General features: G+C 33.6%; 10 protein-coding genes, 3 long non-coding RNA genes and 3 pseudogenes across 16 annotated transcripts; 9 read left to right on the top strand and 7 right to left on the bottom strand.

Annotated features, from left to right (window-relative positions):
* Positions 1-28,253: 28,253 nt before the first annotated feature.
* LOC123467546 lies at positions 28,254-29,377 on the bottom strand. Its single transcript, XR_006641782.1, has 5 exons — positions 29,130-29,377; positions 28,735-29,058; positions 28,530-28,657; positions 28,381-28,467; positions 28,254-28,323 (listed from the first exon to the last, which is right to left on the bottom strand). It is a non-coding gene; the product is annotated as an uncharacterized LOC123467546 (long non-coding RNA).
* Positions 29,378-29,663: 286 nt separating this feature from the next.
* LOC123467545 lies at positions 29,664-31,410 on the top strand. The gene is made up of 5 exons (XM_045167410.1): positions 29,664-29,813; positions 29,874-30,344; positions 30,414-30,518; positions 30,588-30,803; positions 31,151-31,410. The coding sequence occupies exons 1-5, from the start codon at positions 29,807-29,809 to the stop codon at positions 31,408-31,410; spliced, it is 1,059 nt and encodes a 352-aa protein (XP_045023345.1). The 5' UTR covers positions 29,664-29,806.
* Positions 31,411-33,816: 2,406 nt separating this feature from the next.
* On the bottom strand, positions 33,817-34,994 carry LOC123467544 (annotated as a pseudogene).
* Positions 34,961-38,384, top strand: LOC116933943. The gene is made up of 12 exons (XM_045167405.1): positions 34,961-35,261; positions 35,328-35,681; positions 35,745-35,855; positions 35,923-36,161; positions 36,232-36,440; positions 36,501-36,597; positions 36,660-37,010; positions 37,070-37,187; positions 37,248-37,339; positions 37,394-37,622; positions 37,696-37,878; positions 37,941-38,384. Exons 1-12 carry the CDS (start codon positions 35,099-35,101, stop codon positions 38,357-38,359), a joined length of 2,565 nt encoding a protein of 854 aa, XP_045023340.1. The 5' UTR covers positions 34,961-35,098; the 3' UTR covers positions 38,360-38,384.
* A 9,350-nt stretch (positions 38,385-47,734) lies between these two features.
* LOC123467536 lies at positions 47,735-49,373 on the top strand (annotated as a pseudogene).
* Positions 49,374-50,780: 1,407 nt separating this feature from the next.
* Positions 50,781-51,763, bottom strand: LOC123467537. 2 transcript variants are annotated; one of them, XM_045167403.1, is made up of 4 exons: positions 51,600-51,763; positions 51,435-51,523; positions 51,231-51,377; positions 50,781-51,176 (listed from the first exon to the last, which is right to left on the bottom strand). In XM_045167403.1, the coding sequence occupies exons 1-4, from the start codon at positions 51,691-51,693 to the stop codon at positions 51,156-51,158; spliced, it is 351 nt and encodes a 116-aa protein (XP_045023338.1). In that variant the 5' UTR covers positions 51,694-51,763; the 3' UTR covers positions 50,781-51,155. The 2 variants fall into 2 exon arrangements, with proteins under 2 accessions (XP_045023338.1, XP_045023337.1); XM_045167402.1 differs by having other exon boundaries at positions 50,781-51,155.
* A 335-nt stretch (positions 51,764-52,098) lies between these two features.
* LOC123466440 (cysteine proteinase 7-like) lies at positions 52,099-53,016 on the top strand. The gene is made up of 4 exons (XM_045167409.1): positions 52,099-52,258; positions 52,315-52,401; positions 52,459-52,615; positions 52,673-53,016. The coding sequence occupies exons 1-4, from the start codon at positions 52,247-52,249 to the stop codon at positions 53,014-53,016; spliced, it is 600 nt and encodes a 199-aa protein (XP_045023344.1). The 5' UTR covers positions 52,099-52,246.
* Positions 53,017-59,183: 6,167 nt separating this feature from the next.
* LOC123467538 lies at positions 59,184-59,697 on the bottom strand. The gene is made up of 3 exons (XR_006641779.1): positions 59,500-59,697; positions 59,334-59,441; positions 59,184-59,266 (listed from the first exon to the last, which is right to left on the bottom strand). It is a non-coding gene; the product is annotated as an uncharacterized LOC123467538 (long non-coding RNA).
* Positions 59,698-61,231: 1,534 nt separating this feature from the next.
* On the bottom strand, positions 61,232-61,916 carry LOC123467539. 2 transcript variants are annotated; one of them, XR_006641781.1, is made up of 2 exons: positions 61,772-61,916; positions 61,232-61,714 (listed from the first exon to the last, which is right to left on the bottom strand). It is a non-coding gene; the product is annotated as an uncharacterized LOC123467539 (long non-coding RNA). The 2 variants fall into 2 exon arrangements; XR_006641780.1 differs by having other exon boundaries at positions 61,232-61,690.
* A 1,809-nt stretch (positions 61,917-63,725) lies between these two features.
* On the top strand, positions 63,726-65,740 carry LOC116928408. 2 transcript variants are annotated; one of them, XM_045167401.1, is made up of 6 exons: positions 63,726-64,045; positions 64,106-64,576; positions 64,646-64,750; positions 64,820-65,055; positions 65,125-65,314; positions 65,387-65,740. In XM_045167401.1, exons 2-6 carry the CDS (start codon positions 64,348-64,350, stop codon positions 65,461-65,463), a joined length of 837 nt encoding a protein of 278 aa, XP_045023336.1. In that variant the 5' UTR covers positions 63,726-64,045; positions 64,106-64,347; the 3' UTR covers positions 65,464-65,740. The 2 variants fall into 2 exon arrangements, with proteins under 2 accessions (XP_045023336.1, XP_045023335.1); XM_045167400.1 differs by having other exon boundaries at positions 63,727-64,045; positions 65,125-65,324; positions 65,387-65,737.
* Positions 65,741-66,814: 1,074 nt separating this feature from the next.
* Positions 66,815-67,710, bottom strand: LOC123466371. Its single transcript, XM_045167404.1, has 3 exons — positions 67,522-67,710; positions 67,253-67,452; positions 66,815-67,193 (listed from the first exon to the last, which is right to left on the bottom strand). The coding sequence occupies exons 1-3, from the start codon at positions 67,540-67,542 to the stop codon at positions 66,935-66,937; spliced, it is 480 nt and encodes a 159-aa protein (XP_045023339.1). The 5' UTR covers positions 67,543-67,710; the 3' UTR covers positions 66,815-66,934.
* Positions 67,711-68,102: 392 nt separating this feature from the next.
* LOC123467543 lies at positions 68,103-69,240 on the bottom strand (annotated as a pseudogene).
* LOC116936194 lies at positions 69,090-72,631 on the top strand. The gene is made up of 12 exons (XM_045167398.1): positions 69,090-69,508; positions 69,575-69,928; positions 69,992-70,102; positions 70,170-70,408; positions 70,479-70,687; positions 70,748-70,844; positions 70,907-71,257; positions 71,317-71,434; positions 71,495-71,586; positions 71,641-71,869; positions 71,943-72,125; positions 72,188-72,631. Exons 2-12 carry the CDS (start codon positions 69,613-69,615, stop codon positions 72,604-72,606), a joined length of 2,364 nt encoding a protein of 787 aa, XP_045023333.1. The 5' UTR covers positions 69,090-69,508; positions 69,575-69,612; the 3' UTR covers positions 72,607-72,631.
* Positions 72,632-82,452: 9,821 nt separating this feature from the next.
* Positions 82,453-83,809, top strand: LOC123467542. The gene is made up of 2 exons (XM_045167408.1): positions 82,453-83,005; positions 83,067-83,809. Exons 1-2 carry the CDS (start codon positions 82,453-82,455, stop codon positions 83,807-83,809), a joined length of 1,296 nt encoding a protein of 431 aa, XP_045023343.1.
* Positions 83,810-84,274: 465 nt separating this feature from the next.
* Positions 84,275-85,810, top strand: LOC123467541. The gene has a single exon (XM_045167407.1). The coding sequence runs from the start codon at positions 84,275-84,277 to the stop codon at positions 85,808-85,810; it is 1,536 nt and encodes a 511-aa protein (XP_045023342.1).
* Positions 85,811-90,383: 4,573 nt separating this feature from the next.
* LOC123467540 lies at positions 90,384-93,081 on the top strand. The gene is given in 5 exon segments (XM_045167406.1): positions 90,384-90,636; positions 90,639-91,469; positions 91,681-91,749; positions 91,782-91,994; positions 92,486-93,081. Coding segments are annotated over 5 exon segments (1,962 nt in total).
* The last annotated feature ends 45,362 nt before the right edge of the window (positions 93,082-138,443 follow it).

The raw sequence follows: 138,443 nt of genomic DNA, 5'->3' as shown, positions 1-138,443 counted from the left end.
CTTATATGTAAACAGCATCAAATATACTTGTATTCAATGTGAATACACTGTTATACCATGAGTTTTTATTTCTTTAGGTAAATAGCATCGAATTATACTTGTATTCAATGTGAATACACTGTTATACCATGAGTTTTTACTTCTATATGTAAACAGCATCAAATATACTTGTATTCAATGTGAATACATTGTTATACCATGAGTTTTTATTTCTATATGTAAACTGCATGGAATATACTTGTATTCAATGTGAATACACTGTTATACCATGAGTTTTTACTTCTATCTGTAAACAGCATCAAATATACTTGTATTCAATGTGAATACACTGTTATACCATGAGTTTTACTTCTATATGTAAACAGCATCAAATATACTTGTATTCAATGTGAATACACTGTTATACCATGAGTTTTTACTTCTATATGTAAACAAGCATCAAATATACTTGTATTCAATGTGAATACACTGTTATACCATGAGGTTTTACTTCTTTAGGTAAATAGCATCAAATATACTTGTATTCAATGTGAATACACTGTTATACCATGAGTTTTTACTTCTATATGTAAACAGCATCAAATATACTTGTATTCAATGTGAATACATTGTTATACCATGAGTTTTTATTTCTATATAAACTGCATGGAATATACTTGTATTCAATGTGAATACACTGTTATACCATGAGTTTTTACTTCTATATGTAAACAGCATCAAATATACTTGTATTCAATGTGAATACACTGTTATACCATGAGTTTTTACTTCTTTATGTAAACAGCATCAAATATACTTGTATTCAATGTGAATACACTGTTATACCATGAGTTTTTACTTCTATATGTAAACTGCATGGAATATACTTGTATTCAATGTGAATACACTGTTATACCATGAGTTTTTACTTCTATATGTAAACAGCATGGAATATACTTGTATTCAATTTGAATACACTGTTATACCGTGAGTTTTTACTTGTTTATGTAAACTTGAGCAAATATACTTGTATTCAATGTGAATACTCTGTTATACCATGAGTTTTTACTTCTATATGTAAACAGCATCAAATATACTTGTATTCAATGTGAATACATTGTTATACCATGAGTTTTTATTTCTATATGTAAACTGCATGGAATATACTTGTATCCAATGTGAATACACTGTTATACCATGAGTTTTTACTTATATATGTAAACCGCATGGAATATACTTTTATTCAATGTGAATACACTGTTATACCATGAGTTTTTACTTCTATATGTAAACAGCATCAAATATACTTGTATTCAATGTGAATACACTATTATACCATGAGTTTTTACTTCTATATGTAAACAGCATCAAATATACTTGTATTCAATGTGAATACACTGTTATACCATGAGTTTTTATTTCTTTAGGTAAATAGCATCAAATATACTTGTATTCAATGTGAATACACTGTTATACCATGAGTTTTTACTTTTATATGTAAACAGCATGAAATATACTTGTATTCAATGTGAATACATTGTTATACCATGAGTTTTTATTCTCTATATGTAAACTGCATGGAATATACTTGTATTCAATGTGAATACACTGTTATACCATGAGTTTTTACTTCTATCTGTAAACAGCATCAAATATACTTGTATTCAATGTGAATACACTGTTATACCATGAGTTTTTACTTCTATATGTAAACAGCATCAAATATACTTGTATTCAATGTGAATACACTGTTATACCATGAGTTTTTACTTCTATATGTAAACAGCATCAAATATACTTGTATTCAATGTGAATACACTGTTATACCATGAGGTTTTACTTCTATAGGTAAATAGCATCAAATATACTTGTATTCAATGTGAATACACTGTTATACCATGAGTTTTTACTTCTATATGTAAACAGCATCAAATATACTTGTATTCAATGTGAATACATTGTTATACCATGAGTTTTTATTTCTATATGTAAACTGCATGGAATATACTTGTATTCAATGTGAATACACTGTTATACCATGAGTTTTTACTTCTATATGTAAACAGCATCAAATATACTTGTATTCAATGTGAATACACTGTTATACCATGAGTTTTTACTTCTATATGTAAAGAGCATCAAATATACTTGTATTCAATGTGAATACACTGTTATACCATGAGTTTTTACTTCTATATAGTAAACTGCATGGAAAATATACTTGTAGTATTCAATGTGAATACACTGTTATACCATGAGTTTTTACTTCTATATGTAAACAGCATGGAATATACTTGTATTCAATGTGAATACACTGTTATACCGTGAGTTTTTACTTGTTTATGTAAACTTGAGCAAATATACTTGTATTCAATGTGAATACTCTGTTATACCATGAGTTTTTACTTCTATATGTAAACAGCATCAAATATACTTGTATTCAATGTGAATACATTGTTATACCATGAGTTTTTATTTCTATATGTAAACTGCATGGAATATACTTGTATTCAATGTGAATACACTGTTATACCATGAGTTTTTACTTCTATATGTAAACTGCATGGAATAATACTTGTATTCAATGTGAATACACTGTTATACCATGAGTTTTTACTTCTATATGTAAACAGCATGGAATATACTTGTATTCAATTTGAATACACTGTTATACCAGTGAGTATTTACTTCATTATGTAAACTGGATCAAATATACTTGTATTCAATGTGAATACACTGTTATACCATGAGTTTTTACTTCTATATGTAAACAGCATCAAATATACTTGTATTCAATGTGAATACACTGTTATACCATGAGTTTTTACTTATATATGTAAACCGCATGGAATATACTTTTATTCAATGTGAATACACTGTTATACCATGAGTTTTTACTTCTATATGTAAACAGCATCAAATATACTTGTATTCAATGTGAATACACTATTATACCATGAGTTTTTACTTCTATATGTAAACAGCATCAAATATACTTGTATTCAATGTGAATACACTGTTATACCATGAGTTTTTATTTCTTTAGGTAAATAGCATCAAATATACTTGTATTCAATGTGAATACACTGTTATACCATGAGTTTTTACTTCTATATGTAAACAGCATCAAATATACTTGTATTCAATGTGAATACATTGTTATACCATGAGTTTTTATTTCTATATGTAAACTGCATGGAATATACTTGTATTCAATGTGAATACACTGTTATACCATGAGTTTTTACTTCTATCTGTAAACAGCATCAAATATACTTGTATTCAATGTGAATACACTGTTATACCATGAGTTTTTACTTCTATATGTAAACAGCATCAAATATACTTGTATTCAATGTGAATACACTGTTCTACCATGAGTTTTTACTTCTATATGTAAAAAGAATCAAATATACTTGTATTCAATGTGAATACACTGTTATACCATGAGTTTTTACTTCTTTAGGTAAATAGCATCAAATATACTTGTATTCAATGTGAATACACTGTTATACCATGAGTTTTTACTTCTATATGTAAACAGCATCAAATATACTTGTATTCAATGTGAATACATTGTTATACCATGAGTTTTTATTTCTATATGTAAACTGCATGGAATATACTTGTATTCAATGTGAATACACTGTTATACCATGAGTTTTTACTTCTATCTGTAAACAGCATCAAATATACTTGTATTCAATTTGAATACACTGTTATACCATGAGTTTTTACTTCTATATGTAAAGAGCATCAAATATACTTGTATTCAATGTGAATACACTATTATACCATGAGTTTTTACTTCTATATGTAAACTGCATGGAATATACTTGTATTCAATGTGAATACACTGTTATACCATGAGTTTTTACTTCTATATGTAAACAGCATGGAATATACTTGTATTCAATTTGAATACACTGTTATACCGTGAGTTTTTACTTGTTAATGTAAACTTGAGCAAATATACTTGTATTCAATGTGAATACACTGTTATACCATGAGTTTTTACTTCTATATGTAAACAGCATCAAATATACTTGTATTCAATGTGAATACATTGTTATACCATGAGTTTTTATTTCTATATGTAAACTGCATGGAATATACTTGTATTCAATGTGAATACACTGTTATACCATGAGTTTTTACTTCTATCTGTAAACAGCATCAAATATACTTGTATTCAATGTGAATACACTGTTATACCATGAGTTTTTACTTCTATATGTAAACAGCATCAAATATACTTGTATTCAATGTGAATACACTGCTATACCATGAGTTTTTACTTCTATATGTAAACTGCATGGAATATACTTGTATTCAATGTGAATACACTGTTATACCATGAGTTTTTACTTCTATATGTAAACAGCATGGAATATACTTGTATTCAATGTGAATACACTGTTATACCATGAGTTTTTACTTGTGTATGTAAACTTGATCAAATATACTTGTATTCAATGTGAATACACTGTTATACCATGAGTTTTTACTTCTATATGTAAACAGCATCAAATATACTTGTATTCAATGTGAATACACTGTTATACCATGAGTTTTTACTTATATATGTAAACTGCATTGAATATACTTTTATTCAATGTGAATACACTGTTATACCATGAGTTTTTACTTCTATATGTAAACAGCATCAAATATACTTGTATTCAATGTGGATACACTGTTATACCATGAGTTTTTACTTATATATGTAAACTGCATGGAATATACTTTTATTCAATGTGAATACACTGTTATATGATGAGTTTTTACTTCTATATGTAAACAGCATCAAATATACTTGTATTTAATGTGAATACACTGTTATACCATGAGTTTTTACTTCTATATGTAAACAGCATCAAATATACTTGTATTCAATGTGAATACATTGTTATACGATGAGTTTTTACTTCTATATGTAAACTGCATGGAATATACTTGTATTCAATGTGAATACACTGTTATACCATGAGTTTTTACTTCTATATGTAAACAGCATCAAATATACTTGTATTTAATGTGAATACACTGTTATACCAGGAGTTTTTACTTCTATATGTAAACTGCATGGAATATACTTGTGTTCAATGTGAATACACTGTTATACCATGAGTTTTTACTTCTATATGTAAACAGCATCAAATATACTTGTATTCAATGTGAATACACTGTTATACCATGAGTTTTTACTTCTATATGTAAACAGCATCAAATATACTTGTATTCAATGTGAATACACTGTTATACCACGAGTTTTTACTTCTATATGTAAACAGCATCAAATATACTTGTATTCAATGTGAATACACTGTTATACCATGAGTTTTTACTTCTATATGGTAAACTGCATGGAATATACTTGTATTCAATGTGAATACACTGTTATACCATGAGTTTTTACTTCTATATGTAAACTGCATGGAATATACTTGTATTCAATGTGAATACACTGTTAAACCATGAGTTTTTACTTCTATATGTAAACAGCATGAAATATACTTGTATTCAATTTGAATACACTGTAATACCGTGAGTTTTTACTTGTGTATGTAAACTTGATCAAATATACTTGTATTCAATGTGAATACACTGTTATACCATGAGTTTTTACTTCTATATGTAAACAGCATCAAATATACTTGTATTCAATGTGAATACACTGTTATACCATGAGTTTTTACTTATATATGTAAACCGCATGGAATATACTTTTATTCAATGTGAATACACTGTTATACCATGAGTTTTTACTTCTATATGTAAACAGCATCAAATATACTTGTATTCAATGTGAATACACTATTATACCATGAGTTTTTACTTCTATATGTAAACAGCATCAAATATACTTGTATTCAATGTGAATACACTGTTATACCATGAGTTTTTACTTCTTTAGGTAAATAGCATCAAATATACTTGTATTCAATGTGAATACACTGTTATACCATGAGTTTTTATTTCTATATGTAAACTGCATGGAATATACTTGTATTCAATGTGAATACATTGTTATACCATGAGTTTTTATTTCTATATGTAAACTGCATGGAATATACTTGTATTCAATGTGAATACACTGTTATACCATGAGTTTTTACTTCTATCTGTAAACAGCATCAAATAAACTTGTATTCAATGTGAATACACTGTTATACCATGAGTTTTTACTTCTATATGTAAACAGCATCAAATATACTTGTATTCAATGTGAATACACTGTTATACCATGAGTTTTTACTTCCATATGTAAACTGCATTGAATATACTTGTATTCAATGTGAATACACTGTTATACCATGAGTTTTTACTTCTATATGTAAACTGCATGAAATATACTTGTATTCAATGTGAATACACTGTTATACCATGAGTTTTTACTTCTATATGTAAACAGCATGGAATATACTTGTATTCAATTTGAATACACTGTTATACCGTGAGTTTTTACTTGTGTATGTAAACTTGATCAAATATACTTGTATTCAATGTGAATACACTGTTATACCATGAGTTTTTACTTCTATATGTAAACAGCATCAAATATTCTTGTATTCAATGTGAATACACTGTTATACCATGAGTTTTTACTTATATATGTAAACTGCATGGAATATACTTGTATTCAATGTGAATACACTGTTATACCATGAGTTTTTACTTCTATACGTAAACAGCATCAAATATACTTGTATTCAATGTGAATAAACTGTTATACCATGAGTTTTTACTTCTTTAGGTAAATAGCATCAAATATACTTGTATTCAATGTGAATACACTGTAATACCATGAGTTTTTACTTCTATATGTAAAGAGCATCAAATATACTTGTATTCAATGTGAATACACTGTTATACCATGAGTTTTTATTTCTATATGTAAACTGCATGGAATATACTTGTATTCAATGTGAATACACTGTTATACCATGAGTTTTTACTTCTATCTGTAAACAGCATCAAATATACTTGTATTCAATGTGAATACACTGTTATACCATGAGTTTTTACTTATATATGTAAACTGCATAGAATATACTTTTATTCAATGTGGATACACTGTTATACCATGAGTTTTTACTTCTTTAAGTAAATAGCATCAAATATACTTGTATTCAATGTGAATTCACTGTTATACCATGAGTTTTTACTTCTTTAAGTAAATAGCATCAAATATACTTGTATTCAATGTGAATACACTGTAATACCATGAGTTTTTACTTCTATATGTAAACAGCATCAAATATACTTGTATTCAATGTGAATACACTGTTATACCATGAGTTTTTACTTCTATATGTAAACTGCATGGAATATACTTGTATTCAATGTGAATACACTGTTATACCATGAGTTTTTACTTCTATATGTAAACAGCATGGAATATACTTGTATTCAATTTGAATACACTGTTATACCGTGAGTTTTTACTTGTGTATGTAAACTTGATCAAATATACTTGTATTCAATGTGAATACACTGTTATACCATGAGTTTTTACTTCTATATGTAAACAGCATCAAATATACTTGTATTCAATGTGAATACACTGTTATACCATGAGTTTTTACTTATATATGTAAACTGCATGGAATATACTTTTATTCAATGTGAATACACTGTTATACCATGAGTTTTTACTTCTATATGTAAACAGCATCAAATATACTTGTATTCAATGTGAATACACTGTTATACCATGAGTTTTTACTTCTATATGTAAACAGCATCAAATATACTTGTATTCAATGTGAATACACTGTTATACCATGAGTTTTTACTTCTTTAGGTAAAGAGCATCAAATATACTTGTATTCAATGTGAATACACTGTTATACCATGAGTTTTTATTTCTATATGTAAACTGCATGGAATATACTTGTATTCAATGTGAATACACTGTTATACCATGAGTTTTTACTTCTATCTGTAAACAGCATCAAATATACTTGTATTCAATGTGAATACACTGTTATACCATGAGTTTTTACTTCTATATGTAAACAGCATCAAATATACTTGTATTCAATGTGAATACACTGTTATACCATGAGTATTTACTTCTTTAAGTAAATAGCATCAAATATACTTGTATTCAATGTGAATACACTGTTATACCATGAGTTTTTACTTCTATATGTAAACAGCATCAAATATACTTGTATTCAATGTGAATTCACTGTTACACCATTAGTTTTTATTTCTATATGTAAACTGCATGGAATATACTTGTATTCAATGTGAATACACTGTTATACCATGAGTTTTTACTTCCATATGTAAACAGCATCAAATATACTTGTATTCAATGTGAATACACTGTTATACCATGAGTTTTTACTTCTTTAAGTAAATAGCATCAAATATACTTGTATTCAATGTGAATACTGTTATACCATGAGTTTTTACTTCTTTAAGTAAATAGCATCAAATATACTTGTATTCAATGTGAATACACTGTTATACCATGAGTTTTTTCTTCTATATGTAAACAGCATCAAATATACTTGTATTCAATGTGAATACACTGTTATACCATGAGTTTTTACTTCTTTAGGTAAATAGCATCAAATATACTTGTATTCAATGTGAATACACTGTTATACCATGAGTGTTTACTTCTATATGTAAACAGCATCAAATATACTTGTATTCAATGTGAATACACTGTTATACCATGAGTTTTTATTTCTATATGTAAACTGCATGGAATATACTTGTATTCAATGTGAATACACTGTTATGCCATGAGTTTTTACTTCTATCTGTAAACAGCATCAAATATACTTGTATTCAATGTGAATACACTGTTATACCATGAGTTTTTACTTATATATGTAAACTGCATAGAATATACTTTTATTCAATGTGGATACACTGTTATACCATGAGTTTTTACTTCTTTAAGTAAATAGCATCAAATATACTTGTATTCAATGTGAATTCACTGTTATACCATGAGTTTTTACTTCTTTAAGTAAATAGCATCAAATATACTTGTATTCAATGTGAATACACTGTAATACCATGAGTTTTTACTTCTATATGTAAACAGCATCAAATATACTTGTATTCAATGTGAATACACTGTTATACCATGAGTTTTTACTTCTATATGTAAACTGCATGGAATATACTTGTATTCAATGTGAATACACTGTTATACCATGAGTTTTTACTTCTATATGTAAACAGCATGGAATATACTTGTATTCAATTTGAATACACTGTTATACCGTGAGTTTTTACTTGTGTATGTAAACTTGATCAAATATACTTGTATTCAATGTGAATACACTGTTATACCATGAGTTTTTACTTCTATATGTAAACAGCATCAAATATACTTGTATTCAATGTGAATACACTGTTATACCATGAGTTTTTACTTATATATGTAAACTGCATGGAATATACTTTTATTCAATGTGAATACACTGTTATACCATGAGTTTTTACTTCTATATGTAAACAGCATCAAATATACTTGTATTCAATGTGAATACACTGTTATACCATGAGTTTTTACTTCTATATGTAAACAGCATCAAATATACTTGTATTCAATGTGAATACACTGTTATACCATGAGTTTTTACTTCTTTAGGTAAAGAGCATCAAATATACTTGTATTCAATGTGAATACACTGTTATACCATGAGTTTTTATTTCTATATGTAAACTGCATGGAATATACTTGTATTCAATGTGAATACACTGTTATGCCATGAGTTTTTACTTCTATCTGTAAACAGCATCAAATATACTTGTATTCAATGTGAATACACTGTTATACCATGAGTTTTTACTTCTATATGTAAACAGCATCAAATATACTTGTATTCAATGTGAATACACTGTTATACCATGAGTATTTACTTCTTTAAGTAAATAGCATCAAATATACTTGTATTCAATGTGAATACACTGTTATACCATGAGTTTTTACTTCTATATGTAAACAGCATCAAATATACTTGTATTCAATGTGAATTCACTGTTACACCATTAGTTTTTATTTCTATATGTAAACTGCATGGAATATACTTGTATTCAATGTGAATACACTGTTATACCATGAGTTTTTACTTCCATATGTAAACAGCATCAAATATACTTGTATTCAATGTGAATACACTGTTATACCATGAGTTTTTACTTCTTTAAGTAAATAGCATCAAATATACTTGTATTCAATGTGAATACACTGTTATACCATGAGTTTTTACTTCTATAAGTAAACAGCATCAAATATACTTGTATTCAATGTGAATACACTGTTATACCATGAGTTTTTTCTTCTATATGTAAACAGCATCAAATATACTTGTATTCAATGTGAATACACTGTTATACCATGAGTTTTTACTTCTATAGGTAAACAGCATCAAATATACTTGTATTCAATGTGAATACACTGTTATACCATGAGTGTTTACTTCTATATGTAAACAGCATCAAATATACTTGTATTCAATGTGAATACACTGTTATACCATGAGTATTTATTTCTATATGTAAACTGCATGGAATATACTTGTATTCAATGTGAATACACTGTTATGCCATGAGTTTTTACTTCTATCTGTAAACAGCATCAAATATACTTGTATTCAATGTGAATACACTGTTATACCATGAGTTTTTACTTATATATGTAAACTGCATGGAATTTACTTTTATTCAATGTGAATACACTGTTATACCATGAGTTTTTACTTCTTTAAGTAAATAGCATCAAATATACTTGTATTCAATGTGAATACACTGTTATACCATGAGTTTGTACTTCTTTAAGTAAATAGCATCAAATATACTTGTATTCAATGTGAATACACTGTTATACCATGAGTTTTTACTTCTATATGTAAACAGCATCAAATATACTTGTATTCAATGTGAATTCACTGTTACACCATGAGTTTTTATTTCTATATGTAAACTGCATGGAATATACTTGTATTCAATGTGAATACACTGTTATACTATGAGTTTTTACTTCTATATGTAAACAGCATGGAATATACTTGTATTCAATTTGAATACACTGTTATACCGTGAGTTTTTACTTGTATATGTAAACTTGATCAAATATACTTGTATTCAATGTGAATACACTGTTATACCATGAGTTTTTACTTCTATATGTAAACAGCATCAAATATACTTGTATTCAATGTGAATACACTGTTATACCATGAGTTTTTACTTCTATATGTAAACTGCATTGAATATACTTGTATTCAATGTGAATACACTGTTATACCATGAGTTTTTACTTCTATATGTAAACTGCATGGAATATACTTGTATTCAATGTGAATACACTGTTATACCATGAGTTTTTACTTCTATATGTAAACAGCATGGAATATACTTGTATTCAATGTGAATACACTGTTATACCATGAGTTTTTACTTGTGTATGTAAACTTGATCAAATATACTTGTATTCAATGTGAATACACTGTTATACCATGAGTTTTTACTTCTATATGTAAACAGCATCAAATATACTTGTATTCAATGTGAATACACTGTTATACCATGAGTTTTTACTTATATATGTAAACTGCATGGAATATACTTGTATTCAATGTGAATACACTGTTATACCATGAGTTTTTACTTCTATATGTAAACAGCATCAAATATACTTGTATTCAATGTGAATAAACTGTTATACCATGAGTTTTTACTTCTATAGGTAAATAGCATCAAATATACTTGTATTCAATGTGAATACACTGTAATACCATGAGTTTTTACTTCTATATGTAAAGAGCATCAAATATACTTGTATTCAATGTGAATACACTGTTATACCATGAGTTTTTATTTCTATATGTAAACTGCATGGAATATACTTGTATTCAATGTGAATACACTGTTATACCATGAGTTTTTACTTCTATCTGTAAACAGCATCAAATATACTTGTATTCAATGTGAATACACTGTTATACCATGAGTTTTTACTTATATATGTAAACTGCATAGAATATACTTGTATTCAATGTGGATACACTGTTATACCATGAGTTTTTACTTCTTTAAGTAAACTGCATGAAATATACTTGTATTCAATGTGAATACACTGTTATACCATGAGTTTTTACTTCTATATGTAAACAGCATCAAATATACTTGTATTCAATGTGAATACACTGTAATACCATGAGTTTTTACTTCTATATGTAAACAGCATCAAATATACTTGTATTCAATGTGAATACACTGTTATACCATGAGTTTTTACTTCTATATGTAAACTGCATGGAATATACTTGTATTCAATGTGAATACACTGTTATACCATGAGTTTTTACTTCTATATGTAAACAGCATGGAGTATACTTGTATTCAATGTGAATACACTGTTATACCATGAGTTTTTACTTGTATATGTAAACTGGATCAAATATACTTGTATTCAATGTGAATACACTGTTATACCATGAGTTTTTACTTCTATATGTAAACAGCATCAAATATACTTGTATTCAATGTGAATACACTGTTATACCATGAGTTTTTACTTATATATGTAAACTGCATGGAATATACTTTTATTCAATGTGAATACACTGTTATACCATGAGTTTTTACTTCTATATGTAAACAGCATCAAATATACTTGTATTCAATGTGAATACACTGTTATACCATGAGTTTTTACTTCTATATGTAAACAGCATCAAATATACTTGTATTCAATGTGAATACACTGTTATACCATGAGTTTTTACTTCTATAGGTAAAGAGCATCAAATATACTTGTATTCAATGTGAATACACTGTTATACCATGAGTTTTTATTTCTATATGTAAACTGCATGGAATATACTTGTATTCAATGTGAATACACTGTTATACCATGAGTTTTTACTTCTATCTGTAAACAGCATCAAATATACTTGTATTCAATGTGAATACACTGTTATACCATGAGTTTTTACTTCTATATGTAAACAGCATCAAATATACTTGTATTCAATGTGAATACACTGTTATACCATGAGTATTTACTTCTATAAGTAAATAGCATCAAATATACTTGTATTCAATGTGAATACACTGTTATACCATGAGTTTTTACTTCTATATGTAAACAGCATCAAATATACTTGTATTCAATGTGAATACACTGTTATACCATGAGTTTTTATTTCTATATGTAAACTGCATGGAATATACTTGTATTCAATGTGAATACACTGTTATACCATGAGTTTTTACTTCTATATGTAAACAGCATCAAATATACTTGTATTCAATGTGAATACACTGTTATACCATGAGTTTTTACTTCTATATGTAAACAGCATCAAATATACTTGTATTCAATGTGAATACACTGTTATACCATGAGTTTTTACTTCTATAAGTAAACAGCATCAAATATACTTGTATTCAATGTGAATACACTGTTATACCATGAGTTTTTACTTCTATATGTAAACAGCATCAAATATACTTGTATTCAATGTGAATACACTGTTATACCATGAGTTTTTACTTCTATAGGTAAACAGCATCAAATATACTTGTATTCAATGTGAATACACTGTTATACCATGAGTGTTTACTTCTATATGTAAACAGCATCAAATATACTTGTATTCAATGTGAATACACTGTTATACCATGAGTTTTTATTTCTATATGTAAACTGCATGGAATATACTTGTATTCAATGTGAATACACTGTTATACCATGAGTTTTTACTTCTATCTGTAAACAGCATCAAATATACTTGTATTCAATGTGAATACACTGTTATACCATGAGTTTTTACTTATATATGTAAACTGCATGGAATATACTTGTATTCAATGTGAATACACTGTTATACCATGAGTTTTTACTTCTTTATGTAAACAGCATCAAATATACTTGTATTCAATGTGAATACACTGTTATACCATGAGTTTTTACTTCTATATGTAAACAGCATCAAATATACTTGTATTCAATGTGAATACACTGTTATACCATGAGTTTTTACTTCTATATGTAAACAGCATCAAATATACTTGTATTCAATGTGAATACACTGTTATACCATGAGTTTTTACTTCTATATGTAAACTGCATGGAATATACTTGTATTCAATGTGAATACACTGTTATACCATGAGTTTTTACTTCTATATGTAAACAGCATGGAATATACTTGTATTCAATGTGAATACACTGTTATACCATGAGTTTTTACTTCTATATGTAAACTGGATCAAATATACTTGTATTCAATGTGAATACACTGTTATACCATGAGTTTTTACTTCTATATGTAAACAGCATCAAATATACTTGTATTCAATGTGAATACACTGTTATACCATGAGTTTTTACTTCTATATGTAAACTGCATGGAATATACTTGTATTCAATGTGAATACACTGTTATACCATGAGTTTTTACTTCTATATGTAAACAGCATCAAATATACTTGTATTCAATGTGAATACACTGTTATACCATGAGTTTTTACTTCTATATGTAAACAGCATCAAATATACTTGTATTCAATGTGAATACACTGTTATACCATGAGTTTTTACTTCTATATGTAAACAGCATGGAATATACTTGTAATTCAATGTGAATACACTGTTATACCATGAGTTTTTACTTCTATATGTAAACAGCATCAAATATACTTGTATTCAATGTGAATACACTGTTATACCATGAGTTTTTACTTCTATATGTAAACTGCATCAAATATACTTGTATTCAATGTGAATACACTGTTATACCATGAGTTTTTACTTCTATATGTAAACAGCATCAAATATAGGGGAGACCGGGGCGAAATGGAACAGGGGGTTAAGTTGAACAGTAGGCTTTTATAATGAAAAACTTGTTAAAAAAATAAAAATTCTTTAGGGTATATGAGAAATGGTATTTTTTATCCTGGGGGTAAATTTAATTGGAGTAGTTGAAATAATTCTCTAGTTATTATCGAAAAAGTAAAATCACTGGTGTGGATGATAAGGAATACTGTTTTATTTTTTTGTTTTTAAGCAGGGTTATCAAATTAAAATTAAAGTAAGATAGCCATTTTAAAGATTTTTCTTTTTTCTATTTAATGGCGTTTTAAAAAAAAATTGCTCACTTGTACACCGAGAAAATGTTACTTTTTATGTGACAACTTTTACGGGGTTAAAGTGAACACATTTTTCGGGGTTAAATGGAACGCTTTGTAGCGTCAGTAGGAGGAGCTTAAGGAGGGCTTTGTGATGGGGATAGGAGGATAGGTGCAGGGTTTTGTAAGGAAAGCCAGAATACAGTAAAAATACATGAAGAAAAAATAGTCCCACTTTCAAACAATAATTACTCAAGAATAATCTACTTGTTTCTCGCAAACATTGTAATATTCTTGAAGAGAAATGAATTACCTATTTTCCTATAGTTTTTTCAACAGATGTTATTCATCCGTTGCTGAGAAAAATGGCGTTCCATTTTACCCCGGGGTCTGTTCCATTTAACCCCGTCTTTTTTCGGTCGAGTGCAGGTCGAGTGAAAAAAAGCTGAGTTATATTTTCTTTCATATCTCGTTTATTTTTCAATATAAACATAACAAAAAAAATCAGTGGGTAGCCAAGATGTATCTAAACAATACAGAACAAACAAAAATACTAAAATCTATCTATTTTATCAGATATCATAAGAAATACGGCAGACATAAAAAAATGTTCCATTTCGCCCCGGTCTCCCCTACTTGTATTCAATGTGAATACACTGTTATACCATGAGTTTTTACTTCTATATGTAAACTGCATGGAATATACTTGTATTCAATGTGAATACACTGTTATACCATGAGTTTTTACTTCTATATGTAAACTGCATGAAATATACTTGTATTCAATGTGAATTACACTGTTATACCATGAGTTTTTACTTCTATATGTAAACTGCATGGAATATACTTGTATTCAATGTGAATACACTGTTATACCATGAGTTTTTACTTCTATATGTAAACTGCATGGAATATACTTGTATTCAATGTGAATACACTGTTATACCATGAGTTTTTACTTCTATATGTAAACTGCATGGAATATACTTGTATTCAATGTGAATACACTGTTATACCATGAGTTTTTACTTCTATATGTAAACAGCATCAAATATACTTGTATTCAATGTGAATACACTGTTATACCATGAGTTTTTACTTCTATATGTAAACAGCATCAAATATACTTGTATTCAATGTGAATACACTGTTATACCATGATTTTTTTCTTCTATATGTAAACTGCATCAGAATATACTTGTATTCAATGTGAATACACTGTTATACCATGAGTTTTTACTTCTATATGTAAACAGCATGGAATATACTTGTATTCAATGTGAATACACTGTTATACCATGAGTTTTTACTTCTATATGTAAACTGCATGGAATATACTTGTATTCAATGTGAATACACTGTTATACCATGAGTTTTTATTTCTATATGTAAACAGCATCAAATATACTTGTATTCAATGTGAATACACTGTTATACCATGAGTTTTTACTTCTATATGTAAACAGCATCAAATATACTTGTATTCAATGTGAATACACTGTTATACCATGAGTTTTTACTTCTATATGTAAACTGCATGGAATATACTTGTATTCAATGTGAATACACTGTTATACCATGAGTTTTTACTTCTATATGTAAACTGCATGGAATATACTTGTATTCAATGTGAATACACTGTTATACCATGAGTTTTTACTCCTATATGTAAACTGCATGGAATATACTTGTATTCAATGTGAATACACTGTTATACCATGAGTTTTTACTTCTATATGTAAACTGCATGGAATATACTTGTATTCAATGTGAATACACTGTTATACCATGAGTTTTTACTTCTATATGTAAACAGCATCAAATATACTTGTATTCAATGTGAATACACTGTTATACCATGAGTTTTTACTTCTATATGTAAACAGCATGAAATATACTTGTATTCAATGTGAATACACTGCATTAATTTATACCATGAGTTTTTACTTCTATATGTAAACTGCATGGAATATACTTGTATTCAATGTGAATACACTGTTATACCATGAGTTTTTACTTCTATATGTAAACTGCATGAAATATACTTGTATTCAATGTGAATACACTGTTATACCATGAGTTTTTACTTCTATATGTAAACAGCATCAAATATACTTGTATTCAATGTGAATACACTGTTATACCATGGGTTTTTACTTCTATATGTAAACAGCATCAAATATACTTGTATTCAATGTGAATACACTGCAAATTATACCATGAGTTTTTACTTCTATATGTAAACTGCATGGAATATACTTGTATTCAATGTGAATACACTGTTATACCATGAGTTTTTACTTCTATATGTAAACTGCATGGAATATACTTGTATTCAATGTGAATACACTGTTATACCATGAGTTTTTACTTCTATATGTAAACTGCATGGAATATACTTGTATTCAATGTGAATACACTGTTATACCATGAGTTTTTACTTCTATATGTAAACAGCATCAAATATACTTGTATTCAATGTGAATACACTGTTATACCATGAGTTTTAACTTCTATATGTAAACAGCATCAAATATACTTGTATTCAATGTGAATACACTGTTATACCATGAGGTTTTACTTCTATATGTAAACTGCATGGAATATACTTGTATTCAATGTGAATACACTGTTATACCATGAGTCTTTAAGTAAAAAGCATCAAATATACTTGTTTTCAATGTGAATACACTGTTATACCATGAGTTTTTACTTCTATATGTAAACAGCATGGAATATACTTGTAGGGGAGATCGGGGTCAACTTGGACACGGTTCATATTGGACAAAGACCCTAAGTGCTACATGTTATAGAAAAAAAAATTTTTTTTTTAAATTTTTGTATAGACTGCAATGTTTAACGTTCTAGAAAAAATATTGATTAAAATCGAATCATTATTGTTCTTGTTATCGCAGAATTAAAAAAATGGCCCTGTTTGATGTAATATTCTTCCCTATTACTGTAAGCATTTTTAAAGTGAAAAACACTACAAATGAATAAAATAATGACATGTGAAATAGCCGATTCATTTCTTTAATGATTGATAAAAAACTTAAATTTTAATGCCTTTCCAGTGTTAAGTTATTAACGAAATACTAAATAGCACCGGGTTGGGTCATTTTGGACACACAGTTTTTGGGGTCATACCGGACAACTTCGATATTGGAGTGGGAGGTGCTTTTGGAGAAGCCATATACGCCCGTTTGAAAAATCGATACTCGATACTCTGTTAAGCCCTCCCATTTTACTCTACCCGCCTACAAATTGTCCATTTCAGGCCCCTATTTCGTAAAAATGACATAACTCTCTATTTTTCATTTCTATTGCAAATATTTCAATATGAATGAATAAAATATTGAATAAGGTGTCTACCCATATTTTTTTTTAATTTATTTTATGTCTCCTTATGAGGAAAACTGGCAGTGTCCAATCTCACACCGTCCCTGTCCAGTTTCGCCCCGCCGTTTAAATAAAAACTTTAAAAAACCGACTTCATTAAAATCCTTATAACTCGTTTATTTTAAGACTTAAAAATTACAAAAAAATTGTGGAGTTACCCAAGAAGGTGCTACACCATTAACTAAAAATAAATATTAGAAAAAGAACATAGAAATCTAAATAAAGAGAAAAGAAATTTTTTGTCCAGTTTGACCCCGTTCTCCCCTATTCAATGTGAATACACTGTTATACCATGAGTTTTTACTTCTATATGTAAACAGCATCAAATATACTTGTATTCAATGTAAATACACTGTTATACCATGAGTTTTTACTTCTATATGTAAACAGCATCAAATATACTTGTATTCAATGTGAATACACTGTTATACCATGAGTTTTTACTTCTATATGTAAACTGCATGGAATATAGGGTAAAAACGCAAATTCGGACACGGAGCAGTTTCATTCTGATTCCGGACAAAAAAATGAGACTTTTTTTTTATTAATATCCGTCTAATTGGGTGTTTATTGGGACATCTAATAGAAAAAATTCATAGTAAATGGGGGGATGCGTTATTCGGCCAAAGGGCATTTTATGAAACGCAACAATAAACGGAAAAACGCTAATTAAAATCCGTGCGTTTTGCTTGCGGCCAAAGAAACCAAACAGTGCACTTTCTGCTAGCTGATACCTAGACGGCTAAACAAATATTTAAGGTAAGATTGAACAAATTCTGTTACTAATTACACCTAAATGTAGACCAGGAAAAGCTCTATAAATTATATGTAAGTCTGTCCAGTTTAGTGGTCATTTAGTCGGAATGTGAGCAATATAAACAAACACCCAACTTTGCTAATTTCGGACAGCCGATGCTAATGTCGGACAGTGATTTTTGTCAAAAAAAATTAAAAAATTTATTGTTTATGTTTTTACATCAATCGACGCAGAATTTTAAAAGCAGTCGATTTATGTATGATGTTTTCGTGTTATTTTTCACCATTTTGACGGAATTCATGAAAAATGCATTAGGGACTTAGAATCTAGTCCGGCTTCATCCAAAACAGTTTTTTTTTGCATTTTTTTTTTTAAATTAGCATTGAAGTTCAACGCCAATACGGTTTATTTAATTTTAAAGACATTGAAAAAAATTTACTTTGCCTCATTATTCTTAAAACGAAAAATATTTCGGGAAACATTGCCCCTTATTCGGACACACCTTTTTAAAATTAGATTTTACAAAAACGCAAGAAATTTTTCCACTTTTTTCAGTCCTTAATTCCAGCGTGATACGCATTTAATTTTAAATTGTCCAATTTTTGTAAAAATGTAAAAAGTGTTTTTAAATTGCTCTTGTTGTATCCCTATCTCATTGCGTGTAAAACGGTGTTGCTAATTCCGGACACTTTTTTTTTAACCACTACATAGCTGGAAATTTTATAAATCGTTACTAGAATTAGCTCTGTGGGTGAATTCTTGGCTGGTAATCCGAAGTTGCATGGTTCAAGTCTCAGAAGCGACAAGTTCATTACATGCGTTGAAAATATATTCTTTTCAATATTGTGCTGTTTAGCTAGACATGTATACATCTCTAAAACTTTCAGGGAAAAAATTTGTTTTCTAAATTCATTTTGCTGTCTTATTCAAAAATCGGTTGTAAAATATTTGCGCCGCATCACACTGTATCATAACGGAAAGAATATTAATAGTAGTAAAGTAGCTGTGAGGTAAAGCACTTGCTTCATGATCCGCTGACCTGTGGTTCGATTCTAAGAAGCGATAAGAAATGTTTATTGGATCTAGTGATTGATAGAGGGTGTTAGAATATTCCTGAAAATTTTTTGACAAAATTGTCCTACAATATAACGGTTTTCATATTTATTTTTCAAAGATGGCTTACACTACTGAGGATCTGGAAAATGCGGTTGCCACTTACATTACCGGTAGTGGCTCTTATAGAAGCATCACCAGCATGTTTGGCATTCCAAAATCTACCCTCAGGGAAAAAGTATTTGTAATTTAGCTTTTCAACAGTTATTAAGAGAGCCACTCATTTAGCGGCTTTCGCTTTTCTATTTTAGACTTTTTTCCCCATGTGTAAAAAATTGAATTTTCAATTTGGAAAAACCACAATTGCCATTTTAATTCCTTGCTTTTCTTTCCTCACATAATTTTTTGTTTAAATTCAGGATGTTTTTAGTTTTATTTAATAAACTTTGATCAGTTGTTTTGATTTTAGTGAGAAGAAAGGAAACCATTCCTTGATTGTAGGGCTCGGCCCTGATGTCCCGAGAGCCAGCTTACTACCGGAACATACTGGCGCTAAGCAAAAAAAAAAAACTTAAAAAAGGAAATGTAATGTGTGTCGCGCCAGTTCGTTCCGGTAGTAAGCTGGCTCTCGGCTCTCAAACAAAAAATTATGCGGGGAAAGAAAAGCAAGGAATTAAAATGGCAATTGTGGCTTTTCCGAATTGAAAATTCAAGTTTTCGCCCATTTTGAAAACCTGTCATTGATTCTTTAGATCTAAACTATTAGCAGCAAGTGGTTTATTAGAAATAACCCAAATTCATTAATTTAAATTTTTATTTTGCTTTCCTTGCGTCATAAGATCTTAAAGTATGCGCAAGGTTGCAATTATGAACGCCCCATCAAAAACAAAAGAGGAAGGCCAACTCTTTTGTTGGAAGAAGATGAACTTCTTATTGCTAATTGGGTCCGGAATATGGCCAAAGCTGGATTTCCAGTGACTAACAAGGAATTGCTAGATTCCGTTCAGCACACCTTAAACAAAGCGAAGAGGGTTACCTTATTCGCCAATAATCGACCGGCAGAAACATGAATACCAAAATTTAGGCAACGGCGCAACCTGTCCCTAAGAACTGCGGAGATTTTGGATCCCGGGAAGAGCCAAATCGCTCCTCATGACCTTCGACAATGGGCTAAGCATGTGGAGGAATATTTCAAGTTGGTCATAGTTCCCTTTTTGCCGTAGCCGCTTCCGTTTGCACCCTCACTAGCTTAAACTGCACCACCTTATATCCGTAGTGTGTTTTTCATTAGAACTTCCAAAGATTTTTTCATTAATTAAAGGACATTTGGTTTCATAGTGATAAAGGTTTGGAAGGCCTACTTACTGACCCAGCGAGGTCGTTCAACTGCGACGAAAGTTTTTTTTTGGTTTCGCCTGGAAAAGGGAAAGTCTTAGCAGAACTTGGAAGTTAAGATGTGTCTCTTTCACTAAAAAGTTCTGCTAAGACCGATGTTTCCATTTTGGCCACCATTTTAGCTTCTGGTTGGATCCTTCCCCCTTTCGTAATCTTTCCGTACGAACGGTCGCAGCCTTGGATGGCCAAGGAGAAGATGCCACCTGGCATTGAAGTTTTTTGCACCAAAAAAGGGTGGATGACAGCTGATGCATTCTGCCATTGGCTTGTGCATCAATTTGTTCCACAACTGAAGGGCAAGAATGTTTTATTTCCGGTAGTGCTGTACCTGGATGGCCACCGCAGCCATATCAACATCCGATTTTCCGATATCTGAGTGGAAAACAACATTGTTTTGATTTGTTTCCCTCCAAACACTACTCACATATTGAAACCGTGTGACGTGGCTCTCTTTAAACCCTTAAAGAGCTTGTGGAAAGCCAAAGTTCACGAGTGGTCGGGAAAAAATCAAAACAGCAGGGTCACCGTTAGGAACATGATTCCTTTACTTAACGAAATTTGGGCAGATCTGTCGCCTAAATATGGCCAAAACGGATTTCGAGTTTGTGGTTTATATCCCTGGAATCCCGATGCAGTGAAGTAAGTTTTTAAGTACAAGAATATTCTATAAACTTTTGAACTACAACCAGCCGCTTTTGCCTTTAGCTTTTCCAAATGTCTGTCTAAGGATGATGGAAGTCAAGAACCACTACTGGAAAATCATGGAGACCTTGAGACCCATGATGTCGACAAGCCCTCTTCATCGTTGGACTCCCTGGAAGATTTTGCAGCCCAAGAACGTTCTTCTTCGTTACTGGAAAATTTTCCTTTGGATTTCGTGATTATGTAAGTACAGTAATTTTTACACTACATTTGGATTTCTTGGCAGCTTTTCTAATTGAATACATTCAGTCCCAATCTAGATACACACCCATTCGCGAAAAAGAGGCCCTTGATGACGATTGCCGTGATCTACGACTGAACCCATCATACGTAAGCCCATTTTTATTTGCAGTTAAACAAACATGTCTTTAACTCTTGTTCCAATTTTAGAGTGGACACGTAATCCTGGCCGAATTTGAAAAGATGATTTCGCCAGTTATCATTGACAGTTTTATCAAAATTCTGAAAAATGAAGAACTAGGCGAAGTCTCCGAAGAAAGTGACATGGATAGGGTGAAGTTCACTTTGTGGAAAGACCTTATTCAGAGATATTTTGGAAACATTAGAGGTAAGTTAAATAGCAAGAATTCCAACCACTTTTTGCGACTAATATTTGTTTTAAGAAATCCCACCAGTTGCCAGGTATACGCCTGCTTCAAAGCTAGACTTTAGCCCCATTCCGACGATTCCAAAGTCTTCAAGAAAGCGAGATCCACCCTCTCCCATTCTCACTGGAGAAAAAGCTAGGAAGCAGCTGTCAGGCATAGAGCAGCGGAAGAGGCAGCAGGGTGAAACCAGGACACAAAAGGGGAAAGCTATTCTGAAAAAGAATGAACCGCAGCGGAACGAGGATTTTGATGAGGACATTGATGAAGGATATCTTCAATATATGGAAATGTAAGTGCTCATTTTCAAATTTGTAAGCATTCAGTTAAGACAAAATTTAATAGGAACGGACATTTTCTGCACGAGTCCTTGCCAAAACCGGGGCCATCTGGGGCCAATACGGCTACAGACAGTAGTCTGACAAAGGAGGCTCTGCCAACAGGGTTTGAAATTTTAGCTCTTGTTCAGTTTAATGGTTGTTTGACGTTATTGTTTAATACTTTATCGGAATTGCAGACCAAAAGGGAAAGAAACAAAAGCTAGAAGGAGAAACGACAAATTCATTGTAGAAGGTTCACGACGATCATCAAGGCTTCAAGCAAGATTGAAAGTCGTGGATTGTTCTGAATCAGAGGTACCCTCAGCCATTGTTGAAAACAAAATCCAACGAGAGCTACCAATCGTTCTGTGTACACTGTGTAAAAGCACAGGTACCGAAGACGATTGCAACCAATGCAGGATTTGTGATTGCTGGGTCCATAATTCATGTTTTCATAGGGACATCCCCCAAAAACATGACATACCCAGCTTTTGCTGTCCCAGCTGCATCGACACTTTTGTAAAGTATGTTTTAACTTTTTAATCTTTTGTCTTTTTCATAAACTTTTAATACAATCTGTTTTCTTTTAAGGAATAGGAACATGGGAAATTAATTGGCCAGAAAATGGGTTGTTATGCTCTGCTGCCTGTCTCGCTTGTTTATTTTTTTAAATAGAAGTTGTAAATTTCAATTTTCAAAATACATTTGAGTTTTTTATTTTCAAAATTCTTCAAAATTTTATTCAAAAGTAAGAATGCAGTAACAAACTCGATGAATATTTTTCATCACTCATAATAACACATCCAATAGTGTTGTAAAGGACATTCTAGAGAATCTAATGATATGAATATTAAGTCGATAATATAAGTTTAAGACATATGAAGCGACTTAATAATTTTTCCATAAATACCCACAAATTCCAGAAATTAAAAATAACAGAATTTAATGACCCCATAAAGTATTGAAACATCGACGTTTTGGTTGGCAGTTCAACTCCTTACCGCTAGCCAATTAAACTTTTTTTTATTTTTTTTTAATGGAATAGATACTATTTTGTGTCTTTTGCAGAAATCTGCTCTCCGGAATTAGCAACATGGGAGCTAATGTAAAAACACGGGAGAATGCAATCACGAATAAGATGAATATTTTTCGTCAAACATGGTAAACAAACTCAAATATCTTGTAAAGGGTTTTTCAATGAATATAACTATTTTATATTATTTCGGATAATGTAAGTTTAAAACATATTAAGCGACTAAGATATTTTACCAAAAAAACCTGAAAAAATTAAAAATTTGAAAATGATTTCCTACTGTCCACTTCGAGATTAGAACCATCAAAGTTATAGATGGTAGCGCAACACCTAACCGCTAAGGCATTAATTATCTGTTTTAATTAACAATAACAGCAAGTCATTTTGTGTCGTCTGCTGCAGTTTGCTGTCTGGAATTAGAAACACAGGAGCTTAAGTAAAAAAGATGAGAATGCAATAGCGAATTACACGAATGTGGTCAACCAAATAGGGTAACGAATTCAATAGTCATAAAAAAAACATTTCAGGCCATCTAACCGTATAAATATTGGCAATGATACTGTAAGTTAAAGACATATTAAACGACAAAAAAATTTTTCCAAAAATTAACAAAAAAAAATAAATTTTGAAATATGCTTTCCATTAGAATTGAACCATTGAACTCATTGCTGCAAGCCCAACACCTTCCCACTACGCTTGCACACATATATTAGAACCCAAATGAAAAGCTTGTCGTTTTGAGCCTTCTGCTGCAGTGTACTGTCCGGAATTAGCAACACGGGAGCTTATGTAAAAAAAGTTAGAATGCAATCGTGAATTGGATGAACATTTTCCATTCAAAATGGAATAAAAATTTAGCTGTCTTGTAAAGGAAACTTCAGGGAATCTAACCATACAAATATGAGTGAGGTTAATGTAAGTTTAGGAAATATTAAGCGATTTAAAAAATGTTCCAATAATACGCAAAAAACGAAAATTTAAGATAAAATAATTTTTGTAATAGACTACACAAATATTGAAACTAAGCCCATTCTGTTCACAGCCCAACACCTTACCACTAAGCTATCACGGTTATATCTAAATTTAAATAAAAAGGATGCCATTTTGTGCCTTCTGCTGCAGTGTAGTGTCCGGAATTAGCAACACAGGAGCTTATGTAAAAAAATTAAAATTGCAATCGCGAATTGGAAGAACATTTTCCATCGAAAATGAAATAAAAATTGAGGTGTTTTGTAAAGGACACTTTAGGGAATCTAACCATACAAAAATTAGTAAGCTTAATGTAAGCTTAAGAGATATTAAGTGATTAAAAAAATATTCGAATAACACACCAAAAACGAAAATTTGAAAAAAAATTTCAATGTTCTCCACAAATATTAAACCACAGATATTTCAGTTTGCAGCCCATCACCTTACCACAAACCTATCACAGTTGTTTTAATGCAGAAATAAAAAGCTTGTGACTTTGTGCCTTCTGCTGCAATGTACTGTCCGGAATTAGCAACACGGGAGCTTATGTAAAAAAAATGAGAATGCAATCGCGAATTGGATGATCATTTTCCATTCAAAATGGAATAAAAATTGAGCTGTCTTGTAAAGGAAACTTCAGGGAATCTAACCCAACACATGCTCACAAAGTTAAGACACAGGTTTGTCTTGGTTTTTCTCAAAGTAACAGAAGAAGGGTTGTCTTAAGAAAACATTATTTTATTTTCTAAATAATTATAGACCTTAAACGGTTGCTTTATTGAACAGGAGATTTCATCACACTTACCATAATTTTAAATTTTAACTGTAAATAATTTTATCGATTTACGCCCTGAGCGAGGCTTTCATAGGCCATATATTTTCTTAAGACATAGCTGTTTCTTATGTTTCAAAATTGTTGATTTCATTAATAATCGTTCAAGTAAAGTTAATTTTTTAAAAACTGGTTCCATTTTACTTTATATTTGGGTGGGTTTTGATAAGGGCATTCGGGGCGTGTTGAGGATCAAGTTTTGGGCAACCCGATCCGACCCGGGTCTCCCTGTATTTTATTAAAATTTTAACCAGATGAAAAAATTGTGCGGGAAATTTAATTAGCCAATTAAATTCATTCATACCTGCGAATGGTCGATTTTACATCATATATATTTTCTTTAACAAAATATTCTCTACCAATTCGTCATCTAGCGGTTGAATATGAACTATTTACAAACGAATTGAAATTAAAATGTTCCAGTATTAATGACCTTGAAGGACTTACTAACTCATGCTGACAATGATGTGAAATTTGTGGTTCGTAGAATGTAAAAAAAATTTTACAAATACATTTTCTTTCAAAGATGAACCAACCTTTTTAAAAAATGACGTGCAACTAACTTAAGACAAAGCTATCTCTTAAGAATAAATATATTTGTCGATAAGTCCGGAATTATAAATAATTCGTCCGTCGGTAAGCCCAGATTACTGCCGAAAAAGACGTATTTTATTTTTTAATCAAAATTTTAAAAAATCTTCTGCTTCTGAATTCGTTGTATTCCTCTTGCCTGACCGGATTAATATCAAAATAAGGACTAGGTTACTGCCAGTTATTTTTAAACATACACAAAAAGTACGCACAATGTTAATTTTACTGCTTCAACAAACGTTTTTCTTCTTTTCATGGTCTTCCTACTCGTCTTGTTCCCGTTTCTGTTTCTGTTCCTGTTCCTGTTCCTCTTCCTTTTCCTGTTCCTGTTCCTGTTCCTGTTCCTGTTCCTCTCCCTCTCCCTCTCCCTCTTCCTCTTCCTGTACATGTTCCTGTTCCTAAACCTGTTCCTGAACCTGATACTGATCCTCTTCCTGATCCTCTTCCTGTTCCTCTTCCTGCTCCTCTTCCTTCTCTTCTTCCTGTTTCTGTTCTTTTTTCCTGGTGAGCAATAGATGACGGCAGACGGTTTATTTTTACATGAGGCAATTGTGCCAATTTAGGATCTACAAAAATTGTTTATCGTTTGTCTATTATAAAAAAGAATGTTTCAAACTAGTATGTTTATTCTGGTATATATTTGTTACCCGTTTTTTTATTTCTTTGTCCCATCCTTCCTCGTCTTCTTCTTCGTTTTGTACTATTTCATTATCTGATTCCCTTCCTTCTTTTTTCTGTTGTAAATAACAATGTTTATAACTTGTATGTTTATTTTGTATATATTTGTTACCTGTTTTCCCATGCCTTTGCTCCTTCCTTCCTCGTCTTCTTCTTCGTTTTCTAAAGTGTCATTGTCTGTTTGCTTTGTACCCTTGTTATGTTGTAACAAACAATCTTTGAAATTTGAATTCTATTTTGTATATATTTGTTACCTGTTCCCCCATTTCCCCCCCCCATATTTCAAAGTTTTCTTCTTCGCTTCGTACGCTCTCGTTATTTGATTGTCTTATTTTCTGTTTTATTGCAAATAAAATTTTTTAAAACTTGTTTGTATATTTTGTCTATATTTTTTTACCTGGCTCCCTATTCCTTTGTCCCATCTTCCGTCGTATTCTTCTTCGCTTTCTACATTACCTGTTTCTCCTATTTTCTTTTTGTAAAGAGAAATTTTTTTAAACTTGTTTTTTTGTTTTGCATATAAATCTTATTATGATTCCATATACCCCTGTCCAAACTTACATCGTTTTCTTCATCGCTCTCTACTCTCTCATTATTCCCATTGTCGCCTGTTGTCTTTTTTGTTAAAAAAATCTTTTAAAACTTGTTTTTCTTTAGTTTGTATATACTTCCTACCTGATTCCATATTCCCCTGTCTAATCTTTCATCATTTTCTTCATCGCTCTCTACGCTCTCATTACGTGTTTGTCCTATTGTCTTTTTAGTTAAAAAAATCTTTTTAAACTTGTTTTTTTGTTTTTATATATCTTCCTACCTGATTCCATATCCCCCCTTTCCAATCTTTCGTCGTTATCTTCTTCGCTTTCTACTGTCTCGTTGTGTGATTTTCCTATTTTCTATTGTAAATTTAAATTATATTAAACTTATGTGTATATATTGTATCTATTTATTACCTGATTCTCTATTCCGCTGTCCAATCTTTCATTGTATTCTTCTTCACTCTCTACGCTCTCATTATCAAATTGTCTTTCTCTCTTCCTCTAATGTAAACAACATAAAAATCTTTAAATATTTGTGTGTATATTTTGAAGATATTTGTTACCTGTTTCCTGTTTCCTGATTGCATACTTTTCTCTTTCTCTGTCCTTTCCACTGTTCTCTCTTTTCTTTTTCTTTTACTGGCTCTCTCAAGCCACAGGCCATTCTCCTCACATAACTGTTGTCGTTTATCTGAAAAACATAATTTAAAATTGTAAATAATAGATATCTTTAATACTAACTGCTAAATTATATAACTAACTACTAACTTTTTTTTTTGTTCCAATATCTATGCCAGAGTTGTTCAGTTAGAACACCGTCTCTTGATTTGGAATATTTAATTCCACCTCCGCTTACTAACACATACTTGGTGTGTTGAGTTCCATTGGGGTAACGGATTAAGCAAATTACTGAGGCATTGTAATCTGCAGCCATCTCATTAATCTTCGAACCAATACTTAAATGGCAGTGAGACTTCTTGCGATCTAGATTGTCCTGTTGTCTTTGGTCAAGGGAATTCCAATGGTTTTGCCACTCAAGAACCGACCATGGCTTGTTTCTTTGAGGTACCACTTTTTCCCTTTGTAAGACTCCTATACGACGTATAAATATAGTTCATTAGTATACAAATAAGAAAAATGTATTAAAACACTCGAAAACCTACCTTGAACGCAGTAAGTCTCTGTTGTTTATCCGTATCTCGCCGTTTTATTGTTCTTCCTTTAATGTTCCTTAAATTCTGGAACTGTTTTTTCTTCTGTATCAAAGCTTCATCCAGCCTCCTCCTTGCTACGTCTTGTCCTTCCTCACAACTGTTGTCACCCTCCGATTCTGAAATCATTTTCTTATGGTGATAATGTAAATAAACAGTTTTTGATTTCGATCGATAATCGTCTATTCTTATACATGGAACGCGGAACTTGGAACGGTACTGCGCGGAAGTCAACGTGGAAATGGGAGGGGTCAGAAGTGTTGGAATTTGACAACCCATGTCTGACTGCACAAATGCGATATATCGCACAAGTCGCACGCCACTTTCCCTCTCGCAGTTCTCCTATACCGCTAGTGTTGTCTGGTGGGGAACGGCGACAACTCTCTTAGATTCCGTCGTCTTTCTAGTAGGCAAAATGTCAGGGAAACCAATCGTTAAAAGAAAAAACTTTCAATAGAAGAAAAAACAGCCATTTCGCTGGAAAAAAACTTGCTCGTGATAAAAGAAAAGCAGATGCCAGATGGTTAAAGCGAAATCCATTAAACCTTCCGTTTGTTTCCAGGTATGGGGATTTCAAAGAAGAAAATAATGAAATACTTGCCAGAAAAGCTGTTAATAAAGTTTCTAAAATGAAAGGTAATAATATTTTGAGACCAAAGTTAACCCAAAGACATTATTTACTCTTTTTCAATATAGGATTGGTAAATAGAAACCCTGTTGAGGAAAGTGAAACAGACCTTCTGCCACACAATGGAAATGAACTCGAACAACATTCTTCTACATCTGCATATGATACGAGGTCTACAGCTGACAGCTGTGCCAGCACAGTATTGTTGTCATGTTTACTAAAAAAAAAGGATGAAGCAGCAGAAGGAGAGAAGGCTGAAAATTTGTGGAAAGAAAAACAAGAGGATGTCTACAAGGCTTTCGTAACATCACATGCCTCATCTGCTCATGGGAGGTTGTGTTCTTCAGATGGATGTCTTAATTCTTTTTTTGACCATGATATTCGCTGTGATGATTGTAAACGTCACTTCTGCCATAGCTGCGATAAATCAATTCATTTTCGGTTACCGTTCTATAAACGAATATGGCTTAATACGGAAAGCTCTAAGGTATTGGACCACACACAATTTATTAAGGAAAACGGATCAGTTTCCAAGCAAGGTATTGTCATTTTTACATGTATGCGTTTTTTAACTTATGGTTATCAAAGAACTTTTTTTTATCGTTTAGAGGTTCCAGTACCAGTATTTATTCCTTCAGCTTTCCAAAAGTATCAATCGTCTTCTCTTTCAATTGCTGCTGGAAACGACTTTTGTATCGTCATTACTGCGAATGGTAAACAAAATACTAATTAAATAATAAAACAATTTCTTTTAGCTGAATAATTTAATTCCGAATTCACAGGAAGGTTTGATCTAAGTACAGCTTTGTTTTGCTGCAATTCATGCGAATGTACTTTCGATTTCACACTTGATGATTGCATTCTATCCGGTTTTTGGCCATCCGTGCCTGACAAGTTCACTTTTCTATGTTGCAGTCAGCTGCTAACTCTGTGGCATCATCTAAAATTGCTTACCCCAGGAACTTCTGAACAAAGTTCTTGGAAACGATTTCAGCTATGTTAGTAGAGGGATCGAGGTGAGTATTAAAAAGTTAACCCTTTAAAGTAATTCAGTCGTCATGTTCACATTTTTCAATTACTTTTAGTGTCCCTCAATTAAAACTTCTATGTTTGCAAGAGCTAGCCAGGCTCATGAGTTTACCCGATCCTTGACTGATTCACGAATAAAGCAGATGGATACGCTTTCATGTCGTGCCTGTATTGATGAAAGAACGGGGAATCCTTTCCTCCTCTCCGGCCATCCTGATGCAAATCATAAACTAACAAGGACTGATCGTAAAAATGAGTAAAATTTATATATTTAGTGATCTTTCGTCATCTGATTTTTTTTCAAACTTCAAAATAGACGCCCTAGCTAGGTCTTGGTATGGTAGTGAGGTTATTGCTGGGAAGGAACTTAATATTTCGAAATCCGGAAGACTAATATTCTTAAAAGTTAACATGTTATCGGAAGAAATCTTGAGATTAAAAGCTGTTTATGACGAAGCATGGTCATACCTCCGATACTTCTGCGAAACCCCCATTTTCTCTGAATCTTTGCTTGATGTTGATGAAAGTGATGACTACGATTCCGACACTGATAGTGAAAACGACGAGGTTGTGTAGGATGTTGTGTGATTTATTATTAAGCAGCTTGCGCCTTGTCTAAATTACATAATCTGACTGTAAAACTTGGAATATATCATACGGTACCTGCATACAACTGTATCATCAATTATGAATAGTACACCGTGGACCGTGTTGATAAAGTAAATGTGGTTTTTTATTATTTGTTTATATCAAGAATCAGTTCTATAGTAAACGAAGTCATGAAACATATATAAACACTTCCATGAAACATAAAATTCGAATCGCCGCGAGAAAATGGCCCCCGGTTGTGATTGGTTGTTGCGTTTTTTGGACATATATTATACAATACGGCAAAGTTTTGCTATTTTGTACACACCAAAACATTCCTTGTCTTACGAGGAATCTAATTATTGGTTTTAAAACACGAAACGAGCAAAAACAATGCCCGAACGGAGTGCCCAAAGTTTGCCACTTTCTGTGGTTTTCCCCTCCCCCATGAAATCGTCAAAAATTAAAAAGTGAAATATTGGACAAACTAATAATCCAAAATGAATTATTTAACTTGAAATGAATAGCAGTTGGTAAAGGCTATCGATTCCTGTAAAATTTATAGCAAGTTTTCCATAAGCAAAAATTTTAGGAACGAATAATTTTTTTTCGTTTTCTCGCCGAAGTCCAGTATTTCTCTGAAACGCAAAAATTGTAAACAACATTTATTTTTAAAATTTTTTGTTTATGAAAATCTTGCTTTAAATTTTACAGGAATCGATAGCTCTTACCTACCTCTATTCATTTCAAGTTAGATAATTCATTTTGGATTATTAGTTTGTCCGATAATTCACTTTTTTAATTTTTGACGATTTCATGGGGGAGGGGAAAACCACAGAAAGTGGCAAACTTTGGGCACTCCGTTCGGGCATTGTTTTTCTCGTTACGTGTTTTAAAACCAATAATTAGATTCCTCGTAAGACAAGGAATGTTTTGGTGTGTACAAAATGGCAAAATTTTGCTGTCTTGTATAATATATGTCCAAAAAACGCAACAACCAATCACAACCAGCCATATTTTCGCGGCGATTCGAATTTTATATTTCATGGAAGTGTTTATATATGTTTCATGACTTCGTTTACTATAGAACTGATTCTTGATATAAACAAATAATAAAAAACCACATTTACTTTATCAACACGACCCACGGTATATTATTCATAATTGATGATACAGTTGTATGCAGGAACCGTATGATATATTCCAAGTTGTACAGTCAGATTATGCAATTTAGACAAGGCACAAGCTGCTTAATAATAAATCACACAACATCCTACACAACATCGTCGTTTTCACTATCAGTGTCGGAGTCGTAGTCATCACTTTCATCAACATCAAGCAAAGATTCAGAGAAAATGGGGGTTTCGCAGCAGTATCGGAGGTATGACCATGCTTCGTCATAAACAGCTTTTAATCTCAACATTTCCTCCGATAAAATGTTAACTTCCAAGAATATTAGTCTTCCGGATTTCGAAATATTAAGTTCCTTCACAGCAATAACCTCACTACCATACCAAGACCTAGCTGGGCGTCTATTTTAAAGTTTGAAAAAAATCAGATGACGAAAGATCACTAAATATATAAATTTTACTCATTTTACGATCAGTCCTTGTTAGTTTATGATTTGCATCAGGATGGCCAAAGAGGAGGGAAGGATTCCCGGTTTTTTCATCAATACAGGCACGACATGAAAGCGTATCCACCTGCTTTATTCGTGAATCAGTTAAGTGTCGGGTAAACTCATGAGCCTGGCCTCTCTTGCAAACATAGGAGTTTTAATTGAGGGACACTAAAAGTAATTGAAAAATGTGAACATGACGACTGAATTACTTTAAAGGGTTAACTTTTTAATACTCACTCTCGATACCTCTACTAACATAGCTGAAATCGTTTCCAAGAACTTTTGTTCAGAAGTTCCTGGGGTAAGCAATTTTAGATGATGCCACAGAGTTAGCAGTTGACTGCAACATAGAAAAGTGAACTTGTTAGGCACGGGTGGTCAAAAACCGGATAGAAAGCAATCATCAAGTGTGGCATCGAAAGTACATTCGCATGAATTGCAGCGAAACAAAGCTGTACTTAGATCAAACCTTCCTGTGAATTCGGAATTAAATTATTCAGCTAAAAAAAATTTTTTAATTATTTAATTGGTATTTTGTTTACCATTCGCAGTAATGACGATACAAAAGTCGTTTCCAGCAGCAATTGAAAGAGAAGACGATTGATACTTTTGGAAAGCTGAAGGAACAAATACTGGTACTGGAACCTCTAAACGATAAAAAAAAGTTCTTTGATAACCATAAGTTAAAAAACGCATACATGTAAAAATGACAATACCTTTGGAAACTGATCCGTTTTCCTTAATAAATTGTGTGTGGTCCAAAACCTTAGAGCTTTCCGTATTAAGCCATATTCGTTTATGGAACGGTAACCGAAAATGAATGGATTTATCGCAGCTATGGCAGAGGTGACGTTAACAATCATCACAGCGAATATGATGGTCAAAAAGGGAATTAAGACATCCATCTGAAGAACACATCCTCCCATGAGCAGATGAGGCATGTTATGTTACGAAAGCCTTGTAGACATCCTCTTGTTTTTCTTTCCACAAATTTTCAGCCTTCTCTCCTTCTGCTGCTTCATCCTTTTTTTTTGAAGATGGCTGCTGTTCGGTGACTCTTTCTCCTTGTAGAGCCGCAATGTGAATACTAGCAGCCATTTCCATCTGTTCCAAACAGGAACTTAATAGAGTGTTGGTACAGCTGTTCTGATAGTACATGGTTTAATTGAAAGAGGTGGAAAGATGATGATCAAGTTCACTTTGAGGCTCAAGCTCTGGTTGGCTTGCCAAACAGGACAACAATACTATGCTGGCACAGCTGTCAGCTGTAGACATCGTATCATATGCAGATGTAGAAGAATGTTGTTCGAGTTCATTTCCATTGTGAGGCAGAAGGTCTGTTTCACTTTCCTCAACAGGGTTTTTATTTACCAATCCTATATTGAAAAAGAGTAAATAATGTCTTTGGGTTAACTTTGGTCTCAAAATATGATTACCTTTCATTTTACAAACTTTATTAACAGCTTTTCTGGCAAGTTTTTCATTCTTTTCTTCTTTGAAATCCCCATACCTGGAAACAAATGGGAGGTTTAATGGATTTCCCTTTAACCGTCTAGTATCTGCTTTTCTTTTATCACGAGCAAGTTTTTTTCCAGCGAAATGGCTGTTTTTCTTCTATTGAAAGTTTTTTTCTTTTTAACGATTGGTTTCCCTGACACTTTGCCTACTAGAAAGACGTCGAAATCTAAGAGAGTTGTCGCCGTTCCCCACCAGACGACACTAGCGGTATAGCAGACGAATTCACATTTTCATTTCTTGGCCCGTAAATACGTTTGTCAAATAGTTTCCGTTCTATAACAAACATATTTACAATGGAAAGAGCAAGTTCATCATCAAGAGATTCAGAAAATTCATCATCAAGTGATTTTGAAAGTTCATCATCAAATGATGCAGAAAACTCATCAGACAGTGATTCGGAAACCTCGTCAACAGAACAGAAAGGCAAGTGCATTGATTCCAAGAGAAAGAGGGGTTTTTCATCTTTTTCTAAGTCTAAGGCAAATAAAAAGAAACCGAAAACCGTACAAAAACCTACTGCCGGAAAGTGCTTTACTTATGTGGGAAAAACTCGACAAAAAAAAAGATCCTAGTTTTGGTGATGCCCTTCCACATTGTTCATCATCCCTCAAACAGCCACCATTTGTTTCACCGTCTAACAGTGCAGCACATGATTCACTGTTTGATGATGTGCCATCAGTCATCAGCCCAGAAGCTCTTGGTTAGTATGAAAAATTTAATAGAATGTTATTTTGGTTATTAATAATCTAAAATTGTGTATTTATAGACGACCTTAGGAGACAGGTTCAAAATGACTTAGATAGCATGCAGATTAGACGACATCAAACATGGCAAGAACGGCAAGCAATAGCTGCATGGGGACGGCATGATAGAAGAAGAATTTTCACAGAATATGTTTCAAGACAGCCACTGTATCATTCAAAATGTGACCAGTGTCACGAGGACCTCGACCATTGCTCTGTAAGATGTATGACCTGCAAGAAACATCTTTGTTATCAATGTGATACAAACACTCACTCTGGTATGCCATTTCATCGACGGCTATTCTGTTCTTGCGACCGCTTGGAAATATTACAACCAGATCATTTTATCGATGCAGAGGGAAACATTATAACAAAAGGTAAGGAATAAGAAGGTAAATCACCACACATAGCTAACTTTTAACTTTCTTGTTATTTTACAGATGTCTGCGTCCCATGCTTCGTACCTCATAAATGCTGCGATATAAGCTGCCATGGATCGATGTCACTTATTCCCAATATTACAGAATCAATCGTGGTTGTCACTGAGCAAGGTAAGAATTACGCTGAATATAAACTATATTAGAAATATTTTCTAATATTCGCAAACCTTTTCAACAGGTCGATTTGTTTTAAAGGGGGCAACTTTCGTTTGCGATACTTGTAATTCTCTAATGAAAGCAACAATCGATGATTATGTATTTTCTGGGTTTTTCCCGGCAAGTTTATCGGAAATGGTCACATACCTGTTTTCAGAAGAGGCACTTCTTCTATGCCACCACATTTCCCACAAATGTCCAGGTTCTTCCAAGAACATGTACGCTCACACTCTTGAAGAAGTATCTAAGGAATATGGACGGGTACGTAACATAACACACTAAAATTAAATAAAGACCATGATACGACATTAAAATGATTCGGCTTTTTCAGACTGGACCAATCAATATACCATTGTTCACTACTGCGGAAAGAGAGTGGGAAACATGTCGCCACTACATTGACCAGGAAGTATTTAAAAGGAACAAAATTGATTGCCCCAGTTGCGGAACAAAACCTTTAGTGAGATCATCTGATGCTATCATTAAGCTGAGGCGTTTGGCCTCTGCCGGAAAAGCGAGGAAACCAGAAAATGAAAGAGTGTAAGCATTATTTATAAGTTAAGATAATTGTTGGTATTCAGTTTTTAAATTTTTCCATAGAATGGACGATGTAGAATCCAGGTTCGAGAATTTAGTAATCAAGTCGGATGTTGAAGTTGAAAGTTTTCGTCAAAGGATTTACAACAAAGTTCAAACAGTAAGCAATATTCTATTAATTTAACATTATTGTAGTGCAATTTGTTTCTTTGCTTTTTTCAGTCGAAAAAGAAAAACATGTGTGGGGGATCGGCTTTTAAAGCTGCAAGAGAAGATTCCAATGAAAATAAAAAATATGACGAGACTGGGCTCGTCGTTAGCTCTTGCAAGCACTGTATAGTGCCGTATGCCATCAATATGTTTAAAGGTGAATCGTGGACACATACGGCATTTATGCATTACGAAGCTTGGAAGAGTCAGGCTACATTCTTTTGCTACGATGTTGTGTGTCAATATTGGAAATGGATGCATCAAAAAGTTGGTCCGGAATTTCCAGAATATATGATGCTAACAAAAGAAATGACAGGAATTTTGCCGATAATGCATCAAATGGCACATCAATTACCTTGCCAGGTACCATTTGAATTTTTATGTAAGAGAAATATTTTTCTGAAGTCCAACATTCATAACAGGTGCTTTGGAATCCCCGATGGACAAAAGGACTTGGATTAACCGGAGGAGAGGAGCACGAGCAAGTATTCTCAAAACTGTATCTTTATGCTTATGTTCTCAAGCATATGTCAAAAATTAGTAAGACATCTTAAACTGTTATCCTTTAACAATATTAAACTTAAATAATGCAATCTGAAGACAGAGCGGATTTTCTAACATTAGCCATCCTCTATTGGAACTGGAATAAAATTCAGAACATGCCATTCCTCTTACGCAACAAATTACAGAGAGTGAGTAACTTTTACAATGCAAGCAAGTATTTACAGCACCACCTTGATTTGTAGGCTAGGAAGGAAATCAGAAAAGGCGTAACAAAAGTTGAAGAATTGTTACAGTCATACAACCTTGAAAATGGTGATCTCCCATTGATTCACAAGGAACTGGAAAGAAAAGCTATAGAAATCATTGACCAACGAAGAACAAAGACTACTCCGGTTGATAAATTAAGAAGAATGCTGGAAGGATTTTATGTTCAGCTGAAAACGGTTCGCATAAAAATCTCTAAAGAAGCAGGTTATTTTATATTAATAATTTTTCAAGTAAACTGGAATGTTTTATCTTCAGAAAAAAACTTTTAACCTTACAGAAAATTCGAAGGCTCGGACAAAGTTTAGGCGAATTTTAATTGAAACTAAGAAAAAAGTTTTACAGACAATTGACCTTTTAAAATCAAAGGATAAAGACCTACCAATCTCTTACGAGGATTTCAATCAAGGTATTTTTCCTTGGGAAGCAGTCATAAATGAAAACGACACTAACTTTCCAACACGTAAACGAAAAATTAGCATAATCTACCACTTATACAAATTATTAAATCCATATTTTCGACAGTTTCGTATGCCGATAAATATCATGTTGTTGATTGTTGGATGCTTTTGCAAAGAGCAAAGGAGGAAGTTGAACTAACTAAGATTGAAATGATAAACTACATTCGATTCTTGACTGACAAGCGATCATCGTTAAAACAATTAACACATTCTGAGGAAGCGGACGAAACATTTTGTAAAGGAAAAGCAGTCATGGCCCATTCCGAAATTGAGCGTCTGAATTTACAAATTCAACTTTCTCTAAAAATATTTAATTTGAATTGTAACAACGATTTTTCGAATTTCGTACGTGAAACTAATTCAAATTCTGGAACAGAATTTGAATTTGAAACATGTGATGAGGAAACTGACAATTCTTACACAAAATTTGAATTTTCTGATGAGGAGACTGAAACACATTCTAGTGACTCTGATGATTATTAAATAAACGTAAAAAATACAAACTTAATTATAAATCTATGAAAATAAAATTAATAAAAAAAATTTATATTTTAAATTAACTTAACTTGAAAAAAAAAATTAGTTAATCAACTTAAATTTTTCAATAAACATAAGACAAAGCTAAGTCTTAAGAAAATGGAGCTTCAATAGCCTCGCTTCGCTCTTTTTCGCAAACTAAGTTACAAAAAATGAATTTAAATCGATAAAAATGAAACAAAGTAATAAAATCAACAATTTATAATTACTTTTCCTTGAATAAAAAGAAAAATAAATGAAATTACTAAGTTTTTAACATAAGACAAAGCTTTGTTTTAAGATATAGGATTTATGATATATATATTATACTGTCCTGCAACTGAAAACACCTCGAATTAAGCGTGATAAAATCAATTGTTCAATGCAACAACCATATCAGTTCTAAAATCATAAAAAAATTAAAAACATTTGTTTTCTTAAGACAACCCTTCTTCTGTTACTTTCGGAAAAATCCAGACAAACCTGTGTCTTAAGTTTGTGAGCATACGTTGATCTAACCATACAAATATGAGTGAGCTTAATGTAAGTTTAGGAAATATTAAGCGATTTAAAAAATGTTCCAATAATACACAACAAACCAAAATTTGAGAAAAAATTTCGTTTTAATGTACTACACGAGTATTGAACCAGAGACCTTTTAGCTCACAGCCAAACACCTTACCACTAAGCTATCAGTGATATGATAATTATCAAATAAAAAGCATGTCATTTTGTGCTTTCTGCTGCAGTGTAGTGTCCGGAATTAGCAACACAGGAGCTTATGTAAAAAAATTAAAATTGCAATCGCGAATTGGATGAACATTTTCCATCGAAAATGAAATAAAAATTGAGGTGTTTTGTAAAGGACACTTTAGGGAATCTAACCATACAAAAATTAGTAAGGTTAATGTAAGGTTAAGAGATATTAAGTGATTTAAAAAATGTTCGAATAACACACCAATAACGAAAATTTGAAAAAAAACATGTCAATGTTCTCCACGAGTATTGAACCACAGATATTTCAGTTTGCAGCCCATCACCTTACCACTAACCTATCACAACTTTTTCGATTTAGAAATAAAAAGCTTGTGATTTTGTGCCTTCTGCTGCAATGTACTGTCCGGAATTAGCAACACGGGAGCTTATGTAAAAAAATTAAAATTGTAATCGCGAATTGGATGAACATTTTCCATCCAAAATGAAATAAAAATTGAGGTGTTTTGTAAAGGAAACTTCAGGGAATCTAACCATACAAATATTAGTGAGGTTAATGTAAGTTTAAGAAATATTAAGCGATTTAAAAAAAGTTCCAATAATACGCAAAAAACGAAAATTTGAGAATAAATATCTTTATAATGTACTACACGAGTATTGAACCAAAGACCTTTCATTTCACAGCCCAACACCTTACCACTAAGCTATCGAGGTTGTTTTGATTAACAAATAAAAAGGATGTCATTTTGTGCCTTCGGCTGCAGCGTAGTGTCCGGAATTAGCAACACAGGAGCTTATGTAAAAAAATTAAAATTGTAATCGCGAATTGGATGAACATTTTCCATCCAAAATGAAATAAAAATTGAGCTGTTTTGTAAAGGACACTTTAGGAAAGCTAACCATACAAAAATTAGTAAGGTTAATGTAAGTTTCAGAGATATTAAGTGATTTTAAAAATGTTCCAATAATACGGAAAAAAACGAAAATTTGAAAAAAGAAATTTCAATGTTCTCCACGAGTATTGAACCAACGATCTTTCAGTTTGCAGCCCAACACCTTACCACTAACGTAACATAGTTGTTATGATGCTCAAATAAAAAGCACGTCATTTTCTGCCTTCTGCTGCAATGTACTGTCCGGAATTAGCAACACGGGAGCTTATGTAAAAAAAGTTAGAATGCAATCGTGAATTGGATGAACATTTTCCATTCAAAATGGAATAAAACTTGAGCTGTCTTGCAAAGGACACTTCAGGGAATCTAACCATACAAATATTAGTGAGGTTAATGTAAGTTTAGGAAATATTAAGCGATTTAAAAAATGTTCCAATAATACGCAAAAAACGAAAATTTGACAATAAATAAATTTTATGATAGACTATACGAGTATTGAACCAAAGCCCTTTCAATTCACAGCGCAACACCTTACCACTAAGCTATCACTGTTGTATATATAGTTAAATAAAAAGGATGTCATTTTGTGCCTTTTGCTGCAGTGTAGTGTCCGGAATTAGCAACACAGGAAATTATGCAAAAAAATTAAAATTGCAATCGCGAATCGGATAAACATTTTCCATCCAAAATGAAATAAAAATTGAGGTGTTTTGCAAAAGACACTTTAGGGAATCTAACCATTCAAAAATTAGCAAGGTTAATGTAAGTTTAAGAGATATTAAGTGATTTAAAAAATGTTCCAATAATAGGCAAAAAAGAAAATTTGAAAAAAATATTTATAAGGTACTACACAAGTATTGTACCAAAGACCTTTCAGATTGCAGCCCAACACCTTGCCACTAAGCTATCACGTTTGTTTTCGTAGTCAAATAAAAACCATGTCATTTTGTGCCTTCTGCTGCAGTGTACTGTCCGGAATTAGCAACACGGGAGCTTATGTAAAAAAATGAGAATGCAATCGCGAATTGGATGAACATTTTTCATCAAACATGGACAACAAATTGAACTTCTTTGTAAAGGCACTTTCAGGGTATCTAACCATATGAATATTAATAAGGTTAACGTAAGTTAAAGACATATTAAGTGATTCAAAGTTTTCCCTAAGTACACAAAATATAAGGAAATAAAAAAATTGTTTATCCACCATGAATGTTGAACCAACGAACCCATTGTTGACAGCAATGTACTCTACCGCTGAGCTATTATAGTATTAATTCTTTGAAATAAATAGCATGTCATTTTGTGTCGTCTGCTGTAGTCTGCTGTCCGGAATTAGCAACACGGTGGCTTAGGTGAAAAAGGAGAAACGCAATCACTCATTTTATAAATATACCAAGACTTTAAACATTACGATTTCCACAGTTCAACAGAGGCCATCCTAACGAATGTAGTGATATCAATAATGGTCGATGAAATGTCAATTTAGGAGGCATTTTTATGATTTGTAATATCGGACATTAAGCCAAACTTGCCGTAATTTCAACGCAATTTTCTTGAAATTTTCACCACTTAAAAATTTTGAAATTTATATCTATTAATTTTTAAACTATTGGCTACTTATTGAGATAAATTAATAGGTGTATTAATTAAATGGAATTCTATGTTTTGGAAGAGTGGCGATCTAGTGTAATTTGGATTTGGGCAGACGACATTTCATTTTGACAGATCATTGTTATGATTACTTTAATCATTAATATCTCGTTTTTTTCTCCTTGCATCCCCTTTAATGTCTTAAGCAATTCGATTAAGAATAAAAAATTTGAATCGAATGAATCAATTAGTTTTTAAAAATATTACTGTCCAAAATTAGCAAAAATGTCCGGTGAATTAGAAAATTTGTCCGAAATTAGCAGATCGGCCATACACACATTTCCCATAAGGAAGCCTCTTAGCCAAAACGGTGTCCGAATTCGCGTTTTTACCCTACTTGTATTCAATGTGAATACACTGTTATACCATGAGTCTTTAAGTAAATAGAATCAAATATACTTGTATTCAATGTGAATACACTGTTATACCATGAGTTTTTACTTCTATATGTGAACAGCATCAAATAAACTTGTATTCCATGTGAATACACTGTTATACCATGAGTTTTTACTTCTATATGTAAACTGCATGGAATATACTTGTATTCAATGTGAATACACTGTTATACCATGAGTTTTTACTAAACAGCATCAAATATACTTGTATTCAATGTGAATACACTGTTATACCATGAGTTTTTACTTCTATATGTAAACAGCATCAAATATACTTGTATTCAATGTGAATACACTGTTATACCATGAGTTTTTACTTCTATATGTAAACTGCATGGAATATACTTGTATTCAATGTGAATACACTGTTATACCATGAGTCTTGAAGTAAATAGCATCAAATATACTTGTATTCAATGTGAATACACTGTTATACCATGAGTTTTTACTTCTATATGTAAACAGCATGGAATATACTTGTATTCAATGTGAATACACTGTTATACCATGAGTTTTTACTTCTATATGTAAACAGCATCAAATATACTTGTATTCAATGTGAATACACTGTTATACCATGAGTTTTTACTTCTATATGTAAACAGCATCAAATATACTTGTATTCAATGTGAATACACTGTTATACCATGAGTTTTTACTTCTATTTGTAAACAGCATCAAATATACTTGTATTCAATGTGAATACACTGTTATACCATGAGTTTTTACTTCTATATGTAAACTGCATGGAATATACTTGTATTCAATGTGAATACACTGTTATACCATGAGTTTTTACTTCTATATGTAAACTGCATGAAATATACTTGTATTCAATGTGAATACACTGTTATACCATGAATTTTTACTTCTATATGTAAACAGCATGGAATATACTTGTATTCAATGTGAATACACTGTTATACCATGAGTTTTTACTTCTATATGTAAACAGCATCAAATATACTTGTATTCAATGTGAATACACTGTTATACCATGAGTTTTTACTTCTATTTGTAAACAGCATCAAATATACTTGTATTCAATGTGAATACACTGTTATACCATGAGTTTTTACTTCTATATGTAAACAGCAAGGAATATACTTGTATTCAATGTGAATACACTGTTATACCATGAGTTTTTACTTCTATATGTAAACTGCATCAAATATACTTGTATTCAATGTGAATACACTGTTATACCATGAGTTTTTACTTCTATTTGTAAACAGCATCAAATATACTTGTATTCAATGTGAATACACTGTTATACCATGAGTTTTTACTTCTATATGTAAACTGCATGGAATATACTTGTATTCAATGTGAATACACTGTTATACCATGAGTTTTTACTTCTATATGTAAACTGCATGGAAATATACTTGTATTCAATGTGAATACACTGTTATACCATGAGTTTTTACTTCTATATGTAAACAGCATGGAATATACTTGTATTCAATGTGAATACACTGTTATACCATGAGTTTTTACTTTCTATATGTAAACAGCATCAAATATACTTGTATTCAATGTGAATACACTGTTATACCATGAGTTTTTACTTCTATATGTAAACAGCATGGAATATACTTGTATTCAATGTGAATACACTGTTATACCATGAGTTTTTAGTTCTATATGTAAACAGCATCAAATATACTTGTATTCAATGTGAATACACTGTTATACCATGAGTTTTTACTTCTATATGTAAACAGCATCAAATATACTTGTATTCAATGTGAATACACTGTTATACCATGAGTTTTTAGTTCTATATGTAAACAGCATCAAATATACTTGTATTCAATGTGAATACACTGTTATACCATGAGTTTTTACTTCTATATGTAAACTGCATGGAATATACTTGTATTCAATGTGAATACACTGTTATACCATGAGTTTTTAGTTCTATATGTAAACTGCATCAAATATACTTGTATTCAATGTGAATACACTGTTATACCATGAGTTTTTACTTCTATATGTAAACAGCATGGAATATACTTGTATTCAATGTGAATACACTGTTATACCATGAGTTTTTACTTCTATATGTAAACAGCATCAAATATACTTGTATTCAATGTGAATACACTGTTATACCATGAGTTTTATACTTCTATATGTAAACAGCATCAAATATACTTGTATTCAATGTGAATACACTGTTATACCATGAGTTTTTACTTCTATATGTAAACAGCATGAAATATACTTGTATTCAATGTGAATACACTGTTATACCATGAGTTTTTACTTCTATATGTAAACTGCATCAAATATACTTGTATTCAATGTGAATACACTGTTATACCATGAGTTTTTAGTTCTATATGTAAACAGCATCAAATATACTTGTATTCAATGTGAATACACTGTTATACCATGAGTTTTTAGTTCTATATGTAAAAATATACTTTATTCAATGTGAATACACTGTTATACCATGAGGTTTTAGTTCTATATGTAAACAGCATCAAATATACTTGTATTCAATGTGAATACACTGTTATACCATGAGTTTTTACTTCTATATGTAAACAGCATCAAATATACTTGTATTCAATGTGAATACACTGTTATACCATGAATTTAGTATTCTATACTGTTTATTCTAAAAACAGCATCAAATATACTTGTATTCAATGTGAATACACTGTTATACCATGAGTTTTTACTTCTATATGTAAACAGCATGGAATATACTTGTATTCAATGTGAATACACTGTTATACCATGAGTTTTTACTTCTATATGTAAACTGCATGGAATATACTTGTATTCAATGTGAATACACTGTTATACCATGAGTTTTTACTTCTATATGTAAACAGCATCAAATATACTTGTATTCAATGTGAATACACTGTTATACCATGAGTTTTTACTTCTATATGTAAACAGCATCAAATATACTTGTATTCAATGTGAATACACTGTTTTACCATGAGTTTTTACTTCTATATGTAAACTGCATGGAATATACTTGTATTCAATGTGAATACACTGTTATACCATGAGTTTTTAGTTCTATATGTAAACAGCATCAAATATACTTGTATTCAATGTGAATACACTGTTATACCATGAGTTTTTACTTCTATATATAAACTGCATGGAATATACATGTATTCAATGTGAATACACTGTTATACCATGAGTTTTTAGTTCTATATGTAAACAGCATCAAATATACTTGTATTCAATGTGAATACACTGTTATACCATGAGTTTTTACTTCTATATGTAAACAGCATCAAATATACTTGTATTCAATGTGAATACACTGTTATACCATGAGTTTTTACTTCTATACTGTAAACTGCATGGAATATACCTGTATTCAATTGAATACACTGTTATACCATGAGTGTTTAGTTCTATATGTAAACAGCATCAAATATACTTGTATTCAATGTGAATACACTGTTATACCATGAGTTTTTACTTCTATATGTAAACTGCATGGAATATACTTGTATTCAATGTGAATACACTGTTATACCATGAGTTTTTACTTCTATATGTAAACTGCATGGAATATACTTGTATTCAATGTGAATACACTGTTATACCATGAGTTTTTAGTTCTATATGTAAACAGCATCAAATATACTTGTATTCAATGTGAATACACTGTTATACCATGAGTTTTTACTTCTATATGTAAACAGCATCAAATATACTAGTATTCAATGTGAATACACTGTTATACCATGAGTTTTTAGTTCTATATGTAAACAGCATCAAATATACTTTTATTCAATGTGAATACACTGTTATACCATGAGTTTTTACTTCTATATGTAAACTGCATGGAATATACTTGTATTCAATGTGAATACACTGTTATACCATGAGTTTTTACTTCTATATGTAAACTGCATGGAATATACATGTATTCAATGTGAATACACTGTTATACCATGAGTTTTTACTTCTATATGTAAACAGCATCAAATATACTTGTATTCAATGTGAATACACTGTTATACCATGAGTTTTTACTTCTATACGTAAACTGCATGGAATATACATGTATTCAATGTGAATACACTGTTATACCATGAGTGTTTAGTTCTATATGTAAACAGCATCAAATATACTTGTATTCAATGTGAATACACTGTTATACCATGAGTTTTTACTTCTATATGTAAACTGCATGGAATATACTTGTATTCAATGTGAATACACTGTTATACCATGAGTTTTTACTTCTATATGTAAACTGCATGGAATATACTTGTATTCAATGTGAATACACTGTTATACCATGAGTTTTTAGTTCTATATGTAAACAGCATCAAATATACTTTTATTCAATGTGAATACACTGTTATACCATGAGTTTTTACTTCTATATGTAAACTGCATGGAATATACATGTATTCAATGTGAATACACTGTTATAGCATGAGTTTTTAGTTCTATATGTAAACAGCATCAAATATACTTGTATTCAATGTGAATACACTGTTATACCATGAGTTTATACTTCTATATGTAAACTGCATGGAATATACATGTATTCAATGTGAATACACTGTTATACCATGAGTTTTTAGTTCTATATGTAAACAGCATCAAATATACTTGTATTCAATGTGAATACACTGTTATACCATGAGTTTTTAGTTCTATATGTAAACAGCATCAAATATACTTGTATTCAATGTGAATACACTGTTATACCATGAGTTTTTACTTCTATATGTAAACTGCATGGAATATACTTGTATTCAATGTGAATACACTGTTATACCATGAGTTTTTACTTCTATATGTAAACTGCATGGAATATAGTTGTATTCAATGTGAATACACTGTTATACCATGAGTTTTTAGTTCTATATGTAAACAGCATCAAATATACTTGTATTCAATGTGAATACACTGTTATACCCAACGTATGCTCACAAACTTAAGACACAGGTTTGTCTGGATTTTTCCGAAAGTAACAGAAGAAGGGTTGTCTTAAGAAAACAAATGTTTTTAATTTTTTTATGATTTTAGAACTGATATGGTTGTTGCATTGAGCAATTGATTTTATCACGCTTAATTCGAGGTGTTTTCAGTTGCAGGACAGTATCATATATATATCATAAATGCTATATCTTAAAACAAAGCTTTGTCTTATGTTAAAAACTTAGTAATTTCATTGATTTTTCTTTTTATTCAAGGAAAAGTAATTATAAATTGTTGGTTTTATTACTTTGTTTCATTTTTATCGATTTAAATTCATTTTTTGTAACTTAGTTTGCGAAAAAGAGCGAAGCGAGGCTATTGAAGCTACATTTTCTTAAGACTTAGCTTTGTCTTATGTTTATTGAAAAATTTAAGTTGATTAACTAATTTTTTTTCAAGTTAAGTTAATTTAAAATATAAATTTTTTTATTAATTTTATTTTCATAGATTTATAATTAAGTTTGTATTTTTTACGTTTATTTAATAATCATCAGAGTCACTAGAATGTGTTTCAGTCTCCTCATCAGAAAATTCAAATTTTGTGTAAGAATTGTCAGTTTCCTCATCAGATGTTTCAAATTCAAATTCTGTTCCAGAAATTGTAAAGCACTTTCCGGCAGTAGGTTTTTGTACGGTTTTGGTTTCTTTTTATTTGCCTTAGACTTAGAAAAAGAAGAAAAACCCCTCTTTCTCTTGGAATCAATGCACTTGCCTTTCTGTTCTGTTGACGAGGTTTCCGAATCACTGTCTGATGAGTTTTCTGCATCATTTGATGATGAACTTTCTAAATCACTTGATGATGAATTTTCTGAATCTCTTGATGATGAACTTGCTCTTTCCATTGTAAATATGTTTGTTATTGAACGGAAACTATTTGACAAACGTATTTACGGGCCAAGAAATGAAAATGTGAATTCGTCTGCTATACCGCTAGTGTCGTCTGGTGGGGAACGGCGACAACTCTCTTAGATTTCGTCGTCTTTCTCAACCAACATGGTCTCCACGTACGTACGGGCATGTCCGTACCAAAAAACGTCGCATTTCTAGCCTTCTCATTGGCTCACAGGCTTCAGAGGGACGGGCAATTTATTTTTTGTTTTGTTTTTCTTTCTCGGTTTTTAATGGCCGCCTGCTTTCATTAAAAATGGATGGAAACGTCATTTTTAAAAAGGTGCCTACTGCTCGCGAGTTAAGAAGAAATGCACGCAGAAGAGAAACAACTAAAAAAGAAAGGAAGCCGTGAAAGCCGAGGGTGAACCCTCGTCAAGACCTCGTTGTTTGGGTGCTTTGCGTTCACCAGAAAATAGTGAATCTACAAAAAGGAAGAAAACAGCTAAATCATTAGCTACAAAGAAACCTCGCATGGATAATCCTGATAATAGTGTTAGTTCTCCTTCTGCAAATGTGTTTTCAACTGCATTGGAAAGTGATATTACTCAACTTGATGATAGGTTTGATGTTTCCCGTCAAGAAAAGCTTGCACAAAGTCAGTTTTAAGTGATCTTATTTATTATCCCTCGTATTCTTTTTAAATTTGTTTTTATTCTTGTGCACAGGTGGTGAACAATTGTTGAAAATGATTGTTGATGTAACAACTATTTTTAATGATATTCCTTCAAGCTGCTACCCAGAAAATGAAAACGCAAAGGGTGCTTCTTGGGCAGAAAGAATGGAAAACATGGATTCTTTGTGGGAGGGAGTCAGAGAATCTGTTTACGACAATTTCCTTTCAAAGCAGGCTTATCCATTGGTAATTCAGTGTGATAACTGCTCGCAGTCACTTTCTGGAGGGAGAGCTATCAGGTGTTTGACATGCAAAAAACATTATTGTGGGGACTGTGATTTTTCCTTTCATGCCCAGCAACCATTTCATAATCGATGGTTAGTTTCCAGCGATAGTTGGTACTCCTTGAAAACTATGGAATTTGTGGATTCCACTGGGAAACTCGTAGAGAAAGGTACAACAGTATTTTCTCATCTTATTGCTTTTAAATTATTATTTATTATTTTGTTTCAGATGTTCCAGTCCCCTGTTTTAAACCCCATCAATGTACTTTGTGTGGTTCACCTGCTGTACACATTGAATCAGGATCTCGTGTAGTAATCGTCGTCACTTCAGAAGGGCGTTTTGAATGCAAGTCATCTATATTCTCATGCCTGGAATGTCACGCCAAAGTTGATGCAACTATTCACGAATATGTCCAATCCAATTTCATGCCAGGGAATCCAAAGGCTCTCAACTTTTTATATTCCGTTGAGGTTTTGAGACTGTGGTATCTTATTAAGCATAATTTACCTAGCAGTTCAGAAAAAAATTTTTGGAGTGCCTAGAAGGATTATCAGAAGACACTCGCCGAGTAAGGTGTTTTTATCATGTTTTTCCAGTACTAAATTTAAAGTGTTCTTGTTTTAATTTTCAGCGTGGTTCAATCAACAGAAGTCAGTTCAGTCGGGCATCTAAAGAATGTATGTTGTCATTGTAAACCCAATAAATTACTTGAAGAGTCATTTTTTTGTTATTTCTATATATTTGAATAATTTGTAAAATACAAATATTCTTGAAGTGCACAATACACTAAATATCAACCAATTGCTGATGATTATTCACTGCGAAGTTTAATGACTTCGGTTTATAATAATTTAAATTCTCGCGCTGGTGAAGGTGTTGGTATGTAAGGAGACAAGACTTATCCGGGCGAATGGATGGAAAATTCATTTTCGCATAAGGTACCTATAGTCGTAAGCGATATAGACTAGTTGTCAGCCGAAAGAGATGTGTTTTGTTTTATGACAGTAATTTACTCCCTTGTACGGAACTGTCTATTTTTGTAAATGATTTATTTGAAGCTATAATACATCTAAAAATGCGTAAAACATCACGAAATTTGATAGTTCTTAAGGAGATCTATCTAAATATATAATATTTATTATAAAAATGTAAAAAGTAAAAGTTTCTCATACAAAAGTTCTTCCGTTTTGTCTACAGAGTCGCCTACAGAACTGGGTCGCTATAAAAGTATGAGTAAAAAAATCCGTTTTCAGGGGATTTCGATATTATTGACATTTTTAAATAAATTTTATATGAAAAGATAGATCTCATCAAGAGCTATCGAATTATGTAAAGTTTTAGGCTTTTTGAGATATATTTAAGCTGTAAATAAATTTTTGAAAAACATAGACAGTTCCGTACTAGTGAGTAATTTACTACCATAACTTAAAATTTTAATTTACAAGTTATGAAATTGAATTACCCATTATATATTCACAGAAAAATACGTATCCGATTAAGAGCTTTCATAGGATATAAATTTCAATTGAATCGAAGCTGTTTAAAATTTTAATTCATTTTTTTAGATCTCTTTCTTCCGCCTTCGCTAAAATCGCTTTGACCAAGAGTGGCAACATTGCTTTCAAAAATGACATGCTAGCAATCTGGTTGTCTGCTTTACAAGTTGCTCAAAATTAAGTCATGCCGGTCATGACACATTATATCTTTTCAATTTTTGTTCGTTTTTTGTTATATTTTACTCAATAATTGTTTTAATTGTCCCATAATTGTTCAAATTGTTTTTGCAAGATTGCAAGAAAAATGCAGAACTGTTTTTAAACTTATGCAAAAAAGCTATAATTTGTTTAAGTAAAAAAAAGTTTAAGTTTTTGTTGTGAAGCAATCCTAATTTGTTTCAATTGTCCCATAAATGTTTTTTTGTGATATTTTGGTATTCTATAACATATTTTGAATAAAAGTTTGAATTGTTTTAAAATTTGAAATGTATTTGCATCATGACATTCCAATAATCAATACTTTTAAAAACAGTCTACACGTTTGATTGCTGCAGGAGTGCAGGTTGCTTGACAATTGTAGCTCTCTGGGCCTCAACTTTGTTCTAAAAAAGAAGATATTACAGTAAATGTTGGAAGACCTGGCTTGACCGTCTGATTTGGATGGGTAGACATTTTTTTCTTTTTCTTTGTTTTCGGCACTCCCCCAGATAACGAATGACTTCCTAAAAAGGTTTTGGAGTAGACAGCTTCTAAAAGCCGATTGACAGTAGCATTTAAATTTTCACGTGAAGCTTTGGCAACAACCAACACTTCGTCCAGCTCCGATTTCTCGATTTCCACAGTCTATGCGTGTAGTAAAGGAACCTTGAAATTTACATGAATGAAAATAGGAAAATAAATGTTTGACAACTATCTTACCAATAAATGACTTGTTCTTGGTCTCTTAACATTCACTTTATTGTGTTCTGCAATCTTCTTTTCCTTCTTTTCCATATCGTCAATTTTTCTATAAAGGGACCTGTTTTCAATCTCCAACACTTGAATTCTTCTTCGAAGAAATGCAACCTGAAAAATCAAACACACATATAGAATCAAATCATGTCACTGTTTGTAATAGGTTACTTCATTGTCTTCGATATCTTCACTTGTCTGATTTGAAGAACATGAGTTGGCAGAACCATCGGCCAATGATGATTCTTCTTGATCCGAGTCTTTATATCAAGAGGGAGAGGGTAGATTATTAATCACTATTAAAAAACATAACACGCGGACATAACAATCAATTACCTGTTGCATTAAAAATATCAGGGGACATTGGGAAATACTCTTTGCATAATTTCAGACGGGATGTTGAAGCACTTTGTTGTGGAGTAAATTCCATGAGAGGAGATTAAATTTGAGGTGAGAATTGCAATTTGAGAATTGTAATGTGAGAATTGTAATTTGAGAATTGAAATTTGAGAATTTGAATTTGAATTGTAATTATTATAAATTGCTAGTATTTTGACACCTGACAGTTGCACTTGAATAAACAGGAATGATACTAAAAAGCAACTGTATGTGCCAGAGCGAAGCGGCCATTAAAAACCGAGAAAGAAAAACAAAATAAAAAATAAATTGCCCGTCCCTCTGAAGCCTGTGAGCCAATGAGAAGGCTAGAAATGCGACGTTTTTTGGTACGGACATGCCCGTACGTACGGGGAGACCATGTTTGCCATGTTGTGTCAAATTCCAACACTTCTGACCCCTCCCATTTCCACGTTGACTTCCGCGCAGTACCGTTCCAAGCTCCGTGGGGGAACAGGTAACAAATATATACAAAATAGAATTCAAATTTCAAAGATTGTTTGTTACAACATAACAAGGGTACAAAGCAAACAGACAATGACACTTTAGAAAACGAAGAAGAAGACGAGGAAGGAAGGAGCAAAGGCATGGGAAAACAGGTAACAAATATATACAAAATAAACATACAAGTTGTAAACATTGTTATTTACAACAGAAAAAAGAAGGAAGGGAATCAGATAATGAAATAGTACAAAACGAAGAAAAAGACGAGGAAGGATGGGAAAAAGAAATGAAAAAACGGGTAACAAATATATACCAGAATAAACATACTAGTTTGAAACATTCTTTTTTATAATAGAAAGAGGAAAGAAGGCATCCGTCGACTGACGCTTCCGAGGCCAGCGAGACGGCTGCTGCTGAGGCTGAATCGTATGAAATCACGGTCAAAGCGAATCGATCATTCGCGGACAGAATCGGGGCGGTTACGCGTTCAAAATTGGCAATTGAAAATAGAGGTACTATTATTCACATAAACTACACAGAATGGAAATAAAGATAAACAATTTTTGTAGATCCTAAATTGGCACAATTGCCTCATGTAAAAATAAGCCGTCTGCTGTCATCTATTGCTCACCAGGAAAAAAGAACAGAAACAGGAAGAGGAGAAGGAAAAGGAGCAGGAAGAGGAACAGGAAGAGGATCAGGAAGAGGATCAGTATCAGGTTCAGGAACAGGTTTAGGAACAGGAACATGTACAGGAAGAGGGAGAGGGAGAGGGAGAGGGAGAGGGAGAGGAACAGGAACAGGAACAAGAACAGGAAAAGGAAGAGGAATAAGAACAGGAACAGAAACAGAAACGGGAACAAGACGAGTAGGAAGACCACGAAAAGAAGAAAAACGTTTGTTGAAGCAGTAAAATTAACATTGTGCGTACTTTTTGTGTATGTTTAAAAAAATAACTGGCAGTAACCTAGTCCTTATTTTGATATTAATCCGGTCAGGCAAGAGGAATACAACGAATTCAGAAGCAGAAGATTTTTTAACATTTTGATTAAAAAAATAAATAAAACGTCTTCTTCGGCAGTAATCTGGGCTTACCGACGGACGAATTATTTATAATTCCGGACTTATCGACAAATATATTTATTCTTAAGAGATAGCTTTGTCTTAAGTTAGTTGCACGTCATTTTTTAAAAAGAATGGTTCATCTTTGAAAGAAAATGTATTTGTAAAATTTTTTTACATTCTACGAACCACAAATTTCACATCATTGTCAGCATGAGTTAGTAAGTCCTTCAAGGTCATTAATACTGGAACATTTTAATTTAAATTCGTTTGTAAATAGTTCATATTCAACCGCTAGATGACGAATTGGTAGAGAATATTTTGTTAAAGAAAATATATATGATGTAAAATCGACCATTCGCAGGTATGAATGAATTTAATTGGCTAATTAAATTTCCCGCACAATTTTTTCATCTGGTTAAAATTTTAATAAAATTCAGGGAGACCCGGGTCGGATCGGGTTGCCCAAAACTTGATCCTCAACACGCCCCGAATGCCCTTATCAAAACCCACCCAAATATAAAGTAAAATGGAACCAGTTTTTACAAAATTAACTTTACTTGAACGATTATTAATGAAATCAACAATTTTGAAACATAAGAAAGAGCTATGTCTTAAGAAAATATATGGCCTATGAAAGCCTCGCTTAGGGCGTAAATCGATAAAATTATTTACAGTTAAAATTTAAAATTATGGTAAGTGTGATGAAATCTCCTGTTCAATAAAGCAACCGTTTAAGGTCTATAATTATTTAGAAAATAAAATAATGTTTTCTTAAGACAACCCTTCTTCTGTTACTTTGAGAAAAACCAAGACAAACCTGTGTCTTAACTTTGTGAGCATGTGTTGGTTATACCATGAGTTTTTACTTCTATATGTAAACTGCATGGAATATACTTGTATTCAATGTGAATACACTGTTAAACCATGAGTTTTTAGTTCTATATGTAAACAGCATCAAATATACTTCTATTCAATGTGAATACACTGTTATACCATGAGTTTTTAGTTCTATATGTAAACAGCATCAAATATACTTGTATTCAATGTGAATACACTGTTATACCATGAGTTTTTAGTTCTATATGTAAACAGCATCAAATATACTTGTATTCAATGTGAATACACTGTTATACCATGAGTTTTTACTTCTATATGTAAACTGCATGGAATATACATGTATTCAATGTGAATACACTGTTATACCATGAGTTTTTAGTTCTATATGTAAACAGCATCAAATATACTTGTATTCAATGTGAATACACTGTTATACCATGAGTTTTTACTTCTATATGTAAACAGCATCAAATATACTTGTATTCAATGTGAATACACTGTTATACCATGAGTTTTTACTTCTATATGTAAACAGCATCAAATATACTTGTATTCAATGTGAATACACTGTTATACCATGAGTTTTTACTTCTATATGTAAACAGCATCAAATATACTTGTATTCAATGTGAATACACTGTTATACCATGAGTTTTTAGTTCTATATGTAAACAGCATCAAATATACTTTTATTCAATGTGAATACACTGTTATACCATGAGTTTTTACTTCTATATGTAAACTGCATGGAATATACTTGTATTCAATGTGAATACACTGTTATACCATGAGTTTTTACTTCTATATGTAAACTGCATGGAATATACATGTATTCAATGTGAATACACTGTTATACCATGAGTTTTTACTTCTATATGTAAACAGCATCAAATATACTTGTATTCAATGTGAATACACTGTTATACCATGAGTTTTTACTTCTATACGTAAACTGCATGGAATATACATGTATTCAATGTGAATACACTGTTATACCATGAGTGTTTAGTTCTATATGTAAACAGCATCAAATATACGTGTATTCAATGTGAATACACTGTTATACCATGAGTTTTTAGTTCTATATGTAAACAGCATCAAATATACTTGTATTCAATGTGAATACACTGTTATACCATGAGTTTTTACTTCTATATGTAAACAGCATCAAATATACTTGTATTCAATGTGAATACACTGTTATACCATGAGTTTTTAGTTCTATATGTAAACAGCATCAAATATACTTGTATTCAATGTGAATACACTGTTATACCATGAGTTTTTACTTCTATATGTAAACTGCATGGAATATACTTGTATTCAATGTGAATACACTGTTATACCATGAGTTTTTACTTCTATATAGTAAACTGCATGGAATATACATTGTATTCAATGTGAATACACTGTTATACCATGAGTTTTTACTTCTATATGTAAACAGCATCAAATATACTTGTATTCAATGTGAATACACTGTTATACCAATGAGTTTTTACTTCTATATAAACTGCATGTAAACTACATGTATTCAATGTGAATACACTGTTATACCATGAGTTTTTAGTTCTTATATGTAAACAGCATCAAATATACTTGTATTCAATGTGAATACACTGTTATACCATGAGTTTTTACTTCTATATGTAAACAGCATCAAATATACTTGTATTCAATGTGAATACACTGTTATACCATGAGGTTTTTTACTTCTATATGTAAACAGCATCGAATATACTTGTATTCAATGTGAATACACTCCCAGGTAAAAAAGTACTATATTGCACTACAATAAAATTATAATGTAGCCACAATAAACTATCATTTTACTATAGTGAACGCTGTAAAATAAAAGTAACCCTCAGGGACTAGTCTACCATTGACTAAAACGGAGAAATAGAAAAGTCTTCGGTTGGGATTGAACACGGAACTGGACATCACTAACTATCGTAACAGAGCGCCTTAACCACTCAGCTATTTTTATATAATATTAATTCTACATTTTCCTGACTATATTGAGGATTCAGTTAAGAACTTAGAAAAAATTCTGACTGAAAACTAAAGTATGTTTACATTTAAGACATTTGAGTATGTGTTAATAATTAAATCATACTTTTAATAATTATATATTAATTTTAAACTATAATTTATATCTTTTTCATTTTTTTATCGCTAATTTAACCCAAATATTTCAAAATAACAAAGTAAATGTTTATGTTCAATAACAAATTAAAAAAGCCAAAGTGGAAATAGTTGTATAAAAGCAAATAAAATATGACAAATTCAAATGGGGAAGTAAAATTTACCTTTAAGTTTAAGTTAAAGTTAAAGTAAAAAGGTAGAAACCAAAAATTGAGAGTGAAGCATATCACGTAAAATACATGCATAAAAATATATAAAGTAGAAGTACACTGGCAATCAGTAAAAACAATGTGAGCCTAAGTAAGAATATAGTGGCATTAATGCCCAATGTAGTGAAACAGCAATTACTATAGTAAAACAGCAGTTTGTGTCAGTAAATATACAGTGAACACTACTGAAAACAAAGTGTGTCCAAGTAAACTTGTAGTGGTCACTAGTGAAACAGTAGTGTGTGTATAATCACCGCCAATTCTTGATTCCAATGCTGTGACGAGAGGAGAACGATCAGTACCGATTAATATGTCCACTTTACCACCTGTCATCGTCACTGGTAGATCAGCTAGATGGCTCCAACGTTTCTTTAGAACTGGCCAATCGGTTACAGGTGTATCACTGGCAACGGTTGGTAACGTTGAGCAGGTAATGGTGACGATAGATCCATCTGAGTCTCTAATGCCGAAACTGATTCGCTGGGAGGGGTAATGGTTGATGACGTTCCCGGCTCCGACGACGGTAAGGATGTGATGAGCGCCACGAAGCTTCAGGAGTTTGGCGAATCCTTGCCGCATCAAGGTGGAGTCGCTTCCTTCATCCACGAAAACATTCGCTGTTATCCAGTGGCCGTCTGCATCTTGTATCTTGAGTCGCATCATTCCCATCGCCACTCTTCGATTGCTTCCGATGTCGCTGCGTAGACTAGCTGGGCGCGCAGTGATGGAAGTATCCGGATTAGCTCGATTGACGTCGTGTAGTAGCGCGTGATGAAACAAGGTGCAGCCGGATTGACTACAGGGCTTCCGTTGAGGACAGAAACGGATCGAATGTCTTGGTTTCAGACAACCAAAACACAGTCGATGCTTTGCACAGAAGCCGACACGATCCCCTACAGAAGATGATTTAAAGGCGCCGCAAATCTCGAGTTTATGATCACCTTCACACTTGAAACAAAACGAGCGTGAAGCGGATTTCGATGAGGTTTGTGGCATGGATGATTGTTTGGAAGAAACTGGGTTAGCACGGGCAGCAAAGCGTACGTTGGGTTTCTGAGCCGCTGTCGTCTGTTCAGCCGCTATACTGTAAGCGTTTTGATAGGCAGCAGCTCTCTCACAAAGCCAAACTCCAAACGTATTTAAGCTTCTTGTCTCCAAACCTCCTTTTCGGCCATCGTTCCATGCTAGACGGTCGTGTAGCTGAAGCCTCAAGCAAATCTTCTCAATCAATCCCGCAGAAGACGTCTCCCCGATACGAGAGAGGTCAAACAGATGAGTCCGTACCTTTTCAGCGTACCTTTTAAAGATGGCGGGATCGTTTTTGAGTTCGAGGCCTTCTATGGCTTGTATATGAGCGGCCCGCATCACATCGCGCCGACCACATGACTCCTTGAGGCGTATCAGAGCCTCAATATAAGCTCCTTCTCCTCCTCCTAGGCCATGGATCACGTCGAGACAATCTCCTCTCACGTAACGATGAAGCAGCGCCAACTTTTCCCCTGGTGATTTTGCTGTGTCGTGAACTAAAGCGCGGAAAAGGTCGATCCACGCGAACCAGTCCAGGGATCTTCCGGAAAAGGGCTCTAGGTCTGCTTTCACTGACGATCGGGATCCAGCTGTGTAGATAGGTTTCAATGTTCCGTTGGCATAACCGTCAATCCAATCGTCGGGAGCGGTATTCTGCTGAGCTTGTTTTCGTTTCCAATCTGCTGCCAATTTCGTAAATGATCCGCCCCTATTGCTTACGGAAGAGAAGTTGTCGGGGTTGGCATCGTCTTGCTGTAGATCTTGGAGAGCCTCCTCTGCTTGTTGTTGTTGAATCTGAAGTTCCTCCGCTCGCTTTCGAGCCTGCTCTGCTAGTGTACGGGTCTGCTCGATCAGTTGCTTTGCTGCGCGAATCTCCTCTTCTGTCACTCTCTTAGCGCGTCCGCCGTTCACTACCGAAGGGGCTTCGTCAGCTCTTGACTTCAGGTGTTCATCAGCTTCGGCGATCGCGTCCCCTATCTGTTGAACATACATCAAATGTTTGTCCTCTTGCCTTTCGGTCTCACTTGCATCTTCGACTATTAGCAAGTCAGTGTGCAAGAGTGTAGCTGTTGTTGCTAAGCTCTGGAGGTGTTTGACGAGGCCACCTATACTTCCACGCGATCCACACTGATCGATACTGGCACGAATCTGTCGAATCGTCGAGGTGATCTGACGGCGGACGGTGGTTCTCCTCTTCTTTGTGAGCTCGACATCTCCAACAGGTGGGCTCACCTTTCGACCTTCTTCTTCTTCTTGGCTGGATCCGAAACCAGGATTCGGCATGGCTGAATTGGCTTGAGCGGATTGGGCATGAGCTGCCTGGGCTTCGGTTGATCTAGTTGGATGAATCATATAAGGCATATGGGTGGAGTAAATACACAGCTCACGTTGACGGGAAGCGTTGGTTGACGCAAGCTGACCACGAAGGCCTGGACAGTAGAAGGATGAAGAACCAATGACGAATGTGGGAAGCAGCTGACCATGAAGAACTGGGCAGCAGTGATATGACTGGCCAACGTTGTAAATGCTGGCTGTAGTAGGCTGGCTACAGGACTCGTGTAGCAGGATGATGGCTGGCCAACAATAGATGTTGGCTGTGTAGAATGGCTGCACACGATGGACTTGAACAGCAGGATGATGACAGGCCAACGTTGTAAATGCTGGCAGTAGTGGTCTGGCTACAGGACTCGTGTAGCAGAATGATGTTGGCTGAAGAATAAGCTGGCCACCACCTTCACTGACTAAAGCTCCGGTTCGAAGGACCAAATGTTCAAGAGCTAAATTAGAGCATAGGCCGGTAGTGGTTTTCTCTTCAATGTATTGTGAGTAAAGATTTGTCTGCCAGAATGGCAGTATGACTGTAAGAGTTAACGATGGTGCCTGAAAGAGGCAAAGATAGAATAAGAACATGTAACATAATATATAATAAGACTAGCACTAATTATACCTGCGAAGCAAGGACAAAACATAAGTTGCTTGCAAGCTTTGTAGACCATAGAACGAATCACACAGTGGAATAAACTGACAGAATGCAGAATATCTCAAGACAGTTGAGCTGCAGATATAGATAATTAGTACAAGACATATGGAAACACATATGGGACATTTCTCACCTCTGTTAGACAGAAAAATGGAACAAAATCACAGAAAGAAACGTAAATGCCGGTGATTTAGAAGAACTCAAACTCTGACAACCTGACATAGAAACGAGAGGCAGACGAATGTTAGGGCGTATTTCTGACAGCGGGAAAGAAATGGAAAAGAGTGTTGCCAGATTGCGATAAATCGACACAAACATAATTTCGCCGGAACAGTATATATACTGAAGGACTATAAAAATTTTAGGGTGTGGGGTATAGGGGGTAGGGTAATAGTAGTAGATCTCAGAAGGTTTAATGTCCATTATGTATTTCCATATACGTTTCTTCCCTGAATGACCAATCGTCCTCAAATTTTGTACAAAATTCTGTCAAAATTTGATACGTGGTATAGTGGTTTTTTCATTTGATTCTATTACAGTATAAAAAAATTAATTTGCGTAATTGTTACCTAGCTGGTTGCCGAATCCTAGGCAGTGAATTCGCTTTTGTTTGCGTAACCTTACAACTGTCAATGCATTGCAGTCAGTGCAGAAGGCTGTATAACAGTCCCTAAACAGTAAGTTTTTTCTTTAACAAAATGTTTTAAACAGTAGATTTTTATATATTTTTTTATATTGAAAATTTAAATATATTTAGAAAATATTTATTTATTGATTATATTAAAAATATTTAAATATAAAAATATGTAAATTAGTTTTTTATAGTTGAATGCCAATTACTCTCTAATTCAAAACTAGTTTATTGGTCCAATTATTTACGCCAATAATTGACGCTTCTGCGAAAAAGCCTAAGTTGAAAGACTTTGGCTTGTTATTACCGATTATTTTGATAACGGTGACGTCATGACTCGTAAGTGTGAAAGAATCAACACATGCTCACAAAGTTAAGACACAGGTTTGTCTTGGTTTTTCTCAAAGTAACAGAAGAAGGGTTGTCTTAAGAAAACATTATTTTATTTTCTAAATAATTATAGACCTTAAACGGTTGCTTTATTGAACAGGAGATTTCATCACACTTACCATAATTTTAAATTTTAACTGTAAATAATTTTATCGATTTACGCCCTGAGCGAGGCTTTCATAGGCCATATATTTTCTTAAGACATAGCTGTTTCTTATGTTTCAAAATTGTTGATTTCATTAATAATCGTTCAAGTAAAGTTAATTTTTTAAAAACTGGTTCCATTTTACTTTATATTTGGGTGGGTTTTGATAAGGGCATTCGGGGCGTGTTGAGGATCAAGTTTTGGGCAACCCGATCCGACCCGGGTCTCCCTGTATTTTATTAAAATTTTAACCAGATGAAAAAATTGTGCGGGAAATTTAATTAGCCAATTAAATTCATTCATACCTGCGAATGGTCGATTTTACATCATATATATTTTCTTTAACAAAATATTCTCTACCAATTCGTCATCTAGCGGTTGAATATGAACTATTTACAAACGAATTGAAATTAAAATGTTCCAGTATTAATGACCTTGAAGGACTTACTAACTCATGCTGACAATGATGTGAAATTTGTGGTTCGTAGAATGTAAAAAAATTTTACAAATACATTTTCTTTCAAAGATGAACCAACCTTTTTAAAAAATGACGTGCAACTAACTTAAGACAAAGCTATCTCTTAAGAATAAATATATTTGTCGATAAGTCCGGAATTATAAATAATTCGTCCGTCGGTAAGCCCAGATTACTGCCGAAGAAGACGTATTTTTTATTTTTAATCAAAATTTTAAAAAATCTTCTGCTTCTGAATTCGTTGTATTCCTCTTGCCTGACCGGATTAATATCAAAATAAGGACTAGGTTACTGCCAGTTATTTTTAAACATACACAAAAAGTACGCACAATGTTAATTTTACTGCTTCAACAAACGTTTTTCTTCTTTTCATGGTCTTCCTACTCGTCTTGTTCCCGTTTCTGTTTCTGTTCCTGTTCCTGTTCCTCTTCCTTTTCCTGTTCCTGTTCCTGTTCCTGTTCCTGTTCCTCTCCCTCTCCCTCTCCCTCTTCCTCTTCCTGTACATGTTCCTGTTCCTAAACCTGTTCCTGAACCTGATACTGATCCTCTTCCTGATCCTCTTCCTGTTCCTCTTCCTGCTCCTCTTCCTTCTCTTCTTCCTGTTTCTGTTCTTTTTTCCTGGTGAGCAATAGATGACGGCAGACGGTTTATTTTTACATGAGGCAATTGTGCCAATTTAGGATCTACAAAAATTGTTTATCGTTTGTCTATTATAAAAAAGAATGTTTCAAACTAGTATGTTTATTCTGGTATATATTTGTTACCCGTTTTTTTATTTCTTTGTCCCATCCTTCCTCGTCTTCTTCTTCGTTTTCTAAAGTGTCATTGTCTGTTTGCTTTGTACCCTTGTTATGTTGTAACAAACAATCTTTGAAATTTGAATTCTATTTTGTATATATTTGTTACCTGTTCCCCATTTCCCCCATATTTCAAAGTTTTCTTCTTCGCTTCGTACGCTCTCGTTATTTGATTGTCTTATTTTCTGTTTTATTGCAAATAAAATTTTTAAAACTTGTTTGTATATTTTGTCTATATTTTTTTACCTGGCTCCCTATTCCTTTGTCCCATCTTCCGTCGTATTCTTCTTCGCTTTCTACATTACCTGTTTCTCCTATTTTCTTTTTTGTAAAGAGAAATTTTTTTAAACTTGTTTTTTTGTTTTGCATATAAATCTTATTATGATTCCATATACCCCTGTCCAAACTTACATCGTTTTCTTCATCGCTCTCTACTCTCTCATTATTCCCATTGTCGCCTGTTGTCTTTTTTGTTAAAAAAATCTTTTAAAACTTGTTTTTCTTTAGTTTGTATATACTTCCTACCTGATTCCATATTCCCCTGTCTAATCTTTCATCATTTTCTTCATCGCTCTCTACGCTCTCATTACGTGTTTGTCCTATTGTCTTTTTAGTTAAAAAAATCTTTTTAAACTTGTTTTTTTTTAGTTTTTATATACTTCCTACCTGATTCCATATCCCCCTTTCCAATCTTTCGTCGTTATCTTCTTCGCTTTCTACTGTCTCGTTGTGTGATTTTCCTATTTTCTATTGTAAATTTAAATTATATTAAACTTATGTGTATATATTGTATCTATTTATTACCTGATTCTCTATTCCGCTGTCCAATCTTTCATTGTATTCTTCTTCACTCTCTACGCTCTCATTATCAAATTGTCTTTCTCTCTTCCTCTAATGTAAACAACATAAAAATCTTTAAATATTTGTGTGTATATTTTGAAGATATTTGTTACCTGTTTCCTGTTTCCTGATTGCATACTTTTCTCTTTCTCTGTCCTTTCCACTGTTCTCTCTTTTCTTTTTCTTTTACTGGCTCTCTCAAGCCACAGGCCATTCTCCTCACATAACTGTTGTCGTTTATCTGAAAAACATAATTTAAAATTGTAAATAATAGATATCTTTAATACTAACTGCTAAATTATATAACTAACTACTAACTTTTTTTTTTTGTTCCAATATCTATGCCAGAGTTGTTCAGTTAGAACACCGTCTCTTGATTTGGAATATTTAATTCCACCTCCGCTTACTAACACATACTTGGTGTGTTGAGTTCCATTGGGGTAACGGATTAAGCAAATTACTGAGGCATTGTAATCTGCAGCCATCTCATTAATCTTCGAACCAATACTTAAATGGCAGTGAGACTTCTTGCGATCTAGATTGTCCTGTTGTCTTTGGTCAAGGGAATTCCAATGGTTTTGCCACTCAAGAACCGACCATGGCTTGTTTCTTTGAGGTACCACTTTTTTCCCTTTGTAAGACTCCTATACGACGTATAAATATAGTTCATTAGTATACAAATAAGAAAAATGTATTAAAACACTCGAAAACCTACCTTGAACGCAGTAAGTCTCTGTTGTTTATCCGTATCTCGCCGTTTTATTGTTCTTCCTTTAATGTTCCTTAAATTCTGGAACTGTTTTTTCTTCTGTATCAAAGCTTCATCCAGCCTCCTCCTTGCTACGTCTTGTCCTTCCTCACAACTGTTGTCACCCTCCGATTCTGAAATCATTTTCTTATGGTGATAATGTAAATAAACAGTTTTTGATTTCGATCGATAATCGTCTATTCTTATACATGGAACGCGGAACTTGGAACGGTACTGCGCGGAAGTCAACGTGGAAATGGGAGGGGTCAGAAGTGTTGGAATTTGACAACCCATGTCTGACTGCACAAATGCGATATATCGCACAAGTCGCACGCCACTTTCCCTCTCGCAGTTCTCCTATACCGCTAGTGTTGTCTGGTGGGGAACGGCGACAACTCTCTTAGATTCCGTCGTCTTTCTAGTAGGCAAAATGTCAGGGAAACCAATCGTTAAAAAGAAAAAACTTTCAATAGAAGAAAAAACAGCCATTTCGCTGGAAAAAAAACTTGCTCGTGATAAAAGAAAAGCAGATGCCAGATGGTTAAAGCGAAATCCATTAAACCTTCCGTTTGTTTCCAGGTATGGGGATTTCAAAGAAGAAAATAATGAAATACTTGCCAGAAAAGCTGTTAATAAAGTTTCTAAAATGAAAGGTAATAATATTTTGAGACCAAAGTTAACCCAAAGACATTATTTACTCTTTTTCAATATAGGATTGGTAAATAGAAACCCTGTTGAGGAAAGTGAAACAGACCTTCTGCCACACAATGGAAATGAACTCGAACAACATTCTTCTACATCTGCATATGATACGAGGTCTACAGCTGACAGCTGTGCCAGCACAGTATTGTTGTCATGTTTACTAAAAAAAAGGATGAAGCAGCAGAAGGAGAGAAGGCTGAAAATTTGTGGAAAGAAAAACAAGAGGATGTCTACAAGGCTTTCGTAACATCACATGCCTCATCTGCTCATGGAGAGGTTGTGTTCTTCAGATGGATGTCTTAATTCTTTTTTTGACCATGATATTCGCTGTGATGATTGTAAACGTCACTTCTGCCATAGCTGCGATAAATCCATTCATTTTCGGTTACCGTTCTATAAACGAATATGGCTTAATACGGAAAGCTCTAAGGTATTGGACCACACACAATTTATTAAGGAAAACGGATCAGTTTCCAAGCAAGGTATTGTCATTTTTACATGTATGCGTTTTTTAACTTATGGTTATCAAAGAACTTTTTTTTATCGTTTAGAGGTTCCAGTACCAGTATTTATTCCTTCAGCTTTCCAAAAGTATCAATCGTCTTCTCTTTCAATTGCTGCTGGAAACGACTTTTGTATCGTCATTACTGCGAATGGTAAACAAAATACTAATTAAATAATAAAACAATTTCTTTTAGCTGAATAATTTAATTCCGAATTCACAGGAAGGTTTGATCTAAGTACAGCTTTGTTTTGCTGCAATTCATGCGAATGTACTTTCGATTTCACACTTGATGATTGCATTCTATCCGGTTTTTGGCCACCCGTGCCTGACAAGTTCACTTTTCTATGTTGCAGTCAGCTGCTAACTCTGTGGCATCATCTAAAATTGCTTACCCCAGGAACTTCTGAACAAAAGTTCTTGGAAACGATTTCAGCTATGTTAGTAGAGGGATCGAGAGTGAGTATTAAAAAGTTAACCCTTTAAAGTAATTCAGTCGTCATGTTCACATTTTTCAATTACTTTTAGTGTCCCTCAATTAAAACTTCTATGTTTGCAAGAGCTAGCCAGGCTCATGAGTTTACCCGATCCTTGACTGATTCACGAATAAAGCAGATGGATACGCTTTCATGTCGTGCCTGTATTGATGAAAGAACGGGGAATCCTTTCCTCCTCTCCGGCCATCCTGATGCAAATCATAAACTAACAAGGACTGATCGTAAAAATGAGTAAAATTTATATATTTAGTGATCTTTCGTCATCTGATTTTTTTTTTCAAACTTCAAAATAGACGCCCAGCTAGGTCTTGGTATGGTAGTGAGGTTATTGCTGGGAAGGAACTTAATATTTCGAAATCCGGAAGACTAATATTCTTAAAAGTTAACATGTTATCGGAAGAAATCTTGAGATTAAAAGCTGTTTATGACGAAGCATGGTCATACCTCCGATACTTCTGCGAAACCCCCATTTTCTCTGAATCTTTGCTTGATGTTGATGAAAGTGATGACTACGATTCCGACACTGATAGTGAAAACGACGAGGTTGTGTAGGATGTTGTGTGATTTATTATTAAGCAGCTTGCGCCTTGTCTAAATTACATAATCTGACTGTAAAACTTGGAATATATCATACGGTACCTGCATACAACTGTATCATCAATTATGAATAGTACACCGTGGACCGTGTTGATAAAGTAAATGTGGTTTTTTATTATTTGTTTATATCAAGAATCAGTTCTATAGTAAACGAAGTCATGAAACATATATAAACACTTCCATGAAACATAAAATTCGAATCGCCGCGAGAAAATGGCCCCGGTTGTGATTGGTTGTTGCGTTTTTTTGGACATATATTATACAATACGGCAAAGTTTTGCTATTTTGTACACACCAAAACATTCCTTGTCTTACGAGGAATCTAATTATTGGTTTTAAAACACGAAACGAGCAAAAACAATGCCCGAACGGAGTGCCCAAAGTTTGCCACTTTCTGTGGTTTTCCCCTCCCCCCATGAAATCGTCAAAAATTAAAAAGTGAAATATTGGACAAACTAATAATCCAAAATGAATTATTTAACTTGAAATGAATAGCAGTTGGTAAAGGCTATCGATTCCTGTAAAATTTATAGCAAGTTTTCCATAAGCAAAAATTTTAGGAACGAATAATTTTTTTTCGTTTTCTCGCCGAAGTCCAGTATTTCTCTGAAACGCAAAAATTGTAAACAACATTTATTTTTAAAATTTTTTGTTTATGAAAATCTTGCTTTAAATTTTACAGGAATCGATAGCTCTTACCTACCTCTATTCATTTCAAGTTAGATAATTCATTTTGGATTATTAGTTTGTCCGATAATTCACTTTTTAATTTTTGACGATTTCATGGGGGAGGGGAAAACCACAGAAAGTGGCAAACTTTGGGCACTCCGTTCGGGCATTGTTTTTTCTCGTTACGTGTTTTAAAACCAATAATTAGATTCCTCGTAAGACAAGGAATGTTTTGGTGTGTACAAAATGGCAAAATTTTGCTGTCTTGTATAATATATGTCCAAAAAACGCAACAACCAATCAGAACCAGGGGCCATATTTTCGCGGCGATTCGAATTTTATATTTCATGGAAGTGTTTATATATGTTTCATGACTTCGTTTACTATAGAACTGATTCTTGATATAAACAAATAATAAAAAACCACATTTACTTTATCAACACGACCCACGGTATATTATTCATAATTGATGATACAGTTGTATGCAGGAACCGTATGATATATTCCAAGTTGTACAGTCAGATTATGCAATTTAGACAAGGCACAAGCTGCTTAATAATAAATCACACAACATCCTACACAACATCGTCGTTTTCACTATCAGTGTCGGAGTCGTAGTCATCACTTTCATCAACATCAAGCAAAGATTCAGAGAAAATGGGGGTTTCGCAGCAGTATCGGAGGTATGACCATGCTTCGTCATAAACAGCTTTTAATCTCAACATTTCCTCCGATAAAATGTTAACTTCCAAGAATATTAGTCTTCCGGATTTCGAAATATTAAGTTCCTTCACAGCAATAACCTCACTACCATACCAAGACCTAGCTGGGCGTCTATTTTAAAGTTTGAAAAAAATCAGATGACGAAAGATCACTAAATATATAAATTTTACTCATTTTTACGATCAGTCCTTGTTAGTTTATGATTTGCATCAGGATGGCCAAAGAGGAGGGAAGGATTCCCGGTTTTTTCATCAATACAGGCACGACATGAAAGCGTATCCACCTGCTTTATTCGTGAATCAGTTAAGTGTCGGGTAAACTCATGAGCCTGGCCAGCTCTTGCAAACATAGGAGTTTTAATTGAGGGACACTAAAAGTAATTGAAAAATGTGAACATGACGACTGAATTACTTTAAAGGGTTAACTTTTTAATACTCACTCTCGATACCTCTACTAACATAGCTGAAATCGTTTCCAAGAACTTTTGTTCAGAAGTTCCTGGGGTAAGCAATTTTAGATGATGCCACAGAGTTAGCAGTTGACTGCAACATAGAAAAGTGAACTTGTTAGGCACGGGTGGTCAAAAACCGGATAGAAAGCAATCATCAAGGTTGGCATCGAAAGTACATTCGCATGAATTGCAGCGAAACAAAGCTGTACTTAGATCAAACCTTCCTGTGAATTCGGAATTAAATTATTCAGCTAAAAAAAATTTTTTAATTATTTAATTGGTATTTTGTTTACCATTCGCAGTAATGACGATACAAAAGTCGTTTCCAGCAGCAATTGAAAGAGAAGACGATTGATACTTTTGGAAAGCTGAAGGAACAAATACTGGTACTGGAACCTCTAAACGATAAAAAAAAGTTCTTTGATAACCATAAGTTAAAAAACGCATACATGTAAAAATGACAATACCTTGCTTGGAAACTGATCCGTTTTCCTTAATAAATTGTGTGTGGTCCAATACCTTAGAGCTTTCCGTATTAAGCAATATTCGTTTATGGAACGGTAACCGAAAATGAATGGATTTATCGCAGCTATGGCAGAGGTGACGTTAACAATCATCACAGCGAATATGATGGTCAAAAAGGGAATTAAGACATCCATCTGAAGAACACATCCTCCCATGAGCAGATGAGGCATGTTATGTTACGAAAGCCTTGTAGACATCCTCTTGTTTTTCTTTCCACAAATTTTCAGCCTTCTCTCCTTCTGCTGCTTCATCCTTTTTTTTTTGAAGATGGCTGCTGTTCGGTGACTCTTTCTCCTTGTAGAGCCGCAATGTGAATACTAGCAGCCATTTCCATCTGTTCCAAACAGGAACTTAATAGAGTGTTGGTACAGCTGTTCTGATAGTACATGGTTTAATTGAAAGAGGTGGAAAGATGATGATCAAGTTCACTTTGAGGCTCAAGCTCTGGTTGGCTTGCCAAACAGGACAACAATACTATGCTGGCACAGCTGTCAGCTGTAGACATCGTATCATATGCAGATGTAGAAGAATGTTGTTCGAGTTCATTTCCATTGTGAGGCAGAAGGTCTGTTTCACTTTCCTCAACAGGGTTTTTATTTACCAATCCTATATTGAAAAAGAGTAAATAATGTCTTTGGGTTAACTTTGGTCTCAAAATATGATTACCTTTCATTTTACAAACTTTATTAACAGCTTTTCTGGCAAGTTTTTCATTCTTTTCTTCTTTGAAATCCCCATACCTGGAAACAAATGGGAGGTTTAATGGATTTCCCTTTAACCGTCTAGTATCTGCTTTTCTTTTATCACGAGCAAGTTTTTTTTCCAGCGAAATGGCTGTTTTTTCTTCTATTGAAAGTTTTTTCTTTTTAACGATTGGTTTCCCTGACACTTTGCCTACTAGAAAGACGTCGAAATCTAAGAGAGTTGTCGCCGTTCCCCACCAGACGACACTAGCGGTATAGCAGACGAATTCACATTTTCATTTCTTGGCCCGTAAATACGTTTGTCAAATAGTTTCCGTTCTATAACAAACATATTTACAATGGAAAGAGCAAGTTCATCATCAAGAGATTCAGAAAATTCATCATCAAGTGATTTAGAAAGTTCATCATCAAATGATGCAGAAAACTCATCAGACAGTGATTCGGAAACCTCGTCAACAGAACAGAAAGGCAAGTGCATTGATTCCAAGAGAAAGAGGGGTTTTTCTTCTTTTTCTAAGTCTAAGGCAAATAAAAAGAAACCGAAAACCGTACAAAAACCTACTGCCGGAAAGTGCTTTACTTATGTGGGAAAAACTCGACAAAAAAAAAAGATCCTAGTTTTGGTGATGCCCTTCCACATTGTTCATCATCCCTCAAACAGCCACCATTTGTTTCACCGTCTAACAGTGCAGCACATGATTCACTGTTTGATGATGTGCCATCAGTCATCAGCCCAGAAGCTCTTGGTTAGTATGAAAAATTTAATAGAATGTTATTTTGGTTATTAATAATCTAAAATTGTGTATTTATAGACGACCTTAGGAGACAGGTTCAAAATGACTTAGATAGCATGCAGATTAGACGACATCAAACATGGCAAGAACGGCAAGCAATAGCTGCATGGGGACGGCATGATAGAAGAAGAATTTTCACAGAATATGTTTCAAGACAGCCACTGTATCATTCAAAATGTGACCAGTGTCACGAGGACCTCGACCATTGCTCTGTAAGATGTATGACCTGCAAGAAACATCTTTGTTATCAATGTGATACAAACACTCACTCTGGTATGCCATTTCATCGACGGCTATTCTGTTCTTGCGACCGCTTGGAAATATTACAACCAGATCATTTTATCGATGCAGAGGGAAACATTATAACAAAAGGTAAGGAATAAGAAGGTAAATCACCACACATAGCTAACTTTTAACTTTCTTGTTATTTTACAGATGTCTGCGTCCCATGCTTCGTACCTCATAAATGCTGCGATATAAGCTGCCATGGATCGATGTCACTTATTCCCAATATTACAGAATCAATCGTGGTTGTCACTGAGCAAGGTAAGAATTACGCTGAATATAAACTATATTAGAAATATTTTCTAATATTCGCAAACCTTTTCAACAGGTCGATTTGTTTTAAAGGGGGCAACTTTCGTTTGCGATACTTGTAATTCTCTAATGAAAGCAACAATCGATGATTATGTATTTTCTGGGTTTTTCCCGGCAAGTTTATCGGAAACGGTCACATACCTGTTTTCAGAAGAGGCACTTCTTCTATGCCACCACATTTCCCACAAATGTCCAGGTTCTTCCAAGAACATGTACGCTCACACTCTTGAAGAAGTATCTAAGGAATATGGACGGGTACGTAACATAACACACTAAAATTAAATAAAGACCATGATACGACATTAAAATGATTCGGCTTTTTCAGACTGGACCAATCAATATACCATTGTTCACTACTGCGGAAAGAGAGTGGGAAACATGTCGCCACTACATTGACCAGGAAGTATTTAAAAGGAACAAAATTGATTGCCCCAGTTGCGGAACAAAACCTTTAGTGAGATCATCTGATGCTATCATTAAGCTGAGGCGTTTGGCCTCTGCCGGAAAAGCGAGGAAACCAGAAAATGAAAGAGTGTAAGCATTATTTATAAGTTAAGATAATTGTTGGTATTCAGTTTTTAAATTTTTCCATAGAATGGACGATGTAGAATCCAGGTTCGAGAATTTAGTAATCAAGTCGGATGTTGAAGTTGAAAGTTTTCGTCAAAGGATTTACAACAAAGTTCAAACAGTAAGCAATATTCTATTAATTTAACATTATTGTAGTGCAATTTGTTTCTTGGCTTTTTTCAGTCGAAAAAGAAAAACATGTGTGGGGGATCGGCTTTTAAAGCTGCAAGAGAAGATTCCAATGAAAATAAAAAATATGACGAGACTGGGCTCGTCGTTAGCTCTTGCAAGCACTGTATAGTGCCGTATGCCATCAATATGTTTAAAGGTGAATCGTGGACACATACGGCATTTATGCATTACGAAGCTTGGAAGAGTCAGGCTACATTCTTTTGCTACGATGTTGTGTGTCAATATTGGAAATGGATGCATCAAAAAGTTGGTCCGGAATTTCCAGAATATATGATGCTAACAAAAGAAATGACAGGAATTTTGCCGATAATGCATCAAATGGCACATCAATTACCTTGCCAGGTACCATTTGAATTTTTATGTAAGAGAAATATTTTTCTGAAGTCCAACATTCATAACAGGTGCTTTGGAATCCCCGATGGACAAAAGGACTTGGATTAACCGGAGGAGAGGAGCACGAGCAAGTATTCTCAAAACTGTATCTTTATGCTTATGTTCTCAAGCATATGTCAAAAATTAGTAAGACATCTTAAACTGTTATCCTTTAACAATATTAAACTTAAATAATGCAATCTGAAGACAGAGCGGATTTTCTAACATTAGCCATCCTCTATTGGAACTGGAATAAAATTCAGAACATGCCATTCCTCTTACGCAACAAATTACAGAGAGTGAGTAACTTTTACAATGCAAGCAAGTATTTACAGCACCACCTTGATTTGTAGGCTAGGAAGGAAATCAGAAAAGGCGTAACAAAAGTTGAAGAATTGTTACAGTCATACAACCTTGAAAATGGTGATCTCCCATTGATTCACAAGGAACTGGAAAGAAAAGCTATAGAAATCATTGACCAACGAAGAACAAAGACTACTCCGGTTGATAAATTAAGAAGAATGCTGGAAGGATTTTATGTTCAGCTGAAAACGGTTCGCATAAAAATCTCTAAAGAAGCAGGTTATTTTATATTAATAATTTTTCAAGTAAACTGGAATGTTTTATCTTCAGAAAAAAACTTTTAACCTTACAGAAAATTCGAAGGCTCGGACAAAGTTTAGGCGAATTTTAATTGAAACTAAGAAAAAAGTTTTACAGACAATTGACCTTTTAAAATCAAAGGATAAAGACCTACCAATCTCTTACGAGGATTTCAATCAAGGTATTTTTCCTTGGGAAGCAGTCATAAATGAAAACGACACTAACTTTCCAACACGTAAACGAAAAATTAGCATAATCTACCACTTATACAAATTATTAAATCCATATTTTCGACAGTTTCGTATGCCGATAAATATCATGTTGTTGATTGTTGGATGCTTTTGCAAAGAGCAAAGGAGGAAGTTGAACTAACTAAGATTGAAATGATAAACTACATTCGATTCTTGACTGACAAGCGATCATCGTTAAAACAATTAACACATTCTGAGGAAGCGGACGAAACATTTTGTAAAGGAAAAGCAGTCATGGCCCATTCCGAAATTGAGCGTCTGAATTTACAAATTCAACTTTCTCTAAAAATATTTAATTTGAATTGTAACAACGATTTTTCGAATTTCGTACGTGAAACTAATTCAAATTCTGGAACAGAATTTGAATTTGAAACATGTGATGAGGAAACTGACAATTCTTACACAAAATTTGAATTTTCTGATGAGGAGACTGAAACACATTCTAGTGACTCTGATGATTATTAAATAAACGTAAAAAATACAAACTTAATTATAAATCTATGAAAATAAAATTAATAAAAAAATTTATATTTTAAATTAACTTAACTTGAAAAAAAAATTAGTTAATCAACTTAAATTTTTCAATAAACATAAGACAAAGCTAAGTCTTAAGAAAATGGAGCTTCAATAGCCTCGCTTCGCTCTTTTTCGCAAACTAAGTTACAAAAATGAATTTAAATCGATAAAAATGAAACAAAGTAATAAAATCAACAATTTATAATTACTTTTCCTTGAATAAAAAGAAAAATAAATGAAATTACTAAGTTTTTAACATAAGACAAAGCTTTGTTTTAAGATATAGGATTTATGATATATATATTATACTGTCCTGCAACTGAAAACACCTCGAATTAAGCGTGATAAAATCAATTGTTCAATGCAACAACCATATCAGTTCTAAAATCATAAAAAAATTAAAAACATTTGTTTTCTTAAGACAACCCTTCTTCTGTTACTTTCGGAAAAATCCAGACAAACCTGTGTCTTAAGTTTGTGAGCATACGTTGATCTAACCATACAAATATGAGTGAGCTTAATGTAAGTTTAGGAAATATTAAGCGATTTAAAAAATGTTCCAATAATACACAACAAACCAAAATTTGAGAAAAAATTTCGTTTCAATGTACTACACGAGTATTGAACCAGAGACCTTTTAGCTCACAGCCAAACACCTTACCACTAAGCTATCAGTGATATGATAATTATCAAATAAAAAGCATGTCATTTTGTGCTTTCTGCTGCAGTGTAGTGTCCGGAATTAGCAACACGGGAGCTTATGTAAAAAAAGTTAGAATGCAATCGTGAATTGGATGAACATTTTCCATTCAAAATGGAATAAAACTTGAGCTGTCTTGCAAAGGACACTTCAGGGAATCTAACCATACAAATATTAGTGAGGTTAATGTAAGTTTAGGAAATATTAAGCGATTTAAAAAATGTTCCAATAATACGCAAAAAACGAAAATTTGACAATAAATAAATTTTATGATAGACTATACGAGTATTGAACCAAAGCCCTTTCAATTCACAGCGCAACACCTTACCACTAAGCTATCACTGTTGTATATATAGTTAAATAAAAAGGATGTCATTTTGTGCCTTTTGCTGCAGTGTAGTGTCCGGAATTAGCAACACAGGAAATTATGCAAAAAAATTAAAATTGCAATCGCGAATCGGATAAACATTTTCCATCCAAAATGAAATAAAAATTGAGGTGTTTTGCAAAAGACACTTTAGGGAATCTAACCATTCAAAAATTAGCAAGGTTAATGTAAGTTTAAGAGATATTAAGTGATTTAAAAAATGTTCCAATAATAGGCAAAAAAAGAAAATTTGAAAAAAATATTTATAAGGTACTACACAAGTATTGTACCAAAGACCTTTCAGATTGCAGCCCAACACCTTGCCACTAAGCTATCACGTTTGTTTTCGTAGTCAAATAAAAACCATGTCATTTTGTGCCTTCTGCTGCAGTGTACTGTCCGGAATTAGCAACACGGGAGCTTATGTAAAAAAAATGAGAATGCAATCGCGAATTGGATGAACATTTTTCATCAAACATGGACAACAAATTGAACTTCTTTGTAAAGGCACTTTCAGGGTATCTAACCATATGAATATTAATAAGGTTAACGTAAGTTAAAGACATATTAAGTGATTCAAAGTTTTCCCTAAGTACACAAAATATAAGGAAATAAAAAAAATTGTTTATCCACCATGAATGTTGAACCAACGAACCCATTGTTGACAGCAATGTACTCTACCGCTGAGCTATTATAGTATTAATTCTTTGAAATAAATAGCATGTCATTTTGTGTCGTCTGCTGTAGTCTGCTGTCCGGAATTAGCAACACGGTGGCTTAGGTGAAAAAGGAGAAACGCAATCACTCATTTTATAAATATACCAAGACTTTAAACATTACGATTTCCACAGTTCAACAGAGGCCATCCTAACGAATGTAGTGATATCAATAATGGTCGATGAAATGTCAATTTAGGAGGCATTTTTATGATTTGTAATATCGGACATTAAGCCAAACTTGCCGTAATTTCAACGCAATTTTCTTGAAATTTTCACCACTTAAAAATTTTGAAATTTATATCTATTAATTTTTAAACTATTGGCTACTTATTGAGATAAATTAATAGGTGTATTAATTAAATGGAATTCTATGTTTTGGAAGAGTGGCGATCTAGTGTAATTTGGATTTGGGCAGACGACATTTCATTTTGACAGATCATTGTTATGATTACTTTAATCATTAATATCTCGTTTTTTTCTCCTTGCATCCCCTTTAATGTCTTAAGCAATTCGATTAAGAATAAAAAATTTGAATCGAATGAATCAATTAGTTTTTAAAAATATTACTGTCCAAAATTAGCAAAAATGTCCGGTGAATTAGAAAATTTGTCCGAAATTAGCAGATCGGCCATACACACATTTCCCATAAGGAAGCCTCTTAGCCAAAACGGTGTCCGAATTCGCGTTTTTACCCTACTTGTATTCAATGTGAATACACTGTTATACCATGAGTCTTTAAGTAAATAGAATCAAATATACTTGTATTCAATGTGAATACACTGTTATACCATGAGTTTTTACTTCTATATGTGAACAGCATCAAATAAACTTGTATTCAATGTGAATACACTGTTATACCATGAGTTTTTACTTCTATATGTAAACTGCATGGAATATACTTGTATTCAATGTAAATACACTGTTAAACCATGAGTTTTTACTTCTATATGTAAACAGCAACAAATATACTTGTATTCAATGTGAATACACTGTTATACCATGAGTTTTTACTTCTATATGTAAACAGCATCAAATATACTTGTATTCAATGTGAATACACTGTTATACCATGAGTTTTTACTTCTATATGTAAACAGCATCAAATATACTTGTATTCAATGTGAATACACTGCATCTAACTGTTATACCATGAGTTTTTCTTCTATATGTAAACTGCATGGAATATACTTGTATTCAAGGTGAATACACTGTTATACCATGAGTTTTTACTTCTATATGTAAACAGCATCAAATATAAATGTATTCAATGTGAATACACTGTTATACAATGAGTTTTTACTTCTATATGTAAACAGCATCAAATATACTTGTATTCAATGTGAATACACTGTTATACCATGAGTTTTTACTTCTATATGTAAACTGCATTGAATATACTTGTATTCAATGTGAATACACTGTTATACCATGAGTTTTTACTTCTATATGTAAACAGCATCAAATATACTTGTATTCAATGCGAATACACTGTTATACCATGAGTTTTTACTTCTATATGTAAACAGCATCAAATATACTTGTATTCAATGTTAATACACTGTTATACCATGAGTTTTTACTTCTATATGTAAACTGCATGGAATATACTTGTATTCAATGTGAATACACTGCTATACCATGAGTTTTTACTTCTATATGTAAACTGCATGGAATATACTTGTATTCAATGTGAATACAGTGTTATTCCATGAGTTTTTACTTCTATATGTAAACAGCATCAAATATACTTGTATTCAATGTGAATACACTGTTATATCATGAGTTTTTACTTCTAGATGTATACTGCATCAAATATACTTGTATTCAATGTGAATACACTGTTATACCATGAGTTTTTACTTCTATATGTATACTGCATCAAATATACTTGTATTCAATGTGAATACACTGTTATACCACGATTTTTTACTTCTATATGTAAACTGCATCGAATATATTTGTATTCAATGTGAATACACTGTTATACCATGAGTTTTTACTTCTATATGTATACTGCATCAAATATACTTGTAGTCAATGTGAATACACGGTTATACCATGAGTTTTTACTTCTATATGTAAACAGCATAAAATATACTTGTATTCAATGGGAATACACTGTTATACCATGAGTTTTTACTTCTATATGTAAACTGCATGGAATATACTTGTATTCAATGTGAATACACTGTTATACCATGAGTTTTTACTTCTATATGTAAACAGCATCAAATATACTTGTATTCAATGTGAATACACTGTTATACCATGAGTTTTTACTTCTATATGTAAACATCATCAAATATACTTGTATTCAATGTGAATACACTGTTATACCATGAGTTTTTACTTCTTTAACTAAATAGCATGAAATATACTTGTATTCAATGTGAATACACTGTTATACCATGAGTTTTTACTTCTATATGTAAACTGCAGGGAATATACTTGTATTCAATGTGAATACACTATTATACCATGAGTTTTTTTTTCTATATGTATACTGCATCAAATATACTTGTATTCAATGTGAATACACTGTTATACCATGAGTTTTTACTTCTATATGTATACTGGATCAAATATACTTGTATTCAATGTGAATACATTGTTATACCACGAGTTTTTACTTCTATATGTAAACTGCATCAAATATACTTGTATTCAATGTGAATACACTGTTATACCATGAGTTTTTACTTCTATATGTATACTGCATCAAGTATACTTGTATTTAAAGTAAATACACTGTTATACCATGAGTTTTTACTTCTATACGTAAACAGCATGGAATATACTTGTATTCAATGTGAATACACTGTTATACCATGAGTTTTTACTTCTATATGTAAACAGCATCAAACATACTTGTATTCAATGTGAATACACTGCATCTAACTGTTATACCATGAGATTTTACTTCTATATGTAAACTGCATGGAATATACTTGTATTCAATGTGAATACACTGTTATACCATGAGTTTTTACTTCTATATGTAAACAGCATCAACTATACTTGTATTCAATGTATATACACTGTTATACCATGAGTTTTTACTTCTTTAAGTAAATAGCATCATATATACATGTATTCTATGTGAATACACTGTTATACCATGAATTTTTATTTCTATATGTAAACAGCATCAAATATACTTGTATTCAATGTGAATACACTGTTATACCATGAGTTTTTATTTCTATATGTAAACTGCATGGAATATACTTGTAATCAATGTGAATACACTGTTATACCATGAGTTTTTACTTTTATATGTAAACAGCATCAAATATACTTGTATTCAATGTGAATACACTGTTATACCATGAGTTTTTACTTCTATATGTAAACAGCATCAAATATTCTTGTATTCAATGTGAATACACTGTTATACCATGAATTTTTACTTCTATATGTAAACAGCATCAAATATACTTGTATTTAATGTAAATACACTGCATCTAACTGATATACCATGAGTTTTTACTTCTATATGTAAACTGCATGGAATATACTTGTATTCAATGTGAATACACTGTTATACCATGAGTTTTTACTTCTATATTAAACTGCATGGAATATACTTGTATTCAATGTGAATACACTGTTATACCATGAGTTTTTACTTCTATATGTAAACTGCGTGAAATATACTTGTATTTAATGTGAATACACTGTTATACCATGAGTTTTTACTTCTATATGTAAACTGCATGGAATATACTTGTATTCAATGTGAATACACTGTTATACCATGAGTATTTACTTCTATATGTAAACATCATCAAATATACTTGTATTCAATGTGAATACACTGTTATACCATGAGTTTTTACTTCTTTAAGTAAATAGCATCAAATATACTTGTATTCAATGTGAATACACTGTTATACCATGAGTTTTTACTTCTATACGTAAACAGCATGGAATATACTTGTATTCAATGTGAATACACTGTTATACCATGAGTTTTTACTTCTATATGTAAACAGCATCAAACATACTTGTATTCAATGTGAATACACTGCATCTAACTGTTATACCATGAGATTTTACTTCTATATGTAAACTGCATGGAATATACTTGTATTCAATGTGAATACACTGTTATACCATGAGTTTTTACTTCTATATGTAAACAGCATCAACTATACTTGTATTCAATGTATATACACTGTTATACCATGAATTTTTACTTCTTTAAGTAAATAGCATCATATATACAAGTATTCAATGTGAATACACTGTTATACCATGAGTTTTTATTTCTATATGTAAACAGCATCAAATATACTTGTATTCAATGTGAATACACTGTTATACCATGAGTTTTTATTTCTATATGTAAACTGCATGGAATATACTTGTAATCAATGTGAATACACTGTTATACCATGAGTTTTTACTTCTATATGTAAACAGCATCAAATATACTTGTATTCAATGTGAATACACTGTTATACCATGAGTTTTTACTTCTATATGTAAACAGCATCAAATATACTTGTATTCAATGTGAATACACTGTTATACCATGAATTTTTACTTCTATATGTAAACAGCATCAAATATACTTGTATTTAATGTGAATACACTGCAACTAACTGATATACCACGAGTTTTTACTTCTATATGTAAACTGCATGGAATATACTTGTATTCAATGTGAATACACTGTTATACCATGAGTTTTTACTTCTATATGTAAACTTCATGGAATATACTTGTATTCAATGTGAATACACTGTTATACCATGAGTTTTTACTTCTATATGTAAACTGCGTGAAATATACTTGTATTTAATGTGAATACACTGTTATACCATGAGTTTTTACTTCTATATGTAAACTGCATGGAATATACTTGTATTCAATGTGAATACACTGTTATACCATGAGTATTTACTTCTATATGTAAACAGCATCAAATATACTTGTATTCAATGTGAATACACTGTTATACCATGAGTTTTTACTTCTTTAAGTAAATAGCAACAAATATACTTGTATTCAATGTGAATACACTGTTATACCATGAGTTTTTACTTCTATATGTAAACTGCATGGAATATACTTTTATTCAATGTGAATACACTGTTATACCATGAGTTTTTACTTCTATATGTGAACTGCATGGAATATACTTGTATTCAATTTGAATACACTGTTATACCATGAGTTTTAACTTCTATATGTAAACAGGATCAAATATACTTGTATTCAATGTGAATACACTGTGATACCATTAGAATTTACTTTTATTTTTAAACAGGATCAAATATACTTGTATTCAATGTGAATACACTGATCCGGAGAAAAGGCGACATAAGAAAATTTAGCACATTCGTAATACAATACGCTCAATTTTCCCTCCATGTCTTTGTATCCCTTTCTTATAAGTAGCTCATTTTTTTCATGACAGCTGGCCAGACTCTGTACAAAAAGATACCTGTGACATTTCTCCCTCTGTTTTGTTCTCCTGTGTTTCTTCCTCAGATAACGTCAGCCTGTGTGATTTATGTTACAGATGTGTTTAACTCTCCTTGCTTAATACCTATCTTTCTTTCTAGACTTGTGTGTGTGTGTGCATGTGTGTATTTTGACTCGTCGAGATAGTCAATCGCCTAGTGATCGACTGGATCACCCAGGTATCCCTCGTTGAAAATGTTATGCACTGTTTCTTTTCTAATCGCCTATTCAACCTAGGCACTATCTTAACATCGATAGAAATATAATCCATCCAAGTCTCGATCTGAGTTTATTGACTCCGCACGATCTTTAAAGCCGATCCAGAGCTCCAAAACATTTTGGTCCTTCGAACCGGAGCTGCCGTCTTATTGAAGAGATCAATTCCAGTCAAATTGTAGATTCACAGTTTCTTCTCGCTACAATTAGGATGGCGACTGAAAACGCAAAGAAGGTCCTTACCCAGGTTCTCACCGAGGAAGAGTTTACTATAGCGATCAGGAAGAGAACATCAGCCCGCATGAAGATTACCGCAACGTGTAACGCGACTGAGAAAGCCATACAAGGGGTCAAAAGGAGCTATCCAAGGTCTACTAAAACGTTTGGATCAACTACTGGCGGACGCCGATGAACTAAACAATCATTTTGACGGCCTTTTAGAGGATACGGAAGCCGAACGTCAGGAAGGAATCCACCTCAGTTATGTGGAACGTATTGGAACGACAACCGACAAGGCCACCCTGTATTTCGCCACTTTGAGCGATGAAGCTACTAGTGTTCACACTGCCCGGTCATCTATAGGAGTTACTTCCGTCACTTCATCTGAAGCCGCTAGACGTCAGACTGCGAGAAGAGCCGCAGACACAGCTCGACAAGAGGCTGAAGCAGCGCAAGAAGCGGCAAAACGAGCACAATTACAAGCAGAGGAGGCTCGAGCCGCAGCATTAGCAGCCGAAGAGGAACTCCAGTTATACGAAATAGAAGACATTAATTTAGATGATCCAGTTCCAGACGCAGTGCAGCAATGGCTACGATCACAACGAAAGCAGAACACAAGTCCCGCACCACCAAACCCTGACGACTGGATCGATCAATATGCAGCCGGAAAATTAAAACCCTTTCGAGGAGCAGGAAACCGTTCGAACTCGTCTGTAAGAGCAGAACTGGAACCTTTCAGTGGAAAGGCCCTCGACTGGTTTTGTTGGATAGACCTATTCAAAGCTTTGGTGCATGAAACAACAAAGTTAACGGGAGAAAAGCTTGCGCTACTAAGGCGACACTTAAAAGGAGATTGTTTGGACTTTGTCCATGGACTGGGTGGAGGAGAAGAGGCCTACATCGAGGCTCTGGTACGACTGAAACAGTCGTGCGGGAGAAGAGACGTGATGCGAGCAGCCCACATTCAAGCGATTGAGAAGCTAGAATGTAAACCCGATCCAAATTTGTTTCGAAGATACGCTGAGAAGATTAGAACCCATTTATTCGATTTGAATCGTATCGGAGAGACATCCAGTACGGATATTATCGAGAGAATCTGCCTGAAGCTACAACCACTAGACCGATTAGCCTGGAATGCGGAAAGACGGGGCGGAATGGAGAAGCGGAGCCTGAATACCTTCGGCACCTGGCTCTGTGATAGAGCAGCCGCCTATCAAAACGCCTACAGTCTAGCAACAGAACAACTTACTGGAGCAGCACCTAAAGCCACCTTCCCTCGACTAAATGCCCGTGTCAATCAAATTTATTCAAAAGGAAAGGAAGGAGTTTTTATGAAAGGCTCTTCACGTCCATTTTGTTTTAAGTGCAAAGGTGAGCATAAGTTAGAAAAGTGCGAATCCTTTTTAGCTTTGGAGGCGTACGAGAGATTTCGTTTCTGTATGCGTCATCTACTGTGTTATGGATGCTTAGGACCGAAACACTCCGCTAGAAACTGTAGCCAAACCAAGCCATGTGAAGAAGACGGCTGTGGCATTCCTCATCATCCGCTGTTACACGACAGATCTAGAGCGACAAAGACTACCCGAACTGCAGTCGCAAGAACCATGGATCAAACAAGCGCGGACATAGCGATGGGAATGTTTCGACTAGAGGTGCTGGATCGCAACGGAATACCAATATCAGCCAACGTATTCATAGACGAAGGGAGCAATTCATCCTTGATGCGGCAAGGATTTGCGAGAGCTCTCAAACTCGAGGGCAAGCCTCAAGTATTAGCAGTAGAAGGCGCTGGCGGAGTCATCAGTCACTATCAATCTCAGGAATTAAGCATCCAGATTCGCACTACTTCCGGACAGGTTCACGTGATTAAATGCTCAACTTTGCCCACCGTTGCCAGCCCGACCCCAGTTACAGATTGGCCAGCTTTGATACCCCACTGGCCTCATCTGAGAGATATTCCGGTAACGAAAACTGGTGGACGAGTGGACCTTTTAATCGGCCTGGATTATGGTCAGCTGACTGCAGCGATCGAGTCTAGGATAGGAGAAAGAAATGAGCCGGTCGCCAAACGTACCGTTCTTGGCTGGATAATTCGAGGAGTTATGGGAGGAATTCCGAAACCAGATGTAGTTCGTTCCCACACGATCTTTAGTTCCGTACTCTTAGAAGATCTGGTCAGAGAAATGAAGAGGTTTTGCGACACCGAAAATTTCGGGACAGAATTCCAGTCTCCAGGAATGTCCGAAGAAGATCAACGGGCCATCTCCACACTCAGCGATCAGACCAGAAAGCTTGAAGTTGGCTACAAAGTGCCAATACCTTGGCGTAAAAATGAACCAGATCTCACCTGTAATCGACAAATGGTGGAAGATCGTTTCCGGAACCTTACGAAACGATTTGAACGAGACCCAGCTTTCGAGAAAGATTACAGAGCAGCAATGAAGAAAACCCTAGACAAAGGTTATGCCTCCCGACTGACGGATGCAGAAGCAAAAGAAGCGCGATATTTTCTATCGCACCACGGTGTCTATAAAGGACCGAAGCTACGAGTAGTTTTTGATGCAGCGGCCTCGTACAAAGGAAAATGCTGGAATGACGCCATCATAAGTGGTCCAGCGCTTCAACCATCACTGCCAGCAGTACTGATTAGTTTCCGTGAAGGGGAAGTTGCTTGGTCATCCGACGTAGAGGCTATGTTTTTTTTTTTTTTGGCAAGAACCCGCATCTACCGACACCATTGTTTGCCGAATGGACCGTTTACCTTTTGGAGCCACCTGCAGTCCATTCGTAGCGATTCAAACGACTCGCAGAGCGGCGACGGAGGCAAACGCGCCAAAGGAAATAGTAGATGCTATTAAGAAGAAAATGTACGTGAATGATTATTTGGGATCAGCACCCACTGCTGCCATCGGGCTCCAAGAAGCCATCGCGGTAAAAGATGTTTTAGCCTCGGCCGACCTTCACCTGCAAGGATGGAGATCCAACTCTAAAGAATTTATTGAAGAAATCCGTAAGAATATGAAGCCCGCAAACTCCCCGACTCCCTCTCTAATATCGGAAGAAGAAAACGGCAAAGTTCTCGGAGTGGCGTGGAATTCAAAAACCGACACTTTAGGATTTCAGGTGAGCGAGCTAGAAAACTTGGAATATACCCGCATGACCATTGCCAGCAAGGTAGCGAGCGTTTTTGACCCGCTCGGCACGGCAGCTCCACTCATCGTGAAAGCTAAAGTCCGGCTACGAGAACTTGGGACGAGAGGATTAAAATGGTCCGAAAGAATTTCAGAGTCAGACCAAAGTTGGTGGGAAGAATGGTTTGCGACCGCACAACCGCTTTCGGATTTCAGTTTCAGTCGGTGTTTGTTCCCAAATGAATCAGAAATCGAAGAATTTCAACTACATGCGTTCGGCGATGCTTCCGAAGAAGCTTATGCAGCCGTCATATTCCTATGCCATTAATATCGCGACGGCCAAGTTCGTATTTATCAATTAAAAGCCAGCACAAAGCTTTCCCCCAAAAGGGTTATCTCCGTGCCAAAACTAGAATTAAACGCAGCTCTGTTAAGCGCACGCCTGATTAATTTTGTCCAGAGCTGCCTCAGCCGACCAATCTCCAAGAAGTTCTTCTGGACGGACAGCAGCACCGTACGCAACTGGATCCGTGCTACGGCATCCTTCTATCAAGTTTTTGTCGCGAATCGGGTCGGAGAAATTCAGATGCTGACTGAACCCGAAGAATGGAGATTCGTCCCAGGAAAGCTCAATCCGTCAGACGATGCAACTAGGTCAACATTGGGGGAAGAAATCCTTTCAGCACGTTGGATGAACGGGCCCGAATTTCTCCTACATTCTGAAGTCGATTGGCCGAAAGACCTCCCCTGGATGACTGTAGCGGACGAGATGAGAGCGTGAAAGACTTATCAAATGAAGATATTGAGCGTGTACGATTGGTCTGATTTGCCGATAGACAAAACAAATTTCTCATCCTTTCTTAAACTAGACGACAAGGCGCGAAGTTTGCTAAAACGATGCCAGCAGGAAGTCTATGGCGAAGAAATCCAACTCCTCGAAAAGGGAAAGCCTTTACATAAGTCATCCCCTATTTTATCACTGCATCCGACTCTGGGAGACGATGGCCTGCTTCGTCTCGGTGGTAGGATTGGCAGAGCAAAATTACCTTATGATGTCCTCCATCCTCCCCTGTTACCCGGTCGACATTCCCTCACAGAGCGCATAATCCACATTTTTCACGAAGAAACTCATTACGCCGGAACCGATTATCTATTCCCCCAGATCAGTCAGCACTTTTGGATTGTGAAGGGTAGAGAAGTAGTGAAGATGATTCGACGGCTATGCCCGGTCTGTATTCGTGGAAGAGCGACACCTGCTGGACAACTGATGGGAGATCTTCCGTACGTACGTTTAGACTCGTACACCCCTCCCTTCTCTCATATCGCCATAGACTATTTCGGACCGATAGAAACCAGCCCTGGTCGGAATCGGATAACGAAGCGTTACGGGGCACTCATTACATGTCTAGTAACTCGAGGTGTTCATCTAGAACTAGCAGAATCTCTCTCGAACGACGACTTCATTCTCGTCTTTCGCCGATTCATCGGACTATACGGCAGGCCCATTTCTGTTCATTCTGATAATGGTACAAATTTCGTAGGTGTTGAAAGGGAGCTGAACACGCTAATAAAGAATCTTAAAGAGAACGAGGAAATTCGACGTTTCATAAAAGAAAAGGGAATTGACTGGCGATTTCAACCTCCTCGTACTCCTCATTTCGGGGGAGCCCATGAGAGTTTGGTACGTTCAACGAAGAAGGCACTGTATCGAGCTCTAGAAATCGAAAGGGGAGGTCTTCGTTTCCCGACCGATGAAATGTTACGTACCCTCCCGTCGAAAGTTATCGGATTACTCAACACTCGACCGTTAACTTTCGCCAGTTTGGACCCCGAAGATTTTCGACCTCTCACCCCTAACGATTTTCTAAATCGCCCTTCTACATTATATTCACCTCCAGGAAACTTCAGCGACGCGTTACAAAGAGAGAGATTCCGCTATACTCAACGTATGGCCCAATTATTTTGGGATTTGTGGACAAAGTTTTACCTTCCTTCCCTCGTCGAGAGAAAGAAATGGAAAGAAGAAAAGCCGAATCTCAACATCGGAGACGTGGTGATGATTATCGACTCCAATTTACCAAGAGGACAGTGGCGGATCGGTAACATCGTGAAAGCCTACCCTGGCGATGATGGTTTAGTACGTGTGGTGCAAATTCAGACGGAGAGCGGAACTTATGACCGAGGCATCCATCGGGTCTGTTTATTGGAAAAGGCCACGGCGACTCCTCCTGAAACCAACTTAACTCGCAACCCGACCACGCACCAGATGAAGACGCAGAACTGCCTATATTTAAGGTCATACGCTTTTCCCATTAACTCATCCGGTTAGATCCGGATTCGGGGAAGAATGATCCGGACAAAAGGTGACATAAGAAAATTTGGCACCTTCGTAATACAATACGCTCAATTTTCCCTCCATGTCTTTGTATCCCTTCCTTATAAGTAGCTCATTTCTTTCATGACAGCTGGCCAGACTCTGTACAAAGTGATACCTGTGACATTTCTCCCTCTGTTTTGTTCTCCTGTGTTTCTTCCTCAGATAACGTCAGCCTGTGTGATTTATGTTACAGATGTGTTTAACTCTCCTTGCTTAATACCTATCTTTCTTTCTAGACTTGTGTGTGTGTGTGCATGTGTGTATTTTGACTCGTCGAGATAGTCAATCGCCTAGTGATCGACTGGATCACCCAGGTATCCCTCGTTGAAAATGTTATGCACTGTTTCTTTTCTAATCGCCTATTCAACCTAGGCACTATCTTAACATCGATAGAAATATAATCCATGCAAGTCTCGATCTGAGTTTATTGACACCGCACGATCTTTAAAGCCGATCCAGAGATCCAAAACAATACACTGTGATACAATGAGTTTTTACTTCTATGTGTAAACATGATCAAATATACTTGTATTCAATGTGAAAAATACTGTTATATTATGAGTTTATACTTTTACATGTAAACAGAATCAAATATACTTGCATTCAATGTGAATACACTGTGATACCACGAGTTTTTACTTCGATATGTAAACCGGATCAAATATACTTGTATTCAATGTGAATACACTGTTATATTATGAGTTTATATTTCTACATGTAAACAGAATCAAATATGCTCGTATTAAATGTGAATACACTGTTATATTATGAGTTTATACTTCTACATGTAAACAGGATCAAATATACTTGTATTCAATGTGAATACACTGTGATACCATGAGTTTTTACTTCTATATGTAAACAGAATCAAATATACTTGTATTCAATGTGAAAACACTGTGATACATTGAGTTTTTACTTCTATATGTAAACAGGATCAAATATACTTGTATTCAATGTGAAAAACACTGTTGTATTATGAGTTCATATTTCTACATGTAAATAGAATCAAATATACTTGTAATCTATTTGAATACACTGTCATACCACGAGTTTTTACCTCTATCTGTAAACAGGATCAAATATACTTGTATTAAATGTGAATATACTGTAATATTATGAGTTTATACTTCTACATGTAAACAGAATCAAATATACTTGTATTCAATGTGAATACACTGTGATACAATGAGTTTTTTCTTTTATTTTTAAACAGGATCAATTATACTTGTATCCAATGTGAATACACTGTTATATTATGAGTTTATACATCTACATGTAAACAGAATTAAATATACTTGTATTCAATGTGAATACACTGTGATACTACGTGTTTTTCCTTTATATGTAAACATGATCAAATATACTTGTATTCAATGTGAATACACTGTTATATTATGAGTTTATACTTCTACATATAAACAGAATCAAATATACTTGAATTCAATGTGAGTACACTGTTATATTATGAGTTTTTACTTCTACATTTAAAAAGAATCAAATATACTTGTATTCAATGTGAAAACACTGTGATACAAAGAGTTTTTACTTCTATATAAAAACAGGATCAAGTATATATGTATTCAATGTGAAAAACACTGTTATATTATGAGTTTATACTTCTACATGTAAACAGAATCAAATATACTTGTATTCAATGTGAATACACTATTATATTATGAGTTTATACTTCTACATGTAAACAGAATGAAATATACTTTTATTCAATGTGAATGCACAGTGATACCACGAGTTTTTACTTCTATATGTTAACAGGATGAAATATACTTGTATTCAATGTGAATACACTGTTTTAATATGAGTTAATACTTCTACATGTAAACGGAATAAATATACTTGTATTCAATGTGAATACACTGTTATATTATGAGTTTATACTTCTACATGTAAACAGAATCAAATATACTTGTATTCAATGTGAAAACACTGTGATACAAAGAGTTTTAACTTCTATATAAAAACAGGATCAAATATATATGTATTCAATGTGAAAAACACTGTTATATTATGAGTTTATACTTCTACATGTAAACAGAATCAAATATACTTGTATTCAATGTGAATACACTATTATATTATGAGTTTATACTTCTACATGTAAACAGAATGAAATATACTTTTATTCAATGTGAATGCACTGTGATACCACGACTTTTTACTTCTATATGTTAACAGGATGAAATATACTTGTATTCAATGTGAATACACTGTTTTAATATGAGTTAATACTTCTACATGTAAACGGAATAAACATACTTGTATTCAATGTGAATACACTGTTATATTATGAGTTTATACTTCTACATGTAAACAGAATCAAATATACTTGTATTCAATGTGAAAACACTGTGATACAAAGAGTTTTTACTTCTATATAAAAACAGGATCAAATATATATGTATTCAATGTGAAAAACACTGTTATATTATGAGTTTATACTTCTACATGTAAACAGAATCAAAGATACTTGTATTCAATTTGAATACACTGTGATTCCACGAGTTTTTACTTCTATATGAAAACCGGATCAAATATACTTGTATTCAATGTGAATACACTGTTATATTATGAGTTAATACTTCTACATGTAAACAGAATCAAATATACTTGAATTCAATGTGAATACACTGTTATATTATGAGTTTATACTTCTACATGTAAACAGAATCAAATATACTTGTATTCAATGTGAATACACTGTTATATTATGAGTTTATATTTCTACATGTCAATAGAATCAAATATACTTGTATTCAATTTGAATACACTGTGATACCACGAGTATTTACCTCTATATGTAAACAGGATCAAATATACTTGTATTCAATGTGAATACACTGTAATATTATGAGTTTATACTTCTACATGAAAACAGAATCAAATATACTCGTATTCAATGTGAATACACTATTATATTATGAGTTTATACTTCTACATGTTAACAGAATCAAATATACTTTTATTCAATGTGAATGCACTGTGATACCACGAGTTTTTACTTCTATATGTTAACAGGATGAAATATACTTGTATTCAATGTGAATACACTGTTTTAATATGAGTTAATACTTCTACATGTAAACGAAATCAAATATACTTGTATTCAATGTGAATACACTGTTATATTATGAGTTTATACTTCTATATGTAAACAGAATCAAATATACTTGTATTCAATGTGAATACACTGTGATACCACGAGTTTTTCCTTCTATATGTAAACAGGATCAAATATACTTGTATTCAATGTGAATACACTGTTATATTATGAGTTTATACTTCTACGTGTAAACAGAATCAAATATACTTGTATTCAATGTGTACACACTGTGATACCCCGAGTTTTTACTTGTATATGTAAACTGGATCAAATATACTTGTATTCAATGTAAATACACTGTGATATTATGAGTTTATACTTCTACATGCAAACTGAATCAAATATACTTGTATTCAATGTGAATACACTGTTATATTATGAGTTCAGATTTCTACATGGAAACAGAATCAAATATACTTGTATTCAATGTGAATACACTGTGATACAATGAGTTTATACTTCTACATCTAAACAGAATCAAATATACTTGTATTAAATGTGAATACACTGTGATACCACGAGTTTTTACTTCTATATGTAAATAGAATTCAATATACTTGTATTCAATTTGAATACACTGTGATACCACGAGTTTTTACCTCTATATGTAAACAGGATCAAATATACTTGTATTCAATGTGAATACACTGTAATATTATGAGTTTATACTTCTACATGTAAACAGAATCAAATATACTTGTATTCGATGTGAATACACTGTGATACAATGAGTTTTTACTTTTATTTGTAAACAGGATCAAATATACTTATATTCAATTTGAATACACTGTTATATTATGAGTTTATACTTCTACATGTAAACAGAATCAAATATACTGGTATTCAATGTGAATACACTGTGATACCACGAGTTTAAACTTCTATATGTAAACAGGATCGAATATACTTGTATTCAATGTGAATACACTGTGATACCACGAGTTTTTACTTCTATATGTAAACAGGATCGAATATACTTGTATTCAATGTGAATACACTGTGATACCACGAGTTTTTACTTCTATATGTAAACAGGATTAAATATACTTGTATTCAATGTGAATACACTGTTATATTATGAGAGTATACTTCTACATGTAAACAGAATCAAATATACTTGTATTCAATGTGAATACACTGTGATACAATGAGTTTTTACTTTAATATGTAATCAGGATCAAATATACTTGTATTCAATGTGAAAAACACTGTTATATTATGAGTTTATCCTTCTACATGTAAACAGAATCTAATCTACTTGTATTCAATGTGATTATATATCGAAAGTATCTACTTTCGACCCTAAGGATGTAGACGAAGTATATTCTAGCTCTTTCAAAGTTTTCTTACCTCACCCATGCAACGCCCCCTTTTCCCCAGACTTTTTCTAGCTCTTACGGTAGAATGTCGTCGCGTAATTTTTCTCGTGGTCCAAGGGACCCACGTGCCGAACACGTTGATTCTCGCGTCGACCATTTCGCAAACGGGCGATTTTATGAGTTAGACAGTTGGGATCGTTCCCGTTCAGTTTATGATAATCGCACCCGTTTCCGCTCGGACGACAGGGAGAGATTTTGTTACCCTAGCTTTCGTGAGAGATCGCCTTTGAGGCGTTCACGGTACGTCGATCCGAATGTTCAGTATCCGCCTGTTCAGTATCGGGCGACATTCGGGGCCCACCGGCTGATCAAGACCTTTACATTCGTGATCCTGCTAGTGCTTATGACGCTTATTTCGATTGTGACTATGACCCCCGATCCTACCCGACTCACAGTGAAGCTGAGCCAGAGGATGAGTATTACAGTGATACCCCAAGAGAAGACGACTGGGCTGAGTACGATCACGCGGGGGCAATTGATCGCGGTCGCCCTTGGCGCCCGCAAACTGGCGTTCGTTTTACGACGGATCAGTCGCCGATATCCGTCGAGTTACCGACCCTCTCAGAAGAAGTGCAGTCAGTGGCAGGCCCATCCAATGGTAATCAGGGCTCAGATCCTAGGCGGGTGGAAGACGTAGTTGCCGTCATCAACGCTTCGCCTCCACCAGTGGTACCCAAAGCAATCTGTGATGAAATAGCGTCACTCTTATCCGTCGGCGTTTCAACCGAACAGTCCAAGTTGACTTCAAAAGAATTCCCACTAGTGTACGAGGTGAGTGACTTCTCACTTATGCCTCCCAAGCTGGATGCATGGATGAGTCGCCGATCTAAGGATAAAGGCGTTTTGAAAGCGGTCAATGTAAAGGAAGAAGCTTTAATTAGAACCCAGCTGAAAATCATGGACATCGGTCCCCCTTTGATTGACCTTTATGCTCGGCTGGCTAAAATGGAAGAGGCTGCGACAAGTGATATGCGCCGTTCGGTCCAGGCGGCCTTGCAGCAGTGGGGTCGTGCGTTTGCCCACGTTTCAAAGAAACGGCGGGAGTCTGTTGTGCATTTTACGGACCCCAGAGTGGAATACCTTTTGAAAGACGATAGCTGCTTTGCTACCGGTAAGGAGGCCCGCGAGCTCCTTTTCACCGGCCGTTTCCTTGAAAAGATGCTGACCGAAGCGAATCAAGATGAGACACTAGCAAGAAGGGACAAAGCGGTGGCTGCCACAGACCGCAGAAATCCAGTTCGGTCGACCAGACGTGACCAGCTGATACCTCCGCCAACACGTCATACTCACTACGGCGGGCACCAATATGAACGCGGCAGTAGAGAGAGAGGACGGAGAGGAGGGGGCGATCCCAGAGGCGGTCGCGGACGCGGGAATCCCAACCCAAGATGGTACGAGTTTTTGACCCCCTGTAATATTCAAGAGCACCCCATCGTATCGATTAGTCTTAAAGTGGGCGCTCGATTAAGTGTTTTCGCTGACAAATGGTCAGAAATTACCGACGATCCCTGGGTTTTGAAGACGATATCCAACGGCCTTAAGATCGATTTTTTGTCAGAACCATTCCAGTGCTCATCACCGCGTGATGTGGTAATGTCAGACGAGATGCGAGCTGTTTGCCAGACGGAAATTGCAAGTTTATTGAAAAAAGGGGCGGTTAAAGAGATCACTGACGAGTCGGGGGGTTTCATTTGTTCTTTCTTTTGTGTACCGAAGAAGGTTGATGGTTTCAGACCGATCGTCAATTTGAAACCACTGAACAAGTTCATAAAATACGAACATTTTAAGATGGAAAACCTAGAAACCGTTCGTTCTTTGGTTAGGAAGGGGGATTGGTTCGTTAAATTAGATTTAAAGGATGCGTATTTAACGGTACCGGTCTACTGTCCCCAGCAGTAGTTTCTTCGCTTTAAATGGGAGGGCGTATTTTTCAATTTAAATGTATGGCATTTGGTCTCGCGCCCGCCCCAAGAATTTTCACCAAAATCCTAAAAGTGGTGGTAGCCTTTTTTAGGAAGCAGGGAATAAGGCTAGTAGTATACCTTGACGACTTTTTGGTTATGAACGAAACCGAGAACGGTACGCGCGCAGATTTGAAAACCGTACTAAACCTATTAAATGCATTAGGTTCTTTAATCAATTTGGACAAATCCGTCACCGTTCCAATTCAAACGATTGAATATTTAAGAATGGTAGTAGATTCCAATAGATTGTCTTTCTCACTGCCTTCGGCAAAGGTAGAAGACGTTAAGAATATGTGCAGAAAAGCACTGGCGGATGCCATAGTTTCGCTACGCACCATCGCTTCCATTCTCGGAAATTTTACGTGGGCCATCCCGACAATTCCTTTCGCGCAGTCACATTATAGAAGCATGCAACGCTTTTATATCACTGAGTCCCAGAAGGTACGTAACGACCTTAGCGTAAAGCTTACGCTTTCCCCTGGATCTGTTGCTGACTTGGAGTGGTGGCTTTTCAACCTGGAAAACTCAAACGGGAAGGATTTTTTCCCTCGAAGTCCCGATATCGAGATTTTTTCCGACGCCTCGTTATCCGGCTGGGGGGCGGTTTGCGACGGTGTTACAACACGAGGCCCATGGACATCAGAACAAGCAGATCTCCATATTAATAGCCTCTATATGCGCTACTATCATTTGCAGAAAAAGCCCGAGGTCTTTCCATTCGAATGTTTATGGATAATTCCACAGCCGTCTGTTACATGAACAAAGGGGGGGACAAGATCAAGTGAGCTGACAGCCGTTGCGAAGTCACTGGTTGAATTTTGTGAGCAAAGAGACCTAAAGATCTAGGCGGTTCATCTTCCTGGAGTGATGAACGTGGAGGCAGATAGGGAATCGCGAGCGGCTGGAGATACAAGCAATTGGAAGTTGAAACATTCGGTATTCAATGAGCTTCAATTAATATGGCCGGTAGATATAGATCTCTTCAGCTCGCACTGGAACACTCAGCTACCATTGTTTGTTTCCTGGCGTCCGCAACCAGGCGCCGCCGCCGTTAATGCCTTTTCGCTAAACTGGCTTAACCATTCCGGTTATGCATTCCCGCCATTCTCTTTAATACCTAAATGTTTGGAGAAGCTCAGGAGGGAAAAGGCTAATTTACTTATGATTTGTCCAGTCTGGCCATCTCAACCATGATTTCCGGTCCTCCTGGAATTGGCATGCGACGACCCGATCCTTCTTGTTCCTTCTCACGATCTGCTGAAATCAGCAACGGGCGAGACGCACCCTCTGTTGTTAACCGGCTCGCTACAGCTAGCCGCTTGGAAATTATCCGGCGATATTTCCGACGGGAGGGATTTTCGGAGTCGTTGGTCGAACTTCTCTTGACCGGTAACCACACCAATACGCACTCGACATACGAGTTGGCTTGGAGAAATTGGAACGATTGGTGTTTTTCAAGGAACGAAAATCCCTTGTCGGTCCCTCTAGTTTCAATCCTAGAGTTTTTATCGGGGTTCCACCGGGACGGTAAATCGTATAGTTCAGTAAACATTCATAAGTCTATGTTGTCAAAAACCTTACCGACCGTCGACGGACACCCAATCAGAATCCACCCTCTTGTTAAAACCCTCCTTAATGGGTGCTATAATTTGAATCCCCCTGAACCAAGATATAACTATGCGTGGGACCCGAGCGTAGTTATTAATTACATGTCCAAGTTAGGCAACAATGTGTTTATTCCCCTCCCATCATTGACGAAGAAGACAGCGGTTTTGCTGGCCTTGGCATCGCTTCTCCGTGTTTCGGAGCTTGCCGCCATCGACCATCAGTCGGTTATCTTTTCGGAAGACGATGTCAAATACACTCTGCTAAGACTAAGAAAATCACAGCGCGGGGGTCTATTGCAGTCCGTCATTATCCCTAAACTATTGGATGCGAATTGCTGCCCGGTTCAAGCTCTCAAAGCCTACGTTGATCGCACGTCTACGATTAGGGAATCAAACATTAAACAGCTATTCGTGTCGACCATTGCACCCCATGCGGGTGTTACAGCCAACACTATTAGTAAATGGATACGCTCCGCGCTCAATGTATCCGGAGTATACACGTCAATTTTTAAAGCATATTCCACACGAGGAGCGGCCGCTTCGAAGGCTTCAGCGTCGGGAATATCGACTGATGAGATCTTGAAGGCCGGTCATTGGAAGTCTGAATCTACTTTCGGTAGATTCTACAAAAGAGTGATTGCGCCTTCGATTGTTCCGGCGGTATTCCGGCATGATCAGGTTTAATACTAATAAATTGAACTACTGTGAAATCACCCTTAGGGTCGAAAGTAGTTACTTTCGATATATAATTGAAAATTACCAGAGGAATCGCTCAGCGATCCCGAACGGTAATTAGGATTATATATTGAAATAACAGATGAGACCCTAAGGGTCTCATCCCACCCTTCCCACCCGTTATTTGTCATTTCTTATGTTACAATTTAGTTCACTCAAATTTTTTCAGACGGGGTCTGAGCAGTAACCAGGAGTAAATGTACTCCCCCAATTCCTACGACGAGAACCGACCGAAGCTAATTTTTTCCGTGTTTTGGAGTTTTTTCCCGAGAAGCCCGGGTTTTTTTACCAAAACAGCATATGGAAAACCTCAGTTGTTTATATTCGGTCCAGTCGTTCAAAAATTGTGTTTGTTTGTATCCCGTGTCCTTCTGTGGACCATTGAAGTTCTGAAAATTGAAAATTATTGTTATTTTTCCTATTGAGTGCCCTCACCCACTTGTCTGCAACATGTTTCCCCCGTTTGCTATGTTTAATTCAGTCGCTAAAAAGTCTGAAGAAAAGGGGGCGTTGCAGGGGTGAGGTAAGAAAACTTTGAAAGAGCTAGAATATACTTCATCTACACCCTTAGGGTCTCATCCGTTATTTAAATATATAATCCTAATTACCGTTCGGGATCGCTGAGCGATCCCACTGGTAATTTTCAAATACACTGTGATACTACGAGTTTTTACTTGTATATGTAAACTGGATCAATATACTTGTATTCAAGGTGAATACACTGTGATATTATGAGTTTATACTTCTACATGTAAACAGAATCAAATATACTTGTATTCAATGTGAATACAATGTTATATTATGAGTTGATACTTCTACATATAAACAGAATCAAATATACTTGTACTCAATGTGAATATACTGTGATACCACGAGTTTTTACTTCTATATGTAAACAGGATTTAATATACTTGTATTCAATGTGAATACACTGTTATATTATGAGTTTATCCTTCTAAATGTAACAGAATCAAATACTTGTATTCAATGTGAATACACTGTAATATTATGAGTTCATTCTTCTACATGTAAACAGAATCAAATATACTTGTATTGAACGTGATACAATGAGTTTCTACTTTTATATGTAAACAGGATCAAATATACTTGTATTCAATGTGAAAACACTGTTATATTATGAGTTTATACTTTTACTTGTAAATAGAATCAAATGTACTTGTATTCAAAGTGAATACACTGTGATACCACGAGTTTTTCCTTCTTTATGTAAACAGGATCAAATATACTTGTATTCAATGTGAAAAACCCTGATATATTATGAGTTTATACTTCTACATGTAAACAGAATTAAAAGTACTTGTATTCAATGTGAATACACTGTGATACCACGAGTTTTTACTTCTATATGTAAACAGGATCAAATATACTTGTATTCAATGTGAATACACTGTTATATTATGAGTTTATAGTTCTACATGTAAACAGCATCAAATTTACTTGAATTCAATGTGAATACACTGTTATTTTATGAGTTTATACTTCAACATGTAAACGGAATCAAATGTACTTGTATTCAATGTGAATACACTGTGATACTACTAATTTTTACTTGTATATGTAAACAGAATCAAATATACTAGTATTCAATGTAAATAAACTGTTATACCACGAGTTTTTACTTCTATATGTAAACAGGATCAAATATACTTATATTCAATATGAATACACTGTTATATTATGAGCTTATACTTCTACATGTAAACAGAATCAGATATACTTGTATTCAATGTGAATACACTGTGATACCACGAGTTTTTACTTCTATATGTAAACAGGATCGAATATACTTGTATTCAATGTGAATACACTGTGATACCACGAGTTTTTACTTCTATATGTAAACAGGATTTAATATACTTGTATTCAATGTAAATACACTGTTATATTATGAGTTTATCCTTCTAAATGTAACAGAATCAAATAACTTGTATTCAATGTGAATACACTGTAATATTATGAGTTTATACTTCTACATGTAAACAGAATCAAATATACTTGTATTGAATGTGAATACACTGAATTACAATGAGTTTCTACTTTTATATTTAAACAGGATCAAATATACTTGTATTCAATGTGAAAACACTGTTATATTATGAGATTATACTTCTACTTGTAAACAGAATCAAATGTACTTGTATTCAAAGTGAATACACTGTGATACCACGAGTTTTTCCTTCTATATGTAAACAGGATCAAAAATACTTGTATTCAATGTGAATAACCCTGATATATTATGAGTTTATACTTCTACATGTAAACAGAATCAAATCTACTTGTATTCAATGTGAATACACTGTGATACCACGAGTTTTTCCTTCTATATGTAAACAGGATCAAAAATACTTGTATTCAATGTGAATAACCCTGATATATTATGAGTTTATACTTCTACATGTAAACAGAATCAAATATACTTGTATTCAATGTGAATACACTGTGATACCACGAGTTTTTACTTCTATATGTAAACAAGATCAAATATACTTGTATTCAATGTGAATACACTGTTATATTATGAGTTTATACTTCTACATGTAAACAGAATCAAATATACTTGTATTCAATGTGAAAAGAGTGTGATACCACGAGTTTTTACTTCTATATGTAAACAGAATCAAATATACTTGTATTCAATGTGAATACACTGTGTTACCACGAGTTTTTCCTTGTATATGTAAACTGGATGAAAAATAATTGTATTCAATGTGAATACACTGTGATATTAGGAGTTTATATTTCTACATGTAAATAGAATCAAATATACTTGTATTCAATGTGAATACACTGTGATACCATGAGTTTTACTTCTATATGTAAACAGGATCAAATATACTTGTATTCAATGTGAATACACTGTGATACCACGAGTTCTTACTTGTATACGTAAACGGGATCAAATGTACTTGTATTCAATGTGAATACACTGTTATATTATGAGTTTATACTTCTACATGTAAACAGAATCAAATATACTTGTATTCAATATAAATACACTGTTATATTATGAGTTTATACTTCTATATGTAAACAGGATCAAATATACTTGTATTCAATATGAATACACTGTTATATTATGAGTTTATATTTCTACATTTAAACAGAATCAAATATACTTGTATTCTATGTGAATACACTGTTATATTATGAGTTTTTACCTCTAGATGTAAACAGAATCAAATATACTTGTATTTAATGTGAATACACTGTGATACCATGAGTTTTTACTTCTATATGTAAACAGGATCACTTGTATTCAACGTGAATACACTTTTATATTATGAGTTTATACTTCTACATGTAAACAGAATCAAATATACTTGTATTCAATGTGAATACAATGTGATACCACGAGTTTTTACTTCTATATGCAAAGAGGATTAAATATACTTGTATTAAATGTAAATATTCTGTTATATTATGAGTTTTTATTTCTACATTTAAACAGAATCAAATATACTTGTATTCAATGTGAATACACTGTTATATTATGAGTTTATACTTCAACATGTAAACAGAATCAAATATAATTGTATTCAATGTGAATACACTGTTATCTTATGAGTTTATACTTCTACATGTAAACAGAATCAAATATACTTGTATTCAATGTGAATACGCTGTGATACCACGAGTTTTTACTTCCATTTGTAAACAGGACCAAATATACTTGTACTCAATGTGAATACACCGTTATATTATGGGTTTATACTTCTACATGTAAACAGAATCAAATATACTTGTATTAAATGTGAATAAACTGTGATACCATGAGTTTTTACTACTATATGTAAACAGAATCAAATATACTTGTATTCAATGTGAATACAATGTGATACCATGAGTTTTTACTTCTATATGTAGACAGGATCAAATATAATTGTATTCAATGTGAGTACACTGTGGTATTATGAGTTTTCACTTCTACATGTAAACAGAACCCAATATACTTGTATTCAATGTGAATACAATGTGATACCACGAGTTTTTACTTCTATATGTAAAGAGGATCAAACATACTTGTATTAAATGTGAATATACTGTTATATTATTAGATTTTATTTCTACATTTAAACAAAATCAAATATAATTATATTCAATGTGAATACACTGTGATACAATGAGTTTTTACTTCTATATGTAAACAGGATCAAATATACTTGTATTCAATGTGAATACACTGTTCTATTATGAGTTTATGTTTCTACATGTAAACAGAATCAAATATACTTGTATTCAATGTGAATACACTGTGACACATCGAGTTTTTACTTCTATATGAAAACAGGATCAAATATTCTTGTATTCAATGTGGATACACTGTTATATTATGAGTTTATATTTCTACATTTAAACAGAATCAAATATACTTGTATTCAATGTGAATACACTGTTATATTATGAGTTTATATTTCTACAATTAAACAGAATCAAATATACTTGTATTCAATATGAATACACTGTGATACCATCAGTTTTAACTTCTATATGTAAACAGAATCAAATATACTTGTATTCAATATGAATACACTGTGATACCATGAGTTTGAACTTCTACATGTAAACAGAATCAAATATACTAGTATTCAATGTGAATACACTGTGATACCATGAGTTCTTCTATATGTAAACAGAATCAAATATACTTGTATTTAATGTGAATACACTGTTATGTTATGAGTTTATATTTCTACATGTAAACCGAATAACATATACATGTATTCAATGTAAATACACTGTGATACCACAAGTTTTTACTTTTATATGTAAACGGGATCAAATATACTTGCATTCAATATGAATACAATGATATATTATGAGTTTATACTTCTACATATAAACAGGATCAAATATACTTGTATTTAATGTGAATACACTGTCATACCATGAGTTTTTACTTCCATATGTAAACAGGATCAAATATACTTGAATTCAATGTGAATACAATGTGATACCATGAGTTTTTACTTCTATATGTAAACAGTATAAAATATAATTGTATTCAATGTGAGTACACTGTGATATTATGATATTACACTTCTACGTGTAAACAGAATCAATTATACTTGTATTCAATGTGAATACACTGTGATATTATGAGTTTACACTTCTTCGTGTAAACAGAATCAAATATACTTGTATTCAATGTGAATACACTGTGATATTATGAGTTTTTACTTCTATATGTAAACAGGATCAAATATACTTGTATTCAATGTGAATACACTGTTATATTATGAGTTTATACTTCTAGATGTAACAAGAATCAAATATACTTGTATTAAATGTGAATACACTGTTATACCATGAGTTTTTACTTCTATATGTAAACTGCATGGAATATACTTGTATTCAAAGTGAATACACTGTTATACCATGAGTTTTTACTTCTATATGTAAACTGCATGGAATATACTTGTATTCAATGTGAATACACTGTTATACCATGAGTTTTTACTTCTATATGTAAACAGCATCAAATATACTTGTATTCAATGTGAATACACTGTTATACCATGAGTTTTTACTTCTATATGTAAACTGCATGGAATATACTTGTACTCAATGTGAATACACTGTTATACCATGAGTTTTTAGTTCTATATGTAAACAGCATCAAATATACTTGTATTCAATGTGAATACACTTTTATACCATGAGTTTTTACTTCTATATGTAAACTGCATGGAATATACTTGTATTCAATCTGAATACACTGTTATACCATGCGTTTTTAGTTCTATATGTAAACAGCATCAAATATACTTGTATTCAATGTGAATACACTGTTATACCATGAGGTTTTCTTTCTATATGTAAACTGCATGGAATATACTTGTATTCAATGTGAATACACTGTTATACCATGAGTTTTTTCTTCTATATGTAAACTGCATGGAATATACTTGTATTCAATGTGAATATTCTGTTATACCATGAGTTTTTACTTCTATATGTAAACTGCATGGAATATACTTGTATTCAATGTGAATACACTGTTATACCATGAGTTTTTAGTTCTATATGTAAACAGCATCAAATATACTTGTATTCAATGTGAATACACTGTTATACCATGAGTTTTTACTTCTATATGTAAACAGGATCAAATATACTTGTATTCAATGTAAATACACTGTTATATTATGAGTTTATACTTCTAGATGTAAACAGAATCAAATATACTTGTATTCAATGTGATTACAATGTGATACCATGAGTTTTTACTTCTACATGTAAACAGGATCAAATATACTTGTATTCAATGTGAATACAATGATATATTATGAGTTTATACTTCTACAAGTAAACAGAATAAAATATACTTTTATTTAATGTGAATACACTGTCATACCATGAGTTTTTACTTCCATGTGTAAACAGGATCAAATATACTTGAATTCAATGTGAATACAATGTGATACCACGAGTTTTTACTTCTATATGTAAACAGGATCAAATATAATTGTATTCAATGTGAGTACACTGTGATATTATGAATTAACACTTCTACATGTAAACAGAATCAAATATACTTTTATTCAAAATGAATACACTGTGATATTATGAGTTTACACTTCTACGTGTAAACAGAATAAAATATACTTGTATTCAATGTGAATACACTGCGATATTATGAGTTTACACTTCTACATATAAACAGAATCAAATATACTTGTATCTAATATGAATACACTGTGATACCATGAGTGTTTACTTCTATATGTAAACCGAATCAAATATACTTGTATTCAATGTGAATAAACTGTTATATTATGATTTTATACTTTTACATGTAAATAGAATCAAATATACTTGTATTCAATGTGAATACACTGTGAAACTGTAAAGAATTGATGTCTCAGATTGCAAAGAACCTCGAGAGTATTTGCAATTTGCAAGTTTATGCTTCTACATGTAAACAGAATCAATAATACTTGAATTCAATGTGAATACACTGTGATACCATGAGTTTTTACTTCTATATGTAAACAGGATCAAATATAATTGTATTTAATGTGAATACACTGTGATATTATGAGTTTACACTTCTACATGTAAACAAAATCAAATATTCTTGTATTTAATGTGAATACACTGTGATTACATGAGTTTTTACTTCTATATGTAAACAGGATCATATATACTTGAATTCAATGTGAATACACTGTGATACCATGAGTTTTTACTTCTATATGTAAACAGGATCAAATATAATTGTATTCAATGTGAGTACACTGTGATATTATGAGTTTACACTTTTACATGTAAAAAGAATCAAATATACTTGTATTCAATGTGAATACACTGTGATATTATGAGTTTACACTTCTACGTGTAAACAGAATCAAGTATACTTGTATTCAATGTGAATACACTGTGATACCATAAGTTTTTACATCTATATGTTAACAGGATCAAATACACTTGTATTCAATGTGAATACACTATGATATTAGTTTTCCGTATCGGTTTTTCGATTGTTTGCTTCGTTAGTTAGATAATCAATTTTTCTCGTTAACATTGCGTATCATCTGATTTTTCTTGATTAAGTGGTGCTTTTTCGTTAAGCTTTTGGTTTTCCGTATCGGTTTTTCAATTTTTTGCTTCGTTAGTTAGATTATCAATTTTTCCCGTTAACATTGCTTATCATATGATTTGTCTGAATTAAGCAGTCCGTTTCGGTTAAGCTTTTAGTTTGCTGTATCGGTTTTTTCGATTTTCCGCTTAGTTCGTCAGATAAATAAGTTTTTCCGTTGACAAGTGTTACAATCACGTAACACTCCACATCATTCGATTACTCTTAATTAAGTAGTGCCTTTGGGTTAAGCTTTTGGTTTTCCGTATCGGTTTTTTCGATTTTCCGTCTAGTTCGTAAGATAATTGACCCTTTCCATGAATGTTTTGTGTAAAAAATATTTGTTATGACCCATCATCCGTAAAAGTTGATAACCATGCAACAGATAGCTTATTCTTTTTCACATGGCCACACCAGCCATGATTAGATGTATCTGTCTGATCCCCTCCAACCAATTAGACCCGGCGAGAAGGGATTAGGATTAGCGCCAATTTGTTTTTTAGAAAATGGGGTACCCTTTTGCTGGGGAAATGACCTTGCTGCTAATGACCATCTGATGGTAGCCTTTTTGACGGCCTACCTGATGGTAGCCTTTTTTCGGCTTACCTGATGGTAGCCATTTTTCGACTTACCTGATGGTAGCCTTTTACCTGATGGTAGCCTTTTTTCGGTTTACCTGACGGTAGCCAAGCCACGGCATTGGTCCATTTCTTTTTGATTAGGTGTATTGTTTAAACTTTTGACTTGGCGCTTAGGATTTTTCGCTATCTCTTACGGTTTCTGAGTTATTTGACTTCAAAGTTTTTCTTTGATATTTTTTGACCAAAAATAACCTCCCGCTTATCTTTTTCAGGTTGACTACTGCTGTTTAGTATATTTTTGCCACGTTTGTATGTTCCCTCCCCCTACTCTTAGTGTCTCTTGGTAGAGCGCGCGAGTAGAAGGCGGTCTGGTGGAACGACTCTGATTTTTAGCCGATGCTGGAGTCCATCTCTCTGGCAAGATCAGAGTTGTGAAATCGGAACTGGCATTGTCTTATAATCACTATTCTGGGACTCTGTTCTTCTCTAACCGTTGGCTACACATATCGCATTCATGCTTATGAATTGATATATGTGTAGCACAACTCCTTTATCGGAGGGAACCGCGGGATAAAGGAAGGACGGAGCGACAGAATAGTGGTCGTCCGAGTCATCAGGCACATGGTCATCGGCGAAGGGTGAAAGGTCAAAGACCCGCCTGATCGTAACCCCCCCCCCTTTTGGAAACTGAACGAGATTTTGAGAATAGCTCTCTCGTTCAGTGGGCAGACCTTCAGACTAATAACGAGCGTTGACGGTTCCACTGATCACGTGGACGGGTCGTTCGGAAAAATAACCGGAAGGAGTGGGATTGGACTAATCAATCATTACCTTTTACAAACTAGAGTTTCAGGAACGTAGAAACTTTAATTTCAAACTTTCACTAAAACGAGGGATTTTACTTGCGGAAGGACACTATTTTTAGGGATTTTATTTGCGAAAGGGCACTATTCTGTGGGATTTTTCTTAAAGAAGAGTACTATTTTGCGGGATTTTTATGCGGGAAGGGTACTAAATTGCGGAATCCTCTTGCGGGGAGGATACTAAATTGCGGAATCCACTTGCGGGAATGACACTAATTTGCGGAATCCTCTTGTGGGAAGAACACTAATTTGCGGAATCCTATTGCGGGAAGGACACTAATTCACGGAATCCATTTGCGGGAAGGACACTAATTCGCGGAATCCATTTGCGGAAAGTGCTTCTTTGCGGAACGGTAACTGTGGTTTTCCAGTCTTTTTATCAGCTTTTGAAAATGAGAGTGAGCCTTGACGAATTAGAGGGTAAAGCCAAAAAACCAGGAAACACTTAGTTCTCAGGTTCCCCAGCGCTAAAGGGAAGACGGGTAATTGGGACTACTTCTGTAGGGCAACTGAGGAATCAATTCTATCCGATGATACAATTGATCCCGAGTTACTTCGTACAATTACCATCGACAGCTCTAGACTTTGATGCCTCCCTCTCCGTACCACTAAGAACAAGAAAACTTACACCAAGATTAACCGGGCTTATTTTGGGAGACTAGATGGGAACATAGAAGGAACCCTAATCTCACCGGTAGAGGGCGAACTTCCAGGTAGTCTTAGTTGGGCACTTTACAATAACACAACCCCACGACAAATAACACCTAAGTCAGCTTCAACAACTACAGATATCTACCGTCGCAATCCAAGGGGGTTATAATAGAAAGAAACACAGGGCAATCACCACAGCTTCCACCACCTAGCGTCAGTTTTACCACATTACAAACAACATCCACACCACCAAACAATTCAAGCCGAGGCACATACACACAAAGGGATAGCCCGCTGACGATCGACCTGACACCAGGCGGTCACGAGGAGCAAACCCTAACACAAACACTACAGCCGGCATTAGAATCACCGATTGGCCACGAGGAGCCTCCTAGCCAGGCTCCGTTGACGGTAAATAATAACACACCAAACACACACAACGCATCCACAGATACATTAGAGAACTTGGTCATTTTAGCGGAACAATCAGAGGACACGGAATCACTCTCTATAATCGACCACCTACCTCCACCAGAGTTGCCGGTAGAGGCACTCCTGGAACCTAAGTGTATTCATATAGGGAAACTCTTAGCTGAGGTTGAAAACGCGATCGCTGCCAAAAACGTCATATTAACGAGTTAGCTGATATCCGCCCTCCAATTATCCTACTAGCCAAACAGTTTACGCATCACACCACACGTATCTAATGCTAGGGCGAACACATCAGGTCATAAAATTCCAGGAAAAGCAAAGGGAGCGAAAGCGACTGGAGCAACCAAGGATGCTCCGGCAACCAAGGCACCTGATGCCAACACCGCACAAAACAGAAACGAACAAAACAAGGAGAGTAAGAAGAGAAAAGGTAACACAAACAGGAATAAGAACAGAGGGAAAAATAATAAAACGATCAGTAAAGGGGGAAATAAAACGACAGAAAAGACAGCACCTACCCAAATAGCCGCCCCTAGAATCAGTTCTCCCCAACCCTCTACAAGCAGACAGGCGGCCCCAACATCACCAGTGGCCGCCCGAACGAACAGCAACCCCCCGGCTAGACGTACACTATCACCAACAGTTCAAATACAACCACGCACTCATGAACCGTAAAAAAACGGCCACAGATACATAGCACCACATCTCAGAGAAAACAGGGGGAATCAGAACTCTCGTTACACAAATCCACCACCACCAACACGAAAAACAGGCGCACTCTACTACCCACCCCCGGCGACATTCCGTTGGACCCCAACAGGGTGGTAAAGGATTCAACGCGACGAACCAAGGGGAGGGAACGACCGTCGTACGGGTTCGCTCGCTCGGTACCAACCTCTTCGCTACGTACCAAACAAAAGGTAAAGATCAAAACCGACAGGGAGGGAGGAACTGCTTCAGGAAATAATTTGTAACGACGTAGGGGCACAGCTTGATGAGGGTGCAAGAGAAGCCTAATTTAAAGGCCTTTCTTTCATCCCACAAGTAAATTTTAATAAGGAAACACTAGAAAGGGACTTAGGGAAATTAAGACGTAGCATAAATCTGAAATTACACTGGAATATGAATGGAGGGGGGGAATTACAAAACCAGCATGATATCTAGGATCCTTAAATCAGATTGGGAACCCCCTGAGGCATTAAAAGAGTCTAATGTACTCTGGTCAGAGCTCTGCTTTACCGAAATACCGAAGGGAAAGATAGGGACCAACTTCTCAACCAGCGCGTTCAAAGCCTGGAAGAAGCTGATCAATGACACACGCTGGTACGTCTTAAAAGCAGATAAAGGGGGGGGGGGAAACAGTTATTTGTAGTAGGGAAGATTACAAAAAAGAGGCACTTAGACAACTAGGGGATAAAAACACTTACATGGAGCTATCAAAAACAGAGGCAGAGGGATACATAGGGAAAATACATAAACACAAAATCATAGTTACAAATGCACTTGAAAAACATAACAACTGTATCACAAAGGCGGAGGGTAGTGGAGTTAGGAACCAGCAGGTCTCGTTACCTGCCACATATTTTCTCCCAAAAATCCATAAAGAGAAGCGGGAAGACACCGGGGCATTCGCAGCAAGACCAATCATAGCGGCAGTAGGTAGTCCTTTCAAGGCTCTAGATCAGTACCTTGCTAAGCTTGCGGCTTGTTTACTACCGTGCATCCCAGGATCACTGATAGACACAGCAGCACTTTTGAGGGATTTGGCAACAGTGCCAAATCTCCCGCCAGTAGCTAAACTATTTTCAGTTGATGTCATATCGCTCTACCCATCCATCGACTGGGTCGAAGCGGTAGAAGACTCAACCGGCTTCTATATGGAACACTTTGACGTAGTTAAAGAATTTTGCGAGAAAAACGACATGCTCCCTCCTCCTCCAAACCAGATCTTTAGATACATACTACAGATGCTTTTACAAAACAATGTCTTCCTTTTCCAAAATGAAAAGTACTTCAGGAAGCTTAAAAGAAGAGCAATGGGTTGCTCGATGTCAGTTTTTATGGCCAACGCCTTTATGTATAGAAAAACACGACACCTTATTGAGAACCCACCAGCCGAGCTTCTTTATTTTGGGAGGTACATTGATGACATTGTAGCGATATGGACAGGGGCGAATGAAAACATTCCAAACCTCTTTGAGGGAGTAGTTGATGACAACATCAAACTCACATTTGTCTACGGTGGTAAAACACTTGAGGCCCTTGACTTGCTAATAGAGATTTAGGATGATGACTCACTGTCGACTCGCCTATATAGGAAGCTGACAAAAGGTATCCAATTCGTACATTGGACCTCAGCACATCCAGTAAATCTTAAAAGCTCAATCCCATACGCCCAACTCCTTAGGATCAAAAGGAATTGTAGTAAGCACTCTGACTTCACCCGTGAGGCAGAGACACTCCTAGACAAGTTCAGAATTAGGGGCTATCCTCAGAAGGTTCTAGACAGCGCTTATAGCAAAGCTCTCCTTAAGGATCGAGCCGAACTATTGAAGACAGGGGTAACCAATAAAGACACAGGCGACGAGCGCTTAACGTTAGTCTCTGATTTCCATGAACCGCTCGTCCTACCACTGAGGAATAGCATACGATCCTTTAACACGATCTACACGAAACACCACTTATCACAGAAAGAGTAGACCGACTCGGCCCCCAGCTTCCATTAGAATCTCCAAGACTAGCTATCAGAGCAGGTAGATCTCTTGGTAGCTCACTAGGTCCAATCTTCAAGAAAGGGGAACGGAATTCTTAGGAAGGAGTCGATGAGTTGCTGTGTTCACGTGCTTCGCACGTGGAACTGACTCTTAATAGTTCCAAACCCTTTTTGGTTCGTGTGCTAAGTACACAACAAGCCCTAATCTGACACTAGATGGCGATCAAATCTCATTGGTTCGTGTGCGAAGCACACGAACACTACACTTAGGACATGAAAGAATGGGTTTTCTACCACATGGGTGATCATATTGGTTCGAGTGGTCCACACACGAACACTATATTTTGACCTCCCGCGGGATAGAGAACGTCCATTTTGGAACACTACATCTAGAACACCCTGTTAATACTTCACAGCAAGCTTCGGGAGGGGGATGGGTACACTAGGCGTGACTTCCTGATTTAACCTACAATACACAGAGATACCATGAGTTTTTACTCCCATATATAAACAGGATCAAATATACTTGTATTCAATGTGAATACACTGTGATATTATGAGTTTACACTTCTACATATAAACAGAATAAAATATACTAGTGTTCAAAGCAAATACACTGTGATACCATGAGTTTTTACTTCTATATGTAAACAGGATCAAATAAACTTGTATTCAATGTGAATACACTGTGATATTATGAGTTTACACTTCTACATGTAAACAGAACCAAATATACCTGTATTCAATGTGAATACACTGTGTTACAATGAGTTTTAACTTCTAGATGTGAACAGGATCAAAAATACTTGTATACAATGTGAATACACAGTGATATTATGAGTTTATACTTCAACATGTAATCAGAATCAAAGATACTTGTATTCAATGGGAATACACAGTGATACCATGAGTTTTTACTTCTACATGAAAACAGAATCAAATATTATTGTATTCAATGTAAACACACTGAAATACCATGAGTTTTTACTTCCATATATAAAGAGGATCAAATATACTTGAGTTCTATGTGAATACAATGTGATACCATGAGTTTTTACTTCTATATGTAAACAGGATAAAATATAATTGTATTCAATGTGAGTACACTGTGATATTATGAGTTCACACTTCTATGTGTAAACAGAATCAAATATACTTGTATTCAATGTGAATACACTGTGATATTATGAGTTTCACTTCGACATGTAAACAGAATCAAATATACTTGTATTCAATGTGAATAAACTGTGATATTATGAGTTTACACATCTACATTTAAACAGAATTAAATATACTTGTATTCTATGTGAATACACAGTAATACCATGAGTTTTTACTTCTATATGTAGAAAGGATTAAATAAACTTGTATTCAATGTTAATACACTGTGATACCATGAGTTTTACTTCTATATGTAAGCAGGATCGAGTATACTGGTATTCAATGTGAATACACTGTGATACCATGAGTTTACACCTCTAAATGTGAACAGAATCAAATATACTTGTATTAAATGTAAATACACTGTGATACCATGAGTTTTTACTTCTATATGTAAACAAGATCGAATATAGTTGTATTCAATGTGAATAAACTGTGATACCACGAGTTTTTACTTCTATATGTAAACAGGATCAAATATACTTGTATGCAATGTGAATACACTGTGATATTATGAGTTTACACTTCAATATGTAAACAGGATCAAATATACTTTTATGCAGTGTGAATAAACTGTTATATTATCAGTTTACACTTTTAAATGTAAACAGAACCAAATATACTTGTATTCAATGTAAATACACTGTGTTACCATGAGTTTACACTTCTACATGTAATCAGAATCAAAGATACTTGTATTCAGTGGGAATACACAGTGATATCATGAGTTTTTAGTTCTATATGAAAACAGGATCAAATATACTTGTATTCAATGTGAATACACTGTGATATTATGAGTTTTCACTTCTACATGTAAACAGAATCAAACATACTTGTATTCAATGTGAATACAATGTAATACCATGAGTTTTTACTTCTATATGTAAACAAGATCAAAAATACTTGTATTCAATGAAAATACACTGTGATACCATGAGTTTACACTTCTACATGTAAACCGAATCAAATATACTTGTATTCAATGTGAATACAACGTGATATTATGAGTTTACACTACTACATGTAAACAGAATAAATATAATTGCATTCAAAGTTATTACACTGTGATACCATGGGTTTTTACTTCTATCTGTAAACCAGATCAAATATACTTGAATTCAATGTGAGTATTAAGTAGGGCTGTTCAGGCCGCAGTGCACGAAGAAGCAAGACAGAGGGCCCAAAGCGTCCTTGCCACAGAAAGAAAAGAGCGTAAAGGGGAAGACCGCAAACCACGTGCTGAAAACAAAGCTCACCGGGACCAAAGCCTTGAAGTTGACGAAGACGAGTTCGTCTTACAGGTAGCCATTGAACCGATCGACCAAGTGTGCGATATTCTGCTCGACTGATACACGTGTTCTTTTTCCTACGCTGTGAAAGTCTGGTCCTAGGCCTAGGCCGGTTGGTCCGCCTTTCCGTTGTACGAAATTGACACCGGATGAGTCGTGGTTGTCGGTGTTCATCTGGCAGGTGCTTAAATTGCGTCTGTGTTCAAGCCGGACGTTTTTGCCGGGAACAGTGTAATTGTAGCCAAGACACGTGCAATAATCAAGATATTGACCGATTTCAAGACCCCCAAGGAGCTACAATGGACCTTAATGCCTTCAATGCCGCCCTAGCTGCGCTTGCTACCAACCAACAACGTTAACAGCAGCAGCAGCAACAACAACAAGATGTCCTGACAGCCCTAGCAGCACGGCTCTTAGCAGCCCCTGCGCCAGCGCCTCCACCACCGGCTGTCCCAGCGGCGAATGCCGTCCCTGTACCTGTTCGAGTGGTATTGGATCCTGATGTGAGGTATTCTGGGTCGAACGGAGAATCCGTGAACGATTGGCTACAACTCGTAAATCGGAAGGCCCTAGCGGAAAACTGGGAAGACGACGACAAACGACGGGCGGCCATTAGCTCTATTTTCGGGAAAGCCCTAACCTGGCAAGAAGAGATAGGCGTCAACATCTTGGACTGGGACGACTGGCTACTGGCGTTACGAGGATCCTTTGAGGTCCGCCTTACCGAGGGCCAATGGCAGGCAATGGTGGACGCACGGCGACAACTGCCAAACGAACCGGGCTCCACATACGTCCTAGAGAAAATAAAAATTTGTCGGCGCCGGTCCACTCCACTCAACGACGTCGAGCTAATATATTTAATCCGTGGCCTATATCATCCGGCACACGTGTCAGTAATGATGGGAAATTCACCGGCCAGTGTAAACGCTTTTTTGGTCGAAATTCGTCGCCTGGAAAACATTAGCGAGGCGGTAGCCGTTTCGCCGGAAACTATTTCACCTTCAACGGGATTCCACGATAAAGAAAAAAACGAGACCGCAGCAGCTTCCGAGTCCATGGCGCGGGCAATCGAGTCTCTAACCAACCAAGTGGCCCTTCTGACTCGAATGGTGAATCGTCCTCCATCACCTGGCCCTGACAGACAAGCGGCTAAACACGTAACTTTTGAACGTCACCACCAGGCTCGAGGAACGAACTACAGTGCTATAATTGCCAAGGCTACGGGCATATTTCTCGTGACTGTCCTCAGCACAACCCGCGTTGGCCCAGACAAGAAGGTTCGGGAAATGGGTCAGTCGGTCCCTCGGGGCAGGATCGACAATGAATGTTTTTGTTCCCACAACCACCACGTCAGTAAGCAGCCCGTTTATCCAAGAAGAGGTGTTTCGTATTGGTGGGCTCAGAGCGATGGTGGATTCCGGCGCAAAACACAGTGCCATAAGTGAAGAAACGTTAACCGACCGGACGGTGTTCCCGATACGCCCACCTTCCAACTATCGATTTTTAGATGGTTCACCCGTCGATAACGTAGTAGGGGAAATTTCCCTGACCGTCCGTTATCAAGGAACCATTGTAGACCTGCCTAAAGTCGCCGTCTTACGCAACATGATGTACCCGTTGGTACTGGGGGTAGAATGGATCGTGAAAAGTGGGGTCACCATCCAAGGAGTCGATGGAAGGGCAGAAGTGATCGTACCCCTAGAATCTGAAGTCATCTCCGTGCGAGAGAAGGTCAACCTCGTCCCCGACTACGTGGAAACGGAAGCAGAATCCATACATGTCGCGTTTCAATCAGCTGCCCAAGAACTTCTAAACCTAGGAGCCCTAGTCTCCGAAGATTTCCCTGACGAACACCGGAGACCCAAAGGCCTACTCAAATCGATGCGGTCGAAAAGGATTTCCGCAAACAGCGCTGGTCACATGAAATTCCGCGTTTCATGCCAAGAGCAGGAGCTCTGGATGGCTCCTACCGCCGGAGCCGCAGGAACAACGGGTGGATGGCTCATCCCTAGCTGCGTGATGAAGTCAGCAGACGGGGTCCTACAAGTCCCGGTGATGAACACATCACAGTCCGCTCTGAGTTGGAGAAACTTCAGGGGACTTTTCAGAGTAGTCCCAGTCGAAGACGACGAAATCTTTGCGTTAGAAACAACATCAGATACCCGCGGTATTCTTGGAAGCGTTCAACTAGAGGAAGGCTCACCAGCAGAACCCCTGGATAATTTGGAAAACGTCATAATTGACCCTGACCTCAGCTTAAAAAAAAAGGGAAGCTGATGGAACTTCTTTACACTCATCGTCACTGCCTATCTACACGGAAGGGAGAAACGAAACTTGTCCAACACGTCATCGAAACGGGCAACACAAAACCTATTAGCTGTGCACCCTACCGGGTCTCAATGGTCGAGCGTCGGCTGATAAATGACCAGGTGAAAAAGATGTTAGAAGGCGGTATTATCCAACAGTCGAGTAGCCCATGGAGCTCCCCGGTGGTGCTCGTGAAGAAAAAGTCCGGCGAAATCAGATTTTTCGTGGACTATAGACGCCTCAACGCGGTAACAGAACGCGACGTCTACCCACTTCCTCGGGTCGAAGACGTACTAGGGAGACTAACGGGTGCAAAATATTTTAGCTCTCTAGACCTCGAAAGCGGATTCTGGCAGATGCACGTCGCTGAGCCACACCGACCTAAAACGGCGTTCGTCACCCCTGCCGGGTTGTTTGAGTTTTGCCGACTACCGTTCGGCCTATGCGGATCCCCGCCAAGTTTCCAACGTCTCATGGATAAAGTCTTAGATGGGCTGAAGTGGACCGAATGCATGTGCTACATGGACGACATCTTAGTCTTTGGGTCTACCTTCGACGGACACCTGGAACGCCTGAACAAAGTGTTAACCGCTATAAACAAGGCTGGTCTTGTTCTGAACGTAAAAAAATTTCTGTTTGGAGCAAAAAAAATAATCCATTTGGGCCACGTTGTAAGTCGAGAGGGCATTAGCCCCGACCCCGCGAAGGTAACGGCAATTACGAAGTTTCCTCGGCCTCTCAACGCAACACAACTAAGGGCTTTCCTCGGCCTCGCCGCTTATTATCGCAGCTTCGTCCGAGGTTTCGCTGACACCGCGCGACCCTTGCACTGCTTGTTGAAAAAGAACGCCGACGTAAAGAACGACTGGACGACTGTCCACGACGCCGAGATGCAAGAACTAAAGGAGAAGATTACGACCGCACCCGTGTTAGTAAGCGACGATGGGACTTCCCAAATCGAATTGCAAACAGATGCGAGTGCCAAAGGCATAGGTGCTGTCCTGCTCCTGAAAGCAGACGGAAAAAGTAGGCCTATTACTTTTGTCAGCCGAAAACTTAGTCCGTCAGAAGAAAAATACCACGCTAACGAGTTGGAATGTTTAGCCTTAGTATGGGCTTTAAACAAACTTCGACATTTCGTATACGGGCGACGTGTAGAAGTAAAAACTGACAGTAACGCTCTATGTTGGCTGCTTAAAAAGAAGGACGTAAATGGAAAATTTGCTCGGTGGATCTTGACTCTTCAAGAGTATTTTTTGAATGTTCAGCATGTTAGTGGTGCGGCAAACGTAGTGGCCGACGTTCTGTCCCGGTCACCGGTTGGGCCAGCCGAAGAGACCGATCCTGTCGAACACCTGTTGGCAGCACTACAACCCGAAGGATAAACACGGCGAGAAATAGGGTCTCTGCAACACGCAGACGAGGATATCCGTGAGCTAGTAATGGCTATACAAGGGTTCGCAGATTGGCCATCGCTCATACCTTCTTCCGACTTCACCCAATATAAAGGGGTGTTGTACAAAAAAAATGAGAAAAGGGGACGCTCCCTGCTACTAGTAGTGCCGTCCATCTTGCGGAAGGAAATCATCGCAGAATGTCATGATGCAGCAGATGGAGGACATCGAGGCTTTGAAAAAACACTGGATCGTGTAGGCCAGCGCTTTTGGTGGAAGGGAATGTCGGCGTCTGTAAGGAGTTACGTACGTTCCTGTCATTTTTGCCAAACCTACAAATCTCGAACGGGATTTCGGGCAGGTAAACTTCGTCCTATTCCGCCACCCAAGAGTATGTTCCATACACTAAGTGTCGACCACTTGGGGCCGTTTAAATTAACAACAGAAGGGAAGCAGCACCTAATAGTCTGTATTGACTATCTTTCGAGGTGGGTCGAAGTGGAGCCCGTCGTCAGTACCGGAGTAGAATAAGTAATGGCGTTCCTAGAAAGTGTAGTTTTCCTGCGCCACGGTCCACCCTTCCGTATCGTTAGTGACAAAGGACCCTGTTTTACGTCTCTGGCATTCGCCGAATTCTGCCGGGAGTGGAGAATACGTCATGTACAGGCGTCGGCTGAACACCCCGAAACCAACGGACTAGTCGAGAAAATGAATGGCTCCATAGCATCTACGCTATCAGCCTACGTCAACTTTAACCACACAGACTGGGACAAGAAAATTGCAAGGGCGACCTTCTGCATCAACACCGCCAAACAGTCGTCAACAGAGATCAGTCCGTTCGAGCTCGTCTACGGAAGAACAGCAGTGATGGTGGTCGAGCTAGCGTTTCCCTGGCCGCCCGATGAACACCCGTCCAACGACGATCGCGTCAAAGCAGTTGCCCGTTGGCGGGAAACTGCTCGGAAGCTAGTGATGAAACGTCAACACAAGGCGAAGGAGAACTACGATCGATATCGAAAACCCGACCCAATTTTCCGTCCGGGCGAATTGGTTTTAATAGCAAGAAAACCAAAGACTAAGGGAAAAACAAAGAAGTTTGTGCCACGATTCATCGGACCGTATCAAATCTATAAAAGAGCGGCGGCCACTTGTTACGCAGTCGAGGATTTACCGTGTAACAGGAAAAGGAGACTATGGCGCCGCTTCAACGCCCATTCCAGCCAAATACGGCGCTACTTCCCACGCAAAGAGACGGACTGGCTACCTAGCGTCGATGAGGGCGACTACGAAGACGTAACGGATGAAGACGGGGACCCAAAGGACTTCGTTGAGGCCGAAAAAACCACAAAAGATCCCACACATATCCACAGTGATGAGCAAGAAGTAAGGTCAGAACCATGCTCCGTAACTGTAGGTTCCGCGGAGCCTCAAGTACAATCCGGAATGTCAATTTCAAGAGCCGGAAGAATCATACGCCCGAAGAGATAAGAAGCGTTTGTTTATTATTAATAAGCCCACATTGGTTCCCCCAAGACGTACCTCCGGTTTTTTTTTTTTTCCCTTTTTATTTTATTTTTTTTTATTTTTTTTTCTCTTCACCTTTTCTTTCTTTTCTTTCGTGCCGGGTTTTTGCATTTTTTTTTTGTTGTTTTTTTTTTTGTTATGTCCTTTTTTTTTTGTTAGCTGGCCTATATATCCCTAGTTCATCGAGAAACGAGCCTCTTCAAGATCGGGAGATCTTGTTGTTGTCAGGAAGGGCCGAATGTTATATAATGGCACACAGATCCATTCGTAAGAATAGGCAACCGCGCCACCCTCTAGAGAAACCCCCTAAACGCCCGAAGGAGAGACGGGCGGGACAAGGGGCGACAGAAGGCAGTCCGGGATACGCAACGCGAGAGTAGAGTCTCGCATAACGCGTGTCGAGAGAGAAAATACACGTGTACTTCATCTATTGTCTCGGTCTTTAAAAACGTTTCGTAACAGTAATACCATGAGTTTTTACTTCTATGTGCAGACAGGATCAAATATACTTGTATTCAATGTGAATACACTGTAATACCACGAATTATTACTTCTATATGTAGACAGGATCAAATATACTTGTTTTCAATGTGAATACACTGTGATATTATGAGTTTACACTTCTAAATGTGAACAGAATCAAATATACTTGTATTCAATGTAAATACACTGTTATACCATGAGTTTTTACTTCTATATGTAAACAGAATCAAATATACTTGTATTCAATGTGAATACACAGTAATACCATGAGTTTTTACTTCTATATGTAGACAGTGTTACGGTTTAACAAGAAACCGAACTAATGAATTGAGACGTACGCTACTTAAGGAACTATTCAACAATGTATTTACCGCGAGGGGCAGCCAGACAGACCACCGTCAGAGCTCCCTCTTGAATAACAGCCAAAGAACAACTGCCACACACCCTCGCCGTTTGCCTTCGGCCGAGAGTGTGTGCAAAAAAGGGTGAGGGAAAAAAAGGGGGTCGCCCCATTTGGCGATAACTTAATCAAGCATAAACGGACTAGGCCTTCTAGCGGTTAGGCCGAGATGGCCGGCCCGCAACAACAGGATCAAATATACTTGTTTTCAATGTGAATACACTGTGATACCATGAGTTTTTACTTCTATATGTAAACAGGATCAAATATATTTATATTCAATGTGAATACACTGTGATATTAAGAGTTTACACTTCTACATGTAAACAGAATCAAATATACTTGTATTCGATGTGAATACACTGTGATATTATGAGTTTACACTACTACATGTAAACAGAATAAATATAATTGCATTGAATGTCAATACACTGTGATACCATGGGTTTTTACTTCTATATGTAAACCAGAAGAAATTAATTGTTTTCAATGTCAATACACTGTGATATTATGAGTTTACACTTCTACATGTAAACAGAATCAAATATACTTGTATTTAATGTGAATACACTGTGATACCATGAATTTTTACTTCTATTTGTAAACAGGATCAAATATACTTTTATTCAATGTGAATACACTGAGATACCACGAGTTTTTACTTCTATATGTAAACAGGATCAAATATACTTGTATGCAATGTGAATACACTGTGATGTTATGAGTTTAGACTTCAACATGTAATCAGAATCAAAGATACTTGTATTCAATGGGAATACACTGTGATACTATGAGTTTAATTTACTACATGTAAACAGAATTAAATATACTTGAATTTTATATGAATACACTGTAATACCATGAGTTTTTACTACTATATGTAGACAGGATCAAATATACTTGAATTCAATGTGAATACACTGTGATACCATAAGTTTTTACTTCTATATGTAAACAGGATCAAATATTTTTGTATTCAGTGTGAATACACTGTAATATTATGAGTTTATACTTCTACATGTAAACAGAATCAAATATACTTGTATTCAATGTGAATACACTGTTATATTATAAGTTTATACTTCTACATTTAAACAGAATCAAATATACTTGTATTTAATGTGTAAACACTGTGATACAACGAGTTTTTACTTCTATATGTAAACAGGATCAAATATACTTGTATTCAATGTGAAAAACACTGTAATATTATGAGTTTATACTTCTACATGTAAACAGAATCAAAGATACTTGTATTCAATTTGAATACACTGTGATACCACGAGTTTTTACTTCTATATGTAAACAGGATCAAATATACTTGTAATCAATGTGAAGACACTGTAGTATTATGAGTTTTTACTTCTACATGTAAACAGAATCAAATATACTTGTATTCAATGTGAATACACTGTGATACAATGAGTTTCTACTTTTATATGTAAACAGGATCAAATATACTTGTATTCAATGTGAAAACACTGTTATATTATGAGTTTATACTTCTACATGTAAACAGAATCAAATATACTTGTATTCAATGTGAATACACTGTGATACCACGAGTTTTTCTTTCTATATGTAAACAGGATCAAATATACTTGTAATCAATGTGAATACACTGTTATATTATGAGTTTATACTTCTACGTGTAAACAGAATCAAATATACTTGTATGCAATGTGAATACACAATTATATTATAAGTTTAGACTTCAACATGTAATCAGAATCAAAGGCACTAGCATTCAATGGGAATACACAAAGATACCATGAATTTTTACTTCTACATGTTAACAGAATCTAATATTATTGTATTCAATGTAAACACACTGTAATACCATAAGTTTTTACTTCTAGATATAGACAGGATCATAAATACTTGTATTCAATGGGAATACACTGTGATACCATGAGTTTTTACTTCTATATGTAAACAGGATAAAATATACTTGTATTCAATGTGAATACACTGTGATATTATGAGTTTCACTTCTACATGTAAAGAGAATCATATATACTTGTATTCAATGTGAATAAACTGTTATATTATGAGTTTATACATCTTCATTTAAACAGAATTTAATATACTTGTATTCTATGTGAATACACAGTAATACCATGAGTTTTTACTTCTATATGTAGACAGGATCAAATATACTTGTATTCAAAGTGAATACACTGTGATACCATGAGTTTTACTTCTATATGTAAACAGGATAGAATATACTTGTATTCAATGTGAAAACACTGTGAAATTATGACTTTTCACTTCTACATGTAAACAGAATCAAATATACTTGTATTCAATGTGAATACACTGTGATACCACGAATTTTTACTTCTATATGTTAACAGGATTAAATATACTTGTATTCAATGTGAATACACTGTGATATTATGAGTTTACACTTCTAAATGTGAACAGAATCAAATATACTTGTATTCAATGTAAATGCACTGTGATACCATGAGTTTTTACTTCTATATGTAAACATAATCAAATATACTTGTATTCAATGTGAATACACAGTAATAACATGAGTTTTTACTTCTATATGTAGACAGGATCAAATATACTTGTTTTCAATGTGAATACACTCTTATACCATGAGTTTTTACTTCTATATGTAAACAGGATCAAATATATTTGTATTCAATGTGAATACACTGTGATATTAAGAGTTTACACTTCTACATGTAAACAGAATCAAATATACTTGTATTCAATGTGAATACACTGTGATATTATGAGTTTTCTCTACTACATGTAAACAGAATAAATATAATTGCATTGAATGTCAATACACTGTGATACCATGGGTTTTTACTTCTATATGTAAACCAGATGAAATAAATTGTTTTCAAGGTCAATACACTGTGATATTATGAGTTTACACTTCTACATGTAAACAGAATCAAATATACTTGTATTCAATGTGAATACACTCTGATACCATGAATTTTTACTTCTATTTGTAAACAGGATCAAATATACTTTTATTCAATGTTAATACACTGAGATACCACGAGTTTTTACTTCTATATGTAAACAGGATCAAATATACTTGTATGCAATGTGAATACACTGTGATATTATGAGTTTAGACTTCAACATGTAATCCGAATCAAAGATACTTGTATTCAATGGGAATACACTGTGATATTATGAGTTTATTCTTCTACATGTAAACAGAATCAAATATACTTGAATTTTATATGAATACACTGTAATACCATGAGTTTTTACTTCTATATGTAGACAGGATCAAATATACTTGAATTCAATGTGAATACACTGTGATACCATGAGTTTTTACTTCTATATGTAAACAGGATCAAATATACTTGTATTCAATGTAAAAACACTGTTATATTCTGAGTTTATACTTCTACATGTAAACAGAATTAAATATACTTGTATTAAATGTGAATACACTGTTATATTATGAATTTATACTTTACATGTAAACCGAATCAAATATACTTGAATTCAATGTGAATACACTGTGATACCATGAGTTTATGCATAAATTTGTAAACAGGATCAAATATACTTGTATTCAATGTGAATACACTGTGATACCATGAGTTTTTACTTCTATATGTAAACAGGATCAAATATACTTGTATTCAATGTGAATACACTGTAATATTATGAGTTTATGCTTCTACATGTAAACAGAATGATATATACTTGTATTCAATGTGAATACACTGTTATATTATGAATTTATACTTCTACATTTAAACAGAATCAAATATACTTGTATTCAATGTGAATACACTGTGATATTATGAGTTTATACTTCTACATGTGAACAGAATCAAATATACTTGCATTCAATGTGAATACACTGTGATACCATGAATTTTTACTTCTACATGTGAACAGAATCAAATATACTTGTATTGAATGTGAATACACTGTGATACCATGAGTTTTTACTTCTATATGTAAACAGGATCAAATATACTTTTATTTAATGTGAAAACACTGTGATACCACGAGTTTTTACTTCTATATGTAAACAGGATCAAATATACTTGTATTCAATGTGAATACACTCTTATATTATGAGTTTATACTTCTACATGTAAACAAAATCAAATATACTTGTATTCATTGTGAATACACTGTGATACAATTAGTTTTTACTTCTATATGTAAACAGGATTAACTATACTTGTATTCAATGTGAATACACTGTTATATTATGATTCTATACTTCTACATGTAAACAGAATCAAATATACTTGTATTGTATTTGAATACACTGTGATACCAAGAGATTTTACTTCTATATGTAAACAAGATTAAATATACTTGTATTTAATGTGAATACACTGTTATATATTATGAGTTAATACTTCTACATGTAAACAGAATCAAATATACTTGTATTCAATGTGAATATACTGTGATACAATGAGTTTTTATTTCTATGTGTAAACAGGATCAAATATACTTGTATTCAATGGGAATACACTGTTATATTATGAGTTTATACTTCTACATGTAAACAGAATCAAATATACTTGTATTCAATATGAATACAATTTTATATTATGAGTTTATACTTCTACATGTAAACTGAATCAAATATACTTGTATTCAATATGAATACAATGTTATATTATGAGTTTATACTTCTACATATAAACAGAATCAAATATACTTGTATTCAATGTGAATACACTGTGATACCACGAGTTTTTACTTCTATATGTAAACAGGATCAAATATACTTGTATTCAATGTGAATACACTGTTATATTATGAGTTTATACTTCTACATGTAAACAGAATCAAATATACTTGTATTCAATGTGAATACACTGTTATATTATGAGTTTATACTTCTATATGTAAACAGGATCAAATATACTTGTAATCATTGTGAATACACTGTGATATCACGAGGTTTTACTTCTATATGTAAACAGGATCAAATATACTTGTATTCAATGTGAATAGACTGTTATATTATGAGTTTATACTTCTACATGTAAACAGAATCAAATATACTTGTATTCAATGTGAATACACTGTTATAATATGAGTTTATACTTCTACATGTAAACAGAATAAAATATACTTGTATTCAATGTGAATACGCTGTGATACCACGTGTTTTTACTTCTATATGTAAACAGGATCAAATTTACTTTTATTCAATGTAAATACACTGTTATATTATGAGTTTATACTTCTACATGTAAACAGAATAAAATATACTTGTATTCAATATGAATGCAATAATATATTATGAGTTTTTACTTCTACATGTAAACAGAATCAAATATACTTGTATTCAATGTGAATACATTGTTATATTATGAGTTTATACTTCTACATGTAAACAGAATCAAATATACTGGTTTTCAGTTGAATACCCTGTGATACCACGAGTTTTTACTTCTATATGTAAACAGGATCAAATATACTTGTAGTCAATGTGAATACACTGTTATATTATGAGTTTATACTTCTACATGTAAACAGAATCAAATATACTTGTATTGAATGTGAATACACTGTGATACCACGAGTTTTAACTTCTACATGTAAACAGAATCAAATATACTTGTATTCAATGTGAATACACTGTTATATCATGAGTTTTTATTTCTGTATGTAAACTGCATGGAATATACTTGTATTCAATATGAATACACTGTTATACCATGAGTTTTTACTTCTATCTGTAAACTGCATGGAATATACTTGTATTCAATGGGAATACACTGTTATACCATGAGTTTTTACTTCTATATGTAAACAGCATCAAATATACTTGTATTCAATGTGAATACACTGTTATACCATGAGTTTTTACTTCTTTAAGTAAATAGCATCAAATATACTTGTATTCAATGTGAATACACAGTTATACCATGAGTTTTTACTTCTATACGTAAACTGCATGAGTTTTTACTTCTTTATGTGAATTGCATGGAATATACTTGTATTCAATGTGAATACACTGTTATACCATGAGTTTTTACTTCTATATGTAAACTGCATGGAATATACTTGTATTCAATGTGAATACACTGTTATACCATGAGTTTTTACTTCTATATGTAAACTGCATGGAATATACTTGTATTTAATGTGAATACACTGTTATACCATGAGTTTTTACTTTTATATGTAAACAGCATCAAATATACTTGTATTCAATGTGAATACACTGTTATACCATGAGTTTTTACTTCTATATGTAAACAGCATCAAATATACTTGTATTCAATGTGAATATACTGTTATACCATGAGTTTTTACTTCTATATGTAAATAGCATCAAATATACTTGTATTCAATGTGAATACACTGTTATATCATGAGTTTTTATTTCTGTATGTAAACTGCATGGAATATACTTGTATTCAATGTGAATACACTGTTATACCATGAGTTTTTACTTCTATATGTAAACTGCATGGAATATACTTGTATTCAATGTGAATACACTGTTATACCATGAGTTTTTACTTCTATATGAAAACAGCATCAAATATACTTGTATTCAATGTGAATACACTGTTATACCATGAGTTTTTACTTCTTTAAGTAAATAGCATCAAATATACTTGTATTCAATGTGAATACACTGTTATACCATGAGTTTTTACTTCTATATGAAAACAGCATCAAATATACTTGTATTCAATGTGAATACACTGTTATACCATGAGTTTTTACTTCTATAAGTAAACAGCATCAAATATACTTGTATTCAATGTGAATACACTGTTATACCATGAGTTTTTACTTCTATATGTAAACTGCATGGAATATACTTGTATTCAATGTGAATACACTGTTATACCATGAGTTTTTCCTTCTATATGTAAACTGCATGGAATATACTTGTATTCAATGTGAATACACTGTTATACCATGAGTTTTTACTTCTATATGTAAACTGCATGGAATATACTTGTATTCAATGTGAATACACTGTTATACCATGAGTTTTTACTTCTTTATGTAAACAGCATCAAATATACTTGTATTCAATGTGAATACACTGTTATACCATGAGTTTTTACTTCTATATGTAAACAGCATCAAATATACTTGTATTCAATGTGAATACACTGTTATACCATGAGTTTTTACTTCTATATGTAAACAGCATCAAATATACTTGTATTCAATGTGAATACACTGTTATACCATGAGTTTTTACTTCTATATGTAAACTGCATCAAATATACTTGTATTCAATGTGAATACACTGTTATACCATGAGTTTTTACTTCTATATGTAAACTGCATCAAATATACTTGTATTCAATGTGAATACACTGTTATACCATGAGTTTTTACTTCTATATGTAAACTGCATGGAATAAACTTGTATTCAATGTGAATACACTGTTATACCATGAGTTTTTACTTGTATATGTAAACTGCATGGAATATACTTGTATTCAATGTGAATACACTGTTATACCATGAGTTTTTACTTCTATATGTAAACTGCATGGAATATACTTGTATTCAATGTGAATACACTGTTATACCATGAGTTTTTACTTCTATATGTAAACTGCATGAAATATACTTGTATTCAATGTGAATACACTGTTATACCATGAGTTTTTACTTCTATATGTAAACTGCATGGAATATACTTGTATTCAATGTGAATACACTGTTATACCATGAGTTTTTACTTCTATATGTAAACTGCATCAAATATACTTGTATTCAATGTGAATACACTGTTATACCATGAGTTTTTACTTCTATATGTAAACAGCATCAAATATACTTGTATTCAATGTGAATACACTGTTATACCATGAGTTTTTACTTCTATATGTAAACAGCATCAAATATACTTGTATTCAATGTGAATACACTGTTATACCATGAGTTTTTACTTCTATACGTAAACTGCATGAGTTTTTACTTCTTATGTAATCATGGAATATACTTGTATTCAATGTGAATACACTGTTATACCATGAGTTTTTACTTCTATATGTAAACTGCATGGAATATACTTGTATTCAATGTGAATACACTGTTATACCATGAGTTTTTACTTTTATATGTAAACAGCATCAAATATACTTGTATTCAATGTGAATACACTGTTATACCATGAGTTTTTACTTCTATGTGTAAACAGCATCAAATATACTTGTATTCAATGTGAATACACTGTTATACCATGAGTTTTTACTTCTATATGTAAACAGCATCAAATATACTTGTATTCAATGTGAATACACTGTTATACCATGAGTTTTTACTTCTATATGTAAACTGCATCAAATATACTTGTATTCAATGTGAATACACTGTTATACCATGAGTTTTTACTTCTATATGTAAACTGCATGAGTTTTACTTCTAGAATGCATGGAATATACTTGTATTCAATGTGAATACACTGTTATACCATGAGTTTTTACTTCTATATGTAAACTGCATGGAATATACTTGTATTCAATGTGAATACACTGTTATACCATGAGTTTTTACTTCTATATGTAAACTGCATGGAATATACTTGTATTCAATGTGAATACACTGTTATACCATGAGTTTTTACTTCTATATGTAAACTGCATGGAATATACTTGTATTCAATGTGAATACACTGTTATACCATGAGTTTTTACTTCTATATGTAAACAGCGTCAAATATACTTGTATTCAATGTGAATACACTGTTATACCATGAGTTTTTACTTCTATATGTAAACAGCATCAAATATACTTGTATTCAATGTGAATACACTGTTATACCATGAGTTTTTACTTCTATATGTAAACAGCATCAAATATACTTGTATTCAATGTGAATACACTGTTATACCATGAGTTTTTACTTCTATATGTAAACAGCATCAAATATACTTGTATTCAATGTGAATACACTGTTATACCATGAGTTTTTACTTCTATATGTAAACAGCATCAAATATACTTGTATTCAATGTGAATACACTGTTATACCATGAGTTTTTACTTCTATATGTAAACTGCATGGAATATACTTGTATTCAATGTGAATACACTGTTATACCATGAGTTTTTACTTCTATATGTAAACTGCATGGAATATACTTGTATTCAATGTGAATACACTGTTATACCATGAGTTTTTACTTCTATATGTAAACTGCATGGAATATACTTGTATTCAATGTGAATACACTGTTATACCATGAGTTTTTACTTCTATATGTAAACAGCATCAAATATACTTGTATTCAATGTGAATACACTGTTATACCATGAGTTTTTACTTCTATATGTAAACAGCATCAAATATACTTGTATTCAATGTGAATACACTGTTATACCATGAGTTTTTACTTCTATATGTAAACAGCATCAAATATACTTGTATTCAATGTGAATACACTGTTATACCATGAGTTTTTACTTCTATATGTAAACTGCATCAAATATACTTGTATTCAATGTGAATACACTGTTATACCATGAGTTTTTACTTCTATATGTAAACTGCATGGAATATACTTGTATTCAATGTGAATACACTGTTATACCATGAGTTTTTACTTCTATATGTAAACTGCATGGAATATACTTGTATTCAATGTGAATACACTGTTATACCATGAGTTTTTACTTCTATATGTAAACTGCATGGAATATACTTGTATTCAATGTGAATACACTGTTATACCATGAGTTTTTACTTCTATATGTAAACTGCATGAAATATACTTGTATTCAATGTGAATACACTGTTATACCATGAGTTTTTACTTCTATATGTAAACTGCATGGAATATACTTGTATTCAATGTGAATACACTGTTATACCATGAGTTTTTACTTCTATATGTAAACTGCATCAAATATACTTGTATTCAATGTGAATACACTGTTATACCATGAGTTTTTACTTCTATATGTAAACAGCATCAAATATACTTGTATTCAATGTGAATACACTGTTATACCATGAGTTTTTACTTCTATATGTAAACAGCATCAAATATACTTGTATTCAATGTGAATACACTGTTATACCATGAGTTTTTACTTCTATATGTAAACTGCATGAGTTTTACTTTTATGTAAGCATGGAATATACTTGTATTCAATGTGAATACACTGTTATACCATGAGTTTTTACTTCTATATGTAAACTGCATGGAATATACTTGTATTCAATGTGAATACACTGTTATACCATGAGTTTTTACTTCTATATGTAAACAGCATCAAATATACTTGTATTCAATGTGAATACACTGTTATACCATGAGTTTTTACTTCTATATGTAAACAGCATCAAATATACTTGTATTCAATGTGAATACACTGTTATACCATGAGTTTTTACTTCTATATGTAAACAGCATCAAATATACTTGTATTCAATGTGAATACACTGTTATACCATGAGTTTTTACTTCTATATGTAAACTGCATCAAATATACTTGTATTCAATGTGAATACACTGTTATACCATGAGTTTTTACTTCTATATGTAAACTGCATGAGTTTTACTTCTTATGTGAAGCATGGAATATACTTGTATTCAATGTGAATACACTGTTATACCATGAGTTTTTACTTCTATATGTAAACTGCATGGAATATACTTGTATTCAATGTGAATACACTGTTATACCATGAGTTTTTACTTCTATATGTAAACTGCATGGAATATACTTGTATTCAATGTGAATACACTGTTATACCATGAGTTTTTACTTCTATATGTAAACTGCATGGAATATACTTGTATTCAATGTGAATACACTGTTATACCATGAGTTTTTACTTCTATATGTAAACAGCGTCAAATATACTTGTATTCAATGTGAATACACTGTTATACCATGAGTTTTTACTTCTATATGTAAACTGCATGGAATATACTTGTATTCAATGTGAATACACTGTTATACCATGAGTTTTTACTTCTATATGTAAACAGCATCAAATATACTTGTATTCAATGTGAATACACTGTTATACCATGAGTTTTTACTTCTATATGTAAACAGCATCAAATATACTTGTATTCAATGTGAATACACTGTTATACCATGAGTTTTTACTTCTATATGTAAACTGCATGGAATATACTTGTATTCAATGTGAATACACTGTTATACCATGAGTTTTTACTTCTATATGTAAACTGCATGGAATATACTTGTATTCAATGTGAATACACTGTTATACCATGAGTTTTTACTTCTATATGTAAACAGCATCAAATATACTTGTATTCAATGTGAATACACTGTTATACCATGAGTTTTTACTTCTATATGTAAACAGCATGAAATATACTTGTATTCAATGTGAATACACTGTTATACCATGAGTTTTTACTTCTATATGTAAACAGCATCAAATATACTTGTATTCAATGTGAATACACTGTTATACCATGAGTTTTTACTTCTATATGTAAACTGCATGAAATATACTTGTATTCAATGTGAATACACTGTTATACCATGAGTTTTTACTTCTATATGTAAACTGCATCAAATATACTTGTATTCAATGTGAATACACTGTTATACCATGAGTTTTTACTTCTATATGTAAACTGCATGGAATATACTTGTATTCAATGTGAATACACTGTTATACCATGAGTTTTTACTTCTATATGTAAACTGCATGGAATATACTTGTATTCAATGTGAATACACTGTTATACCATGAGTTTTTACTTCTATATGTAAACTGCATGAAATATACTTGTATTCAATGTGAATACACTGTTATACCATGAGTTTTTACTTCTATATGTAAACTGCATGGAATATACTTGTATTCAATGTGAATACACTGTTATACCATGAGTTTTTACTTCTATATGTAAACAGCATCAAATATACTTGTATTCAATGTGAATACACTGTTATACCATGAGTTTTTACTTCTATATGTAAACAGCATCAAATATACTTGTATTCAATGTGAATACACTGTTATACCATGAGTTTTTACTTCTATATGTAAACAGCATCAAATATACTTGTATTCAATGTGAATACACTGTTATACCATGAGTTTTTACTTCTATATGTAAACAGCATCAAATATACTTGTATTCAATGTGAATACACTGTTATACCATGAGTTTTTACTTCTATATGTAAACTGCATCAAATATACTTGTATTCAATGTGAATACACTGTTATACCATGAGTTTTTACTTCTATATGTAAACTGCATGAGTTTACTAAAGCATGGAATATACTTGTATTCAATGTGAATACACTGTTATACCATGAGTTTTTACTTCTATATGTAAACTGCATGGAATATACTTGTATTCAATGTGAATACACTGTTATACCATGAGTTTTTACTTCTATATGTAAACTGCATGGAATATACTTGTATTCAATGTGAATACACTGTTATACCATGAGTTTTTACTTCTATATGTAAACTGCATGGAATATACTTGTATTCAATGTGAATACACTGTTATACCATGAGTTTTTACTTCTATATGTAAACAGCGTCAAATATACTTGTATTCAATGTGAATACACTGTTATACCATGAGTTTTTACTTCTATATGTAAACTGCATGGAATATACTTGTATTCAATGTGAATACACTGTTATACCATGAGTTTTTACTTCTATATGTAAACAGCATCAAATATACTTGTATTCAATGTGAATACACTGTTATACCATGAGTTTTTACTTCTATATGTAAACAGCATCAAATATACTTGTATTCAATGTGAATACACTGTTATACCATGAGTTTTTACTTCTATATGTAAACTGCATGGAATATACTTGTATTCAATGTGAATACACTGTTATACCATGAGTTTTTACTTCTATATGTAAACTGCATGGAATATACTTGTATTCAATGTGAATACACTGTTATACCATGAGTTTTTACTTCTATATGTAAACAGCATCAAATATACTTGTATTCAATGTGAATACACTGTTATACCATGAGTTTTTACTTCTATATGTAAACAGCATCAAATATACTTGTATTCAATGTGAATACACTGTTATACCATGAGTTTTTACTTCTATATGTAAACAGCATCAAATATACTTGTATTCAATGTGAATACACTGTTATACCATGAGTTTTTACTTCTATATGTAAACTGCATCAAATATACTTGTATTCAATGTGAATACACTGTTATACCATGAGTTTTTACTTCTATATGTAAACTGCATCAAATATACTTGTATTCAATGTGAATACACTGTTATACCATGAGTTTTTACTTCTATATGTAAACTGCATGGAATAAACTTGTATTCAATGTGAATACACTGTTATACCATGAGTTTTTACTTCTATATGTAAACTGCATGGAATATACTTGTATTCAATGTGAATACACTGTTATACCATGAGTTTTTACTTCTATATGTAAACTGCATGAAATATACTTGTATTCAATGTGAATACACTGTTATACCATGAGTTTTTACTTCTATATGTAAACTGCATGGAATATACTTGTATTCAATGTGAATACACTGTTATACCATGAGTTTTTACTTCTATATGTAAACAGCATCAAATATACTTGTATTCAATGTGAATACACTGTTATACCATGAGTTTTTACTTCTATATGTAAACAGCATGAAATATACTTGTATTCAATGTGAATACACTGTTATACCATGAGTTTTTACTTCTATATGTAAACAGCATGAAATATACTTGTATTCAATGTGAATACACTGTTATACCATGAGTTTTTACTTCTATATGTAAACTGCATCAAATATACTTGTATTCAATGTGAATACACTGTTATACCATGAGTTTTTACTTCTATATGTAAACTGCATCAAATATACTTGTATTCAATGTGAATACACTGTTATACCATGAGTTTTTACTTCTATATGTAAACTGCATGGAATATACTTGTATTCAATGTGAATACACTGTTATACCATGAGTTTTTACTTCTATATGTAAACTGCATGGAATATACTTGTATTCAATGTGAATACACTGTTATACCATGAGTTTTTACTTCTATATGTAAACTGCATGGAATATACTTGTATTCAATGTGAATACACTGTTATACCATGAGTTTTTACTTCTATATGTAAACTGCATGAAATATACTTGTATTCAATGTGAATACACTGTTATACCATGAGTTTTTACTTCTATATGTAAACTGCATGGAATATACTTGTATTCAATGTGAATACACTGTTATACCATGAGTTTTTACTTCTATATGTAAACTGCATCAAATATACTTGTATTCAATGTGAATACACTGTTATACCATGAGTTTTTACTTCTATATGTAAACAGCATCAAATATACTTGTATTCAATGTGAATACACTGTTATACCATGAGTTTTTACTTCTATATGTAAACTGCATGGAATATACTTGTATTCAATGTGAATACACTGTTATACCATGAGTTTTTACTTCTATATGTAAACTGCATGGAATATACTTGTATTCAATGTGAATACACTGTTATACCATGAGTTTTTACTTCTATATGTAAACTGCATGGAATATACTTGTATTCAATGTGAATACACTGTTATACCATGAGTTTTTACTTCTATATGTAAACAGCATCAAATATACTTGTATTCAATGTGAATACACTGTTATACCATGAGTTTTTACTTCTATATGTAAACAGCATCAAATATACTTGTATTCAATGTGAATACACTGTTATACCATGAGTTTTTACTTCTATATGTAAACAGCATCGAAATATACTTGTATTCAATGTGAATACACTGTTATACCATGAGTTTTTACTTCTATATGTAAACTGCATGGAATATACTTGTATTCAATGTGAATACACTGTTATACCATGAGTTTTTACTTCTATATGTAAACTGCATCAAATATACTTGTATTCAATGTGAATACACTGTTATACCATGAGTTTTTACTTCTATATGTAAACTGCATGGAATATACTTGTATTCAATGTGAATACACTGTTATACCATGAGTTTTTACTTCTATATGTAAACTGCATGGAATATACTTGTATTCAATGTGAATACACTGTTATACCATGAGTTTTTACTTCTATATGTAAACTGCATGGAATATACTTGTATTCAATGTGAATACACTGTTATACCATGAGTTTTTACTTCTATATGTAAACTGCATGAAATATACTTGTATTCAATGTGAATACACTGTTATACCATGAGTTTTTACTTCTATATGTAAACTGCATGGAATATACTTGTATTCAATGTGAATACACTGTTATACCATGAGTTTTTACTTCTATATGTAAACAGCATCAAATATACTTGTATTCAATGTGAATACACTGTTATACCATGAGTTTTTACTTCTATATGTAAACAGCATCAAATATACTTGTATTCAATGTGAATACACTGTTATACCATGAGTTTTTACTTCTATATGTAAACAGCATCAAATATACTTGTATTCAATGTGAATACACTGTTATACCATGAGTTTTTACTTCTATATGTAAACTGCATGATAAAGAGGAATATACTTGTATTCAATGTGAATACACTGTTATACCATGAGTTTTTACTTCTATATGTAAACTGCATGGAATATACTTGTATTCAATGTGAATACACTGTTATACCATGAGTTTTTACTTCTATATGTAAACTGCATGGAATATACTTGTATTCAATGTGAATACACTGTTATACCATGAGTTTTTACTTCTATATGTAAACAGCATCAAATATACTTGTATTCAATGTGAATACACTGTTATACCATGAGTTTTTACTTCTATATGTAAACAGCATCAAATATACTTGTATTCAATGTGAATACACTGTTATACCATGAGTTTTTACTTCTATATGTAAACAGCATCAAATATACTTGTATTCAATGTGAATACACTGTTATACCATGAGTTTTTACTTCTATATGTAAACTGCATGGAATATACTTGTATTCAATGTGAATACACTGTTATACCATGAGTTTTTACTTCTATATGTAAACTGCATCAAATATACTTGTATTCAATGTGAATACACTGTTATACCATGAGTTTTTACTTCTATATGTAAACTGCATGGAATATACTTGTATTCAATGTGAATACACTGTTATACCATGAGTTTTTACTTCTATATGTAAACTGCATGGAATATACTTGTATTCAATGTGAATACACTGTTATACCATGAGTTTTTACTTCTATATGTAAACTGCATGGAATATACTTGTATTCAATGTGAATACACTGTTATACCATGAGTTTTTACTTCTATATGTAAACTGCATCAAATATACTTGTATTCAATGTGAATACACTGTTATACCATGAGTTTTTACTTCTATATGTAAACAGCATCAAATATACTTGTATTCAATGTGAATACACTGTTATACCATGAGTTTTTACTTCTATATGTAAACTGCATGGAATATACTTGTATTCAATGTGAATACACTGTTATACCATGAGTTTTTACTTCTATATGTAAACTGCATGGAATATACTTGTATTCAATGTGAATACACTGTTATACCATGAGTTTTTACTTCTATATGTAAACAGCATCAAATATACTTGTATTCAATGTGAATACACTGTTATACCATGAGTTTTTACTTCTATATGTAAACAGCATGAAATATACTTGTATTCAATGTGAATACACTGTTATACCATGAGTTTTTACTTCTATATGTAAACTGCATGAGTTTACTTTATGAAATGCATGGAATATACTTGTATTCAATGTGAATACACTGTTATACCATGAGTTTTTACTTCTATATGTAAACTGCATGGAATATACTTGTATTCAATGTGAATACACTGTTATACCATGAGTTTTTACTTCTATATGTAAACTGCATGGAATATACTTGTATTCAATGTGAATACACTGTTATACCATGAGTTTTTACTTCTATATGTAAACAGCATCAAATATACTTGTATTCAATGTGAATACACTGTTATACCATGAGTTTTTACTTCTATATGTAAACAGCATGAAATATACTTGTATTCAATGTGAATACACTGTTATACCATGAGTTTTTACTTCTATATGTAAACAGCATCAAATATACTTGTATTCAATGTGAATACACTGTTATACCATGAGTTTTTACTTCTATATGTAAACTGCATGGAATATACTTGTATTCAATGTGAATACACTGTTATACCATGAGTTTTTACTTCTATATGTAAACTGCATGAAATATACTTGTATTCAATGTGAATACACTGTTATACCATGAGTTTTTACTTCTATATGTAAACTGCATGGAATATACTTGTATTCAATGTGAATACACTGTTATACCATGAGTTTTTACTTCTATATGTAAACTGCATGGAATATACTTGTATTCAATGTGAATACACTGTTATACCATGAGTTTTTACTTCTATATGTAAACTGCATGGAATATACTTGTATTCAATGTGAATACACTGTTATACCATGAGTTTTTACTTCTATATGTAAACTGCATGGAATATACTTGTATTCAATGTGAATACACTGTTATACCATGAGTTTTTACTTCTATATGTAAACAGCATCAAATATACTTGTATTCAATGTGAATACACTGTTATACCATGAGTTTTTACTTCTATATGTAAACAGCATCAAATATACTTGTATTCAATGTGAATACACTGTTATACCATGAGTTTTTACTTCTATATGTAAACAGCATCAAATATACTTGTATTCAATGTGAATACACTGTTATACCATGAGTTTTTACTTCTATATGTAAACTGCATGGAATATACTTGTATTCAATGTGAATACACTGTTATACCATGAGTTTTTACTTCTATATGTAAACTGCATCAAATATACTTGTATTCAATGTGAATACACTGTTATACCATGAGTTTTTACTTCTATATGTAAACTGCATGGAATATACTTGTATTCAATGTGAATACACTGTTATACCATGAGTTTTTACTTCTATATGTAAACTGCATGGAATATACTTGTATTCAATGTGAATACACTGTTATACCATGAGTTTTTACTTCTATATGTAAACTGCATGGAATATACTTGTATTCAATGTGAATACACTGTTATACCATGAGTTTTTACTTCTATATGTAAACTGCATCAAATATACTTGTATTCAATGTGAATACACTGTTATACCATGAGTTTTTACTTCTATATGTAAACAGCATCAAATATACTTGTATTCAATGTGAATACACTGTTATACCATGAGTTTTTACTTCTATATGTAAACTGCATGGAATATACTTGTATTCAATGTGAATACACTGTTATACCATGAGTTTTTACTTCTATATGTAAACTGCATGGAATATACTTGTATTCAATGTGAATACACTGTTATACCATGAGTTTTTACTTCTATATGTAAACAGCATCAAATATACTTGTATTCAATGTGAATACACTGTTATACCATGAGTTTTTACTTCTATATGTAAACAGCATCAAATATACTTGTATTCAATGTGAATACACTGTTATACCATGAGTTTTTACTTCTATATGTAAACTGCATGAGTAAAACATGAATATACTTGTATTCAATGTGAATACACTGTTATACCATGAGTTTTTACTTCTATATGTAAACTGCATGGAATATACTTGTATTCAATGTGAATACACTGTTATACCATGAGTTTTTACTTCTATATGTAAACTGCATGGAATATACTTGTATTCAATGTGAATACACTGTTATACCATGAGTTTTTACTTCTATATGTAAACAGCATCAAATATACTTGTATTCAATGTGAATACACTGTTATACCATGAGTTTTTACTTCTATATGTAAACAGCATCAAATATACTTGTATTCAATGTGAATACACTGTTATACCATGAGTTTTTACTTCTATATGTAAACAGCATCGAAATATACTTGTATTCAATGTGAATACACTGTTATACCATGAGTTTTTACTTCTATATGTAAACTGCATGGAATATACTTGTATTCAATGTGAATACACTGTTATACCATGAGTTTTTACTTCTATATGTAAACTGCATCAAATATACTTGTATTCAATGTGAATACACTGTTATACCATGAGTTTTTACTTCTATATGTAAACTGCATGGAATATACTTGTATTCAATGTGAATACACTGTTATACCATGAGTTTTTACTTCTATATGTAAACTGCATGGAATATACTTGTATTCAATGTGAATACACTGTTATACCATGAGTTTTTACTTCTATATGTAAACTGCATGGAATATACTTGTATTCAATGTGAATACACTGTTATACCATGAGTTTTTACTTCTATATGTAAACTGCATGGAATATACTTGTATTCAATGTGAATACACTGTTATACCATGAGTTTTTACTTCTATATGTAAACAGCATCAAATATACTTGTATTCAATGTGAATACACTGTTATACCATGAGTTTTTACTTCTATATGTAAACAGCATCAAATATACTTGTATTCAATGTGAATACACTGTTATACCATGAGTTTTTACTTCTATATGTAAACAGGCATCAAATATACTTGTATTCAATGTGAATACACTGTTATACCATGAGTTTTTACTTCTATATGTAAACTGCATGGAATATACTTGTATTCAATGTGAATACACTGTTATACCATGAGTTTTTACTTCTATATGTATACTGCATGAAATATACTTGTATTCAATGTGAATACACTGTTATACCATGAGTTTTCAATAAACTGCTATAATGTAAACTGCATGGAATAACTGTTATAAAACCTATAGAAACGCATAAAATACTTGTATTCAATGTGAATACACTGTTATACCATGAGTACTTTAAATATGTAAACTAAAAGCATGGAATATACTTGTATTCAATGTGAATACACTGTTATACCATGAGTTTTTACTTCTATATGTAAACAGCATGGAATATACTTGTATTCAATGTGAATACACTGTTATACCATGAGTTTTTACTTCTATATGTAAACTGCATGGAATATACTTGTATTCAATGTGAATACACTGTTATACCAATATATGAGTTTTTACTTCTATATGTAAACTGCATGAAATATACTTGTATTCAATGTGAATACACTGTTATACCATGAGTTTTTACTTCTATATGTAAACTGCATGGAATATACTTGTATTCAATGTGAATACACTGTTATACCATGAGTTTTTACTTCTATATGTAAACTGCATCAAATATACTTGTATTCAATGTGAATACACTGTTATACCATGAGTTTTTACTTCTATATGTAAACAGCATCAAATATACTTGTATTCAATGTGAATACACTGTTATACCATGAGTTTTTACTTCTATATGTAAACTGCATGGAATATACTTGTATTCAATGTGAATACACTGTTATACCATGAGTTTTTACTTCTATATGTAAACTGCATGGAATATACTTGTATTCAATGTGAATACACTGTTATACCATGAGTTTTTACTTCTATATGTAAACTGCATGGAATATACTTGTATTCAATGTGAATACACTGTTATACCATGAGTTTTTACTTCTATATGTAAACAGCATCAAATATACTTGTATTCAATGTGAATACACTGTTATACCATGAGTTTTTACTTCTATATGTAAACAGCATCAAATATACTTGTATTCAATGTGAATACACTGTTATACCATGAGTTTTTACTTCTATATGTAAACAGCATCAAATATACTTGTATTCAATGTGAATACACTGTTATACCATGAGTTTTTACTTCTAATATGTAAACTGCATGGAATATACTTGTATTCAATGTGAATACACTGTTATACCATGAGTTTTTACTTCTATATGTAAACTGCATCAAATATACTTGTATTCAATGTGAATACACTGTTATACCATGAGTTTTTACTTCTCTATATGTAAACTGCATGGAATATACTTGTATTCAATGTGAATACACTGTTATACCATGAGTTTTTACTTCTATATGTAAACTGCATGGAATATACTTGTATTCAATGTGAATACACTGTTATACCATGAGTTTTTACTTCTATATGTAAACTGCATGGAATATACTTGTATTCAATGTGAATACACTGTTATACCATGAGTTTTTACTTCTATATGTAAACTGCATGAAATATACTTGTATTCAATGTGAATACACTGTTATACCATGAGTTTTTACTTCTATATGTAAACTGCATCAAATATACTTGTATTCAATGTGAATACACTGTTATACCATGAGTTTTTACTTCTATATGTAAACAGCATCAAATATACTTGTATTCAATGTGAATACACTGTTATACCATGAGTTTTTACTTCTCATATGTAAACTGCATGGAATATACTTGTATTCAATGTGAATACACTGTTATACCATGAGTTTTTACTTCTATATGTAAACTGCATGGAATATACTTGTATTCAATGTGAATACACTGTTATACCATGAGTTTTTACTTCTATATGTAAACAGCATCAAATATACTTGTATTCAATGTGAATACACTGTTATACCATGAGTTTTTACTTCTATATGTAAACAGCATCAAATATACTTGTATTCAATGTGAATACACTGTTATACCATGAGTTTTTACTTCTATATGTAAACTGCATGGAATATACTTGTATTCAATGTGAATACACTGTTATACCATGAGTTTTTACTTCTATATGTAAACTGCATGGAATATACTTGTATTCAATGTGAATACACTGTTATACCATGAGTTTTTACTTCTATATGTAAACTGCATGGAATATACTTGTATTCAATGTGAATACACTGTTATACCATGAGTTTTTACTTCTATATGTAAACAGCATCAAATATACTTGTATTCAATGTGAATACACTGTTATACCATGAGTTTTTACTTCTATATGTAAACAGCATCAAATATACTTGTATTCAATGTGAATACACTGTTATACCATGAGTTTTTACTTCTATATGTAAACTGCATGAGTTTTTACTTCTTATGGAATCATGGAATATACTTGTATTCAATGTGAATACACTGTTATACCATGAGTTTTTACTTCTATATGTAAACTGCATGGAATATACTTGTATTCAATGTGAATACACTGTTATACCATGAGTTTTTACTTCTATATGTAAACTGCATGGAATATACTTGTATTCAATGTGAATACACTGTTATACCATGAGTTTTTACTTCTATATGTAAACAGCATCAAATATACTTGTATTCAATGTGAATACACTGTTATACCATGAGTTTTTACTTCTATATGTAAACAGCATCAAATATACTTGTATTCAATGTGAATACACTGTTATACCATGAGTTTTTACTTCTATATGTAAACAGCATCAAATATACTTGTATTCAATGTGAATAC

The sequence above is a fragment of the Daphnia magna genome, unplaced genomic scaffold, assembly GCF_020631705.1.
Source record: "Daphnia magna isolate NIES unplaced genomic scaffold, ASM2063170v1.1 Dm_contigs190, whole genome shotgun sequence".
Taxonomy (NCBI): domain Eukaryota; kingdom Metazoa; phylum Arthropoda; class Branchiopoda; order Diplostraca; family Daphniidae; genus Daphnia; species Daphnia magna.
This window is presented reverse-complemented; position numbering and strand designations above follow the sequence as displayed.

What these genes read in the sequence shown, in the direction of transcription:
- LOC123467545 (XM_045167410.1), top strand. An exon ending in CGGATCAGTTTCCAAGCAAG is followed by an intron (nt 30,345 to 30,413) that starts GTATTGTCATTT and finishes TTTATCGTTTAG; the next exon opens with AGGTTCCAGTACCAGTATTT. An exon ending in TATCGTCATTACTGCGAATG is followed by an intron (nt 30,519 to 30,587) that starts GTAAACAAAATA and finishes CCGAATTCACAG; the next exon opens with GAAGGTTTGATCTAAGTACA.
- LOC116933943 (XM_045167405.1), top strand. Translation starts at nt 35,099, where the DNA reads ATGTGGGAAAAACTCGACAAAAAAAAAGATCCTAGTTTTGGTGATGCC. An exon ending in GGGAAACATTATAACAAAAG is followed by an intron (nt 35,682 to 35,744) that starts GTAAGGAATAAG and finishes GTTATTTTACAG; the next exon opens with ATGTCTGCGTCCCATGCTTC. An exon ending in AAACCAGAAAATGAAAGAGT is followed by an intron (nt 36,441 to 36,500) that starts GTAAGCATTATT and finishes ATTTTTCCATAG; the next exon opens with AATGGACGATGTAGAATCCA.
- LOC123467537 (XM_045167402.1), bottom strand. Translation starts at nt 51,693, where the DNA reads ATGGAATTTACTCCACAACAAAGTGCTTCAACATCCCGTCTGAAATTA. An exon ending in AAGATATCGAAGACAATGAA is followed by an intron (nt 51,378 to 51,434) that starts GTAACCTATTAC and finishes TTGATTTTTCAG; the next exon opens with GTTGCATTTCTTCGAAGAAG. An exon ending in CAAGAACAAGTCATTTATTG is followed by an intron (nt 51,156 to 51,230) that starts GTAAGATAGTTG and finishes CTACACGCATAG; the next exon opens with ACTGTGGAAATCGAGAAATC.
- LOC123466440 (XM_045167409.1), top strand. An exon ending in AAAAAGAAATGAAAAAACGG is followed by an intron (nt 52,402 to 52,458) that starts GTAACAAATATA and finishes TTTTTATAATAG; the next exon opens with AAAGAGGAAAGAAGGCATCC. An exon ending in ATTGGCAATTGAAAATAGAG is followed by an intron (nt 52,616 to 52,672) that starts GTACTATTATTC and finishes CAATTTTTGTAG; the next exon opens with ATCCTAAATTGGCACAATTG.
- LOC116928408 (XM_045167400.1), top strand. Translation starts at nt 64,348, where the DNA reads ATGCCTCATCTGCTCATGGAGAGGTTGTGTTCTTCAGATGGATGTCTT. An exon ending in TATCGTCATTACTGCGAATG is followed by an intron (nt 64,751 to 64,819) that starts GTAAACAAAATA and finishes CCGAATTCACAG; the next exon opens with GAAGGTTTGATCTAAGTACA. An exon ending in TGTTAGTAGAGGGATCGAGA is followed by an intron (nt 65,056 to 65,124) that starts GTGAGTATTAAA and finishes AATTACTTTTAG; the next exon opens with TGTCCCTCAATTAAAACTTC.
- LOC123466371 (XM_045167404.1), bottom strand. Translation starts at nt 67,542, where the DNA reads ATGTTAGTAGAGGTATCGAGA. An exon ending in TGTTAGTAGAGGTATCGAGA is followed by an intron (nt 67,453 to 67,521) that starts GTGAGTATTAAA and finishes AATTACTTTTAG; the next exon opens with TGTCCCTCAATTAAAACTCC. An exon ending in AGGACTGATCGTAAAAATGA is followed by an intron (nt 67,194 to 67,252) that starts GTAAAATTTATA and finishes ACTTTAAAATAG; the next exon opens with ACGCCCAGCTAGGTCTTGGT.
- LOC116936194 (XM_045167398.1), top strand. Translation starts at nt 69,613, where the DNA reads ATGCAGATTAGACGACATCAAACATGGCAAGAACGGCAAGCAATAGCT. An exon ending in GGGAAACATTATAACAAAAG is followed by an intron (nt 69,929 to 69,991) that starts GTAAGGAATAAG and finishes GTTATTTTACAG; the next exon opens with ATGTCTGCGTCCCATGCTTC. An exon ending in CAAGCATATGTCAAAAATTA is followed by an intron (nt 71,435 to 71,494) that starts GTAAGACATCTT and finishes TGCAATCTGAAG; the next exon opens with ACAGAGCGGATTTTCTAACA.
- LOC123467542 (XM_045167408.1), top strand. Translation starts at nt 82,453, where the DNA reads ATGGGAGGAATTCCGAAACCAGATGTAGTTCGTTCCCACACGATCTTT. An exon ending in AGCAGTACTGATTAGTTTCC is followed by an intron (nt 83,006 to 83,066) that starts GTGAAGGGGAAG and finishes TTTTTTGGCAAG; the next exon opens with AACCCGCATCTACCGACACC.
- LOC123467541 (XM_045167407.1), top strand. Translation starts at nt 84,275, where the DNA reads ATGAAGATATTGAGCGTGTACGATTGGTCTGATTTGCCGATAGACAAA.